Raw genomic sequence first — 131552 nt, 5'->3', positions numbered from 1 at the left:
CCAACTAATGGACGATTATGTCACCACAATTAACAGAGACGTTCAGTTGAGCAACGAGATACTGAACTGAGACACGTCGATAACCACGAATGAGAGTATTCGCACGTTTCAACATTGAAGGAGTCACATCTAAGTGTGGCTGGCACGTGGAGATTAGAAGGTTTGCGTGATCATGTTGCGGTGATGACAGGCGCCTCACCTCACCCCTCACCGTACTTTTATTCACTGCCAGATCTCCGTAAAAATTGTGCAAGCACCTATGAATAATTGCGATGCACCCGTTTTCCATCAAAAGAAAGTCAATGATAGCTCTCTGCTTGGAATGCACCTCCGTTGTAGACGCCATTTTGAAGGCTATGCATAGCGCCTCCATTTATCGGAACTAGAGGGCCTGAAGCAGGAATATTCAACGCTGTCCACAAGACGGTGCTTGGTTTACAGCATGAATGAAGGAAACGAAACTAAATAATTACGTATACATAGAAAAGAAAATTTTTGCAATCATATACACCTAAATAATTTTGGAGCACAGTGCTTTTTCATTTACTCTTTCATTATTTTAATAAGAACAACTTAGGACGCAAAGTACTCACTACTTTACTTTTCTTTTAATTTTATTTTGTCGTAGTTGAAGCACAGGGAAAAGTATAAGGAGAAGAAATGAAAACATCGAGCTTTGACGCCGACATGGCAATTCTGTCAGAAACAACGAAGGATCCTGTAATGTAATACTTGAAGAGAGGTTATAAGATGAACAGCAACAAAAGTAAATCAAGAGTAATGAAATGTAGTCGAAATACGTCGGGTGATGCTGAAGGTGATGCCAAATAAATTGGAGTAGGAAATGAGACACTAAAACTATTAGATGAGTTTTACTATTTGGGCGGTAAATTAACTGATGATAGACGACGTAGAAGAAATATAAAATGCAGACTGGCTATAGAATGAAAGACATCTTGGAAAAGAGATATGAAGAGCACAAGGCAAAAATGATGATAGTCACTTTTTTGTAACTTTTCAGGACGACGAATTTTCTGCTCTGGCTCTCGTATATCATAAACGTTCACCGTATAACTATCGCAACAACATTTTTCTCGTTCTACGAGTATATCTATTTGTTTAGGTAATAAATGTAATACAATAAACACATTTTTAATTTTAAGATTCTTTTACGTTGCAGTTGCACCTGCTGTATGACTGCTGTATCGTTGAGGCACGCAAGCATTGTTGGCTGGGACATCCCCACGAAGTGAATACAGCTACATGTCGGAAAAGGTGGTCTTTCTTAACGCACACTGGACTCCTTCATTGCGGATATGTGAGAGTTGTGCCGCATACAGGGTGTTACAAAAAGGTACGGCCAAACTTTCAGGAAACATTGCTCACACACAAATAAAGAAAAGATGTTATGTGGACATGTGTCCGGAAACGCTTAATTTCCATGTTAGAGCTCATTTTATTACTTCTCTTTAAATCACATTAATCATGGAATGGAAACACACAGCAACAGAACGTACCAGCGTGAGTTCAAACACTTCGTTACAGGAATAATTTTATCCACCACTTGGAGCCGAATCGGCTTACCTCCGAGTCGAGCGCCAGTGCACAGAAGCTTGTTGTCGACCTCGGCTAAGGCGTCGTTTCTCCCTCCTGCGCAATACACATTTCCGGCATCTTAACAAAATGTGTTGTCGACCGATGCAGACAGCTGCAACAGCTGGCCTCACGCGATATTTGCTTCTCTCTTCCACGCAGTCGTCGCCAGTGCATCGTGTATATAAGGGACGAGGAGACGCCAGAGCTGCATCAGTCGTCATGGCAGCCTCCACCAAGTCTCTCTTGCTCCTCTGTCTCGCTCTCGTGGTAAGTGACTGATTTTCGATCTTCTCTTCACATAGTTGATTCCATATGACTCGGTACTGCACCAACACTTATCAAGGTATAGTCATTTGGTGTGTCTCAAATGAAATCTATGGCTGAATTGAGGCTTTTTTGGTAGTGACGACACAACACGAGAGCTTGGATATATAGTCGTCGACGGACGACAAAATAACATAAGATATTCCACAGCGAAATATTTTGAGATGGGATCCTTGCTGTTCATATTCTACGTTAATGACACGGTAGGCAGTGCAAATATAATACAGCCGAGATTACTCCTCGGTATATCTCTAAAGTGCCAGATTTCTCTTCTTCTAACCTCACAGCAGTATATTGGTCCCAATAAAGGTTAATTATTTATAATCTATCCCACTGCTTCTTAGTACCTCAGTGACCTCGTAATGATGTACTCTGTCAAAGGCCTTCTGATAATGAAACAGAAATAGCCGTCACTATACATGTCTACACCTCTGGAATAAGATCTGAATGCAGAACAAACCTCTTGCGTACCGGCAGCATTTCTGAAGCCAAGCTGTGTAGGTGCAATTCCTTCTTCACAAACTTTTTAGATTCTTTTGTGAATAATTTTTAGAATTGTTTTCAGGAGTTGCCTTATCAGACTTATTGTTTTGAATTCATTGCATTTTACCTCCTCGTTTCTTAGCAACTGTACAAACTCTCATTGAAGCCATTATTCGCGAATGTCTAGAACATGCATGTCCGTCATATCTAGATTTATGTACTGCTACTTTGCACTGATCCGAAAGGTAATCTTTGCAGCTCTATGATTTAGAGATAGGAGATTAAACACTAAAGGCTATGCTGGATCGTAACGAATTTCCAGCAAAATCAGGGTTCACTAATATCGGAGAATATGCTGTTTATGAAGCTTAATATGAAGCTGTCTGTAGACATCCTAAAACGGCGATGGTGGACGTTTTCTAACATTTTTGGGTACAGGAAATCTACATAACATACTCCCGCAGTCTAGCCAGCGTCAAACGTAGGTTTTACAAAACAATAAAAGGCATTACATGTCTTCACCTTTTTCCACCTACTAGGATATATCGGAATGTTTGGAGCATGAAATGTTCTCGCTGTAAGATATTTTACGTATGATAAACAAATAAGCTACTCGTCCAGTTTAAGGTCAGCAGTATTACTGTTTGTTTAAAGCTGAGAACGGCACCCGTCATTTGTAATTTTGACATATATTTTCACATATTTTCAAATAATACACATACTTTCCTCAGGGGAGATTGTAAAACATGCGGCTTCCGTCTACACATTAGACTTCCTCAACGCCATTTGTATTTCATGTACGGTAATAGAAAAATTTTTCCCATAACAGACGAGAAGCGAATACCAACTGCGAATGGTTTGATATATACAGGTTGCCTGACCAACGTGTCCCGTAGGAGATGGCATTAGTCAAATCTTGAAAAAGAACTTTTAAAAACATATCTCCGGAAGCCAATAATGGTTGAGATACAGGTCTCATTAAGGTCATCTGTATGATGACACAATGGCAACTGCTCACTGTGATTACCACTCGTTGTGATACATCCCTCATCCCTCTTTCTCAAAGACTCACCAACTCGTGTCAACACAGTTCGCTGCCAGTATTTTTTGCTGCAAGCACCTCACACACTCCAGTTAGGTATGTACCACTGTATACCATGGAATAACCTTTTGCATTTAGGTATCCGGATAGACAGAAATCTAAGTGATTAAGCACATGTTACTGGGGCTGCTCGACCAATCTATCTCTCACTCAACGTTTGTGTTAGTTGCTGTGGTACTACAGACAATCGGGAGTTGACCTCTCTTCCGTCTTTCTGCGAGAGTGACATTCTCCAGTAATGCGGGTAATTTTCCGTTCGACATCTGTTCAACACACCGTGTAATTCTTTCTCACTTTTGCTAATATTACAAACATCATTACTGAATCTCATCACTGATATGCTTTGACCTTGAATTTTAATCCAATTCTTGAACATTCCTTTTGTTTTTCCGTTTATAGGTTGAACAGTAAGGGTAAACGTCTAGATCTCTGTCTTAAAACCTTTAAAACACGATACTGCCTTCTTGATCTTCCATTATTATTTTTACTCTTTGATTGTTGTACAAATTATTGTTTTTTTCCTGACTTATATCTATTGTCCTGACAATGTCGAATGTCTTGCACCTTTGCACATTTTCGAACGCCTTTCTCTAGGTCGATAAAGCATAGGACTATGTCTAGATTTTTCTTAAAACATGGTGACTGAAAAATGAGTTGCTGGTCGCGTCTGTTTCAAAAGCATCTTGTCACTTGGTCTGCAGGTTGTGACCACGATGGCGCAGGAACCTGCAGGCGTCCCAGCTGTCCCTAGCGGAGATGCCGCCAGCAACCAGGAGCCGGTACAGCCGGTGGTGGGCGACGGAGCTGCTGGGGACCAGGCACTACAAGACCGCTGGGGAGGGTCTATATCCTTCCACACTGGCTGAGCGGACTGCTGACAGATTCCAGAAATAGGAAGCTCTACTTTGTTATAAACCTTTCTTTTTTTGCGAATTAGACATTTAAAATACTTCTCTTGTTTCTATATTAAGAGCTAGCTTATCATTTTTCAAAACTGTAAACGAAAATGTATTACACAGGAATAAATAAATTTTAGAATTCAAAAAAGTACTATTGACTTCGTTTAGCTACTCAATGGTTTGCCGATTTAAGTGTTATCCAAAGAGGAAAATTCTAGAATAATGTTTCCTAAACAACTTTATTTATTTTTTGGTTTCTGTTTGGTCTCTCAACGAGCAATAAAAAAGACTGTACATACCCTAAGCATTCACTGATGGAGATGGGAAATTATATAAAATTACACTCCAGTCTGACATCTACACAAATGTAAAGGTAAATGTTTGCGTTCACATCTCCAACAGTTCTTCACCGATTGCTTTGAAATTTTGACACAACGTTGCATTGGAACAGGAGCATGTTTCTGTATACCTACTGGAGCGCTGTATGTTACACAAATACATATATAATAATAAAGGCGATACATTATTTTTCGTTTGTTCAAACTCTCAGTTCTCTGAAAGTATTCCACCGGTTGCTTGGTAATTATGACATAACATTGAGGGCGAATGTGCTTTTACATGCCTATTTTTAGTATATATGATATATAAATAAATATGAAATATATAATGGGGAAACGTTATCAAAAATCTCGAAAAGTTGTTGACTTAATTAGTTCAAATTTTTACACAGTACTCTCGTGAATATTCAGACCTATATAGACTATATAATTTAATGCGTGTAATACATAAATATATATGCCATATATAAAGGGGAAACATTGTTACCAAAGATTTTAAAAAGTGCTCGATTGATTTACTTTAAAATTTTACACGTTACTGTAACAAACCTGTGGACACATAAAAGCTCGATAATTTTTTGTATGTGTGATGAATATGTGAATTACATAGCAGTAAATCGTTATTAGCAAACAGGAAAGTTATATTTATGGTTTACTGAATTATTATTAGAATACTACCACAAAATCTGAATTAACAATAACAATAAACAAGGCTCATTGTCAGGAAGAGGGCCGAACTATAGATGGACCAAGGGGTGGAGGGACACAGGCATAGAAAACACAAAGGACGAGGTGCTCAGAAAGAGGGACAGAAGGAAATGGTGAGGGAAGGGGCAGGAGAAGATGAACAGAGAAAGAAGGTGTTGGGCACATATAGGGGCACAGAGAAGGAGAGGAGGTAAAGAGACAGAGGGAGGCAAGGATGCACAGAAAGATGAGGGACAAATTGAGGGGGAGGAGATATGCATAGGGAGGGGGAGGAGAAGACGGAGAGAGAAAAGGATGAGAAAGAGATTAGAGCGTTTATCCAATTCTCATACATTTTAGAAATGTGTGCTGTCTCTTTTCTTTCTTTTCCATTTAATCAGACTATCATGGTAATACATGGTTAGGAACAGCAAGTTCATCAATATTTGCAGAGACTTACATACAGTGTATTACATGATTTAACATTCATTTCATAATGAATATCAGTATGAGATGTGATATCCACAGACACGAATATGCTTCTGTAACCATTGTAGGATGGAAGCTAACAGCCTCTGAGCGTCATATTGAGCAATTAGCAGCTATGTTTGAAACTTTTTTTATAAATAATACTGCCTAGAGACTGGTTTGAAATTGTATGTCTTTCTGCCTGTTGGCTTGTGTCTCATATTCGTGAGTGGATGCATTTTTGATGATTTTGCTGAAGTTTCACCAGCATTGTCAAGGCTTCACTCTCCATTAATAGTGGCGGACCAGCAATGGAGGGTCATGCTTTGACAATTGAACAAATTTCGGCCAAAGAACCCGAGATAGAAGCCAACTGATAGTTTGTCAACAAGTGGTCACGAAACCCTTACAATTCTGAATGTCTACCTTTTGCGTCACAGGTGTAGTCTATTGGTAATAAATCAGTGGACTGGATAGGCATGCCGATGGCTCCCACATTCCTCAAGGCATTTTTATCGTGAACTGCAGTCTAGGTTCTTGCACTATTGTGTTTGAACATGCCGTTTATCATCTAAGTCATGAAGGGTATGACAACATCTCTTTCTTTGTTGACAATTCTCTTTATTTTGGTGCCTGCTGGTAACTGCAGAGGTATTCCATCTTATACAGTACTAGACACTGTTTGCGTTAGCTGGATATGAAGTGAAGATACCAGATAAAGTAAACAATAATGTACAGAAACTATACATAAACTGACAATAATTAATCATGAAACACACACATAGACAGACAAATCAAAATGCATAACAATTAAATAAAGGATAAACAACAAATGGCACATTAATGTACAACAACAAAACCACACACAGGGTAGGAAACATACTAAAAAGATAGGGACGCAATGTAACATATAGAACAAACAGCACAATACAGTACAAACTTAGATGACAAACAGCTGGCACTGATCGATACTGCTAATCTGATATGTACCATCTAACTAACAATTGCTATCTGCTTGTATATGTTGGCTGAACATGTAAGAATTCTAGAGTCAAATAAACAAAAAGTCTAAGATCATTAAATAGTAAACACTCCAACTCAACATTTGCAGAGCATCTAATGGCACAGATCACCATCTAAAAAAACATAACAATCGAATTAAAATGTCTCAAAACTAGTAATAACTATCACAAAAAACATAACGATTGAAGAGAACTATCATATATAAAAATCAACATGACGAGGTAAAACCATACTAAATGAATTATTTAAGACACATGGGAATTGCTGTGAGTGGGCTACCTTGTGTGATAAAACAATTAAGAAAGTTAATGTTATATTCAATACCAAAGAGCTTCAAATTATCACTAGCAGTATCTATTCCATATACAAAGTTTTATGTAATAATTATATTTTTATCCACTCAAATAATTTGTGAATTATGGAATCCTAACCATTTAATATATACTTCATCTCCTTCCTTTCTTAACACTTTCTCAACAAGATATACATCATGATAAATTTTTGTGGTTCTTGTTCATAAATATCTCCCTTTATTTTTTCTCCACTTACAGCCTTTAATTTATATGTGATTGGATTAGAATAAATAACACTTTCAATTACAAAAATTTCTAATGACCAATTAGCTGTATAACTCTTTTTTCAGAATTTTCTTTAAGTTTACTAATTCTAATTTTATTTCTGACTGTGTATTTAAATTCTGCAATAGATAGAAAGACAGCTGCCTTCATTTTTATACTCAAATACTTGTATTACTGCATGTATCAAATAATTTTGAGACCATATCCATTCATTTATAATTAACTTGAAGATAAAATTACTTCACCAAATATAATTATCTTTAGATCCACTGGAGCAATTTTAACAGAATCTTTTAATATTATAGTTGGAAAGGTGGATTCATGTTCAGTTTTTAATGTTGCAATATCATTAGTCACATTGTAAACTTTATTTAAAAAACACATAATTTAATCAAAATTGTTCAAGGACAAATTTTTGTTTATATTTTGAGCAACAGCAACAAATTTATCAAGAATAAAATCAGACTCAAAATGAACATATTTGTTCCTCTCCCATAAAAAATTGTAATGTGAGTGTTTCTTTGTCATGGACTTTTCTACATTCTGATTTAATATATGTAACTACTTTTGTTATTTCTGCTTCTATTTCTTTCTTTTGTTAAGTAATTATTTAGTGTTATCTGATGCTGATTATTGTTTAGTAACTTAATTACTGAATTGTGTTTCAATATTTATAAACTCAACCCTTGTGGAAAGAGCCTTTGATTGTTTTTCTAAACAGTGTTTAGCAATAACATCGTAATAACGTATTGGATCTTTTATATTGACTACTCTTCTACCTTTGAAACTAATATTACTCTATTGATATGCTTGTAACAACATATCCTACATTATCGTAAATATCTAAGTTAACTATCCCAGATTCATATTCTCTATGATGATCCACCAGTCATAAAGACGCCATTAAAGGGTTTGATTTTTAATTATTTAGTAAGATATTTTACATCAAAATTACTTAATACATTAGGAGACATATGGATTGTTTTTTGAATTTTTTTATAGTTCTTTCATTCCAGCGCCATCTATCTCCTCCATTGTGAATCATGTATTTTTTTGTCTTCTAATTCTTTATATTTTTGTTTTTTATCTATTACCGTTTTTGGTACCATACTGACTGTTGTACTAGCAGCAGCTAGATATGGTAATGCTGTCAAAGTAAATGAAAGAAATCTTCCTCCATGTTTTGTGAATCTGAATTTTGTTAGATATTTCGTATTTTTTTCACAGCAGGAATACCTAATATTACCAGCAAAATTCCACCTGTGTTACTCTGTTTCTTTCATAGTTAAAAAATTATCAGTACCAAGTAACTGATAATTATTTAGTTTTATTTTAATTGCTCTTAGTTTAGTTTTGCCACTATGAAGCAAAGTATAATTAATTCAGAAGTTATTCATTTCTATAGATATAATTTTTAGAAAGATTATTATTTTTAGTCCCCAACCATTGTCATCAACATCTAAACCCATATCTAATTTTCCATTTCCATAAAGTATTCCTCTAACTGCAGTAGCAACAAATGTTTCTCCAACTGTTTCATCAGAAACATGCATTCTTTCTTTTACACATAGATGAAGTTTGTGTGCTTCACATCTTTTGTCTATATCTTTATGATCTCTATGTACAATATCATGCTTTTTGCAGGCTTCATCTAGTGGATTTATTCCTTAATCCCCTCTAGCTAATCTTCCTTCTAATTTTCTTCGTGACCCACAATAATTATAAAAAGAGAGATCCATTTCAAATGGTTATTTGTTAATTTAAGTATAACTAATCCTAATCCATATGTTTCTGTTTTCCAAAATGATTGCAAATTATTCAAAAATCTGTTCAGATATGGTACTCTTTTTGGATTGTTCATAACGATATAACTAAATTTTTTTTGCTAACATATGTGTTATTCCAACTTTTCATTGTGATAATTTTTATTTCCAGCTAAGTCTTCTCCACAAATTACTGCTCATATATCAATTAAATCTCTAAATTATTCATCCAAAGATGTTCCACTAGTCTTTATGTATCTTTTTTAATGACAACATCACCTCCTTTCTCATCCTCACTTTGGAGTGAAACATCTCCTTTTCTTTGCCTTGACGCTGGAAAAAATCATCGACAATTTCTTTTATTACATATTTATATTACCTTCACTTCATTTTATTTTATGAGGACTATTATCAGAATATATCGCTCCTGAATATTACAATATACCCACATTATTTGATAAATCACAACCTGTAAATCTTGTATTCATGTCATCCACAGTAATCTGTTTTTTAGGTAAGAGATTCATTAAGCTGTTTGTACATTCGTATGACCTTTCAGTGAAAATTAATTTAATCCCATCAAATTTTAGCGGTAATTTACCAACGAGTTTAAGTATACAATCAATCCCAAATCCAAAAACCTTGCCTTCCCTGTAGTTAACATATTCTAGCATTCTTTCATTTATTTTTATTCTTTTAGTGGCTTGCTTCTTTCTATTTTTAACCTCTACTTCATAATTCTTCAATAAATGTTGTATTTCGGATATGTTAAATAGATAATATCTCGTATCACTATCACATTGCTCAATTGCAGGTATGTCATTAAATTCTTCGAAATATTTATAAGAAACCAGCAGCTTTTTGATTTCTCTATTTTCTTCTATAGCTTTCAGAACATCAGCGCCTATACCTTCGATTCCTTCTTTGACCTTTTCGATTGCATCAATAACAGGCTGATCTTTTGTTTATATTTTTCAGATTCTGTTCTTGTTTGTTTCTACAATTTTTAAATTCCATTTTTAATTAATCCTTTACCTTTCTCTTTCCTTTAGACTTTTTAAGAACCTCTGGGCTGCACACACTGTGTGTACTCTGCTGTTTCGTACAATTGTATTTTGCAAACATCTAATAAGAATAAAAAGCATTAATGATTTAATTTTAACATTCATCATTTTGTGTTTCACGTTCAACATTTTATATTTAATGTTTATGTTTAATGTTTAACGTTCAATGTTTACCGTTTTGCATAACATATATGTTTAATGATTATCTTTATGTTTACATTTTTAAAAATCTTTTAATTATGTATCTGTGCTTACCACTATCAATTTTTCTGTTGTACCTATTCTAATAAAACGAAATTTACCTCCATTTTTGGATTTACAATGCATTTATTTAAAACATTAAATTTTAAATCGCCACTGACAAATTTGAGATAAGCATGATTTAAGTTTCTATCGTCTTTTCTAAAATTATTTAAGAATTTTTTATGAACTCTTATTAATTGTGTTGGTATCTTCGAGTATGTCTGGGCTAAATAGAAACAATCTAATTCTTTGTGCCTTCCTCTAGTAAAATATCCCCTAACTACATTCTCATTTTTGAGAGTCACATCATCGAATACTACAACTGAATTACCTTAACAATCATCCAGTGGTATAATTTCATCACTGTTTTTAATAAATAGCTAGAATATGATAGTAAGTCATTAATGTTCTTTTCCCACATCCATTTTGGCCTACTGCTGCACATCAAATAGAGCTAGGCAAGAGCTTGCCATACTTACTTTTTTTGTTTCTTCTCTAGAGTTCTTATATTTTGATCCCAATCAGTTTTATTTATTTAAATACATATTTTTTTATTAATAGTAATAAGTTGTCTTTGTCAATCTGCGATAAGTTGTCTGTTGTTAGAAAAAATTTTATGCAATGGCATTGTTTCACCATTATCTTTTATACAATATTTTTAATTTCAATTGTGATATATTCCAATTTTCGATACTAGACAGGACTTATAAGTAACTGTAACAGGTGAAAATGATAATCTGACTGACTTCAATTGTGCTTGTATCATAGCTGTTTTAGAAATAACTTACAAATTTTTATCCTTATTAAATGAATAAGATTGACAGCTACCAGTTTGATTCACTCCCTGTGAATGAGAAGACTTAAAGCAACCTAAATCTTCGCAATAAGGAAACAAAAATTCATATTCATGTTGGAGATATTTGGGTTCATCCTAATCATGCACTATTGTATATGAGCTTCAGTATTATTGGGGCTGGTGGTGAGGAATACCTGATATATGATGGAAAATTAAATAAAAAGTTCATTGACAAATATGCAGCAAAGTTATTCATTGATATCACCATTAAAAAAGGGAACAATATTTTGTCTGGGATTGAATACCCTCTAATTTCTTCATCTGTCCTTATATCATTGACTTCGTTTATAGCCACTGAGTTAACCATGGAAGAGCATATCCTTAAAAATGGGAGGATAAAAAGTAAGAAAAACGAAATTCTCCTTCTACCAGGTTTGTTTGGTGGGTTCGTTAAGGACTACAAGGAAGTTATGTGGGAAGGTGATTTAACAGTAGTTTTCACCTGGATTTCTAGTGCAGACAATATCATTCTTCGCTGGTCCAACCACAGTCAAGCTGCAGTTGAAATAAAAGAAATACTTCCTAAGGAAGGCAAAATTTTTCTGGAAACAGTCGAAGTTAATATTCCTGAGGTTAGATATGAATCACAGGATTCACTTAAGCTGGAGTTAGAAAAACTAAAAATCCGTAAATTCCCATATCTTTCTTCAAATCACAATCCACTGAGGCTGCTGGCTTAAGTGGAAAGAGAAATTTTTAACGAGATATCATCATTTACCGTAATTCTGCAGAAATTGATGTGCCTTACTTTATTTTTGTTGTTTTCCAATCGAATCGAAAAAATAATCAGTTGACTAATTCTTCGTAAGTCGATCACATTAAATTACAAAATACTTATATAAAGAATGGTAGAAACTGAAGTTTTTCAAAAGAAATCTGGAACTTAGATCCACTAACTAACTTTTTGGAGACTTATGTTGCTTTCCCAGATTTTAACTGGGCCACCTAAGTAAATGGCGATGTCAATGTAAATCCAATCAATGTTATGGAAATTACTATAAATATGTCTATGAGAATGAATGTGTTAGCTATGCAGAAAAATACTATGGAATTGTGTACTACTTTTAATGGTAACATTCCTAATGTTACGTTTGATTACATAATTATGTATGGAAATAAGAATTTAACTTGTAATGTACACCTTAGAATATTAACTGAGAATTTTTAAACACATATAACGATAATCAAATACACCGATTATTATTTTTCTGTTTATTCCTTTTCATACAGATTATGTTATAATTTCGAATTTTTAAGCTCTGTTAATATTTGAGTGAGAAATTGAAGAAAATCGATCCATTTAGCAGGCTTGCTGGTGCAAGACATTGCATAACTGCTAACTCTTACAAAGCCGCTGGTGTGACTAGAAGGTCGCGCTGTGTGGCCAGAGGGCATGCCGAGCTATCAATTCATTTTCCCAGACAGTTGTAGGACCAGGAGCAGATTCAGAAAACCCCAAACAGATTGCACCATATGTAGAAATATTTGTTTTCTAATCAACTTTGTTGTTCAATTACCAAAAATATATGTGCGATTTGGAATGTTATTTCCTTGTGCTGTAGGGAAAGCGGAATGCTATAGCAGTTGGACTAGCCAGCCTATTTATTGTATTTGCTATCCATCCACCACTGCAGCCGATCAAGGATACCAAGATGTAGATACCAAGATGTATACAACAAGAAGATGTGGGGATGCAGATGGCAGTCAAAGTCGCAGAACAGAAAAGCGACGAAAAAAGCAGGTGGGGAAAGCTCCACTGGGTTTCTCATGGCATGAAGTTTTGGGCATTTTGAGAATCAATGTATTTTTAATCTTATTAAAAATTTCCTCTATATTTTGGTTGAAGAGATTTTTTAAAAATAAAAATTGTTACACTGCCTTATTCGATATTTCAGTGTTGGTTGATGATCCTAAACTAAAAATGTATACTTAAATTTAAAGCCAGGTAAAAAATTTTGTTTTTAAAAAATATAAATAATTTTTCTGCATATAAATAAAAAAACCTTGAGCAAGAATATTGATGTGAGATTAAATGAGGTTAATGGTTTCAATAATGAATCCACAGAAAGGTTTACTGAATTAATAGAATTAAACATATGAACCATTCAAAGGCTGAATTTTCATCAGTGGAATTTGGTCAGAAAATTGTGTTGATTGTAATGATAAATACAAAATTATTCTTCCCAATCGTTATAATGAAAGCATTGAGGATTAACATGATAATCCAAAGAACCTTAGTGGTGTAAAGTTTATATAGATATAGATAAAAAAAATTAATAACTATTCTAAGCATATTATCAGTTTGGGAAAGTAGACTGGAATTTTTTATTTCCTTAAATTTTTACTTCTTTGCTCATAATTTTTTAAATTTTTAAATGTTAACATTTGTTACCTCTTAATTTTATTCACATTGTTATTATTAAAAGGGTTGAATGAAAAGTAATGCCACTACCTTTGTTAATTGGGTTTGGATGGGAATATTTTAATAAATCAAATGCAGAAATAATCCTTACAATGTGATCTTTAATTACAAATATTCACCAGCCAATTGAGTACATTTCTGCCAACCATGAACAAGTTCTCTGAAGCTGTCACGGAAGAAGTCGACATTCTATTTCCGCAACCACTGTCTCACAGTTCTCTCAACGTCTTCATCAGAAGCACTATGATGTCCCTGCAGATCGTCTTTCATTATCGGGAACAGATGGAAGTCAGACAGTGCTAAATCTGGAGTGTATGGAGGTTGCCACACAGTGGTGAGATTCAGTCTCTGAAATTCTTCTGTAGTGGCGCTTGAAGTGTGTGGTTTGTCACTGTCATGCTGTAGGAAAACATTTCCCTTTTCCTTTCGGGCATTTGTTAGCCATCATTTCTGAGTTCGCAGCGTTGTAATGTAACACTCTGAATTTATTGTTGTTCCACGTTCAAGGAAATCGACATGGATAACACCAACTGCATCCCACATTTTTCCAGCTGAGGGCTGCGTCTTCAATTTCTTTTTCAGGGGTGAATCTTCATGTCGATATTCCATAGACTGACTTTCGTCTCCAGGTCGTAACTGTGTACTCACGTTTCGTCTCCTGTCACAACTGAATGGTGAAATGCGTCACCTTCATTCTCGTAATGCGAGAGGAGTTCCTGCCAAATTTCAAGTCTGTGCGCTTTCATTTCAGGAGTCAGCATCCAGGGTATCCATCGTGCACAGATCTTCCAAGGGCCAAGCAAAACAATAATGTGACCCACACGTTCTTGTGAAATGTCGATTGTGCTTCAAATTTCTCTCTGAGTGATACGACGATCGTCCTGAATTAATTTGTCAACATTTTTCTTGTGAAACTCGGTGGTTGCTTTAGCAGGTCATCCAACTCTTTGTTTCTCACGCAGGTCAGATGTTCCCGCCTCAACATGTTTAAAGTTACTCACCCAACGAGGCACAGTATTCATATCAACACAATAACCATAAACTGCTTTCATTCTCTGATGGATCTCGTTTGGTACGACACCTTCTGCTGTCAAGAATTCTATGACTGCACGTTGCTTAAATCGCATTGAGCGACCGTCTGCGCAGGGTCCCATACTTTACACCGTAACAACAGAACCGTTCAGTACTAAGGCTTCCCGCCAACTGGAGCGGTAGAGAAGAGGCTACGGAATAAGCCAGTACCTGCTGCATACCAATGCTGCCAACTGTTGAAGAGTTACGAAGATGGAGGCATTACTTTTCAGTCAAACATCGTACATTGGTTCCCGGAGGTTTCTTGGTTTGAATAATTGTGGTTTTTATGTTAGGGAAAATTGGGGGGGGACGAGAACTGAGGTGATGATTCAGTTAGCTGTTGTCGTGTGCACTAGAATCCCCATGGAATAACTACTGAGAGGTCTCTTGGTAAAAATGCTTGTGGTTTTTATGTTAGGAAAAAAGTGGGGGGACGAGAACTGAGGTGATATATCCGTTGGCTTTTGTCGTGTTCACTAGAATCCCCATGGAATAACTACTCACTAACACTGTACGCTTTCGGCAGAGATGCCACAGATCACCATCTATCCTACTTTACAGAGCAGACAAGCCTCCGAGCGTCACTTTCTGTGAAGCGTCGTGGCTGTCCACCCATTTAGCACCTATAAGTAGTTTCACTGTCCCCCTTTCTCTTTCTGTAGATGCTCACAACAGTAGCATGTGAACATCCGATCAGTTTCGCTGTTTCCAACATACTCTTTCACATGCTGCATGATAATAATCTGCCCTTTGTCATAATCACCTCAATTCATTTCCACAATTACAGCCATGTCTTCGCTAGGGTGATTAGGGTAATCCCCCGTCTGTATCTGCTCTGCTTACTTACGTTTTTTCCCGTGTCACATGCCAGCAATGCCACAAGGCAGCATCCAATGTCGTGGTGGGCAGTCATCATAACGTTTTGACTTTTATGTGTACATGGGATGGATTATCTAAAACTTGCACTCTTACTATTACGGAAATGGAAAGTGTTATTGATGTGCGGTTTGCACAGAATGGATTTGTATGCAGGGGCTCGTATTGTTAGCCAATCAATACATTGTAATAATACTTAGAGAATGTATTTTTGTACAAATATACATTTTTAAAGGAGACAATATCTATTGACATTAGCACACTAAAAGTAGGGTAAATTAGAATGTCAGTGATTTTCGATGCAGGACTCTAGGGTGAATCATTTACGAGATATTGTATTTTGAAAACTTCCCACACCGACACTAGTACAATACCCCTGATAGGACACACTAAAGAACAACACAAGTGCATTCCTTAATTATGTGGATTCTGGCCTGTAAGGAGACAATGGACAATCACAGGTGGTTCTCAAAATGACCTCCGGCAGTGGCAATACACGACTGCACTGTGGTATGGAACAATTGCTGCACATGTGCTAGCATTTCAGCAGAGATGTCTAATCAGGCTGTAGTAATACATTGTTGCATGTCATCAGGTGTAGTTGGCATGTCTTTGTAGACAGGGCCTTTCAGCTTTCCCCACGGAAAGAAGGGTCTGCAGGTGTCAGATCAGGGGAACAGCTTGGCCAAGGTACATGTCCTCTGTGTACAATACTGTGATTTGGAAACAAAATCGTGAGGAGACGATGCAGGAGTTAAGTGTTTAACATCGATTACGAAGTCATTAGAGACAGAGCAAGATACCGGATTAGTGAAGGATGTAGAAGGAAACTGGCTGTGAGCTATGGACAACGTAAATCAGAATTCTGAAATGCTGGTTTCAACCATCGACCTTCTGAATGCGAGTCCAGTATGCTTAGCACTGCACTGGCCTGTTGGTGAAACAGTTTGTGAAGACGTGCTGTAGTACTTCATGTGCGCTGGAGAGCCTTCTTGTTGGTACCAATTGTTCCTGCTAGCCTATAGAGAAACGTCTTCTAGCATCCGTGGAAGATAATCAGTTAGGTGGTTGCAATACTTTTGCATGTTAAGAATTCCATCCCTCAAACATGAGCCATTGAGCTGATGGTTCACTGTCCCAAACCTCACATCTACACTCCACTGTTGTTGGAAGTACAATTTTTAATGTTGTGAGCCCGTTCGTTTGGATAATATGTTGGTTCACTTTTTCTATTGCATTACTCAAGAGAACGGATGACAGAAACTTCCTCTTCTTGATACGAGAATAGGTAGTACAGTCATAGGTAATGAAACATTCAATTTTATTCCTGAAACTGGCCCTTTCCTCATATTTTGTTGTTAGAAGCACCTGAAGAAACTCAAATAGGGACTTCATTATAGGTCTATTTTAACAAACATAAAATATGAAATCTCAATACAGAAACACAACAAATTGAGCTCTGTGGAGACACAAAAACATAACTTCTAAGTACATCTTGAGCCACCATTACTATCGACACCCAAGAACTAAGACGCCAGCTGCCAACAACACTATCAAGCTACCCATGCTTCACACTATTTAAACAATTATACCACTACAATATGACAACTCATTCACATAAAGCAATATAAATTTTTATACAGATGATTCAACCACTAGTTCAGTCACAAAAATTCAATACACAATCAGTTCTTAAAACCATTGAATAAACAAATGATTCACAATCGTAAAAAAAACCTAACATATACTTAATTTGGTTAATCATGCCGCTGGGTGTACTGAAACAAAGAGGCCCATTCTTTAACACAACACACACTGCTCTACAACCTGCATGCCACTAATACAAACAACCCTTTACTCAGCATTGTCAGACTTCCACTCATTTAGTGGCTACACTTAGTGCACGTTCTAATATAACAGTATGTACCACACCAGTCACAAGGTCTACATGACGCTACCATTAATTGTCAGAAGCACTCAGGTTATGATTCTTATGATCTACTGTTCCCTGCCTCCACTGATGTGCTATGCGTCAGACTGGGAAAGACAGCAATCACTCCATCAGCTTGTTGTCCACACAGCAACCTCACCCTCGCCGACCGTGATCACATCTCGTACAGTCCCACACGGCAGCTAATTGAGGTCCCTGACGCGGCTCCACAAAGAAATGTCCTTTACTAGGTCACCCCAGGAACTGATTATGGCACTGGCCATCCATTTCCAAACACAACCCTACCGACCAGTCTCAGCACCACCAAAAACTGCATTCTGCAGTGACAGTCGACAAGCCCTGCAGGCACTGACAACGACTTCAACACTAGCTTCTGAGAGATGTCATTAATCACGATATCTGTAGCCGTCTCCCCCCCTCCCCCCCCCTCCAAAGCAGAACCTAAACCACGAGTCCTGGATACCACAACAGCCCTTCGTGCCCCGCATTGACAGCTGACTACAGGCCACTTTCTTCTGGGCACTGTTGCTCGTTAGGACAGAACCAGCCAACCGTTCACTGTGGACACTGCACAAATGCTAGGATGGTTCCTTTGAAAAGGACATGACTGGCTTCCTTCCTCACACTTGTCCACTCTGAAACTGCCCACCAACTCTACCGACCACTTCATCAACAAGTTGTTAAACCGTAATCTCCTTGTCATATAGAAGATCAACATCAACTAATATACACTCCTGGAAATTGAAATAAGAACACCGTGAATTCATTGTCCCAGGAAGGGGAAACTTTATTGACACATTCCTGGGGTCAGATACATCACATGATCACACTGACAGAACCACAGGCACATAGACACAGGCAACAGAGCATCACAATGTCGGCACTAGTACAGTGTATATCCACCATTAGCAGCAATGCAGGCTGCTATTCTCCCATGGAGACGGTCGTAGAGATGCTGGATGTAGTCCTGTGGAACGGCTTGGCATGCCATTTCCACCTGGCGCCTCAGTTGGACCAGCGTTCGTGCTGGACGTGCAGACCGCGTGAGACGACGCTTCATCCAGTCCCAAACATGCTCAATGGGGGACAGATCCGGAGATCTTGTTGGCCAGGGTTGTTGACTTACACCTACTAGAGCACGTTGGGTGGCACGGGATACATGCGGACGTGCATTGTCCTGTTGGAACAGCAAGTTCCCTTGCCGGTCTAGGAATGGTAGGACGATGGGTTCGATGACGGTTTGGATGTACCGTGCACTATTCAGTGTCCCCTCGACGATCACCAGTGGTGTACGGCCAGTGTAGGAGATCGCTCCCCACATCATGATGGCGGGTGTTGGCCCTTTGTGCCTCGGTCGTATGCAGTCCTGATTGTGGCGCTCACCTGCACGGCGCCAAACACGCATACGACCATCATTGGCACCAAGGCAGAAGCGACTCTCATCGCTGCAGACGACACGTCTCCAATCGTCCCTCCATTCACGCCTGTCGCGACACCACTGGAGGCGGGCTGCACGATGTTGGGGCGTGAGCGGAAGACGGCCTAACGGTGTGCGGGACCGTAGCCCAGCTTCATGGAGACGGTTGCGAATGGTCCTCGCCGATACCCCAGGAGCAACAGTGTCCCTAATTTGCTGGGAAGTGGCGTTGGGGTCCCCTACGGCACTGCGTAGGATCCTACGGTCTTGGCGTGCATCCGTGCGTCGCTGCGGTCCAGTCCCAGGTCGACGGGCACGTGCACCTTCCGCCGACCACTGGCGACAACATCGATGTACTGTGGAGACCTCACGCCCCACGTGTTGAGCAATTCGGCGGTACGTCCATCCGGCCTCCCGCATGCCCACTATACGCCCTCGCTCAAAGTCCGTCAACTGCACATACGGTTCACGTCCACGCTGTCGCGGCATGCTACCAGTGTTAAAGACTGCGATGGAGCTCCGTATGCCACGGCAAACTGGCTGACTGACGGCGGCGGTGCACAAATGCTGCGCAGCTAGCGCCATTCGACGGCCAACACCGCGGTTCCTGGTGTGTCCGCTGTGCCGTGCGTGTGATCATTGCTTGTACAGCCCTCTCGCAGTGTCCGGAGCAAGTATGGTGGGTCTGACACACCGGTGTCAATGTGTTCTTTTTTCCATTTCCAGGAGTGTATAAAAGACGAAACCTGGAGCAAACATCTACAGAATGACAGAAAGTTTTTGTTTCTCCAATTTATAAACAATAATTTGATTCTGTACGGTAGCCTGCGTTGGAAATTTAATCAGTGGGTTGCCTATCTTCAAACGCAAACTAATTCGATGCAACAACTAGGAGCAAATCACTCTCTTCATCTTTTGACACCACTGTCCCCTACTGGCGCGCTCTGCACCTACGCCACTTTACGTATTACGAATAGAATCTTTGCTTTTGGTACACATCTGTTAGCTGCCGAACATGCTGCCAGAAATATTAACTCTTGAACCTGTCGCACAAAGTTCCCAAGACCCATCTACGAGGGTCATTCGAAAAGCAATGCAACACATTTTTTTCCAGAAAGCATGTTGGTTTCAATTCACATTGAAATACACTATATTATTTCTCAGCGTTTTCGCTACAAAAACTTATTTTTAAACATAGTCTCCGTTCAATGGGACCGGTGTAAGACACCTTACTGGGCGTGCCCGCACGTTACCACCTCGATGCCAACGCCTTGCTGCATCAATAACATCGTCATTATCCACATGCTGCTTTCCGCAGAGTGCCTCCTTCATTGAACCAAACAGACGACAGACACAAAGTACGAGAGGCGAGATCCGAGTTGTAGGGTAGATGAGGAAGAACAAGAAATTCTGTGAGCTCCTTTCGGTTGCGTGGACTTGAGTCAGGCCTTGCTTTTCCATAGAGAAGTTCGTTTGCATTTTTGTGGCGATGAACACGCTGAATTTTTTTTTTTTTTTTTTAATTTTCTGAGTGTAGCAAAGTACACTTCACAGCTGATCGTTGCATCAAACAGAATGACCCCTTCAGAGTCCCTGAAGACCATCGCCAGGACTTTGCCGGCTGAGGGTGATGCTTTGAATTTTTTCTTCGGAGGACAGGCGGTGTGGCGCCATTGCAGAAATTGCCATTTTGTTTGCGATTCGAAGAGATGAACACATGTTTCATCGCCTGCGACTATCGCTCCAACTAATGGACGATTATGTCACCACAACTAACAGAGACGTTCAGTTGAGCAACGAGATACTGAACTGAGACACGTCGATAACCACGAATGAGAGTATTCGCACGTTTCAACATTGAAGGAGTCACATCTGTGTGTGGCTGGCACGTGGAGATTAGAAGGTTTGCGTGATCTTGTTGCGGTGATGACAGGCGCCTCACCTCACCCCTCACCGTACTTTTATTCACTGCCAGATCTCCGTAAAAATTGTGCAAGCACCTATGAATAACTGCAATGCACCCGTTTTCCATCAAAAGAAAGTCAATGATAGCTCTCTGCTTGGAATCCACCTCCGTTGTAGACGTCATTTTAAAGGCTATGCATAGCGCCTCCATTTATCGGAACTAGAGGGCCTGAAGCGGGAATATTCAACGCTGTCCACAAGACGGTGCTTGGTTTACAGCATGAATGAAGGAAACGAAACTAAATAATTACGTATACATAGAAAAGAAAATTTTTGCAATCATATACACCTAAATAATTTTGGAGCACAGTGCTTTTTCATTTACTCTTTCATTATTTTAATAAGAACAACTTAGGATGCAAAGTTCTCACTATTTTACTTTTCTTTTAATTTTATTTTGTCGTAGTTGAAGTACAGGGAAAAGTATAAGGAGAAGAAATGAAAACATCGAGCTTTGCCGCCGACATGGCAATTCTGTCAGAAACAACGATGGATCCTGTAATGTAATACTTGAAGAGAGGTTATAAGATGAACAGCAACAAAAGTAAATCAAGAGTAATGAAATGTAGTCGAAATACGTCGGGTGATGCTGAAGGTGATGCCAAATAAATTGGAGTAGGAAATGAGACACTTAAACTATTAGATGAGTTTTACTATTTGGGCGGTAAATTAACTGATGATAGACGACGTAGAAGGAATATAAAATGCAGACTGGCTATAGCATGAAAGACATCTTGGAAAAGAGATATGAAGAGCACAAGGCAAAAATGATGATAGTCACTTTTTTGTAACTTTTCAGGACGACGAATTTTCTGCTCTAGTCTCTCGTATATCATAAACGTTCACCGTATAAATATCGCAACAACAATTTTCTTGTTCTATATCTATTTGTTTAGGTAATAAATGTAATACAATAAACACATTTTCAATTTTAAGATAATTTATTAATCAAAAACTTAAATAGGTACACAAAAACATGGTAAAAGTGATGGTAGTCATAAAAAGCTTGGTAAAAACGATTAAAGCCCACTTTCTTTCTGTGCTTCTTCAGTGGATCTTGTAACCTGTAAAAAGATTCTGTCTACTGTTTATTTTATAAGATTTATAATACTCTAGATTTTAACACATTAGGTAAATATAGATTTTATTTTAATACTGTTAATTAAAACTTTCGTTTTGTCAATGAGGAAGTTCTTCAAAGTACTTTTGAGCAGATGGACTGCAAAACTGCTTCAGATGCTGCAGGACTTGATACTTTCCAGGTTTTAGTTTAATCAGATCTCGAAATAAGCAAACTTTTGGGCTAAAACAAGGGAACCTGCTGGTGGTTTTTATCATAAAATAGTAACCTACCTACTTACATAGAGTATTATGAATTTAACTAACAACCTAACTAAATATCTGTTGCAATAACGGCAAAAATATTTCCTATACTGATAAGTTTTCATTACTTTCAAGGTTACACTATTCTATAACTTGTTGTGTTGGCAGAAGTGCCAACACCGTGTTACTAGAGGAGGCCGAAATTTACGCGTTTTAGCTCACGCAGGCTGGCGTGAGGAGGGAGGGACAATACTGACGTGAGGTCTGGAACATGACAAGGAATTAGAATTCAGAAAGCGGACGTAATTAGTTTCATACTTAACTTTAATCCATTAATGATGAACGTCGCTCTTGCCGGTACATGATTCACAATATTATCAGTTCAGAATACATTCTTAAAGAATATGGCGCCTTGCTAGCTCATAGCAAATGACGTAGCTAAAGGCTATGCTAAACCGTCGTCTCGACAAATGAGAGCGTATGTAGACAGTGAACCATCGCTAGCAAAGTCGGCTGTACAACTGGGGCGAGTGCTAGGGAGTCTCTCTAGACTAGACCTGCCGTGTGGCGGCGCTCGGTCTGCAATCACTGATAGTGGCGACACTTGGGTCCGACCTATACTAACGGACCGCGGCCGATTTAAAGGTTACCACCTAGCAAGTGTGGTGTCTGGCGGTGACACCACTTAACTCATTATAGGTCCTCAGATTATTGATATGTGAAAGCAAAGGTTAAGTGTTGCATCATTTTCTCTTACCTTCACGCAGAATTGGTAGTAAAGAGAAGGACGTATTATCTCCAGGTTCTTCTGTCTCTCTTGAAAGCTTGGTAATATGGTGTTGCGATAGGATTGGTGACATCAGAAAGTACCCAGTCTAAGATGGTCTGTGTTCAACTAACCTACAATGGTCTTTTGAAAATTTTAATTCACGAATTGGTCGTGTAGCAAATGGGCATTTCTTGTGATATTGATTTTCCAAAAAAGCAGTCCATTTTCTAAATAGGTTTTGGTCAGCTTCAATCACAGTGAAAGGCGAAGGCCTTACTCTGGCATTCTTTATTTCATTTACCCAATGTTCTGGTATCTCTGTGGGAAATTTGCCGTTTATCAGGGTCATATCTCTATCGCATTCTAGGTAAGAGTGGCCGCGAATAGTGAATATAATTGCTATGCAGTCTAGTTTTTAAGGATTTGTACCACATAATGACAGAAGCGAAACATGGTGTAATTCTGGTTCTGCCCGCTACAAGAATCGCAAAATATGTACAAATTTTTGACATTGGACTGTAACATGGTGAAGATATAATAGTGCAACATCGATACTACTTCGTCTGCACCTTTACCTCCTTCTGTTTCTGAGTAAGCAAAAAAAGTTGCATTTCCCGTAGATAGGCTGTGCACATTGAACAAATACAATGACAATTGACGGCGGTAGTAAACGTCATTTGTGGTCAAATTAGGTAAGCTTACATTTTTTTTGAAAATCAGTGGTAAGTGCCTGAGTATCCTCCCTTTTCCTTGAAATTTTCCTACATTTTCTCTTTGTGTCATAAAACAAGTTAGCTTTCCTCAAGTGTAGTTCATTCTCACATTCTTTTGTCTTAATTCTGCTTAAAATATTTGCTTTTTCCTTGTCATCATTAGTCTGTTCCAGCTGGAGGTTTAGAGCTTTCATTTCTGCTTGGTACCTGTCACATGCACTGCAGGTGTCGCTTCTGTGATATCCGAAAGCTATGTTAAGCTTACATACGAATATCTGTCTATAATATTCGTAGGACAAATCTTACCACTAGGCCTACCTGTCTTGTACAATGTGTACATTTTTTCAAATTTAAAGTGTCTGGCAAGTATATTTTTTTAGTTTCATCGAAACTATAACGCTTTGTACGGCCCTTAAACGATGCACTGTGATCAATGACACTTTGCTTAACTGCTTCTGAGGTCCTACAATGTCTGTGGTCATACTTTCATCTCTTGTCTGTTGGAGGTTCACCTGTTTCTTTCAGACTCGTTTGAATAGTTTGAACCCTTCTTCCAGTTACATCCAAAATAGACAAAAATGCTTTATAACACACAGGGGTGTCAATAAAATTATCACCATCCTTTATTCTTACTTTGTAGGTGTAGTTCTTATCATTAAAACGAGATTCATTTTCAGGCTTTTTGGTCTGCGATTTTTGATGTCATAAACATTGATAAACTTGCCAAGTATGTGGACTGAGCATCATTAGATTCTAAACTATTAAAATGAGACATTAATCTTTTTCTCTCACCTTCACAATCTCTTTCAAAACACTGTAGTCTTTTACATCTGCAATCAGACCCAGTTTTGTGAGTACACACTTTAAGTTTTTTCATCACATCTCTTACCCTTCCATGAGATTTTCTCTTCTTTGTGCCAGGTTTACTGACGTTTTCACAATCTTCATCCACACTTGACTCACTTAATTCACTCATTTTCACAGAAACTACTACCAAGAACACAAGCTATTAACTTTGGCAGCTTTCTAACCACAAACACAAAGTAAACAAAAGAATGAAGACAGCACGTTGAACTCCTGATCAAGCAGGTTTTGCCAGTCTTATGAAATGACTTTCATCATATGTGCCATGAACACAGATGACATTCATCGGTTTTACCATGCACAACAAAAATAAAATGGCAAATAACTTAGTAACTGCCAGCATTCTTGCCGTGTACACCTTCCTACAAATTCGGCCGTATTTGAGCTATAAATTCCTGTCCTAACCTCAAAATGGGAAAAACTTGACTATCATCATTTTTGCCTTGTGCTCTTCATATTTGTTAAGACCTAATATAACTTTAATTGTTAGGAAGTCTTTTCTGAAAGTACTGTTTGAAGTGTAGGTTTGTGTGAAAGTGAAATGTTGATGGTAAACATCCGAGCAACAGGAGAATAGATGATTTTGAAATATGGTGTCTGTGAAGAAAAGTAATACCAACAGCTGAATACAGGAAGCAGGTTAAGAAGGATGTAGGTTACAGTAGTTATTTGGAGATGAAGAGGCTTGAACAGCGAATAATAGAGTGGTGAGCTACATCAAACCAGGCTTCGGAAAGAAGTCGACAAAAACAACAACAGTTGTAAAACATAAATGAATATTCGTATCAGCTTCTAATGAAAATTTAAATGTTTTTAAACGATTGCTTATTTGAAAGTTACATTATTCAGTATTAGGAAGTGGGGCAGCTAACTTGTCTATGCACAATTATTTAAAGGTGCTGATATCATTCATATGAAGCAATTTTAAGTTGTGGCGTGTACATGTGCTAGAGAAAAACTTACGACAGGATAAATTTGAATTGAGCAGTGGGAACAATTGGTATGTTTGGGCACTGTGACACAGAGGCTGTACAACTTTAAATTGCTGTTTACTGTATTTGTTGTGATATAGTCGTTAATTGGTATTATTCTTTTATATCTCTTGTAACAGATCTGAAGATGGCTAACATCAGAACTAGTAATCAGAATGAAGTTCATATGCGATCAAAGACTATAAATAACTGTAGTAATACGTTCTTTGCTAATACAATCTAAGTTATAAAGCTGGAGGACTGGAAGCAATTTTAGTATGATGTAGAAATAGTATCTAATTCTCATTTTAGCGATATGCGGTTCAGTAATGCCATAGTTTAAAAAAGGCACAAATTGTTCCTTTGATTTCTTGTTATTACATAAAAATTTGAAGGAAAACCATATACAATTATGCATTGGTGTACATGAAATATATACTCACTTTCACTACTTAGATAACAGGTCACATGCAAGAGAGTAATTACACTAAACTGTGAAGGAAACATTTTAAGATCTGCTTTCATGTCGAAAGTATCATTCATTTCTTTGCTTTGGTAGAACAGATAAATGACAAACCTTTCGGTGGTTTTAAAAAGAATGTAGTACATTACTGAATGCTAAAATTCATTTACTCATGTGCAATACATCTCGATTGTTGTTCGATCTTCGCATCCAGTTGGAGCAGGGCACTATGGAAGCTCAAACTATGTGCCACAATGCTACTTCCGTGGCCGAAAGTCCGTATTATTTATCAAAAACTCGTCTTAAATTGGTTAAAACCAGTACACCACTTGCCCAAGTCCGACGATCACGGTGTAGTATATCCATTGTCAGAGACTGCATTTCCGGGGAGTCGCACTATGATGGACACAGCACTTGCCTACATCCTGTACAAGGCTCCTCCTAGAAAAGAGCAAAGAGATTTTTGATACTACCATTTTGTTCCCTCCATAGTAATTGTGTTACAACATTCCACCTTCTCTTGGATTTAAGAAGGCAACTCTTCTACGTCTACATCTACGTCTACATGTACATCTACATTCATATCCTGCAAATCTCAAGCGCCTGGCCGAGGGTTCATCAAATCACGTTCACAATAATTCTCTATTTTTCATCCTCCAACAGCACTCGAAAAAAACGAACACCTATATCTTTCCATGCGAGTGCTGGTTTCCCTTATTTTATTATGATGATTGTTTCTCCCTACGTAGGTAGGCATCAGCAAAATATTTTCGGATTCGGAGGAGGCAGTTGATGATTGAAATTTCTTGAGAAGAGAAACGCCTTTCTTTTAATGATGTCCACCCCAAAACCTGTATCACGTCCGTGATGCTGTCTCTCCTATTTCTCGATAATACAAAACGTGCTGCCCTTCATTGAACTTTCTCGGTGTACTCCGTTAATGCTATCTGTTAAGGATCTCACATCGCATACAGCAGTACTCCAAAAGATGACGGACAAACATAGTGTAGGCACCCTCTTTAGTAGATCTGTTGCATCTTAAGTTTTTGCCAACAAAACGCAGTCTTTGGTTCGCCTTCCCCCACAACATTTTGCTTGTGTTCTTTCCAGTTTAAGTTGTTCTACATATTCTAGCGGAATTTATGTATAGACCTTGAAGTTTAGCTCTTTAACAAATGAATTACCATTAAATGTACTTATTCCAATAGTTTTAAAATTTTTGAAAGGCTTTTCTTGAGATCACCATATATAGATACAATGTAAATGTCCTTTTAAGCAGATGAACGTGGTATGGAGAGCTATGGACAAATTTTTCGTGTATCCACTAATATATAAACGTTGTTGGATCCACCACTTTCTGCGAAATTTTAACTCATTGCTACAGTCTACATCATTAACATAGATAAAGGTGAGACTCAATACAGGTATGTCTCAAGAACTTCGCTTGTATATGATTAGCGCAACAGAGAGGTTCGGTGATCAGAACTGTACTTAATCATTGGCGAAATACTGGCAGTGACAATTTCGTCCACCACCAGGAGTCGAATCGGCAGCGCCACTACACAGACGCGTATTAGCGACTTCGCCTAAGGTGTCATTTCTTCCTTCTGCGCAATACACATTTCCGGCACCTTAACAAAATGTGTTGTTTGTCGATGCAGACAGCTGCAACAGCAGGCCTCACGCGATATTTGTTTCTCTCTTCCACTTCGCGAAGCACGCAGTCGTCGCCAGTGCATCGTGTATATAAGGGACGAGGAGACGCCAGAGCTGCATCAGTCGTCATGGCAGCCTCCACCAAATCTCTCCTGTTCCTCTGTCTGGCTCTCGTGGTAAGTGCGACTGCGTTTCGACCTTCTCTTCGCATAAGCGATAGCATATGAGTCGGTACTGCACCAAAGCTTATCAGCCCAAAGTATGGCCATTTGGTGTGTCTCAAATGACATCTGGGACTGAGATGACAATTTCTTAGTAGTGAAGACGCAACGTGAGAGCTTGGATGAAGAGTCGTCGACAGGTGTGAAAGTAACATCAAGCGTTCCACAGCAAAATTTAATGGGATGGGATCCTTGCTGTTCGTATTGCACGTTAAAGGCCTGGTAGGCAATATCCATAGTAATCTCATACTTCCTGCATGTGATGGAGTTATCCCTAATGAAGTACTATTTAAAAATGCTGCACAAAACCCAGTCAAATCTCAATAAGATTTCAGAGTGGTGCAAAGATTGACGGCTTGTTATAAAATGCCTAGAAATTTAAAACTGAACACTTCACAAAATGCAGAAACGTACTTACTTTTCGTTTTCTAGTGCTTGTCCATCCCGAATGTTGGTAACTTTCATAGCTATGTCACTTCCTCTTGTTCGGAAAGGTTCCTGTCTCTGACTTCTTTAATACAGACTTCAATTTCCTGCGAGTTATCCCATTGGTTGTTAATGTTAGTTCCCAGGTGTGCTGATTTTTATTTATTTCTGCATTAAGTTCACCATTAATATTTAGATGACAGCTTGGGATGTCTATCTTACTGACGACCAATACTATTTATTTTATTTATGTTCAGTTCTGTGACATAATGCCCAATACCTTTCTTAATTGAGTATGCAAGATGCTGGAGACTATTTAAGCCGATATTACAGCGTAGCTGATATTGATCAGCTAATCTCCATCAAGACGATACCTTCTTCCACATTTGGGCTTCTTTGAAGAAATATCCCAAATAAAGATTAGACGACAGTGTCAATATAAAACAGCCGAGATCACTCCGCGCCATATCTCTAAAGTACCAGATTTCTCTAACCTCACAGCTATATATTGATTCCAATAGAGGTTAATCATTCATCATCTATCCCACTTCTTCTTAGTACCTCAGTCACCTTGTATTGCTGTAGTCTATCAAAGTCCTTCTGATAGTGGAAGACCAATAGCCGTCACAATACATGTCTACACCTCTGGAATAAGGTCTGAATGCAGAACAAACATCTCGCGTACCGGCAGTATTACAGAAGACACACTGTGTAGGTACAATTCCCTCTTCATAAACATTTTTAGCTTTGTTTTGTGAATAATTTTTAGAAATATTTTTAGGAGATAGCTTATCAGACTTGTTGTTTTGAAATCATTGTATTTTTAGGTCCTCGTTTATTAGCAACTTTACAATACCTCATTGAAGCCATTCTTCGCGAATGTGTAGCACATGCATGTCCATCTTATCTAGATTTCTGTAGCGCTTGTTTACCTCGATTCGAAAAGGAATCCTGCTCTATGATTTAGAAACATGTGTACATCTGTCAGTGAGATTAACTATGCTGGATCGTAACGTATTTCCAGTGCATCAAAATCAAGGTTCACTAATGTCGAAGAATATGCTGTTTATGATCATTAATATGAAGCTGTCTGTAGAAACCCTAACATACCGATGGTGGACGCTTTCTAACTTTTTGGGGAGAGTTAATCCACAGATCCTAGTCCCTCAATCGAGCCAGCATGAAACATAGGTTTTACAAAACAGTAAAAGGTATAACATGTCTTCACTTGTGTCCACCTGCTGAGATATATCAAAATGTTTGGAGCATTAAAGGTTCTCGTTTCAAGATATTTTACGTGTGATAAACAAGTAAGCTGATCGTCCAATCAGAGATCGAAAAATCTAACTGTTTGTTTGAAGCTGAGAACGGCATCCGTCAATCGTAATTTTGATATATATTTTCATATAACACACATACTTCTCAGGGTAAAGATTGTAAAACCTACGGCTTCCGTCTTCCTCAACGCCGTTTGTATTTCATGTGCCGTGATAGATAAATTGGGCCCAGAACTGCGAATGGTTTCACATATACAGGATGTCTAAACAATGTGTCCCACAGGAGATGGTACTAGGCAAATCTTGAAGAAGAACTTGTAGAAACATATGTCTGGAAACAAATGACTGTCGAGATACGGGTATTATTATGGTCATCTGTGTAATGACACTATAGCAACTGCTCACTGGCGTTACCACTCGTTCCGATACATCCCTCATACCTCTTTCCCAGAGAGCCACCAAGTCGGGTAAATACAGATTGCTGCCGTCATATCTTGTTACATGCGTGGCACACACACACACACACACCTCTTAGGTATGTGCCTACTCGATACCGTGTAATAACGCTTTTCCTTCAAGTATCTGCATAGACAGAAATATGAGTGATTAAGCGCATGACACTGGGTCTGCTCGACCAATTTATCTCTCACTCAACGTTTGTGTTAGTCGCTGTCGCAGTATAGATAATCGAGAGGTGACCTCTCTTGCTTAAATTACATTCCTTGTCTTTCCACCAGGGTGACATCGTCCAGGGTTGTGCGTAATTTTCCGTTCGACAGTTGATAATAAACAGCACCTGTTAATTTGGCCGGTGAAATGTATGGCCCTAGTAGTGCGCCACCCACAATTCGTACCCATCCATCGAGTTGCATCGGCCCACACATGTTTATTATTGTAATTTATTGTCACTCTATGTGTAAATCCCACTTCATTCGTTGCAATTTCTACACAGAGAATGTTTAGCGATCCTTCTTAGAATCCATTTATAATTTCGAAAAGCGGTGTTTTGGCACGAGGGCTTCCAAACCCATTTCGTGTGGCTCAATTACCGGGTGCAAGACTTTTGAAAAGACGCGAATTCGGCGATTTGCGTGTCACTAATTCAACCCAGTTGTCCAGCTGGGGAAATGAAAGTACAATTAAACACGGAGTCCGAATCACATGTCGTTTCTCATGATTTTTTACATCACGGAGAGGTGAAGGATAGATCAAACAAACTGAAAATTTCCGGCCGGGATTCAGTCTCGCAACCTCTCGATTTCCAGGCACGCACTTTACTGCTACACCATAGCACTCTATGTGATTTCGACAAAGTAACAGCCCGTGTAGAACTGAACTCGCAAGAGCATGGTTTATGCCTTCGCGATCTGCTTCTGGATTGTATCCTCCTCGATACATTCGTCCCTCTCCACACCTTGTGTGGACAACACGAGACCTCGCAATTTCTTAATCCGAATCGTCCCTTTATACGGAAGTCTTTATAACATCCTGCTGAACATTTTTTTCACTTGCAGTATGACACTGTACGTGTAGTTCGCCGTGCACTGCACATATCAGTCGATTAACGCAGGTGACTAAACCATACCAAAATACCACGATTGTTACTTCTCGCATAAAATAATAGGAGTTCAATTCACTATTTGCATTGTTCGCAAGGAATAACCGATTTCTTTCTGGTGTCAGCACTACCTCAAAACGATGTGTACGGAATGGACGACGTAGAAGACAGCTGAAAGTTCCTTCTGTGACAACAGCATCCATAGGAGATTAAGTAAAGACACGAAAGAGAAGAAATGAGAAAAGTACGTCAAGACGTAAGCAGCTTACACATCTCTATACTGACCTTTCTCAACTCATGTAAAATGGTCCTTACCTCAATAAACAATTGTTCCCATACTAATATTTATAGAAGATAACATGCTGCATCCTCCCTCAAATACAAACTGTATTTGAAACTACATCAAATCGTACTTTCGTTAATAAGCGTTGGTGTGGTATTGAGTCGAATGCTTTTCCGAAGTCACAAGATATGTAATCTAGGTGATTTCTTAGATCGGGTCAATCTACAAAGAAAATTTAGCGTGATCGGTTCCAATTTCTTTCAGGTCCTACTGCACTGAGACTAATTTTGTGTCATCAATTTCTGAATGGTTTCATTCGGCTCACCATGTGCCAACCTCTTGATCTCAGAGTTGCATATGCTGCAACGCAACATCTTCAGTTATTTCTTGGATATATACCAATCTTCGTCTTATCCTCCAGTTTTTATCCTGTACGTATCCTAAGTGCCATGGAAGTTATTTATATATGCCCTAACACACGACCAGTCATCCTCTCCGTTCTTCTTGTTAGTGTTTTTCACACATTTCTCTCTTCGCCCATTCTGCAGAGAATCTCCCCATTTATCATCTTATCAGGCCAACTAATTTTCAACATACTTCTCCAATCCCACATTTCAGACACTTCGATTCTGTTGTTTCCCAGTTTCTACCACAATCACTTCCATAGAATGCTGTACTCCAGATGTGCATTCTTACAAATTTCTTCCTTAAATTAAGATCGATTGTTTATAGTGATGGACTTCTTTGGTCGAGGAATGCCCACTTTCCTGTGCTAGCCTGCTTTCTATATTTTCCTTGCATCTTCCATGGTGCGTTGTAGCGCTTCCAAGGTAGCAGGATTACTTGACTTCATCTACCTCCTAATCTGCAGTTTTAGTGTACACTTGTCGGGATTTCACTTCTGCTGCTTCTCTTCGTTTCACTCACAGTCCATATCCATGCTTGGAAGACATCAATCTGTCCAACACGCCATGTAATTCTTTCTCACGTTCGCTAATAATACCAATAACCGAATCTCATCATTGATATGCTTTCATCTTGAATTTTAATACCATTGATGAACATTCCTTATATTTCCATCACTGGTTTTTCTCCGTTTGCAGATTGAACAGTAGGGGTAGAAGTCTATATCCCTGTCTTCAGACCTTTAAAATCACAGAACTTCGTTCTTGGTCTTGCATTATTATTTTTACTCTTTGGTCGTTGTACATGATATCTGTGTTTTTTTCTGACTTACATCTATTGCCCTGGGAATGTCGAACGCCTTGCACCTTTGTACATTGTCGAACGCTTTTTCTAGATCGATAAATGATACGACCACATCTACATTTTTCTTAAGACATGGTGACTGAAAAAAGAGTTGATGGTTGCGTCAATTTCGAAAGCACTTTGTCGCTTTGCCTGCAGGTTGTGGCCGCGATGGCGCAGGAACCTGCAAACGTACCAGCTGTCCCTAGCGGAGATGCCGCCAGCAACCAGGAGCCGGTACAGCCGGTGGTGGGCGACGGAGCTGCTGGGGACCAGGCGCTGCAAGACCGCTGGGGGGCGTCCATTTCCTTCCACAGCGGCTGAGCGGACTGCTGGCACATTCCAGAAATAGGAGGCTCTAGTTTGTCATAAACGTTTCTTCCTTTACGGTTTAGAAATTTATAATACTTTTCCTGTTTCTGTATCAAGAGCTTCCTTTTCATTTTTCAAAACGGAAAACGAAAATGTATTACAAAAGAATGAATAAACTTTAGAATTCAAAAAAGTACTACTGACTTCGTTTAGCTACTCAAGCCAGTTTAACACTTATTCTAAGAGCAAAATTCTGAAATAATGTTTCCTACACAACTTTATATATTTTCTGGTTTCCATCTGGTCTCTCACCTAGCAATAAATAAGACTGTATATACCCTGAGCATTCACTGATGGGGATGGAAAAATTTCATACCTTGACACACCAGTCTTACATGTGTACACATGAAAATGTAAATGTTTGCGTTCGCATCTCCGTAATTTCTTCACTAATTGTTTAAAAATTTTGATCAATATTGCACTGGAACAGGAGCGTGTTTTTATACGCCTACTGGAGCGTCATATGGTACATAACTACACTTATAAAAGAATAACCGCGTCTTCGTTTGTTATACCTCTAAATTATGTGGAAGTACTTCACTGATTGCTTCGAAATTCTGACAAAACATTGCAGGTGAATTTGTGTGTGCTTTTATATACCTATTTTTAATATATATGATATATATAAATAAATATGAAATATGTAAAGGGGAAACAATATTATCAAAGATCTCGAAAAACTGTTGACCAAATTACTTTAAATTCTCACAAAGTACTCTCGTGAATATTCAGACCTTCATAGGCTATTTAATTTAATATGTGTAATATGTATATGCCACAAATAAAGGGGAACAATGTTACAAAAAATTTCAGAAAGTGCTCGACCGATATACATCGAAATTCTACATGCTGCTGTAATAAACTAATGGTCTCATACAGGCTCTGTATGTTTTGTATGTATAATAAATCTATGAAATTTATAGGAATGAAGCGTTATTAGCAAACAGGAGAGTTGTATTTATGGTTTATTTGCTTATTTTAGAATACTACTACAAGATCTGAATTTCCAATAACAATAAACAAAGCCTGTTGTCAGCGGGGGGGGGGGGGGGGAATTCGACATGAACAGAGGAGTGGGGCAACATTGACATAGAAAACAGAAAGTACGAAGTGGTGAGAGGCAGAGGCAGGAGAAAAAGTTGTGGCAGAGGGAAGGAGAAGATGGGCAGAGAAAGGGCGAGGAGGTGTTGGACAGATACGGGGGGAGAGAGAAGGGCAGGAGGAGGTAAAGAGAGGTAGGGAGGCGAGGATGCACAAAAAGAGGAGAGGAGCTGATGGATAGAGAAACTGGAAATTGGGTGGAGGAGGAGATGGACATAGAGAGGTGCAGGAGAAGACTGAGAGAGACAAGGATGAGAAGGAGATTAGAACGTGTATCCTGTTCTCATATACATTAGAAACGAGTGTTTTCTCTTTTCTTGCTTTTCTATTTAACCAGATAGCCACGCTGAAGCATGGCCAAGAACAGCTAGTTTATTAGATTTGTAGAGACTTAGATAACATAACATATATTACACAAATCAACATTCATCTCATTGGACCGATGTCCATGATGAATATTAGTATGAGATGTGGCACCCACAGGCACGAATAAACTTTTGTAGCCGTAACAGGATGAGCAATAACGAGCTATGCCTGAAATTGATACTGTATCAGTTTATTAATAACACTGTCTGGAGATTGGTATGAATGTGTACGTCTTACTGCCTGGCTGGGATTCGTCAGCTGATGTCTTTTTGATTATTTTTCTTATGTTTCGCCGGCGTGAGTGGCTTGCTTTGTTTAGGCTTCACCCTCCATTAGTAGGGGTGGACTAGCAATGGAGGGTGAAGCTTCGAGAACGCCAGAAACATGTGCTGGTGAAATGTCAGAAATATCATCAGACAAATTTCTGCCGCAGAACCCGAGTCAGAAGCTAACAGGCAGTTTGTCAACAAGTGGTCACGAAATGCTTAAAATTCAGTACATCTTCCCATCGCAATCCCAGATATGGTCTATTCGTAATGAATCAGTGGACTGGACAGGCGAGTTGAGGACCCCCACGTTCCTTAAGGCGTTTGGGTTGTGAACTGCAATGTTACTGAGCTAGAACACATCGTCTGGCATCTAAGTCATGAAGGTTATGACAACATCTCTTTGGATGTTGACGCTCCTCTTTCTTTCGGTGCCTGCTGGGTAAAATTGTTGAGGTATTCCTTCCTACACAGTACTAGACACTGTTGCGTTAGTTGGCAGTGATATGAAGATACCACATAAAATAAACAAAAAAGTACTGAAACGATACAGAAATTGGCAATAAGTAATCATAAAACACACACACACACACAGGCAGACAAAACGAAATGCACAACAATTAAACACAGGGTAAGTAACTAATTACACATTATGATGTACAACAAAAAACCACACACAGAGTAGGAAACATAATATAAAGACAGGTACTGAACATATAGAACAAACTCAGAGGACCAACTACTGACACTGATCAATACTGCTAATATGATATGCACCATCTAACGAGCAATTGCTCTCTGCATGTATATGTTGTCTGAACATGTAGGAATCTCAGCACCAAATAAAAAGAAAAACTTACATCATTAAAAAGTAGCAGCTCCAACACATTTTTAGAGCATCTAATGGTACAGATTCTCCATCTAACAAATATGGAAATCTGATTGAAAGCTCTCAAAACTAGTAATAGTTTGCACAAATACGTCACGATTGAAGTGAATTATCATATGTAAAACCAACAGGGCAAGGAAAAACCATACTAAGCAAATACATGTCACACTGTCATAAAGCATTTATTAAGACACAAAGGTATTACAAATACTGCGTTGAGAAGGTATTAATTTAAATCAATGGGGAAAATTCAAAATTTGTGCCAGGCCAGGATTCGAATTTGGATTTCCTGCTTACAAAGCAAACGTGCTGACTACAGCCCCGTCCAGGCACAATAGGCATCACAACTGCAAGGAATACCTTAGCATGTCTTCCAAGAGATCTAAATTCTCAACTTATCCACACACTACTAATGTAGTGTCCCTTGCCCATTGTCCCCAGATTTTCACATCTATTCGTCGATTGCTGTAAGAGTTCTCGGCTGGTGCCCATCTGCACTGAAGAGATCATATATCTATATATTTCTTTCTTTCTTTCTTTGGACCATTTCCCCCCACCAGCACTGAGTCGGCTGTGTTATTATGGGTTTGGCAGTGTTAGCTGCAGAGGGTGGCCAGATGCCCTTCCTGCCAGCAACCTGAAACCCCCGGTATGGAAGTAGTGTACCCCAGCTGTCTGTGTCTAGTGTAATCCATGAAATAGTGTGAATGTGTCCAAATGTCTGTGAGTTGTATAACTGAGGCAGTACTTTTCGACCAGCCCAGTATTCACACAGTGAGATGCGGAAAAATGCCTAAAACCACATCCACACTGGCCAGAATAGCCGCCCTCGTTGTTAATCCGCCAGGCATCTTCGATCTGGGGCCGGTGCGCCTAACTGAGTCCAGGCAGCAGTGCAGTAGCGCTCTCGGCTACTCTGGCGGGTATCTATCTTGCTTTGTCCATCTTCAGAATGAAATACACCACTGGTTCTATGTATTAGGATCTGACAGTTTGTTGACAGTGTTGTGGTGGTATGTTTCTTAGATGTGTATGCACAGGTCTTGTAATTATTGCAAAAAATGGAACTGCTGTTTTCAACATGTAGTGATGGTTACATAAGGTAACTTTGGTTGCCTAGAAATCAATGTGAGTTCACTATAGACCAGTGTAGCACAGGAATTATATCAAGCACGAAAGGATGCAGGTGGATCACAGTTGTCAGTGTGTATTCTATTACCACCACAGGGCTCATACAAGTGTAGATGAATATCTCCTGTAGCATAATACTGCTTGCACCAGACTGTATCCATGGTGTGCTGGAGGTTCTGAGTCGTCATACACCTTGATGAGGGCATTAGTGGAAGTGACCATCAAGCTAGTGTAGCCAAAATGTGATACACCCAAAGAGCTGGCATGTTTCCATTCACTGATCGTCGAATCTTAATGGTCCCATAAGCAGTGCAATCGTAATTGGCGATGTTGTTGGGACAATATGTGACACATAAAGGGTCTGTTGCAGACTTAATTATCAATAATGTACAATGAAGAGTGTGCTCTGAAACACTTCTCCATGCAGCCGGCTGGAGTGACCGAGCGGTTCTAGGTGCTACAGTCTGGAACCAAGCGACTGCTACGAATCCTGCCTCAGGCATTGATGTGTGTGATGTCCTTAGATTATTTAGGTTTAAGTAGTTCTAAGTTCTATGGGACTGATGACCTCAGAAGTTAAGTCCCCTAGTGCTCAGAGCCATTTTTTAACTTCTCCATGCACCAGAGTAATGATCCCATGGGGATTCTAGCTCAGGCAACAAAAATTCAATGAATTCAGTTTCTCCCTAAATGAAAAGTACAGTTTTTCAAACCAAAAATCTTCCCACTCTTAATACAGTGATCACAATGTGATTAAAATTAACAGATGCCAAATGCTAAAATTAATCAATTAAAATAATAAACATGAAATATTGAATTAATTACTTATATTTTTATATGAAATAATTTTTATTTGAATTTCATAATAAATTTCATTTTTCTAGAAAATCTAAAATAAATTTTTACTTAAAAGAAACAAAAATTTATCTTTGTAAATACGAAATAAAAATGCCCAGATTACAAATTTTGCATAATTATTATAGAGAAAATAAGCTCAAAGGTTATCACAATTAAGTAAAAAAGAAATTAATTAAATTGTTATAATTATAATACAAATGATCTGGAATATAAAAATGTAAAACAACCTGAAAAATAGATGAATCAAAAAATTCCTAAATTTATCCTAAGCTTAATAACAACAGTCAATTGATTTTATTGAAAATAATTAGGATAATGGTATTAATAATGAATTTAAGAATAAAAGCTTAAATTAACTTCGAAATATTTGAAAACAAGAAATTTAATTGGATATCCTAAACTTATTAAATAAGAATTAATTAGATGACTTATCTGGTAATAAGTATGCAACCAGTGGTTTTTTTTTTAAATTTAAGTACAATTCATACTACCATACACTTGTTTTCAAGATATTGAGGGCTTGTCATCAGATGGAGGCGTTATAACAACATTATGCTGTGGACCATGTGTAGCTAGATGCTGTGCTGATGCTGCAACTGAAAATGTTGGAAATTTAGTAATTGGTGATGAAACATTTGTGAAACTGGAAGTTTGTTATGTTTTAGGTATTTACAGTGCACTGCCTTGTGGTATCCACATCAAATATATTTGTACAATTTACATTACAAACTATATACACAAATATACACAGTACTTAGCTGCACTTGGTTTTACTATGACTCACAGACAGTATACAGTGGGCATCTTTACAAACAATATCAGTCATCAGTAGATGAAATTCTTGAAAAACCAAAAAATTATTTTCTTATAGAATTAACAGACACTGAAAAATATGAGGAAAAATGAAATATTCCCATAAATGTTCATGCATATGAGGGGGGAAAACCTGAAATATATCCTCTTTCCCATACAAAAAACAAACAAGAAAATCATGTGAATCTTCTTTTAATTAAATATGAAATTAATTCTCCATATTTTAGGATAAAAGACATATCTAGATTAACCAGATGACAATCAATTAAATATTAAGAAAAAATGATAGTAAGGAACAAAAAGAAGTAAAATAATTATGCCAATAAAGGAGAACAAAATAGATTTAAAAATTATAATAATACAGTAAAAGTGCTTTAGTAATTTATGCCGATATCGAATGTTTATTAAAATATACTAGCACTTATCAAGCAAAATCTTGATCAATCTTATACTGATAGATATAATTTTTACAATTCCTTTAAGTTACTATATAAAACTTTCTAATGGAGATTATATACCACCTGTGGAATGTGAGTTAAAGACACCCCCAAAAATTTGTAGAAATGGTGAAACGAGAGTCTAGTGAATTTGAAGTTTTATGTGACAAAAATGTTCCAATAATAATGCCTAAAGAACATTATATAAATTTCAATATATTTGAAAAATGTTTTATATATCAAGGGAAATTTACTGATGGAGATAAAAGGTAAGCGATCATTATCATTTAACAGAAAAATTTCAAGGGGCTGCCAATAAAGTTTGTAATATTATTTATAAAAATTCTTCTTTTCTCCAAGGTTATATTCATAATTCAAGTGTTCTTCTGAATATTGAACAATTACAATGAAGTCCGATGCTTCTTTACAGAGCATAGGGGAATGATGCGGGAGAAACACACCGCTTTACTAGGCAAGGTCCTAGTGGAGATGGTTTGCCATTGCCTTCCTCCAACCGTAATGGCGATGAATGATGATGATGAAGATGAAACAACTACACCCAGTCATCACGAGGCAGGAAAAATCCCTGACCCCGCCAGGAATCGAAACCAGGACCCTGTGCTTGGGAAACAAGAATGCTACTGCGAGACCACGAGCAGCATTTCATTTACAAAATTAGTTTAAGACCAATTAAAATTAAGTTTTTTGGATGCCTTCAGATGTATCCCATTAAATATTTATAAATTATCTTCTGTTTTGGAATAAGCACAATTTAGAGGAACAACAAAATAATTCAAATACCAAAAATTCGATTTCATCTTTACAACAAGACTTTATTCATAGGTATATGTAGATACTGAAGAAAAATCAAAATAAATAAAGTTACCTAAAATGGATTTTTTCTATTCATGACTTAACAAAACCAATATGTAATATTTAAAAATTAGTTTGGGGAACATTTAGAATGAAAAATTTGGAATACTGCACGAAATTATATAATAAACCTCATGTTTTGATATTGGCAGATACTTAAGAAAATTTGAGAGATACATGTATTAAGTTTTCTGAACTACCTCCTACATGGTATTATACTACTCTGGGTTTATCTTGTGATGCTATGTTAAAAATACTGTAATTGAGCTAGAATTATTAAACGACTATGACATGGTTTCAATGCCTGAAAAAGTTTTGATAGTGGAGGTATTTCTCACAGTATTAAAATATATGCAAAAGCAAATGTTATAAAGACTCAAAAAATTTTATTCCTGAAATAAAATTCAAGTTATGCAGCTTATTTAGACACTAATATTTTATATGGTTCGGTTGTGTGTCTCAATTTTAACCATTTAAAGGATTCCAGTGGTTAGACACGAAAAATTTTAATTTCTAAAAAACCTGCTTTAGAAGTCGATTTCGAATCACACAAAACTACACAATTTACACAAAGATTTGCTTTTAACACCAGCAGGAGGACAAAAATTAATAACATCAAATAATCGACAAAAATATGTGTTAAATCATAGCTACACTCCTGGAAATGGAAAAAAGAACACATTGACACCGGTGTGTCAGACCCACCATACTTGCTCCGGACACTGCGAAAGGGCTGTACAAGCAATGATCACACGCACGGCACAGCAGACACACCAGGAACCGCGGTGTTGGCCGTCGAATGGCGCTAGCTGCGCAGCATTTGTGCACCGCCGCCGTCAGTGTCAGCCAGTTTGCCATAGCATACGGAGCTCCATCGCAGTCTTTGACACTGGTAGCATGCCGCGACAGTGTGGACGTGAACCGTATGTGCAGTTGACGGACTTTGAGCGAGGGCGTATAGTGGGCATGCGGGAGGCCGGGTGGACGTACCGCCGAATTGCTCAACACGTGGGGCGTGAGGTCTCCACAGTACATCGATGTTGTCGCCAGTGGTCGGCGGAAGGTGCACGTGCCCGTCGACCTGGGACCAGACCGCAGCGACGCACGGATGCACGCCAAGACCGTAGGATCCTACGCAGTGCCGTAGGGGACCGCACTGCCACTTCCCAGCAAATTAGGGACACTGTTGCTCCTGGGGTATCGGCGAGGACCATTCGCAACCGTCTCCAAGAAGCTGGGCTACGGTCCCGCACACCGTTAGGCCGTCTTCCGCTCACGCCCCAGTGGTGTCGCGACAGGCGTGAATGGAGGGACGAATGGAGACGTGTCGTCTTCAGCGATGAGAGTCGCTTCTGCCTTGGCGCCAATGATGGTCGTATGCGTGTTTGGCGCCGTGCAGGTGAGCGCCACAATCAGGACTGCATACGACCGAGGCACACAGGGCCAACACCCGGCATCATGATGTGGGGAGCGATCTCCTACACTGGCCGTACACCACTGGTGATCGTCGAGGGGACACTGAATAGTGCACGGTACATCCAAACCGTCATCGAACCCATCGTTCTACCATTCCTAGACCGGCAAGGGAACTTGCTGTTCCAACAGGACAATGCACGTCCGCATGTATCCCGTGCCACCCAACGTGCTCTAGAAGGTGTAAGTCAACTACCCTGGCCAGCAAGATCTCCGGATCTGTCCCCCGTTGAGCATGTTTGGGACTGGATGAAGCGTTGTCTCACGCGGTCTGCACGTCCAGCACGAACGCTGGTCCAACTGAGGCGCCAGGTGGAAATGGCATGGCAAGCCGTTCCACAGGACTACATCCAGCATCTCTACGATCGTCTCCATGGGAGAATAGCAGCCTGCATTGCTGCGAAAGGTGGATATACACTGTACTAGTGCCGACATTGTGCATGCTCTGTTGCCTGTGTCTATGTGCGTGTGGTTCTGTCAGTGTGATCATGTGATGTATCTGACCCCAGGAATGTGTCAATAAAGTTTCCCCTTCCTGGGACAATGAATTCACGGTGTTCTTATTTAAATTTCCAGGAGTGTATATGTTAAACAGACCCTAAATCATGCATTAAAATATATACCCTGGATAAAAGAAACCAAAACAGATCTAGCAAATGGACAAATAAATTCTTCAGAAGTTATAAACATAAATGTATACAGGCAAAATATCAATAGTTGGAAAGTACAACCCGAGAATGAAGTTTGCAAGAGACAGGGGACAAAATGGACAGAGGAAAGAAAGAGAATTCATGGGGAAAGAATGAGAGAAGTTTGGAGAATTCAAAAATTGAATCGGAAAAGCTTTGTGTGATCCTATGGGTCCAATCGCACATAATAATAATAATAATAATAATAAAAATCCATGGGATATTAAGTTATGAACAACTTAAAAAAGTGACTAGATTTTACTACAGAACTGAGAAAAAACATGACTAAAGATTTTGAAAAATGTTTTTATAGATTAAAATAAATAATTCTGTTTTTGTAAAACGATGGTCAAAAAATAGACAAAATATTAAAACAAAATCTAATCCCAAAACATTTGTGCAGTATGTTTCAAAACCAAACTATGTATATGACGATGTTTTCAGAAAAATTAATAGAAATGAATATGAAAAAAACAGTTATAATTCGATAAACCTGTTTATATTAGGGTGATTATTTTACATATTTTTAAAATTAAAAAATGTAAGTTTTTCATAGTAATGTTATGAAAGCAAAATATAGAGGACATGCTAATTTATATTACAAGGACACTGATTCATTTACATACGAAACAAGAACCTAAAATTATTCTAACGATATGAAATCGATGCCGAACGAATTTGATATAAGTGATTGTTCAGAAGAGAATATTTATGGATTGCCACTAATAAACAAATAAGTTTTAGTAAAAGTGGGAGATAAAAATTTTGGAAAAATCGTGGTACACCATTTCAGTATAAAATCCATAATGTATGATTATAGATGTGAGAAAAAATATAATATAAAAAATCTTAAGGCATTAAAAATTTGTAGTAACTGTGAAATAACTTTCAATGATTATTAAAAAGATTTTAGACAATAAAATAAAACAACATAGAAAAATGAATTTGATTACATCTTAGAAATGCTAATTATTGAATGCTGCAAAATTGCTTTAAGTGTCTACCATGATAATAGATTTATATTAGAAACCAGGACAGATACTGTACCACATAGATATTATAAAATAAAAGAATTAAATATAAACAATTAAAGAAACAATTAAATCTGAGCACATTTAAAATTTTCTAACGGTAAGTTTTTTTATGTATCCAAACTAATTCTTGAACAAATTTTCCTAGAAACTAGATATTTTCCATCATATTTTGATATATATTTTTGATATCAAGCACTCTATACAGTGGTTATTGTTACAACAATTTTTAACATTTTATTCCTTTTTTGGAGGATCATAATTACATCAAAAATATATATTTGAACAAATTTAGCTCTTTCTACCAACAAATATACTTTTTACTCCGTTTTTAAAAAAACTTGTTTTTGAATACTAAATAATTTTTATATTCACTTTGCTTCTTTATGATGCAACTAATAAATCCTTGTATTTGATGGTAGATTCTTTTTTGCTATTTGTATTTCTTTATTAATTTTTTTTCTTGTTGCACAAAGGACAAATAACTTTAATTGCGTTCTCTATTTATGTTTAAAAATCCCTAAAACTTGAAAAATGAAAATGAAGGAACAAATATACATTTTAAAATTTTTTATAACAAGTGAAAGCGTATTTAGACCATGCTAACAACTTCCTTAAATTTAACAATAACAAGTTTTAATGATTATTGATGAAAAAATAATCCTTGATCTTTATGTGAAATGGACTGCCAATATTTTAGGGTATGAAGGTCCCCGTAGTGTTATATAACCTTATGTTAAAAATGTTGTAAAATTATACAGGTTTTAATAATGATATATCTCCAGAATCTAAAAAATTACGTCCCTTAAAAAATTATCACCGTGCCTGCGATTTTCTGTAGTGTGAGTTCCAAAATGCCTAGTCCAAATATTTCCTTTATTGGGCTTGTGAAGAAGCTTCGGCTTCTGTTCTTAAACATGATAATTTATAAAATTGGAATAAGAAATAGAAAATTATCAAAATGAAATAAAGAAGTAAAAAATTTAATCAGAAGTCATAATAGGTAAATGGAGTTTTTAAGAGTGGCTTTAAATTAAATTACACAAAATGTTCTTCCATTTACACAAAATGCAGTATTAAGATCAACATTTTTTTCATAATTATTTGATAACAATATTACACTCCTGGAAATTGAAATAAGAACACCATGAATTCATTGTCCCAGGGAGGGGAAACTTTATTGACACATTCCTGGGGTCAGATACATCACATGATCACACTGACAGAACCACAGGCACATAGACACAGGCAACAGAGCATGCACAATGTTGGCACTAGTACAGTGTATATCCACCTTTCGCAGCAATGCAGGCTGCTATTCTCCCATGGAGACGATTGTAGAGATGCTGGATGTAGTCCTGTGGAACGGCTTGCCATGCCATTTCCACCTGGCGCCTCAGTTGGACCAGCGTTCTTGCTAGACGTGCAGACCGCGTGAGACGACGCTTCATCCAGTCCCATCATGCTCAATGGGGGACAGATCCGGAGATCTTGCTGGCCAGGGTAGTTGACTTACACCTTCTAGAGCACGTTGGGTGGCACGGGATACATGCGGACGTGCATTGTCCTGTTGGAACAGCAAGTTCCCTTGCCGGTCTAGGAATGGTAGAACGATGGGTTCGATGACGGTTTGGATGTACCGTGCACTATTCAGTGTCCCCTCGACGATCACCAGTGGTGTACGGCCAGTGTAGGAGATCGCTCCCCACACCATGATGCGGGTGTTGGCCCTGTGTGCCTCGGTCGTATGCAGTCCTGATTGTGGCGCTCACCTGCACGGCGCCAAACACGCATACGACCATCATTGGCACCAAGGCAGAAGCGACTCTCATTGCTGAAGATGACACGTCTCCATTCGTCCCTCCATTCACGCCTGTCGCGACACCACTGGGGCGTGAGCTGAAGACGGCCTAACGGTGTGCGGGACCGTAGCCCAACTTCTTGGAGACGGTTGCGAATGGTCCTCGCCGATACCCCAGGAGCAACAGTGTCCCTAATTTGCTGGGAAGTGGCGGTGCGGTCCCCTACAGCACTGTGTAGGATCCTACGGTCTTGGCGTGCATCCGTGCGTCGCTGCGGTCCGGTCCCAGGTCGACGGGCACGTGCACCTTCCGCCGACCACTGGCGACAACATCGATGTACTGTGGAGACCTCACGCCCCACGTGTTGAGCAATTCGGCGGTACGTCCACCCGGCCTCCCGCATGCCCACTATACACCCTCGCTCAAAGTCCGTCAACTGCACATACGGTTCACGTCCACGCTGTCGCGGCATGCTACCAGTGTTAAAGACTGCGATGGAGCTCCGTATGCCACGGCAAACTGGCTGACACTGACGGCGGCGGTGCACAAATGCTGCGCAGCTAGCGCCATTCGACGGCCAACACCGCGGTTCCTGGTGTGTCCGCTGTGCCGTGTGTGTGATCATTACTTGTACAGCCCTCTCGCAGTGTCCGGAGCAAGTATTGTGGGTCTGACACACCGGTGTCAATGTGTTCTTTTTTCCATTTCCAGGAGTGTATTTCTAATTATTATGTTGTTCAAACACGTAGTAAAATTCTTCAAAAAGAAATCAATACTATTACAGTAGACATCCAAATTATGAAGCGGTGTTACAACTTAATTATGACCCTAATTTGCTTAATGAAAGAAAGATTGAATGTTGTTAGTTGTCGCAATTATTTCAATAAAAGTGAGGAGCCAACTAATTTTTTCATAATTATTTTTCTATGATACTCATAACGATTTTTTTTACATCTAATACACAAAACTCACTAAATCCGTCTGATCCAAACAGCTCGAATTTAAAATTCCTAAATATTTCCGACATTTGATTATTCTTACTAAATTTAATTTCAATATCGAAATGTATTCTATCTTCTCTGTTAAAACAACTAACGTAGTTGGCATTACACACGCTACCAAAGACAGTGAAATTAGCAATAACAATTTCCATTTAGACAAACAAAAATTTTATATAATAATTATATTTGTATGCATCCAACTGTATTTTGAATTATCTAGTTCTAACGATTTAACACATACATCTTCTCCTCCCCTGCTTAACAACTTCTGAGCAAGATATATGCCATGATAATTTGCTTTTGTAGTTCTTCATAAAAATATCCTTTATTTTATCTCCACCTAAAACCTTTAATTTATATGTGATTAGATTAGAATAAATATTGCTTTCACTTATGAAAATTCTTTTGAACAATTAGCTGTATAGCCTTCTAAAAAATTCCTTTAATTTTAGTAATTCTAACTATTGCCATCTATGTATTTAGACTCATCAATAGATACAAATACATTAACTTCTGTGACTTCATTTTTATTGTCAAATACTTGTATTACTGCATTCATTGACTAATTTTGAGACTATAGCTCTCTAATTATAATTATCTTGAGAAGCAAATTACTTCATCAAATATAATTATCTTTACATCTACTGGCATAATTTTAACACAATCGTTTAATATTATTGTAGAAAGCTGGATACAAAATCGATTTCTAATAATACAGTGTAACCAGTCACATTGTAAAGTTCATAAAAAAGGTAATGTAATATCAAAATTGTGTCAAGATTGATTTTCATTTACATTTTGACCAACAACACCTGCAACAAAATCATAATCAAAGTAAAAATTTTTGTCCCTCTCCTATAATAAATGAAAATTTGATATTTTGGTTATCATGAATTTTTTGGCATGTTGATTTAATAATTTGTAAGTAAATTTGTTACTTCTATTTCTATTTTTGTTAAGTAATTATTTAGTTTCAGGTTATTTAATGCAAATTCTTGTTTAATAATATAATAATTAAATTGTATTAGAATAGACATCTAACCAGCATTTGTGGAAAGATCTTTTAATTGATTTTCTAAATCTTATTTAATAACAGCATCATATTTGCTTATTGGATTTTAGAAATTAACTATTCTACCTTTAAAACTAAAACAAGCCTTGGTGATTTTGAAAAATTTTACTTAATTCTTTCTGAAATTGTTGAGTCATATTTTCTATTTTTGAATTGATTGTGACTGATTTTTATCTACATGATTCTAAAGCTGGTATCATGTTTTCTAATGCTCACAAATTTATTTGGTGACCTCTAGGTTGCACCTTATTTTCGAAAACGCCCATTCACTATATTAAAAATTTTATTAAACTTATAAATTATAGGTCAATAGCCTTCTCAGAAATAGACACAAATGACCACATACTACTTCATTGAAATTGTGAATTCGTTGACCATTATAAGACAGCTCACTTCAGCCAAGACCTTTAACCAACTCTTTGGGAATATTTCCTTCAAATAAAACAAATACCAATTTTTTATCGTTATTCTTATGATATATCCAGTAAGTATCATCTTTACCAGAAATATCTAAGTATCCCAGATTCATATTGTCTAGGATGATTAGGTAATCCATCAATCATAAAGACACTATGAAAGAATTTTTTTAGTGTTTTTTGCTCCAGTGTCAGCTTTCTTCTGTACTGCTAAATCATGTCATTTTGTTCTTCAAATTCTTGATCTTTTTGATTATCATCTATTACTGTTTCTGCTAATGTGCCAAGTACCACACTGGTAGCAGCTAAATATGGTAATGCCATCAAAATAAATGGAAGATATCATCCTCAACGTTTTGTTAATCTGGAACCTTCTTTATTTTTTGTTAGATAGTCTATATACCCTATGTTTGTCTGCTTTGTGTCTTTTTCTATATCTTTATGATCGCTGTATGGAAAAAATCATGATTTTTAAAAGCTTCATTTAGTGAATTTATTCCTTGATTGCCTCTGGCTAATCTCCCTTCTAATTTTGTTCCTGACCCTCAATAATTACAACCAGGGAGATGCATTTCAAATGGTTATTTGTTAACTAAAGTAATAACTAATCCTTTTCCATATTTTTCTGTTTTTCAAAACGTGTGTGGCAAATTATTCAAATATAGTTTCAGATAAACTATTGGTTTTGGATTGTTGATAATGACATAACTAAATTTATTGGTTAACATGTGTGTTATTCCAACTTTTTTACTGTGATAATTTTTATTTCCATCAAATTTTTCTCCATGAACAACTGCTAATATATCAAATACATCTCTTATCTATAATTTAATCCACTGGACTTCCTGTATGTTTTTTTTTAATTCAGTTTTCAGCTCTTTTCTTATCAACACTCTGCAGTGAATCATCTGCATTTCTTTGCCCCAATGCTGGCAGAAAATCAGCGACAGTTTCTTTTATTTAATATTTATATTTATTACGTATACTTTATTTTATTTTAGATTATTATCAGAATATATTGCTCTTGAATAGTACAATATATACAACTTATTTAATAAATCAGAATCTGTAACTCTTGTATTCATATCATCTATAATAATCTGTATTTTAGTTAAAAGATTTATTAATCTGTCTGTTCCATGATGAGACCTTTCACAAATAGTTAATTTATCTTGATCGAATTTTATTGGTAATTTACCAACAAATTTAAATTTACCAACAGTTCTAGACCCAAAAGCCTTGTCTTCACTGTGGTTAACATATTCTAGCATTCTTTCACTTATGTTTATTTTTTTAGTTGTTTTCTTGTTTTTATTAATATTCTCTTCTTTGTAGTTCTTCATTAATATTGTACTTCTAACTTGGTTAACGTACAGTCTCATTCATCACTTTACACTGCTTAATTGCACATATGTCATTGAATTCTTCAAAATATTTATAGCCAAACCATCAACTTTGTGAGTTTTCTGTTCTGGTTTATTGCTTTCAGAGATGATCGCCGTTACCTTCAGTACTTTCTTTAACTTTTTCGATTGCATCAATAACTGGCTGACATTTTTCTTACATTTTTTCAGATTCTCATCTTGGTTGTTTCTCCATTTTTTTAATCCCTCTTTTAGTTGCTTCTTTACCTTTCTATTTCTAATAGCCTTTTTAACAATCTCTGGGCTGTACTCATTATATGTACTCTTCTGTTTTGTGCAATTGTATTTTGCAGACATTTAGTAAGGATAAAAAGCATGAATGATTTAATTTTAACATTCAACGTTTTGCATGTAACATTCAGCATTTTATATTTAATGCTTATGTTTAATATTTGGCGTTCAGCGTTTATTGTTGTGCTTGACGATTATCTTTAACGATTATCTTTGTGTTTATGTTTTTAATAAATTTTTAATCTTGTATCTGTGCTTACCATTATTAATTTTTCTGTCATATCTGTTGTAGCAATAGTTAATTTACCTTCATTCTTGCATTTACGATACGTTTCTTTCAAAATCATAAAATTTTTAATCACCTCCAACCAATTCTAAATAATAAGATTTAAATTCGTATTTTTTCTAAAATTATTTAAAAAATTTATTTTACCTTTTACAAATTGTTTTGGTATCTTCGAGTATGTCTGGGCTAAATAGAAACAAACCATTTCTTGTGTCTTCCTCTAGTATAATATTCTCTAACTACATCCTCACTTTTGAGAATCAAATCATCGAATGCGACAGCTGAATTAACTTGACATCCACTGAATGATAAAATTTTGTCATTATTTTCGATAAATTGCATTGTTTCCCTATGCACTTGGGCCTATTATTACACATCAAATAGAGCTAAGCAAGTTGTTGCCGTGCTTATTTTTCGATTTCTTCTCAGCAGCTCTTATTTTTGGATCCCAATAAGTTTTATTCATTTAATAATTTTTTATTAGTACAAATGAGTCGTCTTTTTCAATTAAGTGGTAAGTTATCTGATCTCAAAAAAAGATTGACAGTACCTTTAAGAGACTGCTATGGTAATTTTTCACTAGTCGACTTTTATACAACATTTTTAATGTGAAATGCCATATATTCCAATTTTTGATACTATACATCGACTTAGAAATAACTGTAACAGACGAAACTAGTAATTTGACTAACTTAGTTTGTATGACAGTTGTTTCAGAAATGACTTATTAAATTTTATACTTATTAAGTGGATAAGACTGAGAGCTATCAGTTGTATCTATTCCCTGTGAATGAGGAGAAAGATGTTTCTCGAGCCTGCTGGCATTTGCCAGTAGCACACTCAGAAGATAAACGGGCGGGGGCTTATCGTGAGGTGTGGAAGGTGTGGTGCTCACTACAGTCTTCATCGTCTCCTGGCTGCTGGCGTCTCCAGTAGGCAGCGCTGGCGGCGGCACGTCTACAAAATCGTGTGCCACAACTGACTTCAAATGAAGTGCCTCATTGTTATTTCTGCATTTAAGTTTCCTGTGTTATTCGTCAAAAATATTGAATAATGTTTTCAGTGCCAAAAGCCAACTGTGGTTCGATTTTTGTATCCACTTGGAGCAAGCCGCAATAAACGACCAAATTAGGTACCGCAGTGGTATTGTTTATCAAAAACTCGTCTAATTTGGTTAAAACTGATAAATCAGTGACCAGACACCGATGATCAGGGAGCATCGTAAGCATTGTCAGAGCCTGCCTTCCTGGTACTGGAAGTCAAGCAAGGCAGGACACACCACTTGTCTAACACTGTATACGGATTTTTCTAGAAGAGAGCAATGAGTATTTTTCCCTGCATAGTAATAATCTTAGGACGTTACCCATTCTCTTCTGTGTAAAATGGCAACTCTTTCACATGCACTAAGATGACAAACGTCATTGGATACCAACTAATGTCGTGTCGGATCGTCTTCTGCCCCTGTAGTGCAGAAACTCGATGTGGTATGGACTCAATAATTCACTGGAAGACTCCTGCTGAAGTTCTGAGCCATGCTGCCTCTATAGCCGTCCATAATTGCCAAAGTGTTGCCGGTCCCGCATTTTGAACACGAACTGGCCTCTCGATTGTGTACCACAAATGATTGATGGGATTCGTGTCGGGCGATCTGGGGAGGGGGTGCAGTCATTCCCTTGAATTGTCCAAAATGTTCTTCTAACCATTTGCGGCCCAGTGACCTGGAGCATTATCATCCATAAAATTTCCATTGTTGCTTCGGAACATCAGATAAATGGATGACTGCAGATGGCCTCCAAGAAGCCGAATATAACCATTTACCGTCATTGACCCATGTAACCACAGCTTGCAGCATTATGGAGCCACCAGCAGCTTGCACAGTGCCTCGTGGACAACTTAGGTCCATGGCTTTGTGGGGTCTGTGCCACAACTCGAACAGTGCCATCAGCTCTTATCAACTAAAATTGGTATTCATCCCACTAGCTCACGGTTTTCCAGTCGTCTAGGGTCCAATCGATATGGTCAAAAGCTCAGGAGAGGCGCTGCCTGCGATATCGTGCTGTTAGCAAAGGCACTCACGATAGCCATTTGCTGACATAGCCCAATAAAACCACACTACACTGTCGTATTCGAATCAAGAACAGTTGCCAACATCAGTAAGTTAGAAGTAGATATCCTTAATAAAAGCAAGTCTTCCGGTCCAGACTATATACCAATTATGCTGCTACCAGTGTACGCTGATGCAATAGCTTCATCCTTACCAATCATATACAGCCAACCAGTGTACGAATGAGCCATACCCAAAGATTGGAAAATTGTATGGGTCACAACAGCATTCAAAAAAGGCAATAGGAGTGATGCAGTAAATAACAGACCTATATAATTAACAGTGATATGCAGCGAGCTTTTGGAACATATATTGTGTTCGAACATATGAATTACCTCGAACGACCTATTGACGATCAGTCAACACGGATTTAGCATAGTTCTTATGAAACACAACTAGTTCTTTACGCACACAAAGTGTTGAGTGCTATCGACAAGGGATTTCTAATTTATTCCGTATTTTAAGGTTTTCACAAAGCTTTCAACGCCGAGGTTAGCGGAGCACGCAGATAAAGTTCAAAGAAGAGCATCACGTTTTGTTCTGTCGAGAAATCGCCGAGAGATGTCACTGTCCTAATACAGGATTTGGGATGTACATCATTAAAAAAACTACGTTTCTAGCTGCGGCGGGATCTTCACACGAAATCACCAACTTTCTCCTCCGAATGCAAAGATATTTTCTTAAGACCGACCTACGTAGGGAGAAAAAATCATTATAATAAAATAAGAAAAATCAGAGCTCACAAGGAAAGATACAGATGTTCGTCTTTATCCGCACGCTGCTCGAGAGAGGATAATGGGAGATTATAGTGAAGGTGGGAAAGATACAGATGTTCGTTTTTTTCCGCACGCTGCTCGAGAGCGAATAATGGGAGATTATAGTGAAGGTGTTTCGATGAGCCCTCTGCCCTATAATATGTAGAATACCCATGTAAATAATGATATAGACGTGAACAGTTTCACGCATTTTAGAGGAAATAATTAAAACTACATGCAAACAGAATATAGTTTATAATCTTTTCTCAGTTTTGATTTTATGCAAAGTTTAATCGTACGCCAGTTGACCTGTGTACTCGTCTGACGAGAAGTCCTTTTCATCCCATCATCAAATTTCATTAATTGTTAACGTACCCATCTCCTTCCTAAGTTTTCTAACTTACCTTCCCTGTTATGGGGGTCTAACCTCCCACGCTCTTTCCTGAATGCTGAATGCCAGTTTTATCTTTCGTGCTGATGACGTCCTCGAGAATAGTCCCCACCAGGATAATCGAATCGGGGTCTATTTTACCTCCAAAAGGTTTAAAGCAACACGTTACCACCATCATTTTCCTTTTTGGTTCATGTTTAACGACCAGATCCGTTGTAATTGCATCTGCTGTATGACTACTGTATCCTTGAGGCACCAAGCCACCCCACCACGGCAAGATCAGTGACTCCTGAGGGGATGGGAATAGATCAATACACCGCTATTTTTATCACAGATCTGCATCAGCCACTTTTGCACGATCTAGTGACCTAACACAATCACCAAAGTATGTCAGTCGGTGAAAATGTATACATCGTATGGCATTGTTGACTGGGATATCCTCACGAAGTGGGTTCATCTGTCTGTCGGAAAAGGTGGTCAACCTTAACGCACACTGTGCCCTTTCATTGCGGATATGTGAGAGTTGTGTCGGGTGTATATTTCTAGAGTGTAGTTGACTGTAATAAATGCGGGCATGTTTGTGTTGTATGATGACTACAAGAGACAGGACAGGGTGAAACCATAGCAACACAGAGCCTAATCCTCTCCAATGCCACTAAAGGAACCGCTGGACTTAACATCCCCATTAGGCGGATGTAGTACCATCCACAACGTCACATGCCCTCACTTATGAGACACAACAGTGAAAATGCTGTAGGATGAAGGAAGGAGTTAAAATTTGTACTAACAACAAAACCTAAGTTTCCTGTTTACTTCGGAGACGCGCTCACAGTTGCGCCTCACTGGTTCTCCATATATGACAGCTGCGCAGAATAACACACTATGTTCCCCGCCCCAATACAAATTGGAATTCACGCCTTATGTTATTGCTACTCCGCTTCTAAACTCGCACCAGTATTTCAGAGGCTCTCTAATATTGGAATAGTACCTTAGCAAGCGGCGCTAATCCTATCTGTACCTCAGACATACGTGATATACACTATGTGATCAAAACCATCCGGACACCTGCCTGAAATGACTTACAAGTTAGAGGCGCCCTCCATCGGTAATTCTGGAACTCAGTATGGTGTTGGCACACCCTTAGCTTTAACTATGGCAGGCATACTTTCAATCAGGCGCTGGAAGAGTTCTTGGGGAATGGCAGACTTTTCTTCACGGAGTACTTCACTGAGAAGAGGTCTGGCAGGAATTCGGCATTTCAAAACTTCCCAAAGGTGTTCTATAGGATTCAGGTCAGGTCTCTATGCAGGCCAGTCCATTAAAGGGATGTTATCGTCGTGTGACCACTCCAACACAGGTCGTGCATAATGAACAGGTGATCGAACGTGTTGAAAGCTGCAATCGCCATCCTCGAATTGCTCTTCAATAGAGGAAAGCAAGAAGTTGCTTAAAACATCAATGTAGACCTGTGCTGTGATACTGCCACGCAAAACAACAAGGGGTGCTAGCCCTCTCCATGAAAAACCCGACCACCGCCTCCGAATTTTACTGTTGGCACTACACACGCTGGCAGGTGACGTTCACCGGGCATTCGCCATACCCACAACCTGCCACCGGATCCCCTTATTGTGTACCGTGATTCGTCACTCAACGTTTTTCCACTGTATAAGCATCCAATGTTTACGATCCTTACACCAAGCGAGTCGTCGTTTGGAATTTATCGGAGTTGTGTGTGGCTTATGGGCAGCCGCTCGACCGTGAAATCCAAGTTTTCTTACATCCCGCCTAACTGTCATAGTACTTGCAGTGGATCCTGATTCAGTTTGGAATTCCTGTGTGATGGCCTGGGTAGATGTCTTCCAGTTATGCATTACGGCTCTCTTCGACTGTCGGCGGTCTCTGTCAGTCAACAGCCTGTGTTATACATGTCCCTTCACGTTTCCACTTCACTATCACATCAGAAACAGTGGACGTAAGGATGTTTAGGAGGATGAAAATCTCGCGTACAGACGTATGACACGAGTGACACCCAATCATCTGATCACGTTCGAAGTCCGTGAGTTCCGCGGAGCGACCTTTTCTGCTCTCTCACGATGTCTGATGACTACTGAGGTCGCTGACATTGAGTAACTGACAGTAGTTGGCAGCACAATGCACCTAATATGAAAAACGAACGTTTTTGGGGATTTGCGGATACTTTCGACCACATAGTGTATTAATCGTATACAGCTAATGTTCCAGAGATATACTGAGTCTCACCTTTCTCTACGATAATGATGTAGGCTGAAGCAAAGAATTAAAATTTAAACCAGCACCAGGATTCGAGCCTGGGCCTCCTTCTTACGAGACATAAGTTCTATATCAGGAACATCGACTAAATGATTAACATATCACCTATGGTAAGGTGCTATTGCGATATCAGAGAGATTCAGCAACACTGTTTAGAAGGGTGCTGGTAAAGGCCTGGGGCACTAATTGGAATTTGGAATGCGAGAGGCAGTAATGCAGTCCGCGAGGCTATGGTAGCCAGAGTGTCAGGGTGGCGCAACGGATAGAGCCTCCACCTAGTTAGCAGGATACCTAACGCTGGTATAAATTTTAATCCATTGCTTCACTCTATACCATTGTCATAGATAAAGGTGAGACTCAGTATGTCTCAGGACCATCACCTGCATACGATTAGCACAACAGAGAGGTTTAGTGAACAGGAATTTACTTCATCATCTCTAGCCCACTTGTCTGACAAATACTGGCAGTGACAATTTCATCCATCACCAAGAGTCGAATCGGCTCATCTCCGAGTCCAACACAACTACACAGATGTTTGTTAGCGACCTCAGCTGTCATTTCTTCGTCCTGCGCAAGACACATTTCCGGTATCTTAACAAAGTGTGTTGTTGTCCGATGCAGACAGCTGCAACAGCAGGCCTCACGCGATATTTGCTTCTCTCTTCCACTTCGCAGAGCACGCAGCCGTCGCCAGTGCATCGTGTATATAAGGGACGAGGAGACGCCAGAGCTGCATCAGTCGTCATGGCAGCCTCCACCAAGTCTCTCCTGCTCCTCTGTCTGGCTCTCGTGGTAAGTGCGACTGCGTTTCCATCTTCTCTTCACGTAGTGGATTGCATATGACTCGGTACTGCGGCAACACTTATCAAGGTAGGGTCATTTGGTGTGTCTCAAATGAAATCTGTGTCTGAATTGAGGCTTTCTTGGTAGTGAAGAAGCAACGTGACAGCTTGGATGTAGAGTCGTCAACAGATGTGAAAGTAACATTAAGCATTCCGGGTGGTGCAAAAATTGTCAGCTTGTTCCAAAATGTCTAGAAATGTGAAACTGAACACTTCTCAAAACGCAGAAACGTATTATTTTTCGTCTTCTAGTGCTGATCCATTCCGGATTTTGATAACCTTCATACCTACATCACTTCTGCTTGTTCGAGAAAGTTCCTGAGTCGGACTACTTTAATACGGACATTCCTTGTGAGTTATCCCATTCGTTGTTAATGTTAGTTCCCAGACATACCATTTTTGTTTACTTTTGCTGTAAGTTTACCATTCACATTTAGATGACAGTTTGGTATATTTTTTTGGCCACGACCATTATTTTTATTTTATTTATGTTCAGTTCTAGCCTATAACGCTCAGTACTTGCCTTGATTGAGGACTATTTAAGGTGTCAACCGATATTGGTGTATCATCTATCCCACTGCTTCTTAGGATCTCAGTCACCTCGTAATGTTGTACTCTATCAAAGGCCTTCTGATAATAAAAATGTTTAGACCTCACAATACATGTCCACACATCTGGAATAAGACCTGAATGCAAAACAAACGTCATGCGTACCGGCAGTATTTCTGAAGACACACTGTGTAGGTACAATTCCTTCTTCACAAACTTTTTAGGTTCTTTTGTGAATATTTCTTAGAAATATTTTCAGGGGTTTCTTCGCGAATCTCTAACACATGTATGTCCGTCTTATCTAGACTTCTGTTATGCTAGTTTTCCCGGATCCGAAAAGAAATCTTTGCAGATCTATGATTTAGAAAGACGCTTACATGTCTAGAGTGAGCAGCGAGATTAACACTAAAGACTATGCTGGATCGTAACGAATTTCCAGTGCATGCAAAATCAGGGTTCACTAATGTCGAAGAAAATGCTGTTCATGAAGCTTAATATGAAGCTGTTTGTAGACACCCTAACACATCGATGGTGGACGCTGTCTAACTTTTTGGGGAGAGTTAATCCACAGATACTACTCCCTCAGCCGAGCCAGCATCAAACATAGGTTTTACAAAACAGTAAAAGGTATAACATGTCTTCACCTGTGTGCACCTACTGAGATATATCAGAATGTTTAGAGCATTAAAGGTTCTCGTTTTAAGATATTTTAGGTGTTGTAAACAAGCAAGCTGATCGTCTAATTTGAGGTCGCAAAATCTTACTGTTTCTTTTAAGCTCAGAACGGCATCCATCATTAGTAATTTTGATGTATATTATCAAATAACACACATACTTTTCTGAAGGGAGATTGTAAAACCTACGGCTTCCGGCTACACATTCGACTTCCTCAACGCCATTTGTATTTCATGTGCTGTGATAGATAAATTAGGCCCAAAACTGCGAACGATTTCACAGATACAGGTTGTCTACACAATGTATCTCACAGGAAATGGTACTAATCAAATCTTGGAAAAGAACTTCTAGAAACATATGTCCAGACTCGAATAATTGTTGAGATACACTATAGCAGCTGCTCACTGTGATTACCACTCCTTGCGATACATCCCTCATCCTACTTTCCCAACGAGCCACCAACTCGTGTAAATACAGTTTGCTGCCGTCATATTTTTTTTACAGGCATGGCACACACACACACCTTGAAAGTCTCTTCGGGCTTGCTGCTGGATCCTAAAATCAACTTGACTCAATATTTCGGAGATCCATCTGTTCGCCATCTTCAGGAAAATGCTGCTTATGCTGATGAGTCCCGCTGAGAACACGCCAGGTTGCAAATCGACGTCCTATATAGGCCACCGTTCAGTACACGGCGCATGCGCCGCCCATCACGGTTTCTGCCTTACAAAACAGGGAGGTGGCGCCGCCCTTAGTGAAACACTGCTGGCAACGATATATCGCAATCAAGGCCGCACCGAAGAACTTTCAGTTTTGATGCGAGATAATACAGGATTCCACGTTTTGCTAAGAGGAAACCCATTGTCTCTGTTGATTAAATTATCAGTCAACGTAATTTCAATCGCCTCTTTATACACACTGTTCCAAAAACCGGAAATGTTGGCAACCACAACAGTTTCCTCAAATTTCATTTTGTGTCCCTCATTTAGGCAGTGTTCTGCTACTGCCGATTTTTCCGGCTGTTGTAGCCTCGTAAGTCGGCGATGGAGGTTGAAAATGATGGGATGCTTCCGTTTCTAGACGTAATGGTTTATAAAAAACCAGATGGAACTTTGGGACACAGGGTTCACCGAAAGCCGACACACACAGATTGGTATCTGCATCCTAAGAGTTGTCATCCACCACACCAACGTAGTGGCGTCCTTAGGACTTTGGTACGGAGAGCATATGTCATTTCCGATGCAGACAGCTTAACCCAAGAACTTGAGCATTTGATGACTGTTTTTAAGGAAAATGGATACACCGAGAAGCAGATTCGTTGGGCTATGGAGTTTGGACCATCTCCGGAGATGTATGAAGAGGAACATAGATCTGTGGCCTTCCTTCCTTATGCCGGAGGCTTATCGTTTAAGATTGGACGAATTTTAAGGAATTTTAACATTAAGAGTGTTTTCCGTCCACCTTCTAAGATTAGGGCTCTGCACGGCCCTGTGAAGGATGATTCGGGGCTTAGGAAACCCGGGGTGTGCAAAATTCCATGTCAATGTGGGAAAGCTTACGTTGGCCGTTCTATTCGCACAGTGCAAGACAGGTGTGTGGAACATCGCCGACAAACAAGGCTACAACAGCCGGAATAATCGGCGGTAGCAGAACACTCCCTAAATGAGGGACACAAAATGATATTTGAGGAAACTGTTGTGGTTGCCAACATTTCCGGTTTTTGGAACAGTGTGTATAAAGAGGCGATTGAAATTAGGTGGCCTGATAATTTAATCAACAGAGACAATGAGTTTCCTCTTAGCAAAACGTGGAATCCTGTATTATCTCGCATCAAAACTGAACGTTCTTCGGTGCGGCCTTGATTGCGATATATCGTTGCCAGCAGTGTTTCACTAAGGGCGGCGCCACCTCCCTGTTTTGTAAGGCAGAAACCGTGATGGGCGGCGCATGCGCCGTGTACTGAATGGTGGCCTATATAGGACGTCGATTTGCAACCTGGCGTGTTCTCAGCGGGACTCATCAGCATAAGCAGCATTTTCCTGAAGATGGCGAACAGTTGGATCGCCGAAATATCGAGTCAAGTTGATTTTAGGATCCGGCAGCAAACCCGAAGAGACTTTCAAGATTTATTACGCCGGGAAAGCCTACGTAATCACACACACACCTGTTAGATATGTACCTACTCGATACTATGGAATAACACTTTGCCATTAAGTACCCGCATAGGCAGAAATCTGAGTGATTAAGCACATGTCACTGGGGCTGCTCGACCAATCTATCTCTCACTCAACGTTTGTGTTAGTCGCTGTCGTAGTACAGATGATCGGTAGGTGACCTCTGTGACCTCTCTTACGTAAATTACATTCCTTGTCTTTCTGCGACGTCGACAATGTCCAGTGTTGCGGGTAATTTTCCGTTCGACAGTTGATAATAAATAGCACATGTTAATTTGGCCGGTGAAATGTACGGCCCTTGTAGTGCGCCAACGACAATTCCTACGCATCCATCGATACTAAAGCGATGCTTATACCTTGCTTCCATGACCACTCGACAGTTTGCATCTGCCCACACATGTTTATTATTGTAATTTATTGTCACTCTGTGTGTGAATCCCAGTTCATTCGTTAGTAAAGTGCAATTTCTACACAGAGAATGTTCAGCGATCCTTCTTAGGACCCGTCTATAATTTGAGATGGTGGTGTTTTGGCACGAGGGCTTCAATGCATGGTAAGTAATTATTATTTCGTGTGGCTCAGTTACCGGGTGCAAGTCTTTTCAATAGACGCTACTTCGGCGATTTGTGTGTCGCTAAATCAACCAGTTATCCAGCCGAGGAAATGAAAGCACAATTTAATATGGAGTCCGAATCACGTGTCGTTCATCGCGATTCCTTACAGCACAGAGAGGTGAATGATAGATCAAACAAGCTGAAAATTTCCGGCCGGGATTCGGTCTCGCAACCTCTCGATCTCCAGACACGCACTTTACTGCTACACCACAGCGCTCTATGTGATTTCGACAAAGTAACAGCTCGTGTAGAACTGAACTCGCAAGAGCATGGTTTATGCCTTCAGCAGTTCCAGTTCTTCGTGATCTGCTTCTGGATTGTCTCCTCCTCGATACATTCGTCCCTCTCCACACCTTGTGTGGACAGCACGAGACCTCGCAATTTCTTAATCCGAATCGTCCCTTTATATGCAAGTCTTTTATAACATATTGCTGAACATTTGTTTCGGTTGCAATATGACACTGTACGTGTAGTTCACCGTGCACTGCACATGTCAGTCGATTAACGCAGGTGGCTAAACCATACCAAAATACCACGATTGTTACTTCCCGCATGAAATAATAGGACTTCAGTTCACTATTTACATTGTTCGCAAGGAATAACCAATTTCCTTCTGGTCAGCACTACGTCAAAACGATATTTACGGAATGGATGACGTAGAAGACAGTTGAAAGTGCCTTCTGTGACCACAGCATCCATAGGAGACTAAGTAAAGACACGAAGGAAAAGAAATGAGAATAGTACGTCAAGACGAAGGCAGCTTAAACATCTCTATACTGACCTTTCTCAACGCATGTAAAATAGTCCTTATCTCAATAAACAATTGTTCCCGTACTAATATTTATAGAAGATTTTTCTCTAGTTTTGATAAATAACGTCTCCTGTTTATATATATATGATCATCTTTTTTAAACACCCTACATAACTAGCAGTATATCGAGATATGACAATTGTACATTTACATCTGTTCTCTGCAAACCAGTGACACTCTCCCGTTTGTCAAACAAATATGTGACCAACAGTACTGTAGTTCGTTCATACGCTCAACACAGATATAGACAGATGAATACAATCCTGGATGATTCTCTCATGGATTTTATAAGCAATTTCCTTTGTAGACTCATAGCATTTTCCCAGTAGCATACCAATGAAGCCAAGTCCGTGGCTTAATTTACCCATGATTGATCCTATGTGATCATTCCATTTCACATCCCTACAAAAATGTTACCTCCGTCTCGCCTCCCTCCTCCGAGTTATACGTATGAGTTGAATGATTCCAATTTTGGAAATTTACAGGGGCTTTCCATCCTTTGCACTACTTTGAAACCTTGCAGGAATTAACGGAGTATTTGTGCAGCTTTTTCTTAGAGTAATTTATTATAACGGTATCCTCTGTGAGAGGTGTTAGATCTTTATGTACGTTGTCTGCTAGATCATTGACACACGATGGACAGCAGTGGTCCCGACACTTTCCTGCAGCAATCGTATGGGTAATTATACAACCCTCGGTGGCCTCTGTAGAAGATAGCATGCTGCATCCTTCCTAACAAGTCCTCCATCCATGTACAAAACGTATTTGACATTACATCAAATCGTACTTTCGTTAATAAGCGTTGGTGTGGTATTGAGCCAAATGCTTTTCCGAAGTCACGAGATGTGTAACAAGCTCATTTCTTAGATCGGTACAATCTACAAAGAAAATTTAGAGTGATCGGTTCCAACTTCTTTCAGTTCCTACTGCACTGAGACTAATTGATGATGATGTTTGGTTTGTGGGGCGCTCAACTGCGTGGTTATCAGCGCCCGTGCAATTACCCAATATTTGCTCAGTCCAATTTCGCCACTTTCCTGGATGATGATGAAATGATGAGGACAACACAAACACCCAGTCATCTCGAGGCAGGTGAAAATCCCTGACCCCGCCGGGAATCGAACCCGGGACCCCGTGCTCGGGAAGCGAGAACGCTACCGCGAGACCACGAGCGGCGGACACTGAGACTAATTATGTGTCATCAGTTTCTGAATGGCTTTATTCGGCTCACCACGAAATCCTCTTCTGTGCCAACCTTTTGATCTCGGAGTTACATATGCAGCAACGCAATGTCTTCAGTTATTTCTTGGATACATACCAATCTTCCTCTTATCCTACAGTTTTTTATCCTGTACATGTCCTAAGTGCCATGCCAGTTATTTCTTTATGCCCTGACACATGACCAGTCATCGTGTCCGTACTTCTTTTCAGGGTTTTCCACATATTTTCTCTCTTCGCCGACTCTGCAAAGAATCTCCTCATTTCTCATCTTATCAGTCCAACTAATTTTCAACATTCTTCTACAATCCCAAATTTCAGACACTTCCATTCCGTTCTTTCCCAGTTTCTCCCACAGTCACCTCCATACAGTGCTGTACTCCAGATATGCATTCTTACAAATTTCTTCCTTAAATTAAGATCGATTGTTTATAGTGATGGACTTGTTTGGTCAAGGAATGCCTTCTTTGCTTGTGCTAGCCTGCTTTTTATATTTTCCTTGCATCTTCCATCGTGCATTGTTGTGCTTCCAAGGTAGCGAAATTACTTGACTTCATCTACCTCCAAGTCTGCAGTTTTGATGTAAACTTATCTGGGTTTCACTTCTGCTGCTTCTCAGTACTTTCGCTTCTCTTGGTTTCACTCACAGTACATATCCATGTGGGAAGACATCAATCTGTTCAACACGCCGTGTAATTCTTTCTCACTTACACTAATCATTACCGAATCTCATCATTGATATGCTTTCATCTTGAATTTTAATCCCATTCCTGAACATTCCTTTTATTTCCATCAGTGGTTTTTCCATTCATAGATCGATCCGTAGGGGTAGAAGTACTTCATTCTTGGTCTTGCATTATTATTTTTACTCTTTGATCGTTGTACATATTATCTCTTTTTTTTCTGACTTACATTTATTGTCCTGAGGATGTCGAACGCCTTGCACTTTGTACATTGTTCGAACGCTTTTTCTAGATCGATAAATCATATGACCACATCTAGATTTTTCTTAAGATGTTGTGACTGAAAAAGGAGTTGATGGTTGCGTCAGTTTCGAAAGCAACTTGTCGCTTTGTCTGCAGGTCGTGGCCACGATGGCGCAGGAACCTGCAGACGTACCAGCTGTCCCTAGCGGAGATGCCGCCAGCAACCAGGAGCCGGTACAGCCGGTGGTGGGCGACGGAGCTGCTGGGGATCAGGCGCTGCAAGACCGCTGGGGGGCGTCCATTTCCTTCCATACCGGCTGAAAGAACTGCTGGCAGACTCCAGAAATAGGGAGCTCTACTTTGTTATAAACGTTTCTTTCTTTACAGATTAGACATTAAAAATACTTTTTCTTTTTCTATATCAAGAGCTTCCTTTTCATTTCTCAAAATTATAAACGAAAATGTGTTACAAAAGAATAAATAAATTTTAGAATTCAAAAAAGCATTACTGACGTCGTTTATTTACTAAATATTTTTCCATTTTAACTGTCACCCTAAGAGAAATTCTGGAATAATGTTTCCCACACAACTATTTATTTTCTGGTTTCCGTCTGGTCTCTCACTTAGCAATAAAAAAGACTGCATATACCCTGAGAATTTACTTGACACAGTAGCCTGACATCTGTACAAATGAAAACGTAAATACTTGCGATCGAGTCTCCGAAATTTCTTCACCTATTGCTAAGAAATTTTGACACAACATTGCAGCGGAATTTGTGTGTGTTTTTATATACCTATTTTTAATATATATGATATATAAATAAATAAGAAATATGTAAAGGAGAAACATTATTATGAAAGATCTCAGAAAGTTGTTGATTGAGTTACTTCAAATATTTACACAGTACCCTCGTGAACCTTCAGACTCACATAGGGTATATAATTTAATATATGTAATATTTAAATATATATATATATACATATATATATATATATATATATATATATATATATATATATATATATATATATATATATATACCATATATAAAGGAGAACACTGTTAGAAAAATTTCAATAGGTGCTCGACCGATTTACTTCGAAATTCTACTTGCTACTGTAATAAACTTATGGAAGCATATAGGCTCTATATTTTTTTGTATATAGAATAAATCTGTGAAATACATAATAAGGAAACGTTATTAGCAAACAGGAGAGTTGTATTTATAGTTTATTGGCTTATTTTTAGAATACTACTACAAGTTCTGAATTACCAATAACAATAAACAAGGCTCACTGGCAGAGAGAGGGGGTAATTGGAGATGGACAGATGGAGGGAGGACATTGACGTAGAAAACAGAAAGTACAAAGTGGTCAGAGACAGGGGCAGGAGTAAATGTTGAGGGAGAGGTTAGGAGAAAATGGACAGGGAAAGGGTGTGGGGGCATTGGACAGATACAGGGGGGAGAGAGAGGGGCAGAAGGAGGTACAGAGAGATAGGGAGGCGAGGAAGCACAAAAAGAGGGAGAACCGCTGATGAACAGAGAAAAGGGGAGTAGGAGGAGATTGATAAAGAGAGGCGCAGGTGAAGATTGAGAGACACAAGGATGAGGAGTCGATTAGAAAGTGTATCCAATTCTCATATACATTAGAAACGTGTGTTTCTCTTTCCTTGATTTTCCATTTAACCAGACAGCCACAGTAATGCATGGCCAAGAACAGCTAGTATATTAGATTTGTAGGGACTTAGATAATATACCATATATTACGGGATTTAACATTCATCTTATTGGACCGATGTGCATCATGAATGTCAGTATGAGATGTGGCACCCACAGGCACGAATAAGTTTTTGTAACCGTTGTAGGATAGAAGCTGACAGCCTCTGAGCGTCATTTTGAGCAGTAACGAGCTATGCCTGAAGCTGATACTGTAACATTTATTTAATAACACAGCGTAGAGATTGGTATGAAAGTGTTCATCTTCCTGCCTGTTGTTGACTTCTGGCTCGGTTTCGTCAGCTGATGCCATTTTGATGATTTTTCTCATCTTTCGGCACCGTGAGCAGCTGGCGTTGTCAAGGTTTCACCCCCATTAGTAGTGGTGGGCTAGCAATGGAGGGTGAAGCTTTGACAATGCCAGACACATGTGCTGGTGAAATGTCAGAGAAATCACAAACAAATTTCGGCCGCAGAACCCGAGACAGAAGCCAACAGGCAGTTTTTAACAAGTGGTCTCGAAAGCCTTACAATTTTGAACGTCTTCCCATCGCAATCCCGGGTATGGTCTATTGGTATTAAATCAGTGGACTGGGCAGGCTAATTGAGGACCTCACATTCCTTAAGGTGTTTGTGTTGTGAACTGCAACGTTGGTTCTTGCGTTTCTGAGTTAGAACACGTCGTCTGGCATCTAAGTCATGAAAGGTATGACAACATCTCTTTGGATGTTGGTGCTCCTCTTTCTTTCCGTGCCTGCTGGGAAAAATTGTTGAGGTATTCCGTCCTATACAGTACTAGACACTGTTGCATTACTTGGCTATGATGCGAAGATAGCAGATAAATTAAACAAAAAAGTAGAGAAACTATACAGAAATTGTCAATAAGCAAGCAACAAATGACAACCAGAAAACCACACACAAGGTAGGAAACCTATTAAAAAAACAGGTGCTCAAATGAGCATATGGAACAAACAACACAACAAGTACAATATCGAAGGACAAACTACTCACACTGATCACTACTGCTAAACTGGTATGTACCAACTAACGAGCAATTACTCTCTGTGTGTTTATGTTGTCTGACCATGTAAATCGGATTGAAATATCTCAAAACTAGTAATAACTTGCGCACAAACGTAATGATTGAAGTGAATTATCATATATAAAAATGAATAGGGCAAGGAAAAAACCATACTAAGTTAATACATATCGCTCTGTAATAAAACATCACTTAAGACACAAAGGAATTACAGATTTTGTTTGACTGGGTATTAATACAAATCAATAGGGAACATTTAAAATTTATGCTAGACCAGAATTCGAATCTGGGTCTCCTGCTTACTAAGCAAACGTGCTGACTACAGCACCATCCAGACACAATGGGCATCTCAACTGCAAGGAATACCTTAGCACACGTCCCAACTGATCTAAATTCTCAAATTATCCACACACTACTACTAATGTAGTGTCCCTTGCCCATTGTCCCCAGATTTTCACAGATATTCGCCAATTCCTGTAAGAGTTCTAGGCCGGTGCCCATCTGCACTAAAGAGTCACTGGTGTCTAGCCTTACCTCCCTATCTATATATTTCTTTCTTTGGATCTTCTCCCACACCGACATTGAGTCAGCTGTGTTATGACGGATTTGGCAGAGTGAGTTGCAGAGGATGGCCGGATGCCCTTCCTGCCGCCACCCTGAACCCCCCGGGACATAAATAGTGCACCCAAGCTGTCTGTTTCTAGTAAAAACCATGAAATAGTGTGAACGTGATCAAATGTCCATGAGTCATGTAACTGAGGCAGAATGTGGGACCAGCCTAAAACCACATCCAGGCTGGCCAGCATACCAGCCCTCGTCATTAATCCACTGGGCAGATTCCATCCGGGGCTGGCATGCCCACCCAAGTCCTGGAAGCAATGCATTAGCGCTCTCAGCTACCTCGTCGGGTATGTATCTATCTATCTATACGTATATAATATGATAAGTGAAAACAATATGATCACCTGCTTAATAGCTTCTTTGTCCATCTTCAGAATGAAATACACCACTGATTCTACATATCAGGGATTTCACAGTTTGTTGACAGAGTTTTGGTGGTATGTGTCTTAGATGTGTATGCACAGGTCATGTATTTAGAGTAAATAATAGGCCGCTGGTTTTTGCACATAGTGATGGCACCTAATAGCGACCCAGATGGGTTCCCTAGGATTTACATAAGGTGATTTTAGTTGACTAGACATCAATGTGAGTTCACCTTAGACCAGTGTAGCACATGGAGTATAGCGACCATGAAAGGATGCAGGTGGTTCGCAGTTGTCAGTGTGTATTTGATTACTACCACAGGTTCCATGCAAGTGCAGAAGAATGTCTCCTTTAGCATAATACTGCTTGCAACAGGCTGCATCCATGGTGTGCTGCAGGTCGCCATTCGTCTCAATGATGGCGTTTGTGGAGGTGACCATTAAACTAGGGTACAAAAATGTGATATATCAAAAGAGCTGGCACATTTCCATTCACTGATGGTCTAATCCCAATGGTCCCATGAGAATTGCAATAATAATTGATGATGTTGTTGGGAAAATATGTGAACAGATAAAGTGTCTGATGCAGACTTCCATGTTCAATAACATACAATGAAAAGTCTGCTCTGAAACACTTCTGCATGCACCAGAGTAATTATCCCATGGCGATTCCACCTCAGGCAAGCTAAAGCCAATGAAATCAGTTTTTCCCTAAGTAAAAAGTACAATTTTTCAAGCAAAATTCTTCCCCCCTCTTAATACAGCGATCACAATGTGATTAAAATTAAGAGATTCAAAATGATAAAATTAATGAATTAAAATTATAAACACAAAATATTAAATTAATTACTTATATTTTTCATGTGAAGTTATTTTTATTTGAATTTCATAACATTATTTATTTTTCTTGAAAATTTAAAATAATTTTTAATTAAAACCAAAAAAATATATATTTAATAATATAAAAATTATGCCCATCTTATAAGATCTGCATAATTATTATAGAGCAAATAAGCTCAAAGGTTATCCAAAATTCAGTAAAGATGACCATAATTCATTAGTTAATCATTATAATGAGAATGATTTGGAATATAAAACTGTAAAAGAACTTCAAAAAGTTGAGAATCAAAAAATTCAAAACTGTATCCTCAACTTAATAAACAACAATCAATTATTATTATTGAAAATAATGAGGATTGTATTATTTATAATGAATTTGAGAATAAAACCTTAAATGAACTTCGAAAAATATGAAAACAAGAAATTTTAAAGGATATCCTAAACTTAATAAATAACAATTAATTAGATTAGTTATCTGATAATAAGTATGCAACCAGTTGCTTTTTTAACCTTTTTGGTACAATTCATAGTACCATACAATTGATTTCTAGATACAGAGGGCTCATCATAAGATGGAGGTGTTATAACAACATTATGCTGTGGACCAAGTATAGCTAGATTCTGTGCTGATGCTGCTGGTGAAAATGATGCAAACTTAGTAACTGTTGATGAAACATTTGTGAAACTGGAAGTTTGTTACGTTTTAGGTATTTACAGTGCACTGCCTTGTGGTATCCACATCAAATATATTCCTATAATTTACATTACATGCTATGCTTGGTTTTACTATGACTCACAGACAGTAAATGCCGAGCATCTTTACAAAGAATATCAGTCTAGCAGTAGATGAAATTCTTGAAAAAGCAAAAATCGAGTTTCTTATAGAATTAACAGACACTGAGAAATTTGAGAAAAATCAATTATTTCCACAAAAATTCATGCATATGAGTGGGAAAAACTTGAAATATATCCTCTTTCCGATACAAAAAACAAACAAGAAAAACATGTTAACCTTCTTTTAAGTAAAAATGAAATTAATTCTCCATATTGTGGGATAAAAGACATATGTAGATTAATTAGATCACAATCAACTAAACATTAAGAAAAATTTATCCTTGTGATAGGCACTTAAGATTTTTGACCCTCAACAAAAATTATATAATCACAAAAATGATTGTAAAGAACAAAAAGAAGTAAAATAATTATGTCAAAAAGGAGAAAAAATTAGATTTAAAAACTATAATAATACATTAAAAGTGCCTTCAGTAATGTATGCTTATATTGTATGTTTATTAAAAAATACTAGAACTTATCAAGCAAGATCTTGATAAATCTTATATTGATAAATATTAAAAAACATTTATAATTTCTTTTAGTTATTATATAAAACATTGTAATTGGGATTATAAGCCAGCCACGGAATACCAGGTAACGACAGCCTGAAAATTTTGTAGAAATGTTGAGATGGGAATCTAGTAAATCCAAGTGTTATGTGATCAAAATGATCCAATAATAATGCCTAAAGAATATCACATTAATTTTAAAAATCTTACTGTTGGTGAAACAATGTAAGTGATTATTGTCACTGAACATAAGAATTTCAAGGGACTGCAAATGAAGGTTGTAAAATAATTACAAAAATCATTCTATCTTTCCAGGTTATATTCATATTTCAACTGTTTATTAATGAGTTGATGATAGATAGTAAACATATTGACACAATCCTAAATATTGAACAAAAATATATTTCATTTAGTAAAGTGATGTATTAACTTTAAGATTTTGTGATGCTTTTAGATTTATGCCATTAAATATTGATCAATTAACTTCTGTTTTTGAATTAGCACAATTTGGAGGAACATAAAAATATTTCACTTATGAAAAATTAGATTTAATGATTACAACATGTTTTATTCATGGGTAAATATAGATAGTGAAGAGAAATTACCTAAACCAGAATTTTCTTTCTTCAAGGCTTCATAAAACCAATATTTCAGATGAGAATTAATTTGGGAAAAATTTAGTATCAAAAATATAGAACACTGTACAAAATTATATAATAATTCATGGTTTTATATTAGCATATACTTCAGAAAATTTTAGAGATGCTTGTATTAAATCTTCTAATCTCCCTCCTTCTTGGTATTAAACGTCTCTGGATTTATCTTGTGACACTATGTTAAAAACAACTAAAATTGAGCTATATTTATACGATTATGATACGGTTTCCATGCCTGAGAAAGATTTGAGGGGCAGTATTAAAAGGTATGCAAAAGCAAATAATAAAGACATGAAAAATTTAAAATATGAAAAAAATCGAATTAAGTAGCTTATTTAGAAACTAATAATTTGTGTGGATGGGTTGTGTGTCTCTATTTTATCAGTTTAAAGGATTCCACTGGCTAGACCCAAAATATTTTAATTCTAAAAAAACCCTGACGATTATAAATATGGATGTGCTTTAGATGTCGATTTCGACTTATACAAAATTACACACTTTACACAAAGATTTACTTTCAGCTCCAGAATGAAGACATTAATTAATAACAGCATTAAAGAATAAAAACAATTATGTTTTACATCATACATGTATTAAAAAGTCCTAGATCTTGTGTTAAATTGACAAAAATGCATGGAATTTTAAGTTTTGAACAATCACAATGATTAAGAAAATGCTCTCGATTTTAATACAGAATTGAGAATAAAGGAGACTAAAGATTTTGAATAAGATTTTTATAGATAAAATCAATGATTCTGTTTTTGGTAAAACGATGGTCAAAAACCAGACAAAATATTAAAATAAAATAAAATCCCAAAACATGTATGCAGTATGTTTCAAAACCAAATTATGATCATCACATTATTTTCAGAAAATTTAATAGAAGTTCATATTAAAAAAATTAAAATTCGATTAACCTGTTTATATTGGGATGAGTATTTTACGTATTACTAAAATAAAAAATGTTTGATTTTCGTTGTGCTATTATGAAAGCAAAATATGGAGGACATACTCATTTATATTACATGGATACTGATTCATTTATTCTAAGAATATGAAATCGATGCTGAAACAATCTGATATAAGTGATTATTCAAAAAACAATACTTATGGATTACCACTGAAAAACAAAACGTTTTAGGAAAAATGGAAGATACAAATTGTGGAAAAACAGTGATTGACCATGTTAGTTTAAAATCTAAAATTTATGACTATAGACAAGAGAAAAAAGAATATAAAAAATTCCAAAGGAGTTAAAAATTTGTTGTAACAGCGAAATTACTTTCAATTATCATGAAAATATCAGACAATATAATAAAAGAACATAGAAAAAATAATTTTATAACGTCTTAGGAATGGGAATTATTGAATGCAACAAATTTCCTTTAACCCTTTAACTGCTCTGGATGTGTTAACATGCGTGTATTTGTACCTGTCTCTGTGTTCTCTGAACGTGTTTATGTGCACCACCTGTCCTTCTACCTGGTATTCTGAACGTGTCTAGGCGTACACAGGTTCAGAGTACCAGGTAGAAGGACTGGTTGCGTGCATAAACATGTTCAGACCACACAGGGACAGGCACAAAGGAGCACGTGTTAACACGTACACAGCAGTTAAAGGTTTATGTGGCTACATGATACAAGATATATGTTAGAAACCAGGACACATATTGTACCACATAGACATTATAAAATAAGAGAATCAAAAATAAAAATATTGCTTCTGAGCAGTTTTAAAATTTTCTCATGGTAAGCTAATTTTAGATGTTTTCAAACTATTTCTTGAACAAGTTTTCCACAGAGAGATTTAATTTTTCATAATATTTTGATATATACTTTTGATAATATGCACTCTTTACAATGCTTATTGTTACAACAATTTATACATTTTCTTCCTTTTTTGGAGGACCATAATTAAACTAAAATATAATTATAACAATTTTTAGCTCTTTTGCACAATCTTTGTAAATACATTTTTGACTCCAGTTTTTAAAAAGCTTGTTTTTGTATAGTGAAATATTTTTATATTTACTTTGCTTCTTTATTATACAACCAATAAGGCCTTGTTTTTCATTGTAGATTTTTTTGCTATTTTTTTCTTTGTTAATTTCTTTTTCTTGTTGCACAAAGGACAAACCACTTTAATTGCGTTCTCCTATTATATTTAAAAAAACCTAAAAATTTTAAAAATTAAAATGAAGATATATTAATATTAAAATTTTTTGTAATAAATGATTTCGTATTTAGACCTTGGTTAAAACTTGTTCAATTTAATAATAAATAAGTTTTAATGATTGTTGATGAAAAATAATCGTCTATCTAATGTTAATGTACTGCCAATATTTTAGGATATAAATGTCCTTGTAGTTTTATAATACTTCATGTAAACAAATATGTCATAAAACTATAAAAGTGTAAATAGCGATAAAACTTTAGAATCTACAAAAATTCGTCCCTTAAAAAATTTATCAACATGCCTGGGATTTTTTCTTTAGTTGTGAGTTTCACATTGCCTTGGCTGTATATTTCCATTACTGGGTTTATGAGGAATGCATTTTCTGTTAGTGGCAGAACATTTTGTATCATTAAATATAAAGCCACTATTAGAAACTCCATACACCTATTATGCCAACTGATTAAAAATTTCAATCATTAATTACATTTATATAATTTTCTATTGATTTTGAAGATGAAGGTTCTTCATAAACCCAGTAATGGAAATATACAAATTTATTTGGTGGCCTTTAGGTTGCAACTTATTTTCGAAAATGCCCATTCATTATATTCAAAATTGTATTAAAATTATAACTTTTGGACAATAGCCTAGTCACAAATAGACACAAATAACCACATATTACTTCACTAAATTTGTGAATTCGTTGACTATTATAAGACAGCTCATTTCATCCAAGACATTTAACAAATTCTTTGGAAATATTTCCTCCAAATGAAACAAACATCAATTTTTTATTGTTATTCTTATAATATGTCCAACAAGCATCACCCTTACAGAAATATCTAAATTAAGTATTCCAGATTGATATTCTATAAGATTATTAGGTAATATATCAATAATAAAGACACAGTGAAGAGTTTGATTTTTAATTGTTCAGTAATATTTTCTATATCAGAATTACTTAATACATTAGGATATATATTAATTATTTTTTGGAATTTTTTTAGGGTTTTTTGCTCCATTGTCAGCTTTCTTCCGCATTTCTAAATCAAGTCTTGTTCTTTGGTTCTTCTAACTCTTGATCTTTTAGTTTTTCATGTATTACCTTTTTTGCTACTATACTGACTACTGTACTGGCAGCAGCTAAATATGGTAATACTGTCAAAATAAATGGAAGAAATCATCCTCCATGTTTTGTTAATCTGGAACCTTTTTTCTCTTTTTTAAGATATTCGATAATTTTTTACACAACAAGTATACCCAGTGTTATAATAAATTACCACCTGTCTTATTCTGCGTATTTCTTTTTTGCACATAGTTAAAGAATTACTAGTACTATTTAATTGATCATTATTTCTTTTAATTTTGATTGCTTTTGTATTAGTCTTGCCACTAGGTAAGAAAGTATAATCATATTGGAAACTATTCTTTTATACAGAAAATATTTTTATAAAGATTACTATTTTTATAGTCCCCAAATATTGCAATCAACATCTAAATCCATATGTAATTTTCTATTTCCATTCTATAACAACTCATTCAACTACAGTTGTTGTATCAAAAGCATGCATTCTTTCTTTTTCAAATAGTTGAAATTGTATGTCTACTTCATGCCTTTTCCATATCTTTATAATCTCTGTATGCAAAACCATGATTTTTGCAAGCTTCATCTAGTGTGTTTTCCTTGATCGCCTCTAACTGATACTCCTCCTAATTTTGTTCCTGACCCACAATAATTACAACCAGGGAAGTGCATTTCGAATGGTTATTTTTTAACTGAAGTATTAACTAATCCTTTTCGATATTTTTCTGTTTTCCTAAATGTGTGTGGCAAACTGTCCAAAAATATTTTCAGATATTGTATTCTTTTCAGGTTGTTGATAATGACATAATTAAATTTATTGGTTAACATGTGTGTTAGTCCAACATTTTCACTGTGACAATTTTATTTCCATCTAATTCTTCTCCGTGAATAACTGCTAATATATCATTTAAATGACTAATCTATAATATGGTTCACTGGTCTTCCTGTATGTTTTTTACTTCAGTCTTCACCTCTTTTCTCATCCTCACACTGCAGTGAATCATCTGCATTTCTTTGCCTCAATGCTGGCAAAAAATCATCGACAGTTACTTTTATGTAATATTTATATTTTAGTCAGATTATTATCCGAATATAATGCTCCTGAATAGTACAAAATATATACCTTATTTAATAAATCAGAACCTGTAACTCTTGTAGTCATGTCATCCATAGTAATACGTTTTTTAAATAAAAGATTTATTAATGTGTCTTTTCCTTGATATGACCCATAGTAATCTGTCTTTTAGATAAAAGATTTATTAATCTGTCTGTTCTTTGATGAGACATTTCACCAATATTTAATTTATCTTGATCAAATTTTATTGGTAATTTACCACCAAATTTATATGTACCAACAGGTCTTAACCCTAAAATCTTGTCTTCACTGTAACTCATTCTAGCAATCTTTCACTTATGTTTATCTTTAATGTGGCTTGCTTCTTTCTATTTTTAACATCTGCTTTGTAGTTCTTCCATAGATATTGCATTTCTGATTTGTATAACTTATAATCTCATTTATCACTATTAACTTAATTGTAGTTATATCAGTAAAATCTTCAAAATATTTATAAGGAACCATCAGCTTTGTGAATTCTCTGTTTTCTTCTAGAGATTTCAGCCAACTGCAGATGGTGGCTAGAGTCGCCATCAGTTATGTGTTTCGCTTTGGATTAGAAGAGATTCTCTCTGGTTTCGAGCAGCTATCAAAGGTGGAAAAGGCTACCAGACTTGCTTGCAAAATGAAAGCAGAGCTCACCATTTGCAGCATAGTCGATACGACATATTGCAGATCTCTGGTACAGAGCCCAATGGAAGGTCTAAATCAGAGCCTTAGACGGTTCTGCAACCATGTAGGCAGCAGATTCCTGACTTGCGCAATAGGGTGCGGCGTTTCGGGGTCCGCTAAAAAGCTCAGGAGTCCGTTGCATCCAGGAGGCGGCTACACAAATAGCAGGGGCTGTGTGGCGCATACTGGTCAGTTTTTTTAGATTAGAGGGTCTCTGGAAAACACAAAAAGGGCTTCAGTTTCAGAGAGTGCAGTTTGAACACAGGAAAAACGTAGATACAGAAACCACTGGTATAACAGTTGTAAATTGTCATAGCTGTGTTGGGAAAGTGCCAGAGCTCCAAGCGCTAATAGAAAGCACTGATGCTCAAACCGTTATTGACATGGAAAGCTGGCTAGAGCCGGAGATAAGTTCAGCGGACATTTTTGGGGGTAGACCTAAGGGTGTTGTGAAAGGGCAGGCTAAACACAGTTGGAGGTGGCATATTTGTTGCTGATAGAAGCAGTTTATCTTTTTCAGGTTGTCCTCCATGTGGTGGGTGCACGCAATGACTGTGGTTATATTGCAACTTAATTCTACGACTGATTGCCGCTCTATCTAACCCAGTTTATCTTTTACTGAAACTGAAGTAGATAGTTGGTGTGAGTTAGTATGGATCGAGGTCATTCTTGGCAAATGGAATAAAGTAGTAATTGGAGCATTTTATCGGCCTCCAAACACAGATGGTACAATTGCTGAAAGGTTCAAAGAAACTTGAATCAACTTTGAAACGCGTACCCAACTCATACATTTACAGTTGGTGGTGACTTCAATTCACCATCGATACGTTGGCGGAAATACGTGTTTAAATCCGGAGCCATGCATAAAACATCATCCGGAATTGTGCTAAATGCATTCTCTGAAAATTATTTTGATCCGTTACTTCATGAGCCCATGCGAACAGTAAACTGTTGTGAAAACACACTTGACCCCAAGGCAACAGATAATCCTGAGCTAATAACGAGCATCAGGACGGATACAGGAATTAGTGAACACGGGGTTGTCGTAGAGAGACTGGGTATCGTAACTCCCAAATCCTCCAAAAATAAACGAAAAATGTATCTATTAAAAAAAAAAAACAGATAAAAATTCGTTTTATCCGTTCCTGACAGACAATCTTGGCTCCTTCGAAATGAACAATGTAACTATAGACCAGATGTGGTTTGAATTTAAAGAAATAGTGTCGATAGCAATCGAGAGATTTATACCAAATAAATTAATGAAGGATGGAGCTGATCTCCCCTGGTGCACAAAATGGGTCAGAGGCAACGAAAAAAGCATGCCAAATTTAAAAGAATGTAAAATTCCAAGATATAATGTTTTACAGACGCTCGAAATTTAGCACGCACTTGACTGCGAGATGCTTATAATACTTTCCTCAACAAAATCTCGTCTGGAAACCTGGCTGAAAATCTAATAAGAATCTGGTAATGTGTAAAGTATGCTAGCGGCAAGAAACAATCCATGTTTTCTCTGGGCTATAGCAATGGAAATACTATCGATGACAATTCTGTTAAAGCAGAGTTACTAAACACAGCCTTCCGAAATCCCTTCACCAAAGAAGATGAAGTAAATATCGCAGAATTCGAATCAAGAACAGTTGCCAACATCAATAAGTTAGAAGATGACATCCTCAGAGTAGTATTACCACTTAAATCACTTGATAAAAGCAAGTGTTCCAGTCCAGACTATATACCAATTAGGCTCCTTTCAGAGTACACTGATGCAATAGCTTCAGCCTTAAAAGTCATATAGAGCCACACACTCGACGAAAGAGCCATACCCAAAGATTGGAAAATTGCGTAGGTCAAACCACTATTCAAAAAAGGCGATAGGAGTAATGCACTAAATAACAGACCTAGATAATTAACAGCGATATGCAGCAGCCTTTGGAACATATATTTCATTATGAATTACCTCGAACAGAACGACCTATTGACACTCAGTCAACACGGATTTAGGGAACACTGTTCTTGTGAAACACAACTAGTTCTTTACTCACACTAAGTGTTGAGTTATATCGAGAATGGATTTCTAAATGATTCCATATTTTTAGATTTCCAGAAAGCTTTTCACAGCGAACCTAATAAGCAGATTGTAATCAACTTAAGTGCTTACAGAATATCGTCTCAGTTACGCGACTGGATTAGGGAGTTTATGTCAGAATGGACACAATCCGTAGTTATTGACGGGAAGTCATCGAGTAAAGCAAAAGTGTTTTCTGGTATTCATAAAGATAGTGCTATAGGCCCTCTGCTGTTCCTTATTTATATAAAAGCTTTAGGAGACAATCTGAGCAGCGGTCTTAGGTTGTTTGTAGATGACGCTGTCTTTTACGGGCTAGTAAAATCATCAGAAGATCAAAAGAAATTGCAAAATCATATAGGAGTAATATCTGTATGGAGCAAAAATTGTCAACTGATCCTAAATAAAGAAAATTGTGAGGTCATTCACATGAGATCTAAGAGGAATCCATTAAGCTTCGATTACATGATAAATCAGTCAAAGCTAAAAGCTGTAAATTCAACTCAATACCTAGGAATTACTATTACGAACAACTTAAATTAGAAATAACACGTAGAAAATGTTGGGAAGGCGAAAAAAAGACTGTGTCTAATCGGCAGAACACTTAGATGATGCAGTAGGTCTACTAAAGTGACTGCCTACACTATGCTTGTCTGTCCTCTTTTGGAGTATGCTGCGTGATGTGTGATCCTTACCAGATAGGGTTAACGAAGCACGCCGATAAAGTTCAAAGAAGGGCACCACGTTTTGTATTATCGAGAAATAGGGGAGAGATCTTACGATCCTGATACAGGATTTGCGAGGGACATCGTTGAAACAAATACGTTTCCAGCAGCGGAGGGATCTTCTCACGAAATCACCAACTTTCTCCTCCGAATGCTAAAACATTTTGTTAACGCCGACCTACGTAGGGAGAAATATATAAAATAAGAAAAATCAGAGCTCAGAAGGAAAGATACAGATGTTCGTTTTTTTCCGCCCGCTGCTCGTGAGTGGAATAATGGGAGATTATTGTGAAGGTTTTTCGATGGGACCTCTGCCCTCTGATTTGCAGAATACCCATGTAAATGTAGATGTGGACGTGAACAGTTTCACCCATTTTAGAGGAAATAATTAAAACTACATGCAAACAGAACGCAGTTTATAATCTTTTCTCGGTCTTGATTTTCTGGAAAGTTTAATCGTAAGCCAGTTGACCTGTGTACTCGTCTGACGAGAAGTCTTTTTCATCCCGTCATCAAATTTCATTAATTGCCAACCTATCCATCTCCTTCCTAAATTTTCTAATTTACCCGCACTGTTATGGGAGTCTAACCTCCCACCCTCTTTCCTGCTGAATGCAGGTTTTATTTTCCGTGCTAATGACGTCCTCGAGAATAGTCCCCACCAGGAAATTCGAACCGGGGACTATTTTACCTCCAATAGATTTTAAGCAACATGTTACCACCATCTTTTCCCTTTCTCCCATTCCATTTTCCCTTTGTTTTCATCCGTTCGCGGTACCAGCACTACAAGGCAATTTTGCTTCATGTTTCACGACCATATCTGTCGATCTGTCGATCATTCAGAGTATTGCTCCTGCAACTACTAAAATGCAGCTGACCGTCTTGAGGAACCACAGGTTTGTCTGGCGCTCGACAGATACCCCTCCATTGTAGTTGTATCTGCTACATGACTACTGTATCGTTGAGGCACACAAACCACCACACCACGGGAAGATCAGTGGTTCCTGAGGGGATGGAAATAGATCAGTACCCTGCTACGTTTATCACAGGTCTGCACTGGCCACTTCTGCACGATCTAGAGCCTAACACAATCGCCGACGTATTTCAGTCGGTGAAAATGTATATATCGTATGGCCTTGTTGGCTGGGGTATCCCCACGTAGTGGGTTCAGTTGCCTGTGAAAAAGGTGGTCATTTTTAACGCACACAGTGCTCTTTCATTGCGGATATGTGAGAGTTGTGTGTGAGTATATTTCATGAGAACAGCTGAGCGGCACATAGCCTAATCCTCTCGAATGCCACTAAAGGAACCGCAGGGCTTAACTCCCCCATTAGGCGAATGTATTACCATCCACACCGTCACATCGCCTAACTTATGGCACACAACAGAGAAAATGCTGTAGGTTGAAGGAAGGAATTAAAATTTATACTAATACCAAAAGCTAGGTTTCCTGCTTACTACGGAGACGCGTCCTCAGGCCGCGCGGAGTGGCCGCGCGGTTTATGGCGTCATGTTGCGGAGATTCGAGTCCTCCCTCGTTTGTGTTGTTCTTAGCATAAGTTAGTTTAAGTAGTGTGTAAGTCAAGGGACCGATAACCAAAGCAGTTTAATCCCTTAGGAATTCACACACACACACGCTCTCTCAGTTGCACCTCACTGGTTCTCCATATATGACAGCTGCGCAGACAAACCACTACGTTTCCCGCCCCAATACAAATTGGAGTTCACGCCTTAGATTATTGCTATTCCGTTTCTGAACTCGCACCAGTATTGCAGAGCCTCTCCAATATTGGGATAGTACCTTAGCAATGCACGAAGTGGCGTTAATAATACCTATACCCCAGACATAGGTGATATACACTATGTGATGAAAACTATCCGTACACCTGACTGGTAACGACTTACAAGTTCGAGGCGCCATCCATCGGTAATGCTGGGATTCAATATGGTGTTGGCACACTCTCAGCTTCCACACTCGCAGGCTTAAGTTGAATCAGGTGCTGGAAGATTTCCTGGGAAATGTCAGACTTTTCTTCACGGAGTACTTCACTCAGAAGAGGTGTGCACGAAGTCGGCATTTCAAAACTTCCCAAAGGTGTTCTATAAAATTCAGGTCAGGACTCTATGCAGGTCAGTCCATTAAAGGGGTGTTATTGTCGTGTAACCACTCCAACACAGACCGTGCATTGTGAGCACGTGCTCGGCCGTGTTGAAAACTGCAATCGGCATGCCCGAATTGCACTTCCATAGAGGAAAGCAAGAAGTTGCTTAAAACATCAATGTAGACCTGCGCTGTGATAGTTCCACGCAAAACAGCAAGTGGTGCTAGCCCCCTCCATGAAAAACACGACCACCGCCTCCGAATTTTACTGTTGGCACTACACAGCTGGCAGGTGACGTTCACAGGGCATTTGCCGTACCCACACCCATCTACTGTTTAATGGTCCAATGTCGACGCTCCTTACACCAAGCGAGGCGTCGTTTGGCATTTACCGGCGCTATGTGTGACTTACAAGCAGCCGTTCGACCATGATATCCAAGTTTTATTACCACCCACCTAACTGTCAAAGTAGGCTACTTGCAGTGGATTCTGATGCAGTTTGGAATTCCCGTGTGATTGTCTGGGTAGACGTTTGCCTATTACACATTACGGCCCTCTTCAACTGTCGATGGTCTCTGTCAGTCAACAGACGAGGTCGGCCAGTACCCTTTTGTGCTGTACGTGTCCCTTCACGTTTCCACTTCACTATCACATCGGAAACAGTGGACCTAAAAATGTTTAGGAGGGGGGAAATCTCACGTACAGACATATGACACAAGTGACACCTTATCATCTGATCACGTTCGAAGTCCGTGAGTTCCATGGATAGCCCCATTTTGCTCTCTCACGATGTCTTATAACTACTGAAGTCGCTGATACGGAGTACCTGTCAGTAGTTGGCAGCACAAATGCCTCTGAGCACTATGGGACTTAAAATCTGAGGTCATCAGTCTCCTAGAACTTAGAACTACTTAAACCTAACTAGCCTAAGGACATCACACACATCAATGCCCGAGGCAGGATTTGAACCTGAGACCGTAGCAGCAGCGCGGTTCCGGACTGAAGCGCCTAGAACCGTTCGGCCACACCGGCCGGCGCAGCACAATGCTCCTAATATGAAAAACGTATGTTTCTCCGGGTGTACGGATACTTTTGATCACATAGTGTATTAATCATATACGATTAATTTTTCTGAGATATAATGAGTCTCACTTTTCTCTACGATAATGATGTAGGCTGAAGAAATGAATTAAAATTTGAACCAGCACCAGGATTCGAGTCTGGGCCTCCTTCTTACGAGACATACACTCCTGGAAATTGAAATAAGAACACCGTGAATTCATTGTCCCAGGAAGGGGAAACTTTATTGACACATTCCTGGGGTCAGATACATCACATGATCACACTGACAGAACCACAGGCACATAGACACAGGCAACAGAGCATGCACAATGTCGGCACTAGTACAGTGTATATCCACCTTTCGCAGCAATGCAGGCTGCTATTCTCCCATGGAGACGATCGTAGAGATGCTGGATGTAGTCCTGTGGAACGGCTTTCCATGCCATTTCCACCTGGCGCCTCAGTTGGACCAGCGTTCGTGCTGGACGTGCAGACCGCGTGAGACGACGCTTCATCCAGTCCCAGACATGCTCAATGGGGGACAGATCCGGAGATCTTGCTGGCCAGAGTAGTTGACTTACACCTTCTAGAGCACGTTGGGTGGCACGGGATACATGCGGACGTGCATTGTCCTGTTGGAACAGCAAGTTCCCTTGCCGGTCTAGGAATGGTAGAACGATGGGTTCGATGACGGTTTGGATGTACCGTGCACTATTCAGTGTCCCCTCGACGATCACCAGTGGTGTACGGCCAGCGTAGGAGATCGCTCCCCACACCATGATGCCGGGTGTTGGCCCTGTGTGCCTCGGTCGTATGCAGTCCTGATTGTGGCGCTCACCTGCACGGCGCCAAACACTCATATGACCATCATTGGCACCAAGGCAGAAGCGACTCTCATCGCTGAAGAAGACACGTCTCCATTCGTCCCTCCATTCACGCCTGTCGCGACACCACTGGAGGCGGGCTGCACGATGTTGGGGCGTGAGCAGAAGACGGCCTAACGGTGTGCGGGACCGTAGCCCAGCTTCATGGAGACGGTTGCGAATGGTCCTCGCCGATACCCCAGGAGCAACAGTGTCCCTAATTTGCTGGGAAGTGGCGGTGCGGTCCCCTACGGCACTGCGTAGGATCCTACGGTCTTGGCGTGCATCCGTGCGTCGCTGCGGTCCGGTCCCAGGTCGACGGGCACCTGCACCTTCCGCCGACCACTGGCGACAACATCGATGTACTGTGGAGACCTCACGCCCCACGTGTTGAGCAATTCGGCGGTACGTCCACCCGGCCTCCCGCATGCCCACTATACGCCCTCGCTCAAAGTCCGTCAACTGCAGATACGGTTCACGTCCACGCTGTCGCGGCATGCTACCAGTGTTAAAGACTGCGATGGAGCTCCGTATGCCACGGCAAACTGGCTGACACTGACGGCGGCGGTGCACAAATGCTGCGCAGCTAGCGCCATTCGACGGCCAACACCGCGGTTCCTGGTGTGTCCGCTGTGCCGTGCGTGTGATCAATGCTTGTACAGCCCTCTCGCAGTGTCCGGAGCAAGTATGGTGGGTCTGACACACCGGTGTCAATGTGTTCTTTTTTCCATTTCCAGGAGTGTATGTCCTATCTGAGGAACATCGACTATATGATTAATGTATCACCTATGCCTGAGGCACAGGCAAGATTGACCCCATTTCTCTCATCGCTAAGGTGCTATTGCGATATCAGAGAGCTTCAGCAACACTGAGTTTACAAGGGGGCTGGCAAAGTCCTGGGCACGAATTTGAATTTGGAATGCGAGAGGCAGTAGTGCTGTCCACGAAGCTATGGCAGCCAGTCTGTCAGGGTGGCACAATGGGTAGTGCGTCCACATAGTCAGCAGGATACCTGACGCTGGTATAAATTTAAATTCATTGCTTCAGTCTGTGTCATTATCAATATATGTCAGGAAGATCATCTGTATATGATTAGCACAACAGAGAGGTCTGGTGAACAGAAATTTGCTTCATCATCTCTAACCCACTTATCTGGCAAATACTGGCAGTGACAATTTCATCCATCACCAAGAGTCGAATCGGCTTGTCTCCGAGTCGAGCGCCTCTGCACAGAACTGCGTTAGCGACTGTCATTTCGTCGTCCTGCGTGATACACATTTCCGGTATCTTAACAAAATGTGTTGTTGTCCGATGCATACAGCTGCAACAGCAGGCCTCACGCGATATTTGTTTCTCTCTTCCACTTCGCAGAGCACGCAGTCGTCGCCAGCACATCGTGTATATAAGGGACGAGAAGACGCCAGAGCTGCATCAGTCGTCATGGCAGCCTCCACCAAGTCTCTCCTGCTCCTCTGTCTGGCTCTCGTGGTAAGTGCGACTGCGTTTCCATCTCCTCTTCACGTAGTGGATTGCATATGACTCGGTAATGCAGCAACACTTATCAAGGTAGGGTCATCTGGTGTGTCTCAAATGAAATTTGTGTCTGAATTGAGGCTTTCTTGTTAGTGAAGCAGCAACGTGACTGCTTGAATGTAGAGTCGTCAACAGATGTAAAAGTGACATTAAGCATTCCGGGTGGTGCAAAAATTGTCAGCTTGTTCCAAAACGTCTAGAAATGTGAAACTGAACACTTCTCAAAACGCAGAAACGTATTATTTTTCGTCTTCTAGTGCTGATCCATTCCGGATTTTGATAACGTTCACAGCTGTATCACTTCTTGTTCTAAAAAGTTCCTGAGTCAGACTTCTTTAATATGGACTTAAATTTCTTGTGAGTTATCCCATTGGTTGTTAATGTTAGTTCCAAGATATACCATTTTTGTTTACTTCTGCAGTAAGTTTACCATTAACTTTTAGATGACAGTTTGGTATATTTTTTGGCAACGACCATTATTTTTATTTTATTTATGGTCAGTTCTAGCCTATAACGCTCAGTACTTGCCTTTATTGCGGACTATTTAAGGTGTCAACCGATATTGGTGTATCATCTATCCCACTGCTTCTTAGGATCTCAGTCACCTCGTAATGTTGTACTCTATCAAAGACCTTCTGATAATAAAAAGGTTTAGACCTCACAATACATGTCCACACCTCTGGAATAAGACCTGAATGCAGAACAAACGTCTTACGTACCGGCAGTATTTCTGAAGACACACTGTGTGGATGCAATTCCTCCTTCACAAACTTTTTAGATTGTTTAGTGAATATTTTTTAGAAATATTTTCAAGTGATTCTCCGTGAATGTCTAGCACATGCATGTTCGTCTTATCTAGACTTCTGTTGTGCTAGTTTTCCCGGATCCGAAAAGAAATCTTTGCTCCTCTATGATTTAGAAAGACGCTTACACCTCTCGAGCGAGCAGCGACATTAAAACACTAAAGACTAGGCTGGACCGTAACGAATTTCCAGTGCATGCAAAATCAGGGTTCACTAATCTCGAAGAAAATGCTGTTTATGAAGCTTGATATGAAGCTGTCTGTAGACACTCTAACACCGATGGTGGACGCTGTCTAACTTTTTGGGAGAGTTAATCCGCAGATCTACTCCCTCAACCGAGCCAGCATCAAACATAGGTTTTACAAAACAGTAAAAGGTATAACTTGGTTTCACCTGTGTCCACCTACTGAGATATATCAGAATGTTTTGAGCATTAAAGGTGCTCGTTTTAATATATTTTACGTGTCATAAACAAGTAAGCTGATCGTCCAATTTGAGGTTGAAAAATCTTACTGTTTCTTTTAAGCTGAGAACGGCATCCGTCAATAGTAATTTTGATGTATATTTTCAAATAACACACATACTTTTCTGGGGGGAGATTGTAAAACCTACGGCTTCCGTCTACACATTCGGCATCATCAACGCCATTTGTATTTCATGTGCTGCGACAGATTAATTGGGTCCAGAACTGCGAATGGTTCCACATATACAGGTTGTCTAAACAATGTGTCCCACTGGAGATATTACTAGTCAAATCTTGAAAAAGAACCTGTAGAAACATTTGGCCGGAAGCCAATAATTAGGTATGTTGGGTATAAGTCAACTCGATACCATGGAATAACACTTTGGCTTTAAGTATCCGCACAGGCAGGAATCTGAGTGATTAACCACACGTCAGTGGGGCTGCTCGACCAATTAATCTCTCATTCAACGTTTGTATTAGTCTCTGTCGTAGTATAGATAATAGGAAGGTGACCTCTCTTGCGTAAATTACATTTATTGTCTTTCTGCGAGGGTGGCGTTGTCCAGTGTAGCGGGTAATTTTTCGTTCGACAGTTGATGATAAATACCACGTGTTAATTAGGCCGGTGAAATATATGGCCCTACTAGTGCGCCAACCACAATACCCATCCAACCAACCAACGATACCAAATCTATGCTTATGTCTTGATTTCATGACCAATCGACAGTTTGCATCTGTCCACACATGTTTATTGCTGTAATACATTGTCACTCTTTGTGTAATTTATTATCACTCTCTGTGGGAATCCGATTTCATTCGTTAGTAAAGTGCAATTTCTACGCAAAGGATGTTCAGCGATCCATCAGAGAACCCATCTATAATTTGAGATGGTGGTCTTTTGGCACGAGGGCTTCAAAGCACGATAAGTAATTATGATTTCGTGTGGCTCAGTTACCGCGTGCAACTCTTTCGAATAGAAGCGACTTTGGCGATTTGCGTGCCACTAATTCAACCCAGTTATCCAGCTGGGCAAAGGAAAGTACAATTTAACATGGAGTCCGAAACACATGTCGTTCCTCGCGATTCTTTTACATCACATAGAGGTGAATGATAGATCAAACAAACTGAAATTTTCCGGCCGGGATTCAGTCTCACAACCTCTCGATCTCCAGACACGCACTTTACTGCTACACCACCGCGCTCTATGTGATTTCGACAAAGTAACAGCTCGTGTAATGCTGAACTCACAAAAGCGTGGTTCATGCCCTCAGCAGTTTCAGTTCGTCGCAATCTGCTTCTGGATTGTCTCCTCCTCGATACATTCGTCCCGCTCCATCCTCCCTAACAAGTCCTCAATATATGTACAAACTGTATTTGGTACTACATCAAATCGTACTTTCTTTAATAAGCGTTGGTGTAGTACTGAGCCAAATTCTTTTCCGAAGCCACGGGATGTGTAATCTAGCTGATTTCTTAGATCAGGTCAATCTATAAAGAAAATTTAGAGTGATCGGTTCCAACTTATTTCAGTTCCTACTGTACTGAGACTAATTTTGTGACATCAATTTCTGAACGCTTTGATTCCGCTCACCACAAAAACCTCTTCTATGCCAATCTCTTGATGTCAGAGTTGCACATGCAGTTATGCAACTTCTTCAGTTATTTGTTGAATATATACCAGACTTAGTCAGATCCTACAGTTTTTATCCTGTACATATCCTAATTGCCATAGAAACTATTTCTTTATCCCTTAACACACGACCAGTCATCGTGTCCGTATTTCTTACCAGTGTTTTCCACATATTTCTCTCTTCGCCGATTCTGGAGAGAATCTCCTCATTTCTCATCTTATCAGTCCAACTAATTTTCAACATACTTCTACAATCCCACATTTCAGACATTTTTATTCTGTTTTTTCCGAATTTCTCCCACAGTCACCTCCATAAAATGCTATACTTCAGATATGCATTCTTACAAATTTCTTCCTTAAATTAGGATCGATTGTTTATAGCGATAGACTTCTTTGGTCGAGGAATGCCCTCTTTGCCTGTGCTAGCCTGTTTTTTTATACTTTCCTTGCTTCTTTCATCAAGTGTTGTGGTGCTTCCAAGGTAGCAGGATTACTTGACTTCATCTACCCCCTAGTCCGCAATTGTGATGTAAATGTATCGGGGTCTCACTTCTGTTGCTCCTCAGTACTTTCGCCTCTCTTTCTTTCACTCACAGTGCATATCCAAGCTTGGAAGCCATGATTCTTATCAACACAATTCTTTCTCACTTTCACTAATAATACCAATATCATTATTGAATCTCATCATTGATATCCTTTCAGTTTGAATTTTAATCCCATTCCTGAACATGTCTTTTATTTACATCTCTGTTTTTGTTTCGTTTATAGACTGAACAGTAGGGGTAGAAGTCTACACCTCTGCCTTAAAACCTTTAAAATCAGAGTACTTCGTTCTTGGTCTTGCATTATTATTTTTACTCTTGAACGTTGTACATATCTGATTTCTTCCCTGATTTCCATCTATTATCCTGAGAATGTCGAACGCCTTGGACCTTTGTACATTGTCGAACGCTTTCGCTAGATCGGTGAATCATATGACCACATCTAGATTTTTTTTAAGATGTTGTGACTGAAAAAGGAGTTGATGGTTGCGTCAGTTTCGAAACCAACTTGTTGCTTTGTCTGCAGGTCGTGGCCGCGATGGCGCAGGAACCTGCAGACGTACCAGCTGTCCCTAGCGGAGATGCCGCCAGCAACCAGGAGCCGGTACAGCCGGTGGTGGGCGACGGAGCTGCTGGGGACCAGGCGCTGCAAGACCGCTGGGGGGCGTCCATTTCCTTCCATACTGGCTGAGCGACCTGCTGGCACATTCCAGAAATAGGAGGCTCTAGTTTGTTATAACCGTTTCTTTCTTTACAGATTAGACATTTAAAATACTTTTTCTGTTTCTATATCAAGATCTTCCTTTTCATTTTTCAAAACTATAAACAAAAATGTATTACAAATGAATAAATAAATTTTAGAATTCAAAAAAGCATTTCTGACTTCGTTTAGCTACTGAATGTTAGGTAATAATGTTTCCCACACAAGTCTATTTATTTTCTGGTTTCCGTCTGGTCTCTCACCTATCAATAAAAAAGTCTGTATATACCCTGAGCATTCACTGATGGGGATGGAAAGTTTTATACCATGACGCACCAGACTGACATCTGTACAATAGAAATGGAAATGTCTGCTTTCACGTCACCGATAGCTTAGAAATCTTGACACAACATTGCATTGGAACAGGAGCGTGTTTTTATATACCTACTAGAGCGCCATATGGTACATAACTAGATATATAATAATAAAGGGGATACATTATTTTTCACCTTCGTTTTTTGAACTTCTAAATTCTTTAAAAGTTCTTCACCGATTGATTCGAAATTTTGACAGAACATTGCAGGGAAATTTGGGTGTGCTTTTACAAAACAGAAAGTACGAAGTGGTGAGAGGCAGGGGCAGGAGGAAATGTTGAGTGAGAGGGCAGGAGTAGATGGACAGAGAAAGGGCGAGGAGGTGTTGGACAGATACAGGAGGGAAAGAGAAGGGCAGGAGGAGGTAAAGAGAGATAGGGAGACGAAGATGCAAAAAAGAGAGGGAAAAGCTGATGGATAGAGAAAGGGGGAGGAAGAGGAGTTGAGCAAAGAGAGGGGCAGGAGAAGATTGAGAGAGACAAGGATGAGAAGGAGATTAGAACGAGTATACAATTCTCATATACACTCCTGGAAATTGAAATAAGAACACCGTGAATTCATTGTCCCAGGAAGGGGAAACTTTATTGACACATTCCTGGGGTCAGATACATCACATGATCACACTGACAGAACCACAGGCACTTAAACACAGGCAACAGAGCATGCCCAATGTCGGCACTAGTACAGTGTATATCCACCTTTCGCAGCAATGCAGGCTGCTATTCTCCCATGGAGACGATCGTAGAGATGCTGGATGTAGTCCTGTGGAACGGCTTGCCATGCCATTTGCACCTGGCGCCTCAGTTGGACCAGCGTTCGTGCTGGACGTGCAGACCGCGTGAGACGACGCTTCATCCAGTCCCAAACGTGCTCAATGGGGGACAGATCCGGAGATCTTGCTGGCCAGGGTAGTTGACTTACACCTTCTAGAGCACGTTGGGTGGCACGGGATACATGCGGACGTGCATTGTCCTGTTGGAACAGCAAGTTCCCTTGCCGGTCTAGGAATGGTAGAACGATGGGTTTGATGACGGTTTGGATGTACCGTGCACTATTCAGTGTCCCCTCGACGATCACCAGTGGTGTACGGCCAGTGTAGGAGATCGCTCCCCACACCATGATGCCGGGTGTTGGCCCTGTGTGCCTCGGTCGTATGCAGTCCTGATTGTGGCGCTCACCTGCACGGCGCCAAACACGCATACGACCATCATTGGCACCAAGGCAGAAGCGACTCTCATCGCTGAAGACGACACGTCTCCATTCGTCCCTCCATTCACGCCTGTCGCGACACCACTGGAGGCGGGCTGCACGATGTTGGGGCGTGAGCGGAAGACGGCCTAACGGTGTGCGGGACCGTAGCCCAGCTTCATGGAGACGGTTGCGAATGGTCCTCGCCGATACCCCAGGAGCAACAGTGTCCCTAATTTGCTGGGAAGTGGCGGTGCGGTCCCTTACGGCACTGCGTAGGATCCTACGGTCTTGGCGTGCATCCGTGCGTCGCTGCGGTCCGGTCCCAGGTCGACGGGCACGTGCACCTTCCGCCGACCACTGGCGACAACATCGATGTACTGTGGAGACCTCACGCCCCACGTGTTGAGCAATTCGGCGGTACGTCCACCCGCCCTCCCGCATGCCCACTATACGCCCTCGCTCAAAGTCCGTCAACTGCACATACGGTTCACGTCCACGCTGTCGCGGCATGCTACCAGTGTTAAAGACTGCGATGGAGCTCCGTATGCCACGGCAAACTGGCTGACACTGACGGCGGCGGTGCACAAATGCTGCGCAGCTAGCGCCATTCGACGGCCAACACCGCGGTTCCTGGTGTGTCCGCTGTGCCGTGCGTGTGATCATTGCTTGTACAGCCCTCTAGCAGTGTCCAGAGCAAGTATGGTGGGTCTGACACACCGGTGTCAATGTGTTCTTTTTTCCATTTGCAGGAGTGTATATTAAAAACGTGTGTTTCTCTTTTCTTGCTTTTCTATTTAACCAGACAGCCACAGTAACGCATGGCCAAGAACAGCTAGTGTATTAGTATTTCTGGAGACTTAGATAACATAACATATATTACGCGATTTAACATTCATCTCATTTGGAACTGATGTTCAAGATGAATATTAGCATTAGATGTGGCAACCACAGGCACGAATAAGTTTTTGTAACCATTGCAGGATGGAAGCTAACAGCCTCTGAGCATCATCTTGAGTAATAACGAGCTATGCCTGAAACTGATACTATCATTTTATGAATAAAACCGTCTGGAGATTGGTATGAAAGTGTCTCTCTTCCAGCCTGTTGACTTCTGACTATTTGATGACTTTTCTTATGTTTCGCCAGCCTGAGTGGCTGACTTTGTCAATGCTTCACCCTCCATTAGTAGTGGTGGACCAGCAATGGAGGGTGAAGCTTTGACAATGCCAGACACATGTTCTGGTGAAATGTCAGAAACATCATCAAACAAATTTCGGCCGCAGAACCAGAGACAGAAGCCAACAGACAATTTGTCAACAAGTGGCCTCGAAAGCCTCACAATTCTGAACGTCTTCCCATCGTAATCCCAGATATGGTCTATTGGTAATATATCAGTGGACTGGACAGGCTGCCTTACGGCCACCACCTTCCTTAAGGCGTTTGTGTTGTGAACCGCAATGTTGGTTCTTCCGTTACTGAGTTAGAACACGCCATCTGGCATCTAAGCCATGAATGGCATGACAACATCTCTTTGGATGTTGACACTCCTCTTTCTTTCGGTGCCTGCTGGGAAAAATTGTTGAAGTATTCCGTCCTATACAGTACTAGACACTGTTTGCATTACTTGTCTATGATGCGATAATACCAGATAAAATAAACGAAAAAGCACAGGAACTATACAGAAATTTACAATAAGTAATCATAAAACACACACATTGGCAGACAAAACGAAATACACAATAATTGAACAGAGGGTAAGCAACAAATGACACATTATGACATATAACAACAAAACCACATATTAAAAAAACAGATGCTCAGCATAGCATATAGAATAATCAGCACAATACAGTACAAACTCGGAGGACAAACTACTGAAACTGATCTGGTATGTACCAACTAACAAGAAATTGCTCTCTGCACGTAAATGTTATCCAAACATGTAGTAATTACAGGGCCAGAAAAATAGAATGTCTAAGATCATTAAAAAGTAGAAGTTCCAGCTCAACATTTGCAGAGATTCACCATCTAACAAATATAGAAACCGAATTGAAAGAGCTCAAAACTAGGAATAACTTTTGCAAACACAGAACGATTGAAGCGAATTATCATGTATAAAAATCAATAGGGAAAGGAAAAAACTATACTTAATGAATACATGTCACTCTGTAATAAAACGTTACTTAAGACACAAAGGAATTACAGATATTGTTTGAGTGGGTATTAATTTAAATCGATGGAGAAAATTCAAAATTTGTGCCAGACTAGGACACGAATCTAGGCCTCCTGCTTACTAAGCAGATGTGCTGACTACAGCACCATCCAGACACAAGTGGCATCACAACTGCAAGGAATACCTTAGCATGCCTCCCAACATCTAAATTCTCAGCTTATCCACACACTACTAATGTAGTGTCCCTTGCCCATTGTTCCTAGATTTTCACAGCTATTTGCCAATTGCTGTAAGAGTTCAAGGCTTCCTTCCTTTGGGTCTTGTCCTGCGCCAAAGTGTTGTTAGCCATGTTATTACGGATTTGTCAGTGTTAGTTGCAGAGGGTAGTTGGATGCCATTCCTGCCGCCACCTCGAACTCCGTGGGATGTAAGAAGTGTACCACAGCTGTCTGCATCTAGTGTAACCCATGAAATAGTTCAAACATGTTCAAATATCTGTGAGTCATGTAACTAAGGCGGAACGTGGGGACCAGCCCGGTATTCACTAGTGGGATGTGGAAAACCGCCTAGAAACCACATACATGCTGGCCAGCATACTGGCCCTTGTTGTTAATCTGCTGGGCGGAGTCGATCCGGAGCCTGCACACCTACTCGAATCCAGGAAGCATTGCATTAGCATGTTTGGCTACCCTGGTGGGTATCTATCTATCTATCTATATATTATCATATATAAAAATCAACAGGGAAAAGAATAAACCATACTTAATGAATACATGTGACTCTGTAACGAAAACGTTATGACCACCTGCTTAGTAGCTTGTTTGTCCACCTTCAGAATGAAATACACCACTGATTCTACATATCAGTGTTCCAGCAGTTTGTTGACAGATTTGTGGTTGTGTGTGGCTTAGATGTGTAAACACAGGTCATGTAATTAGCGTAAATAATGGGCCGCTACTTTGCACAGATAGTGATGACGACTAATAGCGACCCAGATGGGTTCCATATTATTTACAAAAGGTGGCTTTAGTAGCCTAGACATCACTGTGAGTTCACCTTAGAGCAGCGCAGGAGAGGGAGTATATCAAGCATGAAAGGATGCAGGTGGTTCGCAGTTGCCAACTTGTATTTGATTACTACCACAGGTCTCATGCAAGTGCAGAAGAATGTCTCCTGTAGCATAATCCTGCTGCAGGTTCTGAGTCACCATTCACCACGATGAGGGCGTTTGTGGAGGCGACCATCAACCAACTATAGCCAAAATATGATACACCCAAAGAACTGGTAGATTCCATTCACTAACGGTCGAATCCAAATTGTCCCGTACCCATTGCAACCGTAATTGACGATGTTGTTGTGCCAAGAGGTGAAAACATGGAGGATCTGTTCAAAATTCCATGTTCAATAACATACAATTAAGAGTCTGCTCTGAAACACTTCTGCATGCACAAGAGTAATTATCCCATGGAGATTCAAATGGAGGCAACAAAAAGCCAATGAAATCAGTTTTCCACTCATTAAAAAGCACAATTTTCGAAGCAAAAATTTTCCCACTCTTCATGCAGAGCTCACAGTTTGATTAAAATTAAGAGATACCAAATCGTAAAATAATAAATTAAAATTATAGACATAAAATAATTAATTAATCACTTATAATTTTCATATCAAATTATTTTTATTTGATTTTCATCACTTTTTTTTTATTTTTCTTGAAAATCTAAAATTAATATTTATCTAAAACCTAAACAAATTTTTATATTTAAAAAATATTAATTTTTCTCTATAAATACGAAATAAAAACGACCAGCTTAGAAGATTTTCATAATTATTATAGAGCAAATACGCTGAGAGGTTATTTTAAATTCACTAAAGAACAACTTAATTCATTTATTAATAATTGTAATGAGAATTATGTAACTGTAAAAGAACTTCAAACATTTGTAAATCAAAAAATTCAAAAATTTATCCTATACTTAATAAACAGCTATCAATTATTGTTGTTGTTATTGCTGTCTTCAGTCCTGAGACTGGTTTGATGCAGCTCTCCATGCTACTCTATCCTGTGCAAGCTTCTTCATCTCCCAGTACTTACTGCAACCTACATCCTTCTGAATCTGCTTAGTGCATTTATCTCTTGGTCTCCCTCTAAGATTTTTACCCTCCACGCTGCCCTCCAATGCTAAATTGCCTCAGAACATGTCCTACTAACCAGTTCCTTCTTTTTTGCAAGTTATGCCACAAACTCCTCTTCTCCCCAATTCTATTCAATACTTCATCATTAGTTATGCGATCTACCCATCTAATCTTCAGCATTCCTCTCTAGCACCACATTTCGAAAGCTTCTAATCTCTTCTTGTCCAAACTATTTATCGTCCATGTTTCACTTCCATACATGGCTGCACTCCATACAAATACTTTCAGAAACGACTTCCTGACACTTAAATCTATACTCGATGTTAACAAATTTCTCTTCTTCAGAAACGCTTTCCTTCCCATTGCCAGACTACATTTTATATCTTCTCTACTTCGACCATCATCAGTTATTTTGCTCCCCAAATAGCAAAATTACTTTACTACTTTAAGTGACTCATTTCCTAATCTAATTCTCTCAGCATCACCTGACTTAATTCGACTACATTCCATTATCCTCGTTTTGCTTTTGTTGATGTTCATCTTATATCCTCTTTCAAGACACTGTCCATTCTGTTCAAATGCTCTTCCAAGTCCTTTGCTGTCTCTGACAGAATTACAATGTCATTGGCGAACCTCAAAGTTTTTATTTCTTCTCCATGGATTTTAATTCTTACTCCCTACGTTTCTTTTGTTTCCTTTACTGCTTGCTCAATATACAGTACAGTTAGAATAACATCGGGGATAGACTAAAGCCCTGTCTCACTCTTTTCTCAACCAGTGCTTCCCTTTTGTGCCCCTTGACTCTTAAAAGGATATACTTAACTTAATAAACAACAGTTAATTACATGAGTTATGTGGTAAGCAGTATGAAACCAGTTACTTTTTTTAATTTTTTGCTACAATTCATTTTACCATACACTTGTTTTCAAGTCACTGAGGCCTCATCATCAGATGGAGGTGTTACAAGAACATTGTGCTGTGGACCAAGTGTAGCCAGCTGCTGTGCTGATGCTGCTGGCGAAAATCGTGGAAATTTAGCAATTGGTGATGAAACATTAGTGAAACTGGGAGTTTGTTATGTTTTAGGTATTTACAGTGCACTGTCTTGTGGTATCCATAACAAATATATTCCTATAATTTACATTACAAGCTATGTACACAAATATACACAGTACTTAGCTGCACTTGGTTTTACTATGACACACAGACAGTAAATGCTGGGTGTCTTTACAAAGAATATCAGTCTAGTAGTAAATTAAATTCTTGAAAAAGAAAAAAATAATTTTCTTATAGAATTAACAGACATTGAGAAATCTGAGAAGAAACCAAATATTTCAATAAATGTTTATGCCTATGAGGGGGGAATACCTGAAATATATCATATTTCCCATACAAAAAACAAACAAGTAAAGCATGTTATTCTTCTTTTAATGAAAACAAAATTAATTTGCCATATTGTAGGATACAAGACATTTCTAGATTAATTTGATCACAATCAACTAAACATTAAGAAAAAATTTAACATTGCTTTAGAGGGATATGATGATAAAAGATTTATGTTACAAACAGCAAAGATACTGTACCACATAGACACTATAAAATAAAAGAATTAAATATAAACAATTAAAAATAAGAAATTAATTCTAAGCAGATTTAGTTTTTTCTCATGGTAAGCTTATTTTTGATGTGTTTTCAGACTCATTCTTGAAACAAATTTGGCACAGAAACATTTGAATTTTTCATAATATTTTGATATATATTTTTTTGATAATAAGCACTCCTTACAATGTTTATTGTTACAACAAATAAAAAATTTTCTTCTTTTTTGGAGGACCATAATTACAGTGTACAATATTTAGAACATTTTTAGCTCTACCTTCCAATCCTCATAAATATATTTTTACTCCAGTTTTTAAAAGGTTTGCTTTTGTATACTAAATTATTATTTTTATATTCACTTTGCTTTTTTATTATGCAACCAATACAGCCTTGTTTTTGATGGTAGATTCTTATTTGCTACTTTTATTACCTTATTAATTTCTTTTCTTGTTGTACAAAAGACAAATCACTTTAATTGCATTCTCCTTTTATATTTAAAAATCCCTAAAGAATTTAGAAAATAGAAATGAAAAAATAAAAGTTTATATTCAAGTATTGTGTAATAAATGAATTCATATTTAGACCGTGCTAACAACTTGCTTAAATTTAATAATAAACAAGTTTTAATGAGTATTGATGACCAAATAATCCTTGACCTTTTTGTGAATCGTATTTCCAATACTTTAGGAGATGAATGTCCTCATAGTATTATAAAACATCAAGTTAAAAAATATTGTAAAATTAATAAAGTTTAAATAGCAATAATATTCCAGAATCTAAAACAATTCGTCCCTTCCTTTATTTACCAATGTGCCTGGGTTTTTTTTGTTTACTTGAGACTTCCAAAATATTTCCATTATTGGATTTATAAAGAAGCTTCACCTTCAGTTCATAAACATGATAATATATAAAATTGGGAAAAGAAATAGAAAATTATAAAAAAACTAAATACATAATTAAAACATTTAATCAGTATTCATAATAGTCATACTGAGTGTTTAAAAGTGACTTTAAATTTAATTGCAGAAAATGTTCTTCCAGTAACACAAAATCCAGTATTAAGATCAATATTTCCTCTTTTAGAATTAACTGATAAGAATTTTACCTGTAATTATTATTTTACTTGGACACAAGATAAAAATCTTCAAAAACAAAGAAATAATGTTAAAAGAAGACATCCAAACTGGGAAGTCATGTTACATCTCAATTGTGATCTTAATTTGGTTAATTTCTATGTAAGACTGAAAGGAAAATTGAATGTTGTTTGTCGTCGCAATTATTTCACTCTGTTGGGTAACTACTCATGGGAAAAGCTGATTGGTGATATAATTAGGCCTCTTCAATAGAAGTGAAAAGCCAACTACGCTTTTATAAATACTTTTATATAACATTCATAACCATTTTTATTTATGTCAAATACTCAAAACTCAATAAATGCATCTGATTCAAACAGCTCAAATTTAAAACTCTCAAATAATTCTGATCTTTGTTCATTCTTATTAATTTTTATTTTAATATCGAAATGTACTCTATCTTCTCTGATAAAACAATTAATATAGTTAGTATAATAATGCATACCAATGACCTTGAAATTATCAATAACGATTTCCATTTACATGTACAAAAATTTTATATAATAATTATATTTTTATCCATCCAACTGTTATGTGAATTTTCGAATACTAACCATTTAACATATTCTTCATCTTGTCTCCTTCTTAACACAGATTTTCAACAAGATACATATCACAATAATTTGTTTTTTGTAGTTCTCATTCATAAAAATATGCTTTTAATTCCTCTTCACCTAAAACTTTTAATTTATATGTGATTCATTGAGAATAAATAACGCTTTCAATTACAAAAAATTCTATTGATCAGTTAGCTGTATAACCCCTTAAAAATTCCTTTAATTTCAATAAATCTAACTTTATTGGCATCTGTGTATTTAGACTTATCAACAGATACAAAGACAGCTGATTTATAATCTTTATCAGTAACCCCTATGGCTTCATTTGTACTGTCAAATTCTTGCATTACTGCATTCATCGAATTTGAGACTGTATCTGTCTAATTATAATTATCTTGAAGAGCAAATTACTTCACAAAATATAATTATATTTAACAGAATCTTTTAATGATATTGTAGAAAGCTGGATTCATGTTCGATTTTTAATGATGCAGTGTCACTAGTTAATTTGTAAACGTCTTAAAAAAGTTAATGTAATATCAAAATTGTTTGAAGATGAGTTTTTATTTATATTTTGATCAACAACTACTTTATTAAGAACAAAATCATACTGAAAATGAAAATTTTTTGTTTATCTCCTGTAATAAATGATAATTCGATTGTTTGTTTATTGTGGATTTTTCTGCATTCTGATTTAATATATGTAACAGAATTTGCTTTTCTGCTTCGATTTCTTGTTTTTTGTTAAGAAATTATTTAGCTGCAGGTTATCTGACTCTAATCCTTGTTTAACAGTGTAATAATTGAATTGTATTAGAATATTCATATACTCAGCCTTTGTAGGAAGATATTTTCATTGATTTTCTAAGTATTGTTTTGTAACAGAATCATATTCCCTTACTGCATTTTTTTTACTAACTGCTCTGCTTCCTTAAAACTAATACAAGCCTCGATCGTTTCGAAAAGTTTCAGTTAATTCTTTCTAAAATTGATGAATCATATTTTCTATTTTTGAATTAAATATTACTGTTTGTTAACTCCATGATTCTAAAGCTGATTTTATATTCTCTAATTCTCACAAATTTATTTTGTGGCCTTTAGGCTGCACCTTATTTCCGAAACCGCTTGTTCACTATATTAAAAATTTTATGAAACTTATAATTATTGGACAATATCTTTATCACAAATAGACACAAATGACCACATATTACTTCATTAAAATTGTGTATTCATTAACCATTATAAGACAGCTCACTTCAAGTCATTTCACCAATTCTTTTGGAATATTTCCTTCAAATGAAACAAACACTAATTTTTAATCATTATTCTTGTATGTCGAATAAGCATATACACTATCACATATATGTAAATTAAGTATCACATATTCATATTCTCTAGGATGATTAGGTAATTAATCAGTTATAAAGACGCCATGAAAGTGTTAGATTTAACTTATTTTTAATATATTTTACATCGGATTTAGTTAATACTTTAGGATATATATATAAAGGATTTTTTGGAATTTTTTAGTTTTTTTTGCATTGATAAATCATGTCTTCTTTGTTTTTCTAATTCTTGATCTTTTTGTTTTTTATCTATTACCATTTTTGTTACTGTTTCGACTACTGTAATGGAAGCAGCAAAATCTGATAATGCCAACAAAATAAATGGAAAGAATCATCCTCTAATATGAAACCTTCTTTCTTTTTTTGTTAGATATTCGATAATTTTTTTACACAACAGGTATGTTATAATAAATTTCCCCCTGCCTTCTTCTGCCCATTTCTTTTTTGAACATAGTTAAAAAATTATGAATACTGTGCAATTGATCATTGCTTCATATAATTTTAAGTGCTTTTGAATTAGTCTTGCCACTAGGTAGCAAAGTAAAATCAATCCAAAAGTTAATCATTTATATAGACAATAGTTTTATAAAGATTATTATTTCTATAGTTCTCAACCATTACAATCAACATCTAAACCCATATCCTATTTTGTATTTCCATAAAGTAATCCTCCAATTGCTGTAACAACTAATTTTTCTCCAGTTGTTGTGTCAGAAGCATATATTCTTTCTTTTTCAAATAGTTGCAGTTGTTTGTCTGGTTCAGGTCTTTTTATATTTCTATATGATCTCTGTATGCAAAATCATTTTGCAAGCTTCCTCCAGTAGATTTCTCCTTGATTTCCTTCAGCTAATCTCCCTTCTAATTTTGTTCCTGACCCATAAACATTACAACCAGGGAGATGCATTTTGAATGGTTATTTGTTAACTGAAGCATTAACTAATTCTTTTCAATATTTTTTTCTGTTTTTTGGGACTGTGTGCGGCATACTATTCATAAATATTTTCAGATAAAGTACTCCCTTTGTATTGTTGATAATTGCATAACTAAATGTATTCTTTAACATTTGTGTTCTTCCATCATTTTCATTGTGATACTTTTTATTTCCAGCTAATTCGTCTCTACGAACGACTGCTAATATATCAATTAAATCTCGAATCTATAATATATTACACTGGTCTTCCTGTATGTTTTCTAGTTAAGTCTTCACCTCTTTTCTCATCCTCACTCTGCAATGAACCATCTGCATTTCTTTGCCTCAATGCTGACAGAAAATCATCGACAGTTTCTTTTAATAAATATTTATTTTTATTACCTTTACTTGATTTTATTTTAGTCAGATTATTATCAGAATATAATGCTCCTGAATAGCGGAAAAGATACCCCTTATTTGATAAATCAGAACCTGTAAATCTTTTATTCACGTTATCCATAGTGATCTGCTTTTTGGATAAAATATTTATTAATGTGTCTGTTTCTTGATATGATCCATAGTAATCTGTCTTTTAAATAAAAGATTAATTAATCTATCTGTTCTTTGATAAGATCTTTCAGCTATAGTTAATTTATCTTGATGAAATTTTAGTGTTAATTTACCAACGAATTTAAATGTACCAGCAGGACTTAATCCAAAAACCTTTTCTTAAATGTGGTTAACATATTCTAGCATTCTTTCACTTATTTTTAGTAGCTTGCTTATTTCTGTTTTTAACCTCTTCTTGGTAGATCTTCCATAAATACTGTATTCCTGATTTGCTTAGTTTATAATCTCTTTTATCACTATTACACTGTTCAATTGCAGGTATGGCATTAAATTCTCCAAACTATTTATAAGGAGCCATCAGCTTTGTGACTTGACTGTTTTCTTCTATAGCTTTCAGAAAAGATTGCCCATACTTTCTGTTCTTCCTTTAACTTATTCAATTGCAATCAATCTTTTTTTTATATTTTCCAAAATCTGTTTTTGGTTGGATCGCCATTTTTTAAATTCCTCTTTTAATTGCTCCTTTACCTTTCTATTTCTTTTAGCCTTTTTAACAACCTCTGGGCTGTACACATTGTATGTACTCTGGTGTTTCGTACAATTGTACCTTGCAAACATTTAATAAGAATAAAAAACATTAATGATTTAATTTTAAGATTCAACGATTTGCATTTAATGTTTTATATTTAATGTTTATGTGTAATATTTAGCGTTCAGCATTTATCGTTATGCTTAATTTTATGTTTAACCATTATCTTTGCATTTATGTTTTTAAAATCTTATATCTGTGCTTATCATTATTAATTTTCCTGTCATTCCTGCATATACGATACATTTCTTTCAAAATTATCAAATTTTAAATTGCCACTGACAAATTCAAAGCAAATATGATTTAAATTTGTATTGTCTTTTCTAAAGTTATTTAAAAAATTTATCTTGCCTCTTACAATATTTTGTCTGGGACTGAATACCATTTAATTTCTTCATGTGTCCTTATGTGATTACTGTCTCTATAGCCAATGAGTTAACCATGGAAGGTTGTATCCTCAATAATGGGAAGGTAAAAAGTAATAAAAATTAAGTTCTCTTTCCCCTAGATTTCCTTGGTGGGTTCCTTAAGGACTACAAGGAAGTTATGTGGGAATGTGATTTAACTGCAATTTTTACCTAGATTTCTAGTGCAAACGATGACATTCTGCAATGGTCTGTCCACAATCATGCTGCAGATGAAAAACAAGATACACTTCCTAAGGAAGGTGAAGTTGTTGTTGAATCAATGTAAATTCGTGTTCCTGTGTTAGATATGAATCACAGTATTCACATGAGCTGGAGCACAAGAGACTAAAAAATCCAAAAATCCCTTACCTTTCTTTGAATCACAAACCATTAAGACTGCTGTCTTAACCCTAGGGCACCTAAGGGGGGGGGGGTTCGTTGAACCCACAATTTTTTTTATGCCCCTTGCTTTTGCCCAAGTAACTTTTATACTACATATTCCCTTTTATTTATTGTTTGTTGGCTATTTTATGAAACGTTAGTGTCAATATATTTTATAGAAAATTCCTGCTGTGAAAGAAAAAATAAATAGACTTATTATGGGTCCAACAAATCCACCCCCCCCTTAAGCTTCCATGCTATAGAAAATTTCCCTCAGAAGGATTTCGTATTTCTCATCGCTACAACAATGCAAGTTAGTTTGTTGTTGTTTGGTATTCTTGATATTCACAACAATCGGTTTACTTTCAGAGGAAGTGATTGTTGATGTCAGTCAGCTGTTATTTATCTTGTAAACTTGCAGTGAGTTAGTGCAGTTCCGAACACGTAGGCCTCCAGTAACTTTGGTGTCCTACACAGCAAAAACGAAACCAAGTAAAAACTTACTGATGTTGTCAACAATGCACCAAGATAAAGGCACTGTTCCAGGAGAGAAGAATAAAACCGAGATAGATGCATATTATAAATGCATATTACAATTGATACCATTGATCAAATGGCGCGTGTGTACACCTGCAAGAGGGGAACAAAGAAATGGCCTCTATCTGTATTTTACTCTCTCATCGACATTTGTGCTATCAATGCAACCACCATATTCATCCAGCAACATCCAAGATGGAATGAAAAGAAACACAACAAACGGAAACTTTATCTTCTGCAAGCTGGGATGGAACTAGTCAAATTGCAGGTAGAAGAAAGAAGTGACCCATCGGTCACCACGAATGAGAATATTCGCACGTTCCAACATTGAAAGAGTCACAACTGTGTGTGGCCGGCACCTGGAGATCAGAAGGTTTGCGTGATTTTGATGCGATGATGACAGGCGCCTCACTCCACGATTCACCGTGGTTTTATTCACTGCCATGTCTCCGTCAACATTCTGCAAGTGCCAATGAATATCTGCGATGCGCCCGTTTTCCGTCGAAAGAAACTCAGCGACAGCTCTCTGCTTGGAACGCACCTCCGTTATAGACGCCATTTTGAAGGCTACGTATGGTGCCACCACGTATCGGAACTATAGGAGCTGAAGCGGTGCTTGGCTTACAGCGTGAATGAAGAAAACGAAATTAAATAATTAATTATATACCAAAAAAAGAAAGTATGTGCAATCATATACGCCTAAGATAATTTTGGACCACAGTGCTCTTTCAGTTACTCTTCCATTATTTTAATAAGAACAACCGAGGTTGCATACTTCTCACTATTTTACTGTTCTTTTAATTTTATATTGTTGTAGTTGAAATAAAGGGATAACTATCAGGAGAAGAAATTAAAAAATCGAGGTTTGGTGACGACATTGTCATTCTGGCAAAAACAGCAAAGGATCCTGAAGTGTAATACCTGAAGAGAGGTTATAAGATGAACAGCAACGAAAGTAAAGCAAAAGTAACGAAATGTAGTCAAAATATGTCAGGTGATGCTGAAAGAATTAGAGTAGCAAATGGGACACTAAAAGTAGTACATGACTTTTGCTATTTGGGCAGAAAATTGACTGATGATAGACGATGTAGAAAGAATATACAATGCAGACTGTCTGTAGCATGAAATACATCTTGGTGTTAAGAAGTATTTTCTGAAGGTACTGTATGAAGTGTAGACTTGTGTGGGAGTGAAATGCGGATGATAAACAATTCGAACAACAGGAGAATAGATGATTTTGAAATGTGGTGTCAGAGAAGAATGCTGAAGATTATAAGGATGTCACGTTACTAATGATGAAGTACTGTACCGAATTGGATAAAAAAAATTATTTATGGCAAAACTTGAGTAAAAGAAGGGATTGGTCGACAAGGTACATTCTAAGACATGAAGGCAGTTTCGCAGTTGTGGGATGGCTGGAGTTGGGAGGGAGGGGGGGGGTAAATATTGGAGAGCAAGGTGAAGAGTTAAATACAGTAAGCAGGGGTTCAAATGGATGTAGGTTACATTAGTTATTTGGAGATGAAGAGGCTTGAACAGCGTATAATACAGTGAAGAGCTACATCAAACCAGGCTTCGGAATGAAGTCGACAAAAACAATAACAGTTGTAAAACATTAATGAATATTCGTATCAGCTTTTGATGAAAATTTATATGTTTTTAAACAATCGCTTATTTTAAAGTTACATTATTCAGTAATACGAAGTGCGGCAGCTGTCTTGTCTATGTACAATTATTTAATGATGCCAATATCATTCATATGCAAGCACTTTTAAGTTGTGGCGTGTACATGTTCTAGAGAAAAACTTATCAAAGGATTATTTTTGTAATGAGCAGTGGGAACAATCGGTATGTTTGGGCACTGTAACTTCATTAGCTGTAGAGGCTGTACAAATTTGAATTGTAGTTTATTAAATTTGTTGTCATGTAGTCATCAATTGGAATTTTTCTTTTATATTTGTTGTAACAGATCTGAAGAAGGCTAACGTCAGAACTGGTGATCAGAATGAAGTGCATATGCGATCAAAGACTATAAATAATTGTAGTAATACGTTCTTTGCTAGTAGAACCTAAATTATAAAGCTGGAGGACCGAAAGTAGTTTTAGTACGATGTAGACTAAGCTGGAGGACCGAAAGTAGTTTTAGTAAGATGTAGACTTAGTATCTAATTCATATTTTAGGGATATGCAGTTAAGTAATACCGTAGTCTGGAAAAGGCACAAATTGTTCCTTTGAATACTTATTACTAAAGAAAAATATGAAGGAAAACCATATATAATTATGTATAGGTCTACATGAAGTGTACACTAGCTTTTAGCGCTTAGATAACATGTCATACGCAAATGAGTAACTAAACAAAACTGTCTAGGCAAATGAGTAACTAAACAAAATTGTCTAGGAAACTTTCTAAGATCAGTTTGCATGTCGAAAGTATCATTCATTTCTTCGTCTTGGTAGAACAGATATATGACAAACCCTTCGGGGTTTAAGAAAGAATGTATTACATTACGGAATGCTAACATTCATTTATCCATTTGTAATGCATGTTCGACTCTGGTTCGATCTTCGTATCCTCTTGGAGCAAGGTGCTATGAAAGCTCAAATTAAGTGCCACAATGGTATTTCCGAGCCTCAAAGTCCGTATTATTAATGGAAACCCGTTTTAAATTGGTTGAAACCAATACAACACTGGCTAAAGCCGGACGATCAGGGTGTAGTGTATCCACTGTCGGAGACTGCGTTCCCGGGAAGTCGCACTGTGACGGACACAGCGTTTGTCTACATCCAGTACAAGGCTTCCCTTACAAGAGAACCAAGAGCATTTTGATACTGCCCTTTTGTTCGCTCCACAGTAATTATGTTACAATATTCCACATTCTCTTGGATTTAAGAAGGCAACTCTTCTACATCTACACCTACGTCTACATCTACGTCTTCATGTACATCTACATGGATACTCTGCAAATCACAATTAAGTGCGTTGCAGAGGGTTCATCAAATCACCTTCACAATAATGCTCTATTTTTCTCATCGCTAGAGCTCAACCACTAGAGGGAACACAGAGTCTAACCGCATCACCAGGTGGAGGAGCAAACTACCACCATCTAATATCACTGTAAAGGGAGAGCTATCTCCAGGAAACGACTTACCCTATCCTATTTGGAGATCGCTCAATCGTCTTAGGGTGAGCGTTCTTCTAAGCAAGACCAACATGCGAAAATGGGGCATTCTTTCAACTGATAGATAAACATCCTGCGAGTGCGGAGGAACACAAGGCCCGGGCCACCTGCTAATTTGTCCTCAACTTGAACAACCCTGCACAACACAGGACCTGGTCGAGGAAACCAACAAGGCCATCGGAGTTGCTACCTTCTGGAAATGCTGACCGGACACGGAACTGAATGAAATGAATGATCCTCGAACAGCGCTCGAAAAAAACGAACACCTATATATTTGCATGCGAGTTCTGATTTTCCTTATTTTATTTGATAATTGTTTCTCCCTACGTAGGCAGGCGCCAACAAAATATTTTCGGATTCCGAGGAGGCAGTTGATGATTGAAATTTCGTGAGAAGAGAAATGCCTATCTTTAAATGATGTCCACCCAAATCCTGTATCACGACCGTGGCGCTCTCTCCCCTATTTATCGATAATACGTGATGCATTTCTTTGAACTTTCTCGATGTACTCCGGTAATGCTATTCGTTGAGGATCCCACACCGCGCAGCAATACTACAAAAGAGGACGGACGAACATAGTGTAGGCACTCTCTTTAGTAGGTCTGTTGCATGTTAAAAGTTTTTGCCAACAAAAAGCAGTCTTCGGTTCGCCTTTGGAAATGGAAATTTGTGGTAAGGACTATGGGACCAAACTGCTGAGGTCATCGGTCCCTATGCTTACGCACTACTTAAGCTAACTTTTTAAACTAAGTTACGCTAGTACAACACACACGCACCCATGCCACCCATGCCCAACGGAGGATTCGAACCTCCGACCGAGGGAGCTGCGCTAACCGAGACAAGACGCCTAGACGCACGGCTACCCCGCCTGGGTTCGCCTTTCCCACAACATTTAGCTTGTGTTCTTTCCAGTTTAAGTTGTTACACATACTCTAGCGGTTTTTCTGTATATATCTTGAACTTTAGCTCGTTATCAAATGAATTACCATTAAATGTACATTATTCCAATAGTTTTCAACTTTTTAAATGGCTTTTCTCGAGACCACCATATTTCGATACAACGTAACTATCCTTTCAATGAAAGTGGAATGGAAAGCTACGGACAAATTTTTCATGTACCCACTAAGGTATAAACGTTCTTGAATCGACATTTTCACGAAATTTTAACTTATTGCTAAAGCCTACACCATTATCGTAGATAAAGGTGAGACTCAATATGCCTCAGGAACATCACCTGTATATGACTACCACAAGAGAGAGATTTGTGATCAGAACTGTAATTCACCACCTCTTCCCCACACGTCGGCGAAATACTCGCAGTGACGATTTCATCCACCACAAGAAGATGCCGGCACGGTAGTTCAGCGTGCTCGGTCAGAGGGTCAGCTACCATCCGTAATAAAACAACTGAGTGAACGGATCAACAAAGAACCTGAACGGCTGTCATCGGACGTCCCCCACGGACAAATTCAACGAACAGAATGAGATCAAAAAAAGAAGAAGAAGTTGAATCGGCAGCGCTGGTGCACAGACGCGGGTTAGCGACCCAGGCTAAGACGCCATTTAGTCCTCCTGCGCAATACACATTTCCGGCATCTTAACAAAAAATTTGTTTGCCGATGCAGACAGCTGCAACAGCAGGCCTCACGCGATATTTGCAGCTCGCTTCCGCTTCGCGCAGCAAGCAGCCGTCGCCAGCACATCGTGTATATAAGGGCCGAGGAGACGCCAGAGCTGCATCAGTCGTCATGGCAGCCTCCACCAAGTCTCTCCTGCTCCTCTGTCTGGCTCTCGTGGTAAGTGACTGCGTTTCCATCTTCTCTTCACTTAGGCGGTAGCACACGACTCGATACTGCACCAAGGCTTTTCAACGAAAGTGTGGTCATTTGAGATGTATCAACTGAAATCTGAAATGAGGATTTCTTAACAGTGAAGACGTAGCGTGACAGCTTGGATAGAATCGTCGACAGATGGGAAAGTACCTCGTCTCCTACCTTCCAAACTTTACAGAAGCTCTCCTGCGAACCTTGCAGAACTAGCACTCCTGAAAGAAAGGATATTGCGCAGATACGGCTTAGCCACGGCCTGGGGGATGTTTCCTGAAACTTCTTGGCAGATTAAAAATGTGTGGCGGACCGATCAGCACACACTCCACTGCAGAGTGAAAATCTCATTCTGGAAACATCCCCCAGGCTGTGACTAAGCCATGTCTCCGCAATATCATTTCTTTCAAGAGTGCTAGTTCTGCAAGGTTCGCAGGAGAGCTTCTTTGAAGTTTGGAAGATAAGGGACGAGGTACTGGCCGATGTAAACGTATGAGGACGGGGCGTGAGCCGTGTTTGGGTAGCTCGGATGGTAGAGCACTTGCCTGCGAAAGGCAAAGGCCCCGAGTTCGAGTCTCGGTCCAGCACACAGTTTTAATCTGCCAGGGAGTTTCAGTAATCTCATACTTTTCACCTGCGATGAAGTTGAACCTAATGAAATACTTTCTTAACAGTGCTGTACAAATATCAAGTCAGATGTTGATAATATTTCCAAGTGACGCAAAGATTGGCCAATGGTTTCAAATGCCTTGAAATGTAAAAGTGAACACTTCAGCAAATGCAGAAACTTAATTCTTTTTCTTCTTCTGCTGCCTGCCCGTCCCATATGTTGGTGACCTTCATCGCTATATCACTTGTGCTTGTTCGAAAAAGTTCTTCGCTCATGTATGATGTCCTTACGTTTCCAAAAAAAGGACCTTCTTCTTCTACTTCCGCGGCCTTTTCTACCAGGTATCTTCCTTTCAAGAGTGCTCTGCTTCCATCCTGCATTACATGAGCAAGATATTCTAGTTCCCTGCATTTTTCTGTGTTTAGGGCTTCTTTTTATTTCTCCATCTTGCGGATAATGCCGTTGTTAGTCATTTTATCTGTCCCTGTCGCTCTCAGCAGTCTCCTGTACAGCCGCATCTCGAAGCCTCAAATCGTTCACCCGTCGACTCGGCCAAAGTCCAGGCCTCAGCTCCATAGAAAAGGATGCGAAATGTGCAGCAACGGAGAAACCTTAATTTTGTTTAGACTGTATGGTGATGGCTCTTGAACACATTAGGCATTTTACAAAACTTGTCTTTGGCTTGTTCAGCGAGAACTTCAAAAACTTCAAATTGCTCTAAGCACTATGGGACTTAACATCTGAGGTCAGCAGCCCCCTAGAACTACTTAAACCTAACTAGCCTAAGCACATCACACACATCCATGCCCGAGGCAGGATTCGAACCTGCGACCGTAGCAGCCGATTAGTTCCGAACTGAATCCTCTAGAGCCGCTCGACCACAGCGGCCGGCAATGCGAACTTCAATTTCTTGCGACTTATCCCCTTGGTTGCTAATGTTACTTCCAAGATATGCGAATTTTTGTTCACTTCCGCAAAAAGTTTGCTGTTAATATTTAGATAACAGCTTGGTATGTCTTTCTTGGCGACGACCATTACTTTTGTTTTATTTACGTTCAGTTCTAAACTATAATGCTCAGTACTTTCCTTGATTTAGGATACAAGATGTTGGAGACTATTTAAGCTGTCAGCCGCTATTACGTGTCATCAGCGTAGCGAATATTGTTCAGCTGCTCCCCATCAGGATGATCCCTCCTTCCACATTTTCAAGGGCTTCTTTCAAGAAATATTCCGAATAAAGATTAGATATCAGTGGCAATACAACACAGCCGAGTCTCATTCCTCGGCATATCTTTAATATGCCAGATTTCGCTTTTCCTAATCTCACAACTCATTCCAATAGACGTTAATTATGTATCATCTACCCCACTGCTTCTTAGCACCTCAGCCACCTCGTAACCTTGTACTCTATCGAAGGTCTTCTCATAATGAAACAGGCACAAACGTCTCAATACATGTCTCCACCTCGGGAATAAGCTCTGAATGCACACCAAAACCTTTTGAGTACCGGCAGTATTTCTGAACCGAAACATTGGTAGGTACAATTCTTCCTTCACAAACTTTGTAGATTCTTTTGTGAATAATTTTTGGAAATTGTTTCGGAAAATGGATCATCAAACTTATTGTTCTGAAATCATTATACCTTTGGCTCCATCTGCTGCCAGCACAACCTCAAATTGATATGTACGAAATAGCTGATGTAGATGACAGTTTAAAGCTCTTTCTGGAACAGCTGCATCCATGGAAGACTCAGTAAAGAGACGAACAGGAACGATAAGAAATCAGCAAGGAACGTCAAGAGGAAGGCAGCTTATACAACTCTATACTGATCTTTGTCAACAAACAGTTGCTTCCAGACTAATAATTATAGAACTATTTTTTCTAGTTTTGATCTGTACCGTCTCCTATTAGGATATGGGACAACCCTTTTTCATATACCTTATAGAACAACCAGCATCTCGACAGGGGTCAGATTGGCTGAATACTATGTTGGCTTATCTACATCTATTACATTGCATTTACATCTACATCTATTCTCGGCAAATCAGAGACAGTTCCGCTTTGCTCAAACAAATATATGACAATTGGTTCAGTGCCTGTTTGCATACTTTCCACAACCATCATAACTGCTATTTCGTATGGATCCCATACACATGAACAATATTCTAATGTAGTTTCTCGAGGGTTTTATAGGCAGTCCCCTTCGTAGACTCATTGTTTTTTCCTAGTATCCTATCAGCAACGAAAGTAAGTCCATCTCTAGACTCATCTGTGTCTCTCGCTATATGATCATTGATCATTCCGTTTCATATCTCTGCTAACTGCTACCGCCGCCCCACACACGCACACAAAAAATGGTTCAAATGGCTCTGAGCACTATGGGACTTAACGTCTGAGGTCATCAGTCCCCAAGAACTTAGAACTACTTAAATCTAACCAACCTAAGGACATCACATACAACCATACCCGAGTCAGGATTCGAACCTGCGACCGTACCGGTCGAGCGGTTCCAGACTGTAGCGCCTAGAACCGCTCGGCCACCCCGGCCGGCCACACTCACGCACACACACACACACACACACACACACACACACACACACACACACACACACATTGATATTTATATAAGTTATTCTAGTTGTGACTCAATGAACTTTGCGTTTGGTGTACAATGTTCCATATGTGGACATTTAGCGAAATATCCAGTCTATGCGATAATCCTATAATTTTATCAATAACTAACGGTATATTTGACAAGCTTTTTTCAAACAGTTTTTGTAGTAATTGTGAGAGTTGTTTGATTCCAGCTGTGTTTCATTGAAATTTGCGTTTAGTGCGCAGTTTTACAGTTCTGGACATTTGGACGATAACTGCATCATTTACGAAAATATGGGGTTCCTGTTAACATTGGCACACCATTGACACACATATTACCAGCAAGGGTCCCAGCACACTTCCCTGCGGGAATCATAAAGATCCTTCTGCATCTCTCCATGACTCTCGATCCAAGATTAAGTTCCTCATCTTCCCTACCAAGAGTTTCTCAGTCCAGGTAAAATTTTCATTTGATAACTCATGCTACTGTACTTTCGTCAATAAGCGATGGTGTGTTACTGCGTCAAACATTTTTCCGAAGTCGAAAGATCTCTCATCTACCTGGTTGCTTGTATCGGGTTTAACTACAAAGAAAATTTAAACCGGTTTGTTCTGACAATTTTTGGGTCACAGACTGTTTTGGGTCACTAGTCTTCTCACTGGTATGATGTGATCCACCACGAATTCCTCATCTGTTTTAACCTCTTCAGCACCACTTGCAGCAACGTGGTCACTTGTTTAATGCATGTATACTAATATTTCCCTAGAATTTATATCCTGTACATATCCTCAAGTACCATTTAAGTTATTTCTTGATACCTTAATAAGTGTTTAATCACAGTGCTCCTTCTTCTTGAGAAAATTTTGCACATGTTCCTAGCTTTGTCTATCCTATAGTGAACGACCTTATTTCTCGTCTTATCAGTTCAACTAATTTTCAACATCTTTTTACACCACCACACTCAAATCCTTCTGTTGCATTACTTTGTAGTTCCTCCATAGCATATGCGTCGCTTCCAAACAGCGCTCTGCTGCAAACGTAGATTCTCACAAATTTCTTCCTCAAATTATGGCCGATTTTTTATGCTAGTAGAATGTTTTGCTTTTGATAGCACGCTTTCTATATTTTCCTTGCTTTATCCATCATTTGCCGTGCGGGGTTAGCCGGGCGGTCACGGGCGCTGCAGTCATGGACTGTGCGGCTGCTCCCGGCGGAAGTTCGAGTTCTCCCTCTGGCATGGGTGTGTGTGTTCGACCTTAGGATAATTTAGGTTAAGTAGTGTGTAAGCTTAGGGACTGATGACCTTAGCAGTTGAGTCCCATAAGATTTCACACACATTTGAAAATTTTTATCCATCATTTGTTATTTTGCTTCCAAGGTAGCAGGATTACTTCACTTCCTCTGCTTCCTGGTCCCCACTTTATTTTATGTAAACTTTATCGTTATTCTCATTTCTGCTGCTGTTGATTATTTTCGTATTTCTTCCGTTTACTCACAGTCCATACTCTGTGTTCAGAAGTTTGATCATCCCATTTAACAGGCACTGTAATTCGATCTCAATTTTGCTGAGGATATCGATGTCATTAACGAATCTTATCGCTGATATACACTCCTGGAAATGGTAAAAAGAACACATTGACACCGGTGTGTCAGACCCACCATACTTGCGCCGGACACTGCGAGAGGGCTGTACAAGCAATGATCACACGCACGGCACAGCGGACACACCAGGAACCGCGGTGTTGGCCGTCGAATGGCGCTAGCTGCGCAGCATTTGTGCACCGCCGCCGTCAGTGGCAGCCAGTTTGCCGTGGCATACGGAGCTCCATCGCAGTCTTTAACACTGGTAGCATGCCGCGACAGCGTGGACGTGAACCGTATGTGCAGATGACGGACTTTGAGCGAGGGCGTATAGTGGGCATGCGGGAGGCCGGGTGGACGTACCGCCGAATTGCTCAACACGTGGGGCGTGAGGTCTCCACAGTACATCGATGTTGTCGCCAGTGGTCGGCGGAAGGTGCACGTGCCCGTCGACCTGGGACCGGACCGCAGCGACGCACGGATGCACGCCAAGACCGTAGGATCCTACGCAGTGCCGTAGGGGACCGCACCGCCACTTCCCAGCAAATTAGGGACACTGTTGCTCCTGGGGTATCGGCGAGGACCATTCGCAACCGTCTCCATGAAGCTGGGCTACGGTCCCGCACACCGTTAGGTTGTCTTCCGCTCACGCCCCAACATCGTGCAGCCCGCCTCCAGTGGTGTCGCGACAGGCGTGAATGGAGGGACGAATGGAGACGTGTCGTCTTCAGCGATGAGAGTCGCTTCTGCCTTGGTGCCAATGATGGTCGTATGCGTGTTTGGCGCCGTGCAGGTGAGCGCCACAATCAGGACTGCATACGACCGAGGCACACAGGGCCAACACCCGGCATCATGGTGTGGGGAGCGATCTCCTACACTGGCCGTACACCACTGGTGATCGTCGAGGGGACACTGAATAGTGCACGGTACATCCAAACCGTCATCGAACCCATCGTTCTACCATTCCTAGACCGGCAAGGGAACTTGCTGTTCCAACAGGACAATGCACGTCCGCATGTATCCCGTGCCACCCAACGTGCTCTAGAAGGTGTAAGTCAACTACCCTGGCCAGCAAGATCTCCGGATCTGTCCCCCATTGAGCATGTTTGGGACTGGATGAAGCGTCGTCTCACGCGGTCTGCACGTCCAGCACGAACGCTGGTCCAACTGAGGCGCCAGGTGGAAATGGCATGGCAAGCCGTTCCACAGGACTACATCCAGCATCTCTACGATCGTCTCCATGGGAGAATAGCAGCCTGCATTGCTGCGAAAGGTGGATATACACTGTACTAGTGCCGACATTGTGCATGCTCTGTTGCCTGTGTCTATGTGCCTGTGGTTCTGTCAGTGTGATCATGTGATGTATCTGACCCCAGGAATGTGTCAATAAAGTTTCCCCTTCCTGGGTCAATGAATTCACGGTGTTCTTATTTCAATTTCCAGGAGTGTACTTTCACACCCTCCTTTTGTTTCCATCCTTGCTTTTTTCTGCGTATAGATTGAACAGTGTAGATGAAAGACTACATCACTGCGTTACACCATTTATAATCGAAGTACTTCATTCTTCTTCTTCCATCCTCATTTTCCTTTTCATTCCTTCTGGCTTCCTGCTATTGTTCTCAGAATTTTGCGCCATTTTACATTGCTGAATGCTTGTTCTAGGTCGACAGGCCTTGTAAATATATCCTGATTTTTCTTAACACATGGTGATTGAGAAATCGGAAATCTGCAGGTTGTGGCCACAATGGCGCAGAATTTTGCTGACGCGCCGTCACCAGCGGTCCCTAGCGGAGATGCCGCCAACAACCAGGAGCCGGTGCAGCCGGTGGCGGGCGACGGAGCTGCTGGGGACCAGGCACTACAAGACCGCTGGTGGCCGTCCATTTCCTTCCACAACGGCTGAGCAGACGGCTGGCAGGTCCAAGAAACACACAGCTCTGCTTTATCAAGAGCTAAATTTTCTTTTTCCAAAATTATAGACGAACGTGTATTACAAAAGAAAAAATAAACTTCGAAAAAATAAACTTCGAAAAAGTACTACTGGCTTCGTTCAGCTAAGGATTGTTTTACTAATTTAACTGTTATCCCAACAGCAAAATGAATGATAAGTTAAAACATAAAAACAAATTTTGGAATAATGTTTCTTACAGACCTTCCGTCCAGTCTGACTGTACAATCCCTAAGCATTCACTGAAGGAGATGGAAAATTTTGCATTGCAATGCACCAATCTGATAGTTATGTCAATATAAATGTGAAAGTTCGTTTGTTCAAAATCGTATATCTCCGAAAGTTATTCATTAATTCCTTTCAAATTCTGACACAACGTTGCATTAGAATACGCGCAAGTTATTATAAACTCTATCTATATCCGAATCCCGCTCCAGCTACTGCCGGGTCTGGGTGCTGACGAGTCCTCTCCATTTGGCTCGGTCCTCCCACCACTTTTCTTCCTCCACTTGCTGCCAGGTCACACCTCTCCTTTCAACAGATATTCTCACTCCCATTTTCCACCGTGTTCTTGGGCGCCCTCTAGGTCGTTTCCCATCCATCTTTAGTTCTTCCATAATTTTGGGGAGTCTCTGCCCATGCATTCTCTTAACATGCCCATACCATCTTGATCTCTTTCTTTCAATTTCTTCTCTCATACTTTCTTGTTTGAGGTCCTTTCTAATCTCTACATTCCTTACTCTGTCCATTCTTGTTTTTCCCTTAACTGATCTGAGAAATTTCATTTCCCCTGCTTGCAGTCTGCTCCAGTCCCTTTCTTTCATTGTCCATGTTTCTCCACCATAGGTGACAATAGGGAAGTAATAATTCTTATACATCAGGAGTTTTGCTCTTTCTGAAACTTCATTATTCCAAATCAGATGTTTTATTGTTTGGTAGAAATTGCCTCCCTTCTGTAACCTCCTATTAACTTCGTTAGCTATTCTTCCATCCCTAGATATTTCACTCCCTAAATAAGTGAAACTTTCTACCACTTTGAGGGGTTCTCCATTCAAGGTAATATTTCCATTGATTCCTTTCTCTCTTCCAAATATCATTACTTCACTCTTATCTTTATTTATTCTTAATCCATACCTTTTCATTATTTCCTTCCACGCATCAAGCTGTAACTGTACATGTACCTCTTTATCACCCCATATTACCATATCATCTGCAAAAATCATCTTTTTGTCTTTTTCTTTTACTATATCTTTAACTGCCCTATTCATTCCCTCCATCACAACATTAAAAAGCGCAGGAGATAGAATACTTCCTTGCTTAAGTCCTTGTCTTATTTCGAAGTATTCAGAGTTCCCCAATGGTGTTCTAATTCTACAATTGTGGCCTCTGTACATTGTCTTTATAACATTAATGTATCCATCTTCTATATCTATCTTCTTCAGTTCTTCCCAGAGTCTTTCCCTGTCAACTGAGTCATATGCCTTTTCTATGTCTATAAAAACCATTATCACGCTTTTGTTATACTCCCAACTTTTTTCCATCAGTTGACGGATAGAAAATATCAGGTCGATTGTGCTCCTTCCTTTCCTAAACCCATGCTGTTCTTCACTCAGCTCCTTTTCTATCTTTTCACTTATTCGATTTAGTAAAATTCTTTCAAAAATCTTGGCTGTATGACTCATGAGGGTTATTCCTCTGTAGTTTTTACAAAGTCTTTTATTGCCTTTCTTGAAGATGGGAACAATGTCTCCTGTTCTCAGGTCGCCAGGTATTTTACTATTTCTCCACATGCTTGATAGTACTCTATACAGCCACTGCATCCCCACTGGAACTGCTGCTCTTATCATGTCCACTGATACTTCATCAGGTCCTGGGGCTTTCCCCCCATTCATCTTCTTCACAGCTTTTTCCATTTCTTCCTGTGTAATTTGTCCTAATTCTGCTTCCCAACTTCTCTCAATTTCTCCATTATTTGTTGTTTCCTCATGTACCTGGTCCTCAGCGTTTAACAGCTTCTTAAAATGTTCTTTCCAGAGATCTTTTATATTCCCTGGATCTTCAATAATGGTATCGTCCTCTGTTTCCATCTTTACTGGTACTTCAGAAGCCTTCCTTTTATTTTTCATCATTTTATAGAACATTTTCTTATTGCTCTTCACATCTTCTTCAAGTTTTTTTGTAAACTCTTCCCATGCCTTTTTCTTTGCTGTTTCCACTATTTCTTTGCACTTCTTCTTTTCCTCTATATACCTTTTATGGTCTTCGTCATTTTTAGTTTTCCACCATTTTCTCCATGCTCCATTTTTTCTTCTAACTGCTTGGATTGTGGTATCATCCCACCAACTTGTCTGTCTTATTTTTTCCTTTCCAGATGTTCTGCCACATACTTTTTGTGCTGCTTCGACTAAAGTGTCTTTGAATAAACTCCATTCTTTTTCTACATCGCAGAAAACTTCTTTTGGAAATTTTTGTGTTATTAATTCTCTGTACTTCTCAGCACATTCACTCTCCTTCAATTTCCAATCCCGTATCCTCGTCACTTTCTTCTGTTTTCTATTTTTCACACACTGATTCATTTTCCATTGTCCCACCAGTAATCTATGGTCTCCATCAGCACTCACACTTGGAATTACTTTCACATTTGTTACTTTCTCTCCCCATTCCATATCTATTAGAATATAATCATAAACTCTATGTGATCAAAAGTATCCGGACACTTACAAGTTCGTGGCGCCCTCCATTGGTAATGCTGGAATTCAGTATGGTGTTTGCCCACCATTAGCCTTAATGACAGTTTCCACTCTCGCAGGCGTACGTTAAATCAGGAGCTGGAAATTTTCTTGGGGAATGGCAGTCCATTCTTCACTGAGTGCTGTACTGAGGAGAGGTATCGATGTCGGCCGATGAGGCCTGGCACGAAGTCGGCGTTCCAAAACATCCCAAAGGTGTTTTATAGGATTCAGGTCAGGACTCTGTGCAGGCCAGTCCATTACAGGGGTCTTATTATCATGTAACCACTCCACCACAGGCCGTGCATTATGAACAGGTGCTCGATCGTGTTGAAAGATGCCATCGTCATCTCCAAATTGCTCTTCAACAGTGGGAAGCAAGAAGATACTTAAAACATCAATGTAGGCCTGTGCTGCGACAGTGCCACGCAAAGCAACAAGGAGTGCAAGCCCCCTCCATGAAAAACACGACCACACCATAACACCACCGCCTCCGAATATTACTGTTGGCACTACACACGCCGTCAGATGACGTTCACCGGGCCTTCAACGTACCCACACCCTGCCCCCGGATTGGCACATTGTGTGCCGACTCCACACAACGTTTTCCCACGTTCAATCGTCTAATGTTCACGGTCCTTACACAAAGAAAGGCGTCGTTTGGCATTTACCAGCGTGATGTGTGGCTTATGAGCACCCGCTCGACCATGAAATACAATTATTCTCACCTCCTGCCTAACTATCATAGTACTTGCAGTGGATCCTGATGCAGTTCGGAATTCCTGTGTGATGGTCTGGATAGATGTCTGCCTATTACACATTACTATCCTCTTCGACTGTCGGCGGTCTCTGTCAGTCAACAGACGAGGTCAGACTGTCCGCTTTTGTGCTGAACGTCTCCCTTCACGTTTCCACTTCACTATCACATCGGATACAGTGGACCTAGGGATGTTTAGGAGTGTGGAAACATCGCGTACAGAATTATGACACAAGTGACACCCAATCACCTGACAACGTTCGAAGTCCATGAGTTCCGCGGAGCGCCCCATTCTGCTCTCTCACAATGTCTAATGACTATCGAGGTCGCTGATATGGAGTATCTGGCAACAAGTGGCAGCACAATGCACCATATGTTTTTGGGGGGTGTCTGGATGTGTTTGATCATATAGTGTATCTACTGGAGTGACATATGGTATATAAATACACATATAAATAAGCATATCATAATTATAGTAGGAATCTATAAAAGAATGTAAATGTTCATTTGTTCAAAATCTTTAAATCCCGAAAGTACTTCACTGATTGCTTCGAAATTTCGACCAACTTTGTATGCGAATACAGGCGTGTTTTTATATTCCTATTCCTTAATATATATAATACGTAAATAAATATGTAGTATATATGTATATAGTTTTGGGAGAACTATTTGCGTCAGTTTCTGTACTGGTCCTTCATACGCAGTTTAATACATTGCTTTTTGTTGTTGTTGTTGTAACACATCCAAGCAGTGCATGACTACAGCTTTGTACACCGTTATATACTTTGTTTTTTTACCATGACTTCGAGGTCTGTGGCAGCTGCTAAACTGACATTAACAAGTTTTGATCATTTGGCTCTCACAGGAAGCTAAACATCGCACAGTGTAAACAGTGCAGCTCCGACAATACACAGATTTGTAGAATTAAAACACAGAGGCGATGTTCGTCATTGACGAAAATGTGGAACACATCATAATATATGGAAACTGGAAGAGTTTGTGACATTGTAGAACGTTTCCTGCAGCTATCCGGAGGTGATGACCTAAACACTTTATCTCATCTTCCACAGTAATGGGGTAGAAAAGATGATATTATTTATAACAAATTCTCACCATGTCGGCCATCATCAACAATACCTGCAGTCGAGGGATTATGTTGTGAACAGTATTGGACAGCATATCAGTACGTATGGTGAGAAATATCCGTCATATGACGTCTTTTAACATCCATAATGAGGTCGGATGATCATGGTAGACTTGCGACTTCAGATAAAACCACAGTCAATGACCACAACGACTGAGGTCTGGGGATCTGGGAGGCCAAGCATGACGAATGTGGTGGCTTCAGCAAGCGATCTCCACCAAACGATGTGCGCAAGAGATCTTTCACACATGTAGCAGTAAGGGGTAGGATATGAGATATTTTTTAAACACACTGTAAAACTACCAGCACCTCGAGATAGGCCAAATCGGTTTGAATCCTGTAAGGGCTCGTCAGCATCTACATGTATCCTCATCAAACAAACAAATCTGTTCTGCCTTTATTTGTATATTTTACTGCATGGATGTATTGTATGTACTATATATGTAGGATACTGTTGCTCTATTTTACATACATGTCATTCACATGAGCAATATTCTAGGATAGTTCTCTCTAGAATTTTATAGGCAACCTCCTTCGTATACTCAGTGCATGTACCTATTACTGAGCGAATGTGATCTTTCCACTTCATATTCCTACAAACTGTTTCACCTCTAGGTATTTGTAACAGTTAACTGATGATAGTTGTGATTGACTGAAATTTGTATTTAGTGCATAATTTTACATATCTGGCGTTTGGAGGAACTTGCCAATCTTTGCACTAATTTGAAATCTTATCAAGATCTGACAGAGTATTTGTGCTTCATGAAACAATAACTTCAAACATGCAGTAAGTCTGAGGTTATTGTTATTGTCTGGTAGGCCATCGACACACAGCAGAACAGAAAAGGTCTGAAATCACTTCACTGGGACAGTCGTACGATACTGCTGCATTTCTCCATGGCTTTCTACCCAAGATAACATGCTGCTTACTACCTATCAAGAGGTCCTCAATCCAGGCAGAAATCTGATGTCACACACGATCCTACTACCGTCAATAAGCGTTGGTGTGGTACTGAATCAAATGCTTTTCTCAAGTCAAGAAATATTCCATCCACATGATATTGCTTGGATCGGATCAAAAAATGGCTCTGAGCACTATGGGAGTTAACTTCTGAGGTCATCAGTCCCCTAGAACTTATAACTACGTAAACCTAACTAACCTAGGGACTTCACACACATCCATGCCCGAGACAGGATTCGAACCTGCGACCGTAGCGGTCGCGCAGTTCCAGACTGTAGCGCCTAGAACCGCTCGGCCACCACCTCCGGCATGGATCAGGTCAGTCTACAGACGAAATTTAATGTGTCCAGTTCTACCATCTTTCGGTTTATTCCGTGTTAAGACTTTTCTGTGGTCATCAGTCTTCTGGATGGATTGATGCGGGTCACCACGCATTCCTCTCCTGAGTTGACCTCTTCGTCTCAGAATAACACTTGCACCGAAAGTCTTCCATTATTTGTTAGAGATGTATCAATCTTTACGTTTCCCCAAGAGTTTTTAACCTCCACATATCCTTAAGTTCAAATGGTTCAAATGGCTCTGAGCACTATGGGACTCAACTGCTGTGGTCATCAGTCCCCTAGAACTTAGAACTACTTAAACTTAACTAACCTAAGTACATCACACACACCCATGCCCGAACCAGAATTCGAACCTGCGACCGAAGCAGCAGCGCAGCTCCGGACTGGAGCGTCTAGAACCGCACGGCCACCGCAGCCGGCTATCCTTAAATACCATGGGAGATATTTCTTGAAGTCTTTACATATGTCTGGTCCTTTTGTGGCCTCTTCTTGTCAATATTTTCCACACGTTCCTGTATTCGCTAATTCTTCGGAGAAAATTGCCATTTCTTATCTTATCAGTCCAAGTAATTTGTAATATCCTTCTCCAGCACCACATCTTAAATCATTCAATTCTAATCAGTTTTCTTTAATTTACGTCTATGGTCACAAACTGTTTGATAACAGATTGCCGGTTTCGGTCTATAATGACCATCATCAGATCTGTTTCATAAAAACAAAGTGCTAATGTACTGCATTCGATTCTATTCTTTTCTAGTTTTCCCACAGTCTGTGTTGTACTTCCATAAAATGCTGTGCTCCAAATATACATTCTTATAAATTTCCCTCTCAGTTACAAAATGGCTCTGAGCACTATTGGACTTAACATCTGATGTCATCAGTCCCCTAGAACTTAGAACTACTTAAACCTAACTAACCTAAGGACATCACACACATCCATGCTCGAGGCAGGATTCGAACCTGCGACCGTAGCGGTCGCGCGGTTCCAGAATGAAGCGCCTAGAACCGCTCGGCCACACCGGCAGGCCTCAATTTCAGATCGATTTTTTATACTAGTAGACTTCATTGGGCCAGAAATGGCCTCTTTGCCTGTAGTACTCCGCTTTTTATATTTTCCCAACTTCATCGGTCATGTGTTATTTTGCTTCCAGTGTAGCAGAGTTCTCTACTTCGTGGTCCTCAGTTTTGATAAGTTTATCCTAATCTCATTTCTGCTCCTCCTCATTACTTCATCTTCAATTTACTCTCAATGTATACTCTGTGCTCAGAAGACTCTTCATTCCATTCAACAGACTCTGTAATTCTTCTTCAGTTTCTGTGAGGATACCGGTGTCATTAGTTTCAAGTGTTAACACTGATGTACTTCCACCATTAATTTTAATCCCACTCCCGTATCTTTCTTTTATTTCTATCACGGCTTTTTCGATTTAATGATTGAACAGTAGGGGGTTAAAGATACTTGGGTCTTATACACTTTCTAATACGAATACTTTGTTCTTGGTCTTCCCTTGTGACTTTTCCCCTTTTGATTCTTGTACGTATTGTTCATCTTTCCTTTTGTCTTGCACCTACTGTCCTGATAATTTCGAACATCTTGCGCGATTTTGCATTGTCGAACGCTTGTTCTAGGTAGATAAATCATATAAACGCGTCTTGATTTTCCTCAAGGCACGGTGACTGCAAAATGAAGAGGCGTTGGTGTTGGTTTCAGTACTGACTTGTCGCCCTTGTCTGCAGGTTGTGGCCGCGGTGGCGCAGGAGTCTGGTGACGCGCCGCCACCAGCGGTCCCTAGCGGGGGTGCCGCAAGCAACCAGGAGCCGGTGCAGCCAGTGGCAGGCGACGGAGCTGCTGGGGACCAGGCGCTGCAAGACCGCTGGGGGATATCCGTGAACTTCCATACCGGCTGAGCAGACTTCTGCCAGATCCAAGAAACAGAAAGCTCTACTATGTTATAAACCTTTTTGTTTCTTCTGTAGTTTAAACATTTTAAACATTATTCCATTGTTTTTTCAAGAACTCTCCTTTCTTTTTTCAAAACTGTAAATTAACATGTTTTACAAAAGACTGAATAAATTTTACGATTCAGCAATATACTACTGCCTTCGTTCAGTTACTGACTGTTTAGCTAATTTAACTATCATCTCAATAGCGAAATGAGTCATAAGTTTCAGTACAGAAGCAAATTTTTGAATAATGTTTCTTTATAAATTTCTTCTCTGGTTTTCGTCTGATCTGTTACCTAGATGCCAGCCGGGGTGGCCGAGCTGTTCTGGGCGCTACAGTCTGGAACCGCGTGACCGCTACGGTCGCAGGTTCGAATCCTGCGTCGGGCATGGATGTCCTTCGGTTAATTAGGTTTAAGTAGTTCTAAGTTCTAGGGGACTGATGACCTCAGTCCCATAGCGGTCAGAGCCATTTGAACCATCTTACCTAGATAGTAAAATTAGTGCGTATATCCTTAATCGTTTACTGACAAAGATAGAAAATGTTATGCATCATGATGCACCAGTTTGAAATTTATCAATATTAGTGGAGACGTTCGTCACATGTTGGCTACTAATGATTAAACTTTTATCCCATTTGGAACTGATATCCATCATCGTCAGTATAAGGTGTGACACTCACAAGCATACTCCTGTATTTGTTACAGGATGGAACCCAACACTTTCTGAGTGTTGAGAAATTTCCTGACAAAACTCTACTATCTGGTGAGCAAGATGTATGAAATAGGCGAAATACCCTCAGACTTCAAGAAGGATATAATAATTCCAATCCCAAGGAAAGCAGGTGTTGACAGATGTGAAAATTACCGAACTATCAGTTTAATAAGTCACAGCTGCAAAATACTAAGGCGAATTCTTTACAGACGAATGGAAAAACTAGTAGAAGCCGACCTCGGGAAGATCAGTTTGGATTCCGTAGAAATGTTGGAACACGTGAGGCAATACTGACCCTACGACTTATCTTAGAAGCTAGATTAAGGAAGGTCAAACCTATGTTTCTAGCATTTGTAGACTTAGAGAAAGCTTTTGACAATGTTGACTGGAATACTCTCTTTCAAATTCTAAAGGTGGCAGGGGTAAAATACAGGGAGCGAGAGGCTATTTACAATTTGTACAGAAACCAGATGGCAGTTATAAGGGTCGAGGGGTATGAAAAGGAAGCAGTGGTTGGGAAGGGAGCGAAACAGGGTTGTAGTCTCTCCCCGATGTTATTCAATCTGTATATTGAGCAAGCAGTGCAGGAAACAAAAGAAAAATTCGGAGTAGGTATTAAAATCCATGGAGAAGAAATAAAAACCTTGAGGTTCGCCGATGACATTGACTTGGAAGAGCAGTTGAACGGAATGGATAGCGTCTTGAGGATATAAGATGAACATCAACAAAAGCAAAACGAGGATAATGGAATGTAGTCGAATTAAGTCGGGTGATGCTGAGGGAATTAGATTAGGAAATGAGACACTTAAAGTAGTAAAGGAGTTTTGCTATTTGGGGAGCAAAATAACTGATGACGGATATAAAATGTAGATTGGCAATGGCAAGGAAAGCGTTTCTGAAGAAGAGAAATTTGTTAACCTCGAGTATAGATTTAGGTGTCAGGAAGTCGTTTTTGAAAGTATTTCTATGGAGTGTAGCCTGTATGGAAGTGAAACATGGACGATAAATAGTTTGGACAAGAAGAGAATAGAAGCTTTTGAAATGTGGTGCTACAGAAGAATGCTGAAGATTAAATGGGTAGATCACATAACTAATGAGGAAGTATTGAATAGGATTGGGGAGAAGAGAAGTTTGTGGCACAACTTGACTAGAAGAAGGGATCGGTTGGTAGGACATGTTCTGAGGCATCAAGGGATCACCAATTTAGTATTGGAGAGCAGCGTGGAGGGTAAAAATCGTAGAGGGAGACCAAGAGATGAATACACTAAGCAGATCTAACAAAGTGGTGGCTAATCGAATGTTTTTGGGAAATACGAACAAATGAAAGCAAAGATTGAACGCGAACAACCTTTTCTGCTCGTTTGAGAAAAATGAAGGAAGATGCACCATTCTCATATGTAGTAGAGTCCCCCCGGAGACTGGTATGTGGCTAAGTAACGAGTGCAAGCTGGGCCAGAGCGAATTCTCTAAGTCCAGGGCCTGGACCTCACGTGTGTAGACTTCCCTTTAGGGTGACTTTTATTCTCCAAATGGTCCTGTGGCCGCCGCTGCCTCCACCCTTATGCTGTGTGGCACGCCACATCGCCTACTCCACGACCGCGTTTCCAGCCATCGTCCAGCAACGCACTGTGTGACATGGTAAACAAAAGAAATACCACGCCGAGAGGTTTCCTCATACGAGTCCTTTTGAGTTCCACATTGCCATCTGGCCAAATTTAAGCTAACGCCCTTCCTGTGGCGTCACTTTTGTATTTATAAGCGAAAACATTCGTCCTCCTCTTCGTCTTTTATCATAGATTGTTGCATTACATTAACGCCTCCTCCTCCTCTTCCCCTAGGGAAAAATTTGGAAGCCCTCTACTATGTTATCTAAAAGAAGTTTACAGTTCGTAACGATCCCTGGCAGCACACACACTATTAATAAAATGAAATGACATTTAATTGTACTATGTACGCCGCTATGAAGCAATTCGTATGTACTGTAATTGTTTAACAAAAAATATTATTTAATTTCGTATGAAGGACGTTGGTTATTATTGTAATATTTTCTGTAATAATATTCTCGATGTATTTATGATTGTAATATTTCTATACTCGTAATTACGAAATATCTTAATATCTGCGATGAAAAAATGTAAAATATAGCCACAGAGGCCGGCCGGTGTGGCCGTGCGGTTCTAGGCGCTTCAGTCTGGAAGCGCGTGACCGCTATGGTCGCAGGTTCGAATCCTGCCTCGGGCATGGATGTGTGTGATGTCCTTAGGTTAGTTAGGTTTAAGTAGTTCTAAGTTCTAGGGGACTGATGACCGCAGATGTTAAGTCCCATAGTGCTTAGAGCCATTTGAACCATAGCCACAGAGGAAAATAATGTCGTAAGATTACAAAGAGATATTTATTATCAGCAATAATATAAATAGCACTACATAATGTGCATTCTTTGTCGTCTTCCTCGAGAGCTGAGAGAAAGAGGAACCTGTGACTTAGCATTATATGAATGAGTAGACTTCCTTTGTCTGTATCTATCTTTAGCCGCCATTAGAGGAGAAATTATAAAGGTGTGTTAATTACTGTTATGGTCTAAATACATTATAATTTATCAAAATTGTGTATTACTAATGTAAATTAGCTTGCACATGTCATCCATAATATTTCCTTAAAGAATTTTCAGTACTTTTAGCGATTATCGTTGGTGTTGTTGGGCTGTGCCGCGACCGAACTATTTGCAGCGGCGGCACATTTAAAAAATTGTTCCGCTATAAAATTAACCAAACACGTAAATCGGGAGCAGGTAAAATTAGCAGTGAATTACGAAATATTTTTCTTTCACAGCGATCCTGAGGCTAACTGACGTTATTACTGGTTTTACATTTGTGCATTCATAGGCGGATAATTAACGTTGAAGTTGTTAATCTGTTGGTTCTTTCAATTTCTAAAGCAAATAACTTAAACGTATAGTGAAGTGTGTTTTGTCAATGATAATTAAACGTTCAGGTCGGCTTGGCAATATTTAACCATTTTATGCTAACAGAGACAGTCTTGTGTTCCATAACTAACGCCGGGAAAGAATTCAGTAAATATTTAAAAACTCACTGCATCTAGAAAATTTGTGCCAAGGCCGAAATACGTAAAAAATTTAATTTAAATAATTTTCAAAGTCATAAATGTTATTAATCAGTTAGTTTGAATTTATCACCATGAGAGGGTTGCTAAAGTTCACGTAATTTTAAATGCGCTTAATTCTGTATAAATGAATTTTTATTACCACACGTAAAAAAAGGGGTTCTGCAACAAAGTTTGTACTGAAAGAGTAAATAACAAAAATATTTAAAGCCATTTCTACACCATTTCCATCCATTCATTTTTACATTATATATATATATATATATATATATATATATATATATATACAGGGTGTTTCAAAAATGACCGGTATATTTGAAACGGCAATAAAAACTAAACGAGCAGCGATAGAAATACACCGTTTGTTGCAATATGCTTGGGACAACAGTACATTTTCAGGCAGACAAACTTTCGAAATTACAGTAGTTACAATTTTCAACAACAGATGGCGCTGCGGTCTGGGAAACTCTATAGTACGATATTTTCCACATATCCACCATGCGTAGCAATAATATGGCGTAGTCTCTGAATGAAATTACCCGAAACCTTTGACAACGTGTCTGGCGGAATGGCTTCACATGCAGATGAGATGTACTGCTTCAGCTGTTCAATTGTTTCTGGATTCTGGCGGTACACCTGGTCTTTCAAGTGTCCCCACAGAAAGAAGTCACAGGGGTTCATGTCTGGCGAATAGGGAGGCCAATCCACGCCGCCTCCTGTATGTTTCGGATAGCCCAAAGCAATCACACGATCATCGAAATATTCATTCAGGAAATTAAAGACGTCGGCCGTGCGATGTGGCCGAGCACCATCTTGCATAAACCACGAGGTGTTCGCAGTGTCGTCTAAGGCAGTTTGTACCGCCACAAATTCACGAAGAATGTCCAGATACCGTGATGCAGTAATCGTTTCGGATCTGAAAAATGGGCCAATGATTCCTTTGGAAGAAATGGCGGCCCAGACCAGTACTTTTTGAGGATGCAGGGACGATGGGACTGCAACATGGGGCTTTTCGGTTCCCCATATGCACCAGTTCTGTTTATTGACGAAGCCGTCCAGGTAAAAATAAGCTTCGTCAGTAAACCAAATGCTGCCCACATGCATATCGCCGTCATCAATCCTGTGCACTATATCGTTAGCGAATGTCTCTCGTGCAGCAATGGTAGCGGCGCTGAGGGGTTGCCGCGTTTGAATTTTGTCTGGATAGAGGTGTAAACTCTGGCGCATGAGACGATACGTGGACGTTGGCGTCATTTGGACCGCAGCTGCAACACGACGAACGGAAACCCGAGGCCGCTGTCGGATCACCTGCTGCACTAGCTGCGCGTTGCCCTCTGTGGTTGCCATACGCGGTCGCCCTACCTTTCCAGCACGTTCATCCGTCACGTTCCCAGTCCGTTGAAATTTTTCAAACAGATCCTTTATTGTATCGCTTTTCGGTCCTTTGGTTACATTAAACCTCCGTTGAACACTTCATCTTGTTGCAACAACACTGTGTTCTAGGCGGTGGAATTCCAACACCAGAAAAATCCTCTATTCTAAGGAATAAACCATGTTGTCTACAGCACACTTGCACGTTGTGAACAGCACACGCTTACAGCAGAAAGACGACGTACAGAATGGCGCACCCACAGACTGCGTTGTCTTCTATATCTTTCACATCACTTGCAGCGCCATCTGTTGTTGAAAATTGTAACTACTGTAATTTCGAAAGTTTGTCCGCCTGAAAATGTACTGTTGTCCCAAGCATATTGCAACAAACGGTGTATTTCTATCGCTGCTCGCTTAGTTTTTATTGCCATTTCAAATATACCGGTCATTTTTGAAACACCCTGTATATATATATATCATCAAAAATTGCTTTGCATTGTCAAATGAAAGAAATACATAATTGGTTTACAATAATCAATCTTTTCCCTGAAAGAGAGACACATTTACGTTATAGTGTGTGGACACTTCCTATCTTTATTACAATTCTGTTTGATGGAAGGCATGGGTGTGCACGTTATTTAAGAGAGACATTTCATAAATAATGCAAACCATCTTTTTTTTACTTACACTTTTTTTTCAATATCTCTTTAGGGCCGTTTATATAGTCTCCCTGCCTTTCTGTGGTTGAATATCAGCCAACATCGCGGAAGCTCTATTATTCCATCCAGACACCACATCTGTTCATCTGTCGAATGACATACGACCACCACGAAAACGATTAACCCAAAGTGAAACTGTACTACGGTCCACTGGAAAGTCTCCACAAACTTCATTTAACGCCCTGTGGATTTCTCCTGGGCCTTGCCACGCAGTGTTTCGATCTTGATGTACGACCCCTAGACCTCAACAGTCACAGTACCTGAGACCCCCGCAGTGAGTTTCTACTTCTCGTCAATTTTATGTTACAGCACACAGCGAAGAAACAAAAACACGTGCTTATTCCTCAAGCTCCCAAATGCATATGATGTAATTTCCATTGTTGTGACATCAGTCCACAGTAATACCAAGCTGTGCACTTTTTATGAAATGTCTCTCGTACTTGACAACGATTTTACACTTGCTATCATAATTGCGGATAAGATACTATGAACAGCATAATGAACACATTATTGTAGCCAAGATGGACACGAAACTCACACCCAACAAAGTAGTACAAGTTTATATGCAAACTAGCTCCGCAAATGAGGAAGTGATTGAGGAAATGTATGACGAGTTAAAAAAACTCATTCGAATGGTTAAGGGAGCCAAAAATTTAACAGTCATGGGTGACTAGTATTCAACAGTAGGAAAAGAAAAAGAACGAAAAATTGTAGATGACTATGGACTGAGGAAAAGGAAGCTGCCTGGTAGAATTTTGCACAGAGCATAATTTAATCATAGCTAACACTTCGTTTAATAATCATCTAAAAAAGTTGAATACGCGAAAGAGAGTTAGAAACACTGGAAGATTCCAGATTTCGGAATCAGATTTTAAATTTAAGACATTTCCACGGGTATATGTGAACTTTAAACGCAATTTATTGATTGCCAATTCTAGATTAAAAACGAAGAAACTTCAAAAGGTAGGAATTTAAGGACATAGGATCTGGATAAACTGAAAGTACCAGATGTTGTAGAGAGTTTCAGAGGAAGCATTAGGAAACGATTGACAAAAACACGGGAAAGGAAAACAGGTGAAGAAAAATGGTTGGCTTTGAAAGATCAAATAGTGCAGGCAGCAGAGGATCAAGTAGGTAAACAGACGAGGGCTAGTAGAAATCCTTGTGTAACACAAGGGATACTGAATTTGATTATTAAAGGAGAAAATACAAAATGCAGTAAATGAAGCAAGCGAAAGGGAATATAAACGTCTAAAAAATCTGATTGACAGAAAGTGCAAAGTGTAAAATGGCTAAGTACGAATGGCTAGAGGACAAACGTAAGAATTTAGAAGCATATTCACTAGCGGAAAGATAGATACCACCTATAGGAAAATTAAAGATGTCTTTGGAGAAAAGAGAAGCAGCTGCATGAAGATCAAGGTGTAAAACCAGTCCTATGCAAAGAAGGGAAAGCAGGAAGGTGGAAGGAGTATGTGGAGAGTCAATAAATCGAGATGTACTTGAGGCCAATATCATGGAAATGGAAGAGAACATAGATGAAGCTGAGATGGGAGATATGGTACTGACTGAAGAATTTGACAGAGCATTGAAAGACCTAAGTCGAAACAAGAACCCCTGGAGTAGACAACGTTTCGTTAGAACTACTGATAGCCTTGGGAGAGCCAGCCCTGACAAAATTCTACCATCTGGTGATCAGGATGTAACAGTAGACGAAATACCCTCAGACTTTAAGAAGAATATAATAATTCCAGTTCCAAAGAAAGCATGTGCAGACAGGTAGAAAAATTACCGAAGTTTTAATTTAATAAGTCAAGGTTGCAAAATGCTAACACAAATTCCTTACAGAAGAATGGAAAAAATTGGTAGAAGCCGACCTCAGGGGAAGATCAGTTTGGGTTCCGGAGAAATGCACGAACACGTGAGGCAATGTTAACCCCACCATTTCTCATAGAAGATAGGTTAAGGAAAGGCAGACCTACGTTTACAGCATTTGTAGACTTAGAGAAAGCTTTTGATGATATTGAGTGGAATTCTCTCTTTCAAATTCTGAAGGTAGCAGGGGGAAATTAGAGGTAGCGAACGGCTATTTACAACTTGTACAGAAACCATATGGCAGTTATAAGAGTCAAGGGGTATGAATCGGAGGGGGTGGTTGAGAAGGGAGTGAGACATGGTTGTAGTCTATCCCCGATGTTATTCAATCTGTACATTGAGCAAACAGTAAAGTAAACAAAAGAAACATTTGGAGTTTAAATTAAATTTCACGGAAAAGAAATAAAAACTTAGAGGTTTATCGAAGCATTGTTATTCTGTCAGAGACAGCAAAGGACTTGGAAGAGCACTTTAACGGAATGGATAATGTCCTGAAAGGAGGCTATATGATGAACATCAACGAAAGCAAAACGAGGATAATGGAATGTAGTCGAATTAAATCAGGTGATGCTAAGAAAATTATAATTAGGAAATGAGACAGTTAATGTAGTAGGTGAGTTTTTCTGTTTGGCCACAAAATAACTGATGTCGGTCAAAGTACACTCCTGGAAATGGAAAAAAGAACACATTGACACCGGTGTGTCAGACCCACCATATTTGCTCCGGACACTGCGAGAGGGCTGTACAAGCAATGATCACACGCACGGCACAGCGGACACACCAGGAACCGCGGTGTTGGCCGTCAAATGGCGCTAGCTGCGCAGCATTTGTGCACCGCCGCCGTCAGTGTCAGCCAGTTTGCCGTGGCATACGGAGCTCCATCGCAGTCTTTAACACCGGTAGCATGCCGCGACAGCGTGGACGTGAACCGTATGTGCAGTTGACGGACTTTGAGCGAGGGCGTATAGTGGGCATGCGGGAGGCCGGGTGGACGTACCGCCGAATTGCTCAACACGTGGGGCGTGAGGTCTCCACAGTACATCGATGTTGTCGCCAGTGGTCGGCGGAAGGTGCACGTGCCCGTCGACCTGGGACCGGACCTCAGCGACGCACGGATGCACGCCAAGACCGTAGGATCCTACGCAGTGCCGTAGGGGACCGCACCGCCACTTCCCAGCAAATTAGGGACACTGTTGCTCCTGGGGTATCGGCGAGGACCATTCGCAACCGTCTCCATGAAGCTGGGCTACGGTCCCGCACACCGTTAGGCCGTCTTCCGCTCACGCCCCAACATCGCGCAGCCCGCCTCCAGTGGTGTCGCGACAGGCGTGAATGGAGGGACGAATGGAGACGTGTCGTCTTCAGCGATGAGAGTCGCTTCTGCCTTGGTGCCAATGATGGTCGTATGCGTGTTTGGCGCCGTGCAAGTGAGCGCCACAATCAGGACTGAATACGACCGAGGCACACAGGGCCAACACCCGGCATCATGGTGTGGGGAGCGATCTCCTACACTGGCCGTACACCACTGGTGATCGTCGAGGGGACACTGAATAGTGCACGGTACATCCAAACCGTCATCGAACCCATCGTTCTACCATTCCTAGACCGGCAAGGGAACTTGCTGTTCCAACAGGACAATGCACGTCCGCATGTATCCCGTGCCACCCAACGTGCTCTAGAAGGTGTAAGTCAACTACCCTGGCCAGCAAGATCTCCGGATCTGTCCCCCATTGAGCATGTTTGGGACTGGATGAAGCGTCGTCTCACGCGGTCTGCACGTCCAGCACGAACGCTGGTCCAACTGAGGCGCCAGGTGGAAATGGCATGGCAAGCCGTTCCACAGGACTACATCCAGCACCTCTACGATCGTCTCCATGGGAGAATAGCAGCCTGCATTGCTGCGAAAGGTGGATATACACTGTACTAGTGCCGACATTGTGCATGCTCTGTTGCCTGTGTCTATGTGCCTGTGTTTCTGTCAGTGTGATCATGTGATGTATCTGACCCCAGGAATGTGTCAATAAAGTTTCCCCTTCCTGGGACAATGAATTCACGGTGTTCTTATTTCAATTTCCAGGAGTGTAGATACGATATAAAATGTAGACTGGCAATGGCAATGAAGAAGAGAAATTTGTTGACATCGAGTCAGGAAGTCTTTTCCGAAAGTATTTGTAAGGAGTGTCGCCATGTATGGGAGTAAAACATGGACGGTAAATAGTTTGGACAAGAAGAGAATAGAAGCTTTTGAAATGTGGTGCTGCTGAAGAACGCTGAAGATGGGTACATCACGTGACTAATGAGGAGGTAGTAAACAGAATTGAGGAGAAAAGAAATTTGTGGCAGAACCTGATTAGAAGGAGGGATCGGTTGGTACGACTCATTCTGAGGCATCAATGGATCATAAATTTAGTTCAAATGGTTCTATGCACTATGGGACTTAACAACTGAGGTCCTCAGTCCCCTTAGAACTACTTAGAACTACTTAAACCTAACTAACCCAAGGACATCACACACATCCATGCCCGAGGGAGGATTCGAAACTGCGACCGTAGCAGCAGCGCGGTTCCGGGCTGAAGCGCCTAGAACCGCTCGGCCACAGCGGCCGGCCATCAATTTAGTACTGCAGGGAAGCGTGCTGAGTAAAAATCGCAGAAGGAGACCGAGATGAATACAGTAAGCAGAGCAGTTGACGCAGAACAGGGAACCAGCGATCATAAAGCGGTTATTCCTTCGATGATTTCAACCGCAAATAGAAATATTAAAAAAGGTGGGAAGATTTTTCTGTTTAGCAAAAGTGACAAAAAGCAGATTTCAGAGTACTCATCTCAAAAGTTTTATCGCTAGTGTCGATGATCAGTGGACAAAGTTCAAAACCATCGTACAATATGCATTAGATGAGTATGTGCCAAGCAAGATCGTAAGAGGTGGAAAAGAGCCACCGTGGTACAACAACAGAGTTAGAAAACTGCTACGGAAGCAAAGGGAACTTCACAGCAAACATAAACATAACCAAAGCCTTGCAGACAAACAAAAATTAAACGAAGCGAAATGTAGTGTGAACCGGCTATGCGAGAGGCGTTCGATAAATTTGAAAGTAACGTTCTATGTACTGAATTGGCAGAAAAACCTAAGAAATTTTGGTCTTATTTCAAAGCGGTAAGTGGATCGAAACAAAATGTCCAGGTACTCTGTGACCAAAATGGTACAAAAACAGAGGATAACAGACTAAAGGCCGACATACTAAATGTCTTATTCCAAAGCTGTTTCACAGAGGAAGACAGCACTTTAGTTCCTTCTCTAGATTGTCGTACAGATGAGAAAATGGTAGACATCGAAATAGATGAC

General features: G+C 39.1%; 5 long non-coding RNA genes across 7 annotated transcripts; 4 read left to right on the top strand and 1 right to left on the bottom strand.

Moving 5' to 3' along the window:
* Positions 1-1748: 1748 nt before the first annotated feature.
* Positions 1749-4555, top strand: LOC126100388 (uncharacterized). The gene is made up of 2 exons (XR_007522165.1): positions 1749-1863; positions 4207-4555. It is a non-coding gene; the product is annotated as an uncharacterized LOC126100388 (long non-coding RNA).
* Positions 4556-27898: 23343 nt separating this feature from the next.
* Positions 27899-33409, top strand: LOC126100387 (uncharacterized). The gene is made up of 2 exons (XR_007522164.1): positions 27899-28064; positions 33061-33409. It is a non-coding gene; the product is annotated as an uncharacterized LOC126100387 (long non-coding RNA).
* LOC126100390 (uncharacterized) lies at positions 33060-87390 on the bottom strand. Its single transcript, XR_007522167.1, has 2 exons — positions 86888-87390; positions 33060-33230 (listed from the first exon to the last, which is right to left on the bottom strand). It is a non-coding gene; the product is annotated as an uncharacterized LOC126100390 (long non-coding RNA).
* LOC126100384 (uncharacterized) lies at positions 55634-63285 on the top strand. Its single transcript, XR_007522158.1, has 2 exons — positions 55634-55763; positions 62937-63285. It is a non-coding gene; the product is annotated as an uncharacterized LOC126100384 (long non-coding RNA).
* On the top strand, positions 82500-112608 carry LOC126100385 (uncharacterized). Of its 3 annotated transcripts, none has more exons than XR_007522160.1 (2): positions 82500-82708; positions 112317-112608. It is a non-coding gene; the product is annotated as an uncharacterized LOC126100385 (long non-coding RNA). The 3 variants fall into 3 exon arrangements; XR_007522161.1 differs by lacking the exon at positions 112317-112608 and adding an exon at positions 86718-87066; XR_007522159.1 differs by lacking the exon at positions 82500-82708 and adding an exon at positions 105583-105770.
* The last annotated feature ends 18944 nt before the right edge of the window (positions 112609-131552 follow it).

Source organism: Schistocerca cancellata, chromosome 9 (genome assembly GCF_023864275.1).
Source record: "Schistocerca cancellata isolate TAMUIC-IGC-003103 chromosome 9, iqSchCanc2.1, whole genome shotgun sequence".
Classification (NCBI taxonomy): domain Eukaryota; kingdom Metazoa; phylum Arthropoda; class Insecta; order Orthoptera; family Acrididae; genus Schistocerca; species Schistocerca cancellata.
This window is presented reverse-complemented; position numbering and strand designations above follow the sequence as displayed.